Raw genomic sequence first — 143382 nt, forward strand, 5'->3', positions numbered from 1 at the left:
AAACTTATCAGGGAGATCACTTTGTAAGTTATATAAACGCCTAACCACTCTGCTGTACACCTGAAACTAATATACTATTGAGTGACAACTGTAATTGAAAAATAAAAAAATAAGCCGAGACCGGTTTGGCTCAATGGATAGAGCATCGGCTTGGGGACTGAGGGGTCCAGGGTTCGATTCCGGTCAAGGGCATGTACCTTGATTGCGGGCATATCCCCAGTAGGGGGTGTGCAAGAGGCAGCTGATCGATGACTCTCTCTCATCGATGTTTCTAACTCTCTATCTCTCTCCTTTCCTCTCTGTACAAAATCAATAAAAATATATTTTTTTAAAAAGTAAAAATAAAAAAATAATATTAGCTGAAACCGGTTTGGCTCAGTGGTAGAGCATCGGTCTGCGGACTGAAAGGTCCCAGGTTCGATTCCGGTCAGGTACATGTACATTGGTTGCGGGCACATCCCCTAGGGGGTGTGCAAGAGGCAGCTGGTCGATGTTTCTCTCTCATTGACGTTTCTAGCTCTCTATTTCTCTCCCTTCCTCTCTGTAAAAAAATCAATAAAATATATATTTTTTAAAAATAAGATTAGCCCTTATGTAATCATTATGCTAGAAATCTGATGTCTTTTGCCTTTCTACCTTGCCATCCTTTTCATCCCAAATGGAAATCTTGTTAGGCAGTCTAATGTATTTCCATTCTGGCTTCTGGGTTTTGTGTCTTGTTCAGAAAAGGCTTCTTCACCTCAAAATCACTTTGTGAAATCACTTGATACTTTTCCCTCGTGTTTTCCCAGGTTTTTGTTCCATTTCAGTTTCTAGCCTATCTGGGAATTATTTGAGGATGCCTATCAGCTCTAACGCGTGTCTCTTCTAACCTCGACTCTGTGCTCAGTGATCCAGCTTCCTGGGAGTTCCAGAACAGCCCAGATCTCCCAGATCCTTGGAGACATGGCCAAACATTGCTGGTTGGGATCTAGGACCCCTAAGTCCTCTCCTGCTCACCGCGTCCTTGGCCCAGACCCCAGGGGGAATCTGGACAGACTCCTCTCATGGGGGGATGGGCAGCTCCAGGTGGCCACACAGTGACCTGGGCACCCATCTGTCTCAGTCCCGGGTCATAGCGCCTCCTCTGCACAGTCAGCCCTGGCTCCCTTCCACTCTTCCCTCCCTTCCCATCTGCGCACCGAGGGGCCAGCTCTTCTCGGAGGAAATTTGCATCGTGCAGCGGAGGGAGGGCTCCTGAGGACTGCTTCCCTGAGCCATGGTCTGCTCGGCTGCCCCCGTGCTACTCCTGGCCATGACTCTCCCCCTGGTGGGGCCACCAGTTGCCCGAGCATCCCAACCTGTGAGTAAGACTGGGCTGAGGACCCTGGGAAGGTCTGCAGAGGCAACCGTGGGGACCCCTGGTGGGAGGGCAGTGAGGTGGGGGCTGAAATGATAGGTGGAGGGGAAAGGGCTGGAGACCTGGCTGGTTATCAGGCCTCGGGGACTTCAGTCTTGTGCTCTGGGGTGTGGGGATAGCTTTGTTTCTTTGTTTGAGTCCCTGTGGACTCCGCTGATGCCTGCCCACTTTGGATAAAGGCTGTTCCAGTCAAGCTTACAATCTGGAAAACGTTCCAGATTTGGGACCCTAGAGGGACAGGAGAGAACCGGGGAAAGATGGCCGAGTCCAGATTCGTGCTTTTTCATCTTTGTTTGCTCCCAGGTCTGTCTCTGTCTCTATCCACATCTGTTTTTAGGTAGATATCCACATACATATAGAATTGTGAGCAAAGCGGGAGTTGGTGAGGAATAATTTATAGGAGCCAGACACTGAGGGAAGATGCTGCCTCTGCTCACCCCTGTGGCCATTCCTATGGAGGGAATGGGAGCCCAAGCCCCTGGGCCCAGCCAGCTCTGCCCAGCCGTCCCCCTGAGGCCCCAGACCCAGCCATTTCCATTAGCCTCGAGGCCCAGGGGCAGGTGAACTCAGGGAAAAATTAAGCAAAGCATGTTGACTCTCTGGGGTGTGCCTGGTTCCGGGGTTCCGGCCCTGGCAGGTCCGTGGGGCTACATCCCTCGCACCTCCTGCCAGCAGCCTGCTTTCTCCTCCCAATGTTCCGCTTAATTCCAGGAAAAAGAAGAGGACCTTCAAAGGGACTGTGTCCTGCCAGACTGGCCAGACTGGCCAGGCTGGCCCCTGAGCCATTCGGAGAAGCAAGTGTCCCTCGGAGAGGTGTCAGCCTCTCCTAGGAAGTCTCTCCTCTCTGCTCTGTCCTAGGGACCCAGCCAGGCGGGAGGGGAATCTGGGCAGCAGCTGGACCAAGAGAGTGGAGCAGGTGGTGAGTAGATAGAGAAGGGGCGGGGGGAGAGGGAGAGGGGGAAGGAGCAGGAAGTGAGGTGAGAGAGGCCTGGAAGAGGCCGTGAAGGGTGGCAAGTGGGGTCAGAGAGAGGAGAGTGGGTCTGAGCTGGTCAGGTGGGTCTCTATGCCGCCTCTGTAGCTGTGAGGCCTGGAGAAAATCATTCATCTTTAAGTGGGGGGTGTTGGGAGGGTGACCTAAAACAGATGTTTCATAGCTAGATGAGGCGGTAATACCCCCCGAGTCCCGACTGTGCTAGATGGGCTGTGGGAGTGTGATCTGCTCCGGGTTCTTGGCAGAGACCAGCTCCGTGTGGGGTGCAGAGGGGAGCGGGCCCATGGCCTTGCTGCCTGGCCTCTCCAGCTGCCCCCCTTCTCCTGCAGAATCAGTCCTGCTCTCCGTCTATGTCCAGCTGGTCTTCTCAGACGGGGGCTGGCCAGCAGCCCTCTCCAGGCCCCTGCCTCTGCCCCCGGCCTCCGCTCCCTCTTCCCCGAAAACTCTCACTGGCCTCAGCCTCACGACAGGTAGGGGCAGGTCACGGCCTCCCTCCCGCCCCTCACCGCCTCCCCTGCAGGGCGGGCCCTCCCTCAGCCAGCTGGCCTTCAGTGCTCCCTATTTCCTGGAGGATCCGCACGGCCCAGCTTCTCCCTCACCTCCCCCCAGACAGACCCTGCCCCTCCTGTTCCATCTTCTAAATGGGGGCCCCAAGGCACAGACAGTGGTGGGCCTGGACTTCTCCACCCCACCCCTGAGGCTTTGAAACCTGGCTGAGGAGGCAGTCCCAGGTGGGTGGGTGTGGCTGAGGGGCCTGTCACTTGGGGATTATTCCAGGTACCCAGCCCCAGAGCCTCTCAGGCTTCAGGCAGGTGTGCATCCTGTCGAGCTGGCTTCCCCAGACAGCCTGCCCCCTTCCCCTCCCCTTCCCTCTGTTGCAGAGTGTAAAGTCAAGCCGGATGGGTTTACCTATTGTGCCTGCCTGTCTGGATACCAGTGGAATGCCAGCATCTGCTCCCGCCACCAGCTTTGCCAGCCCGCCTACAACCACAGGCCCTGTGGCTGTCTGGTCTTCAGCCCTCCTGCAGCCGGGTACTGCCAGCTGCTGCCACCTGGTGAGGAGAGTTGAGAACGTGAAAAGCAATGGGCCCACGTGAAAGAAACTTTCTCTGTGTTTTTTCCTCTCTGGCTCTGCATTTCTGCCAGCTGGCCCAAGCCCAGCGGCCCCTCCGGGTGGGAGAAGGTTCCAGCCATCACAGCAGATCAGAGGCCCGAGCGTGGGTCCTGAGTAGTGAGGCTGATGAGCAGCAGGGCTCTGGAGACAAACCAGTGAGGGAGAGGGGAAGTCATAGGCCAACAAGGCTCCCTGATCGGTTCCCAATGACAGATGGGGTCTTCCAGGCAGCAAAGCAAAGCAAAATAAAAAATGCTAGGTGGGAGGGAGAGAAGAGGGATGGGCTTCAGAAGACGGAGAAGCCAGTACGGGGTCAGGGGACAGGAAGAGCTTACCCAAAGGTGTATGTATGCATCACCCATGGACATAGACAATCGTAAGGGGAAGGCCTGGGTGAAGCAGGGGTTGGGTGGAGGCGGGCAAAAAGGGGGAAAATGGGAGCCACCTGTAATACTGTCAACACAATGGATTAATGAGATGATGGAGAAGTGTTACAGCTTGGCTGCACGTAAGCCCCCAAGCTCCTGCCACAGACCCGTCTCCTGCCTCCCGGCAGCCCCCGGCAGCCTGAGCCTGAACACCTGGCTGCAGATGCCTGGCCACACGCTGAACCTGACCCTCCTCACGAGCCAGGAGACCACCAACCTGAGCTGGTTCCTGCGGCGGCACTCAGGGAGCCCCAGCCCCATCCCCCTGCAGCCCGGGGCACAGGTGTCCCTGACGTCCAGCCAGGGCCAGGCCGTCCTCAGCATCCGCAACGTCTCCCATGAGTGGGAAGGTAGCCAGCCTGTTCTCTCTTCCCCACCTCCTCTCTCTTCCCCTCCGCCGCCTCCTCCCTCTCTCCTCCTTCCTTCTCCTCTTTTTCTCCTCCTCGTCTCCCTTTCCATCTTTCCATTTATTCGTTCTGGGGCATAACGGGGAAGAGGCCTGTTGACATGGACATTTATAAAGGAAGAAAACAGGGTCTCGGTTTTCACTGAGAACAGAGGAGTGCTTTTCTTCCAGCTGTTGAAATGGCAGGGAAGGGGCCCAAACCGGTTCGGCTCAATGGATAGAGCGTCGGCCCAGTTCGATTCCAGTCAAGGGCATGTACTTTGGTTGCGGGCATATCCCCAGTAGGGGGTGTGCAAGAGGCAGCTGATCGATGACTCTCTCATCGATGTTTCTAGCTCTCTCTCTCTCTTCCTCTCTGTAAAAAATCAATAAAATATATTTAAAAAAAAAAAAAGAAAAGAAATGGCAGGGAAGGGGAGGAAGGGCAGCTACTGGAGGGAAGGAGGGAGGTGCACTTTAGAATTCTTGGCAACCGGCTCATCAGAAAGAGTCAGGGGCCTCTTCTCCAGATTTCTTCCCTCCCAGGAGTCCCTTTGCGGGCAGGGGTCTGTCTTGCTGATGTTAGCAGAAGCCAGCCCAAGATGGTCACCTAAGTTGTGGCTTGGGAAGCAGCAGAGCTTCTGTGGTGCAGGCGGGGGCCGGAGGAGCCCGGAGCCACAGCAGGGGTGTGTGTGTCTGCAGGGGAGTACGTGTGCTGCTTCGAGGCCCAGGGATTCCGGTGGGAGCTGTACCAGGTGGCGAGGGTGCCCCTGCAGGCGGCAGATGTGGCTCGGCTTCCGGACCAGCTCTCCATCTCCTGTGCCACCTCCCCGGGCTTTCAGCTGAGCTGCTGCATCCCCTACACGCCCCTGGGCTACATGGCTTCCTGGAGCCCTGCCGAGGGCAGCGAAGGTACTGACGACAGGCCCTGGCTGGGCGGGGAGAGGAGGGGCAGGCAGGGGAGAGGGCAGCTGGTCTGAGCCAGGCAGCTGCTTTTCCACCTCAGCAGCAGCAGCAGAGGCTGCAGTTCCACCTGGGAGTTCTGGGCCCAAGTCCAACACTGTGTTTGCCGATAGAGCAGTGATTTTCAACCTTTTCCACCCCACGGCACATAAACTAGTCCCTAAAATTCTATGCACACCAAAAAATATACGGTATATTTTGCCTATCTGATTTTTAAAAAATAGGTATTATTTTTATTCATTCACACCCGGTGGCTATTGTGTTGGTGGTTGTCATTTTTCTTTTATTTGACAATCTAATAGAAAGAGGTCAGTGCCCCTGATTAAATAGTCAGGTTCTGCATGTTTTCAAATCCCTGCGGCACACCAGTTGAGAATCTCTCTCTAGAGCAATGCCAGTTCTAGCAATACAACCACCACCACCACTGCGAAATGCCCTTATCCACACAACCTCCTTACACGCTCGCAGTCCACTCTGTGAGGTTCACTGGATGACGGTTCATCTGACAGATGAGGAAACTGTGGCTTCCAGTCCCCGGGCGCGTTAGAGATGCCCAGAGCGTCCTTCACCAGAGTCCGAGCTCTGTCTTGGGCAATTGGGTGCCCTGGTCCTACTCTGCTCTTCCCCTGCTGAATCCACTTCTGAAACCGCTAGGAAGGCTGAAACGACAAACCTGGGCCTGCTGGGTTCGCGTCTGTCCCTGGCCTGTGACTGCTCCCCTCTCTTGTCTCGCCCTCAGCCTCCTCCTTCAGCACACCAGGGGACCGGTGCCTTGTGCTGGCCGCTCAGCACTGCCCTGCAGCTGACATCACATACACTTGTGACCTGCAGAGCCCAGGACTGACTCCTCTCAGGGTCCCCATCTTTGTCACCGTCATCCAGGGTATGTGGGGCTTAAGGTCCAGCTGGTCGGCCTCTCCCCTGCTTGCCCTGGGAGCGGCCCCGTGGCATTTCGGGGCCGGATTCCAGAGCCTGCATGGGCTTCTGCCCAAGGAGAGCCTTGGGCGAGACTGCGGTTGCTGAACTCTCTCTGATAACATTCTTCAGAGGGAGACACCACCTGCCCCAAGGACTCCGCCGTTGTGGCCTGGAATGTCACCAAGGCTGGCCATGAGGCTCAGGCCCCCTGTCCCGGGAACAGGACGGGCATGGTGAAGAGGACCTGTGGGCCTGATGGGGTCTGGGGGCCCATCCACAGCAGCTGCACAGACACACGGCTCCTGGCCTTGCTTCGGAGAGCCCAGGTAAAGCCTCCGTCCCCGCTGCCCACGTGCCGCAGCCTCCACGGACCCCCCCCCCCCCCCCGCCCCTTCCTCACTCAGGACCCAGCTCCAGAACCCCTCCTCCTGAGCCCAGCCCAGAGGTGGTTCAGCTGCTCTGAACTGGATCCCTAGCACAGCCAGGAAGTAGGTGTGGGGGCTTAGGGTGGCCAGGACTCTCATGGCGGGAGTGTGCCATTCTCAAACCTTAATCTATCAAGGATCCATCCCACTAACCTTGGTGTCAGCTCCTTCCACATGGCTCACTCCGCCCTCTGCTTCCTGGTCCCCTGGGAAGGGGTGTGGCTACCGGGGAGGAAGGACCGGATGGGGGAGGAAGTGGCCCCTTTGTCCCGAGGACTGCCAGCCCTCCCCTGCTGTCCTGTCTGGATCAGCTGCTGTGGGCAGGCCAGGGCTGGCCTGCTGAAGAGGTGCCACAGAGCCTGGCGCAGCTGCTGGAGCAGACAGAGGTGGTGAGCTCACCCTCTGACTTACTGGCACTGCTGGGCACCATGACATTCCTGGCCAAGGTGGTGGCAGACACGGAAACACCGCTCCACCGCAGTGCCCTGGAGGTAAGCTCTCTGAGCTGCAGAGGGAGCCAGCTGGGCGGAGCGGGTAGAAGCTCTTCATTGCTGGCACTCCGTCCCTCGGACATCATCATGGGCTGTCACACGACAGAGCTTTCCAGAGTGCAAGTGCCTGCTTCTGGGGTCCATCTCTCCTCTTTGGACGCCAGTCTCTAAGGCCATGGGAGGTGGAGGTGGTCTGATGCTGGGAGCGCCTGGGAGGTGGGGAGAGGGTAGGAAGGGGTGTGTAGACATGAGTTCAGAGGCGTACGTTCCATTCACCTGCAGACATGTGAATGTGATTGTGAATCCCCCGTACACACATAGGTGCACACATAAGTACCTCCATGAAGAAACGAACGCAGTTGGCTTTGCTGGACTCCCCTAAGCCAGCTCTCACCATAGGCATCAATTGGTGACCCGTAAGCCACAGACAAAAGAATAACTACAAGTCATGACACTACACACTCTTCATGTCTGGGAATATGTGTCACATGTTGGTATTCAGACATGCACATGGCTCTGATTCAGAACATTGTGCCTCTACCACATTCCTAGCTTACAGACCGGTAGGGGTCAAGAAATTGAAGAGGGGCCCCCTTAGAGCCTTGGTGACCCCAAGGGATGGAGGGGGAAGAAGGGTTGTCAGATGAAGGGATAGAATGTGCTTCAGGAGACCACAATGTTGAAGATACCCCAGTGGTTAGCTCAACAGCCCCCGATTCTTCCTGTACAGAATCTCTCCCCTCATAGGCCTTTCTTCTCCCCTTTCTCTCCAACCTTGGGTGTTGCAGTGAACAAGGAAATGTAGGTTTGGGGGTCTGTAGTTCCCGGTGCCCTGACTCAGTGCTGTGGGTGCCAGCAGCTAGGCCTCATCTCTCTGTTGGGTGCCACAGGCTCTCCTGAAAACCACGGACAAGGTCCTAGACATGGACGCCAGTTCCCTGTGGACCCCGACCCAGGCCCAGAAGCCCTCGGCGGCCTCAGATCTCCTGCTGGCGGTGGAGACCCTGGCACACAGCCTGCGCCCTCAGGATCACCCCTTCTCCTTCAGCTTGCCCAATGTGCAGTTGCAGACCCAGCTCCTCACACCCTCCCTTCCTGCTGACTACAGAGTCTCCTTCTCCACTCAGCCCCGGCTACAGGCAAAGATTCCCCAACGCTCCCTGGCCCCACTGGTTACTAGCAATAGTAACTTCACGATTACTAGCCTGGTGCTGCAAAAACTGGACCACCTCCTGCCCCCAAACTATGGACAAGAGCTGGGAGACTCCATCTACGCCACTCCTGGTCTGGTCCTCTCCATCTCCATCATGGCAGGTGGCCAGGCCTTCAACCGGGGAGAAGTCATCATGGACTTTGGGGACAGAGATGACCCCTATCACTGTGTCTTCTGGGACCACCATCTTTTCCAGGGCAGCGGGGGCTGGTCAGGTGAAGGGTGCCAGGTGAAGGCAGCCAATGCCAGCGCCTTGGTGACCCCAAGACACAATCACTGCATCTGTCGGCATCTCACTGCTTTCTCCATCCTCATGTCCCGACACACTGTTCCGAGAAACCCCACCCTGGAGCTGCTGAGTCATGTGGGCTTGGGGGCCTCCATTCTGGCACTGCTTGTGTGCCTGGGCGTGTACAGGCTGGTGTGGAGAGTCGTGGTACGGAACAAAGTTGCCTACTTGCGCCACGCAGCCCTGCTCAACGTGGTGCTCTGCCTGGTGGCCGCGGACATCTGCTTCCTGGGAAGCCCCCTGCTTCCTCCAGGGCCCCACAGCCCCCTCTGCCTGGCTGCTGCCTTCCTCTGTCATTTCCTCTACCTGGCCACCTTTTTCTGGATGCTGGCTCAGGCCCTGATGTTGGCCCACCAGCTGCTTTTCGTCTTCCATCAGCTGTCCAAGCGCCGAGTCCTCTCCCTGATGGTGGCTCTCGGCTACCTTTGCCCGATGGGGTTTGCAGGTGCCGCCCTGGGCCACTATCTCCCCCGAGGGCAGTACCTGGGGGAGGGGGTGTGCTGGTTGGATGGGAAGGGAGGGGCACTCTACACCTTCGTGGGGCCGGTGCTGGTCATCGTGGGCCTGAACGCGCTGGTCCTCGCCATGGCCATGCTGAAGCTGCTGAGACCCTCGCTGTCAGAGGGACCCCCGGCGGAGAAGCGCCAAGCCCTGCTGGGGGTGATCAAAGCCCTGCTTGTCCTCACACCCATCTTCGGCCTCACCTGGGGGCTGGGCCTGGCCACGCTGCTCGAGAAAGTCTCCGTCGTCCCTCACTACATCTTCGTCATTCTCAACACCTCCCAGGTGGGTGGCCGTGCTTGCTGCCATCTGAGATGCTCTAAGCCACTGCCACTCCCTTCTCCAGGTGGCATCGTGACGGGGCAGAAGAAGCATAGCTGGGAGTTTTAGGAGGCGGAGGCTTGGGTGCCAGCTCCTCCCAGCTGGAAAACTTGGGACAAACCTCTGTGGCTTCGGTTTTCTTATCTGTAAAACGTTATCTGGTTTTGCCGGAGAAGCCGGGGAATTGTCAGCACCCCACCCCCTCTGCCCCGTGCTCGCAGTAAGAAAAGCACTGGAAGGTCCTGCACCAATGATGCTGATGACAAAACCCGAGGCGGGGCCTCCACACCGAAATAGACAGGAGGAGGGAGGGGCACGGAGAGGAGAGGAACGGGTTGATTCTCCCTCCTCCACTCACTCACCCCCACATCCCTCTTTTCAGGGCGTCTTCATTCTGCTGTTTGGTTGCCTGATGGACAAGAAAGTGAGTCTGCCCACCGAATCCCCGCCTGACTCAGTCCGAAGGCAGGGACTTTGGGTGCCATAACCAGGCATTTCTCTCTCCTGCAGGTACGAGAGGCTTTACTCAAACGCTTCGGCTGTGCCCACCCCCCCAACTCCACCATCTCCCTGGTGAGTTGCTGCCTTCAAATCTTTAGTTCTCTCTCCGCAACGCCCACCCCCCCTCCACACACACACACAAACCACCACCACCGCCGCTGCTGCCCTGGAGCGGTCAGAGCAGGTGTTCTGCAGCCTTCCTAGAGGAGATGGGCACAACCAGGAGCTGCGAGAAGATCCGGTTGTTTTCTAGAATGAGCATTGTTCTGGGTTCAAGTTCTCCACAAGGCAGATAGCCCCATCAGAAAAGTCAGGTTCTGGGGTCCCTGATCACAACCTGGACGCCTGGTGACCCTCTTGTCCCTGGTTTCTCCAGCTGAAAATCTGCCTCCCGTCACTATGAGAAGGGGAAAGCTAGGATCGGTACGCGTGGGCATCACTGTGAGAGCAAAGTTCCTAGGATTACCCTGGTCCCGGCAGGAGGGCGGGTGAGGATGTGAAAATGGACACAACTTTGTTAAAGGAGCGACAACAATCATAATTGTCGCCCTGCAATTGAGCCTTTTCACCCCTTCCTAGGCCACAAATGAAAGCCACCTCCCGGAACCCAGCAAAAGGAGAAGCGAAAATGCCAGGTGAGGATGAGGTGTTCTTGGGAATGGAGTGAGCAGCTTCCTGGCAAAGCTCTTGACAGAAAGCCTTCCCCCACAGCCCCTACACCCGCTCCAGCCCAAAGGGTGGAGAACAGACTTGGCCAGGGTAGACATTTCTAGATGAGCTAGGAAGGTGAAGGCTGTAGAGCAGAAGTTGTAGCATCTCCTATTGCTCTCCCAGAAAGCTGCAGGGAGTTTGACCACCAACAACCCTTGCCTCAGTTCACCCTGAAGATTCCTTTTCACACAATCAAATGTTTAATTATCCTGAAAAATCCTTGTTTTCAAGGAATTACCATTGGTGAGCTTGGTGTCTAGAAGGGAGGGCAATCTGCAAAGGTGGAGCAAGGTCTCCTCTCACCAGCCCCTGGCAACAGGGTGTGATCTCTTGGGGAAGGCAAGAGCTTTGAGAGGCCACACACAGAACCCGTGTTCCGCCAAGGGAGGTCAGGGTGTGTGCTTGAATCCAGCAGGATGGCCTTGGCCCAATGCCCTACACCCTTACCCACTCCCAGAAGTCAGCCCTCCCAAAAGACAGCTGTGCTTCCATTAGTCACACTCATTTCTCTTGCCCTCATCTGTCCCCACCCCTACCCTGCCCAAGCAAGAATAGCAGGAAAAACTAGTGGAAGCTATCAAATGAACAAAGCTGCCTTTGCTATAAAAATAATTAAGATATCTAAGTTCAAAATAATTGCAAGTAAAACTGTCTCAACCCATTTTTCTCTAGTCAACTGTGTATGTTACAGATTTCGTTGATAAAAATGGTTTTGAACTAGTCAGTGATGTCTGATTTTTTCTTCTCTACAGTTATGAAGAAAAGATGACTTAACTGACAGGAACTCTCATCTTCCAAACATTAGAGGTGAAGGGCAGAATTTGGTTTGCTTATTTTCAAAGTTTAGGAAAAGTGAAGGTTAATGAGACCTCCTTCTTTAGCTTTTAACAATATCAATATAAAATTAAGTTTCATAGACATACACATGTATACAAAAAGTCACTATTATGAGCATATTTGTAAGAAAGCACCAGAAATTTTAAAGTAGAGAGAGAGGTATCCCTGACTGCCACAGATCACGAAGACAAGATGAAACACATTTAAAAGTGGCAGGATCAAGGTAGGACTAGACATAGAGATTTCAGAAAAGCCTCTGGCAGACACCAAGATGAATTAAATTATGGAATACATAAGCGGTAATGACAGGATTCAGAAAAATTATTAAACTAGGTAAATGAAAAAATGTTAATTGAATGTGTAAATTACAAATTTCATGAGTATTTTTATAAAATGGAATAGAGACAGTTTCTGTTGAAATAAAAATGAATACCACATGCTATTGAACTTATTTTTAATAAACATCATGTGTGAATTTTGCTTGCGTGTGTGAATGTTTTAATTGTGTATAACTGGCCTAAGTAGGTTTGATTATTCTTCCAGTAGAAGGTACCAAATGTACAGGACAGTTGCGGTGTTTCTATGCCTCTGTCTTGTTTCAGCCCCCAGGGAGGCAGGCAGCCACTGAAACAGAAAAGACCTTGCCTTGCTGGTTTCTAGGGTAACATGTCTCAATATCAATCTCACTTCATTAGTGTTTGCAGTCTTGGTTTTTTTAAAAAATAATTCAAATATTACACTTTAAAAGCAGCAGAGACTCCTTTTCTGAGTATGCTTTGTAGAAATGTTTTCGTTTTCCTTCTCAAATGATTGCACATACTCAATATATGCTTTGCTGTAAAGTGTAAAAATGAAATGACACGCAGTCTTTGTTCACTTGGCTCGCTCATAAAAATAAAAAATAAAAAAAAGAGGACTGAAAAGAAGGCTCCAGAAGTAACGATAAGTGAGATTTAGTAGCAATTCCATTTCTAGAAAGTTATCTTCTTAGCAGAAATGTCTATTCAAATTCCTTGCCCATTTTAAGAGTTGTTTTTCAGGTTGTTAAATTGTAAGTTTTCTTTATATATTCTGGATTTAATCCCTTACTGAATATATGATTTACAAATATTTTCTCCTACTCCAAAGGTTGCCTTTCCACTCCATCCTTTGATGCAACTTTTAATTTTTAATTTATTTTCTTCCTCTTTCCTGTGTTTTTGGTGTCATATCCAACAATTCTGATATCAAGTAGCTTTTCCCATTTTCTTTTACGAGTTTTATAAGTTTAACTCTTACATTTAGGTCTTTGATCCATTTTGAACCAATTTTTGGATATGGTGAAAGGTAAGAATCCAACTGCATTCTTTTGCAGGTGGCTATACAATTTTCCCAACATGACTACCTGACAACTGTTTTAGTTTTAACAGTCTTGTCAAAAAATAATTTGACCATACATGTGAGGCTTTAAAAAAACAGCTATTAACTAACTCAATTTATTCAGATTTTATCAGCTTTTCCATTAATGTACTTTTTCTAGTTCAGAATACAGCTCAAGACACTTTACATCTAGTTGTCATGTCTCCTTAGCCCCCTCTGGTATATGACCCGTTCTCAGCCTTCTTACTTTTCATGACCTTGGGTCGTTCTGAGTAAAGTCAAGATATTTTCTCATGATTCAACTGGGTTAGAGGTATTTGGAGAGAATACCATTGAGGTGAAGCGGCCCCTTGATTGCACCAGGAGGTATGTGACAGCCACATGACGGCGCTGATGTTAACCCGGGGACTTGGTTAAGCTGTGGGGTAACTTTTCCTTTTCACACTCTAGTCACTGGAATTGAGTGACTGAGTCCAGCCCTCATTCAAGTGGGGAGGAACATGCCCCTACTTGAGCATGGTGTCTACATATATTATTTGGAATTCTTTATGAATTAACCCTAGAAATGTACTTAGTTTTGCTTGTTTTTGAAACTTTCCAGTCCATGAACATAATTTACAATATTTTGCGATTAAAGATCAATGCTGCTAGTCATGTGCAAAGTTCTGTAGGAAATATACCTAAGAGTAGAAATGCTGGGTTACAGGCCATGTGTTATATTCAAACATACAAGTCAGTGCCACACTGTTTTCCCGAGTGCTGTATCGATTTGCATTCTCACCAGCAGTGTATAAAAGTTCCTATTGTTCACATCCTCACCAAAACTTGGTATTCTTGGTTTTACTCATTTTTGCAGTCTGATAGGCATAAAGTGGTATCTTATTATGATCTTAATTTGGTTTTTCTAAATTACCAATGAGCATCTTTTCATGTTTAGTCTCCATATGTACATTTTCTAAAAAATGCCTTTTAATATCTTTTGCCATTTTTTACCGAGTTACCTTTCTTCTTATTGATTAGAAGAATTCTTTCTAGTGCTTGCTTCAGCAGCACATATACTAAAATTGAAGCAATAGAGATTAGCACAGCCCCTGAGCATGGATGGCATACATTCATGAAGCGTTCCATAAAATAAATAAATTCTCTATATACCCTGTATCCTTTGTAAATTACATCTCTATCATATATGACATGTACATATGATAGAGATGTATCTTTCATAAGATACATCCTTCATAAGATACATCATTATCTTTGCCCCACTTCTGGCTTGTCTTTCTATTCTATCATATAAAATATGAAAGTTTTCATTTTGACATTTATAGCTCTTTTATGATAGCTCTTAAATGTCTTAAGAAATCCTCCAGGGGTGGGATGGGAGGACTGAGGGGGTCAATGGGGAAAATACCACTAATACTTTTAACAATGAAGATAAATTTAAAAAATAAAAGAGGTCAAAATTGTTTTAAACAGAAAAAAAATCCCAATCTAAGGTTATAATGTTATTTTCTTCTAAATTTTAATACTTTTTTATAGTTATTTGTAGTTGATTTTTGCACTATGTATGTAAATATAAAGGTTTTCAGTAATAAAATTTCACATTATGTTGAAATTACCAATGAAATCATGGAGGGAATGATGCTGGAACTCTCAAATGCTCTTTTAAGAGGTTAGCGCTTACTCCCTTGCCCAATCCGTCCCTCCACTAGAGGATGATTCTGATTGCCAGTGACTTTCAGACCATAGCAACATTCACATAAAGGTTGCAATGTAGACTTTGGTTCCTTCACTAGTATACATGTTATTTAGTGTAATTTGATTGTCAAAAAACTAAAAGGATTTTTAGGATGTTGATAAAAAAATTTTAAATTTCTTTACACTTCATTTAAACCCTGGCAAACAGAAGCATTTCCTAATAGTGAAATAAATTTACTTCAATTCAGCCAGGGATATTATTCTAAAGTAGAATCCTTTTTATGTTCCTAACAGTCTCCTGATTGACTAAAGTAGTTAGAAGTTACAAATGAGGAATCAAAGGCAAAAATCTGCCCTTAAGTCAAGAAAATCAACATTTTTCTCAATAAAAAATAAGGCAAACAGTTCTCAATACCTCCCCATTTTATTAAGATTAATATACATAGTATTTAAAGTACCTAAACATTCACTGTAAGTTTTCAGTCATGTTTATATTCTGAATTGTCTTTCCATAATTAGGTCAATATAGGCACATTGGTAATTTATAGAAAACACTTAGCTTTAGGAATAGGAATGAGTATAATTTGCAAATGTTAAAAGATGATTCCAGATCTTAACTGAACTCTTTTCCAAATTACCACTTGTTTAGTCTTTAATGAAAACACAGCCCCAAAACAAATGCTTAAATATATCCTGTGTGAGAGTCTGGTGACTAAGAAATCCCTGAAGGAGTATAAGCCATATCACTGGAAAGCTCAGAGCACTGGCAAGGCTTAATTGCAAAGCACTTAACAGAAGGCCACAAATTGTGTTTTCCTAAGAGGAGCTAGGAACTATAGGTGTCATTTAGTAATGCATTGAAATGGCATTGCCTCTTGTTGAGTGTTGCACAAAAACTCCAGGTCGCTGCTTCTTGACCTATTATTTTGGGTAAGTTTCCACTATCATAGCATGGCCCTGTGAAGGAAGAATAAGTTCAGTTAGAGAAATGAACAATACATCCAGCCAGTACAGAGGTAGCAGAGAACAATGGGAAAAGTATAGGCATTGGAGTTTGAGGTTGGCTCTGCCATTCAAATGCTGGGTGTCTAGTATAGTCTAATTCCTACTAGATACTCCATAAGTGATTGCCATTAAAATGAGAAGCCACAGGGGTCTTTTTTCGCTGTATAAAAATAAACATGGTACAACTAGAAGCCTGGTGCACGAAATCCATGCATGGGTAGGGTCCCTAGGCCTGGTCAGCGATCAAGAACAAGCAGGGCCTTCCTTCCCTCAGCTGCTGGCTGTTGGCCAGGGCCTGCCTTCATTCTATGCTGCCCCTGGTGGTCAGTGTACATTATAGTGGGCGGTCAAACTCCTGGTGGGTCCAACTCCCGAGGGGATAATTTGCATATTAGCCCTTTTTTATATAGGATGAATGCCAACAACAGTACATTTCTAGATTAGAAAACTGAGGCTTTGAAAGATTAAGTTGCTCATCTAGTCTACAATACTGTCGGGCTGGCATGGTCCAATGGTTGAGTGTCAACCTATGAACCAGGAGGTCAGGGTTTGATTCCCAGTCATGGCATATGCCCAGGTTTTAAGCTCGATCCCCAGTGGGGGTGTGTACAGGAGGCAGCCAATCAATGGTTCTCTCTCATCTTTGATGTTTCCATCTCTCTCTTCCTCTCCCTTCCTCTCTGAAATAAGTAAAAATATATTTTTAAAAAAATAAATAAATCTATAACACTATTAAATAACAGGGCCAGGATTTGAAACCAGTTCTAGATGGATCCAAAGCCAAAAACTCTTCTCTATCCTACTCAGGTGAAGAGCCCACAAAGGTAAGAAGGTAGAAAATCCCTTCTCCAGCACTATGTATGGTGCTGTGTATTACCTCCCTAGTTACCTCCCTAGTTGAAACCATGCACAGAAACTTATAATTTCACGAGTCTAAACCCTATCTGATAATCACAGCCAATCTATTTTTTCAGACTTGAATCAAACCATTTAATAGCCTAACTACTGCTGGGCTACTTGGTTCAATCCCCATCAATATTTATTAAGAAACTATTGTGTCTAAGCTCCACTCTGTGTGGGTACAAAGCTTTGCTACATGGTGCCTGTCCTCAATTTATTACATACTATAATCCAAACCAAACCAAGTACCTTGATACAGGGACAAGGAAACAGGGATGGAAATATCTGACTAGTTGGGATTACCCTTGTTGGGCTCATGATAAGGCAGAAATTTCCTTCTCCAGCTTTATTTAAAATGCATTGGTTTCATGTTCCCCATCTTTCAGATTGCTCTAAATCAGTGGTTCTTGACTGGAGGCATTTTCTCCTTACCCTCCCCAGAGGACATTTAGCAATGTCTGGAATGTTTCTGGTTGTCCCAACTGTGTGTACCTATATGGGAAGGGGCGCGCGCGCAGTGTTGCTACTGGTATCTAGTGGGTAGAGATCATGCTAAAGATCCTACAACATATAGTATACTTCCCACAACAAAGAGTCATCTGGCCCAAAATGTTTCTACGTACTGCTAAAGCCGAAACCATGCTCTAGATTCACAATGCCAGATTCCTCCTTTGATCGAATCATGCTTCTCTCCCTCATTTGCTCTGGATGAAACAATACCGAATTTAGCCTAGTTCCTAAGTCATCTTTCTCCTTATTATACTGCAAACTTCTGCAGGGGTCCTCAAACTTTTTAAAGTGGGGGCCAGATCACGGTCCCTCAGAGAGCTGGAGGGCCGGACTATATGAACTACTAATTCCTACTGTAACACCTCGGCTGCGCTCACTGCCCAAAAAACCTGGCGGGCCGGATCAGACTCCTCTGCGGGCCACATGTGGCCCGCAGGCAGTAGTTTGAAGACGCCTGTTCTAGAGGGTCGGTTCATCCACAAAAGCATCTAGTATTGTGTTATTCACCCTCCATGTGTGAGATAAAAGGTTAGGGGACAAGTACTGAAAACCAAAGGACATAGCTGTGCACTGGCTATCTTCTTCGGGTAAGCCTGGCACAGAAAGATAAGAGGGAGGCTGGGTCCTAACCGACTATGGCTTTCTGTAAAAAAGTTACACAGATTACAAAACGCTTTTGATCATGAAGTCTAAAATGTTCCAACCTATAAATAACTGACCCTTTGATTCTTCAAAGTCTCGGAGGAAAAGCCACAAATAAAGGCTTATAAATGTAAAAAGTTTATACTTTTATATATCTAAGGCTTGTGAATAAAAAAAGTTTATACTTTTATGTATCTTATTTCTTCATCTTGATCAGCAACAGGAAGTTTCTGTAATCTGAAGGACAAGCAAATCTGTTTTGATCATGTTTAAAAAAAAATCTTACAGGCAGCCTTCTTTTTGGATTTTATTCCCAGAGTGAAATGGTATATCAGATAGGAAGTTGCCTCTGTACTATTAGTAAAGCAGGTAGGAAAAAAACGTGTAGAATAATATCATTTCCTCCAGCTAAATAGCATTGTTATCCAGAAGTAAATTAATTCTCATTAAGGTATTGTTCAGTTCTCAAGAAAGACAGTTTACCTTTGGAGAAATTTTACAGATAAGTCTCATAAAGAGAAATAACTAGATAAATAAAATTTTATTATTAAAGAAGAAAACATATCGAAGTGTGAATAATGAATGTCTGATGATGGAATGATAGGTGATCTGATTTTTTCTATATATTTTCTATATTTTCCATAATTATCATAATGAGCACATACTACTTTTATGCAAAAAAAAAAATGTAGACATTATTTTAGGGGGGGAAATAGCTTCAATTTAAATAACATCTTCTTTCCAAGGTACTGTCAAAATTAAAGCTATATCCCCTCCCAGCTTGCTTTTTTTCTGGTGACCTGTCATCAGAAATATTGTTCTAAGAATGTTTCTAAATAAACTCAATCAAACAGTCTTAGAGAGATTGTTTGGTTTTCAAGAAAAGGACTTTCTAGAAGCTCCTGTCAGACTTCTGTGACATACCTGTCCTCCAGCTGCACACGCAGCCACCAAACCAAACTGGCCTCCTTCCTTCCGTAATCTGTTGGCAGCTGCCATGACCAGCCGACAGCCAGTGGCTCCAAATGGGTGTCCCAGGGACAGGGATCCACCCCAGTTATTAAACTTCTCCAAGGGAGGTGATCCAACCTGGTCATATAAAAACAGATACAAATACAATAAAAATGAGTTTACTTAAGATAAGCATCAGGCCACGCCCTTAGTAATAAGCAGCAACAGAACTAGAGAGAAATAACTAACAAGATGCATCACAAATCATTTTACTGCAAAAGAAAAACTTTAGGTCAATTCTGAAAGACAAGGGTACATTTCTTTTTATTTTTTTGATGGGATGTCTTCATAGATTTCATCCCAATACCCCCAAATTTATGTATTTCATCTCTTTTTCATCTAACATCAGAATGGGAAGAATAAAAAACAACCTAAAATTTTGCTTTTTATTTTTTCTAAAGAATTTCTAGGAATATTTTGCAGTTAAGAAACATTATTTAATGAAACACTAAATTCTTCATAGGAGAAGCTTTCCACTTCATACTCTTACTGCCATGTAACTAAACTCCGAATATTAAAGTGCTTTGGAAATTCAAGCATATTTTTATTTAATTTTAAGCATATTTTTATTTTTATTTTTTAAAATATTTATTGTTGAAAGTATTACATATGTCCCCTTCAAGCATATTTTTAATCAGAAACTTACCTTGGCTTTTCTACCCATGTAGTTTTGTGCAAACCAATCAGAATCCATAGCTTTAAAGTTAGCCAAAATCTGACCCTAGAAGGGAAAAGAATTCAATAGGACCTTGTTATTAATGTCTCTTGAGGCTTTCTTTTACACATGAGTTATCTAACTTTAAAAGTGAGCAAATTTTAAAATCAGTTTTCTCTGAAAATTTTCTGAAGAAAAAATCTAATACTTTTGAAGGTCCTTTAAGGGAAAGCCTCAAAAGGTAGGTCTTTCTGTACCTGTGGCCCTGGATTCTCTCCCCTGGCACCTCTGCCAGCAGTGTAAGCTGGTACTGCAGAGATAAAGCTCTGCTTCATTTTACTCATATTATAAACCATGCCATGCTCTCTCCCACAATGGCCATTTTATTATTACAATTCTTTAAATGACTTACTGAGAAAGCTTCATGAAATTCAAAAGCATCAATATCCTTCAGTGTTAATCCTGCCTTTTCTAGAACTTTTGGAGTAGCATATGTTGGCCTGAAAAGAAAAAAAATAAGCAGTATGTTAAAACTTTAACTTTCAACCTATGAGCTACTTCATACTCCCCAAACTGAGTTTTACATAGGTCTGAGAATGTCTCCCCTGGCCCATGGACTCTACTGTACAAATATTAATTAAGTGCTGGGGCTATAACAGTGCACTGAATAGACATGCCTCTACCCCATGCAATTTATATTCCAGTCAGGGAAATGGATAATAAACACACAATGAAAGAGAAAGATGAACTAATATTGTGAAGAGCTAGGACAGAGTTCAAAAGGCAAAGCATAGGAAAGGGCATGGCTAGTTTGAAGGTCATAATGGAGGACAATAAGGTAGTCTTACGAGGGAGGGAGTATTCTAAAATGAGGAGGCTTTTCATAAAAGGCTCTTCTGAAGACTGCACAGCACAATATGTAGCAATATGAAAAAAAATACACACACACACACACATATATATGAAGAAATTATAGGAACAAGTGGAAAAGAATTCAAAACTATAAAGTGATATACCAACATTGCTTCTTGGCTTCTTGTTAAGATCAAGTATAAAATGCTATACCAATATGGAGGATTATTATTATTTTTTAAAATCCAACATATAGTAGGGGAGGGGAGGTTAGAGAGCAACCAAAGGACTTGCATGCATGCATATTAGCATAACGGATGGACACAGACACTGGGGCGGTGGGGGCTTGCCCGGGGTGGGAATGGCTGGGGGGGTTGGTTAACTGGGGAAAAAGGAGACATATGTAAAACTTTAGACAATAAAAAAAACACAAAAAAAACACACACACAAACCAATTATGAACTCAGTACTTAACATAGTTTAAAATCTGTGTAATAAATATGGGTAATCAAATACTTTTGATTATAGTCCAAAGATTTATACACTGCCACCTACCCAAGTAAAAGTTGATCTTTTGGATCTTGAGACACATACACAAAATCCCTAGGTAAAAAATAGAGAGGTTAGCTCCAGTAATAACATGAAGAAACCAGAGGTAATTTATTTAAATATTTACTTTACCTCAGATATGCCTTTGGCTTATAGCCCATGGCCAGAGCTTTGTCCTCTGCCATAATCAGCATTGCAGATGCACCATCAGTCTAAAATGTCAATCAGAACAATAATGTTAAATTCTTCAGCCTGTATATAGGACTTACTATATCCTTTTCTGAATCTACCAACTAATTATAGTTATATGGTGATTCTATATAATAAAACTTTTTCATTTTATCCATCATTAAATCACAATTCATTCAAAGACCCACATTACAGTGTTTGACCCAGTTTTGGAAGATGTTCAAAAAGTACCATAATTACCAAAATAGGCAAAGAAAATATGTATAAATATATACATGTTTAGAAAAATGTATTCATAATAAACTTAAACCAAAAAATTTTTGCTTTTGGTACAGAATATGAGAAATTTTATGCATAAAACAATCTCTGATTTACGTATTTATTTTTACATTTTCTGGACTGTTTCTAAGCTGCTTCCTGCCAGTAACTTTTAGGTGATATTCTTCTACTAACAGTTTCCAAAACAAGCAAACCAATAGGAGAACAAAAACAGGCAGGCTAAGAATATCAGAACCACAGTCTTCTCTCAATGAACACACCCCATATGCTTTTTCCCAACTGCTAAGTTGGGGAACATAGTAACCACTGAAAAAAGGCCTTTACCATGACTTCAAAAGAGCTAAAAAACAAAACAAAACAAAAACACCAAAATTCCAGAGAAAAAGAAACTACTCTATAGAGTTTGCAAAAATAAAAACAATTTCTACCACATTCTACCATCCATATATATAAAAGTCTAAGTGATAATTTAACAGGTAGCTATACATGCATGGACCACCAGGGGGCAGATGCTCAATGCACAGGCATGGAAACATAGAACAGACTGATGAATCTCAGAGAAAAAAGGGGAGTGGGATAGGGGGGAAGAGATTAACTTTAGATCGTATATGCATATTAGAGGCCCAGTGCACACATTCATGCACCAGTGGGGTCCCTCAGCCTGGCCTGTGGGGATGGGGCGAAACTGGCTCTGGGACTTCCCCCAAGGGGTCCTGGATTGTGAGAGGGTGCAGGCCAGGCCAAGGGACCCCACTAGTGCATGAATGCGTGTACTGGGTCTGTAGTATTGTTATATCTCTAAAGAGACTATGTAGGCAACATCAATAGGGTAGCCACAGAGTCTGGAAATATAGTTTACTATACTATATAGTTTTTGGACATTAAATTAACAATATGTTTAATGCACCACTGGGCAAAATTACAATAAATGTATTACATTAACACATTTCTAGAAACCATCTATGAAGTATTATCTCTGATGATTTGTGTTTCTGATTTTCAGTAGAGACCAGCACACTCCAGAAGTAACCAAGGGGAATCAGATCTGGCAAGAGTGTAGCCCATGCCACACGGCCCTGTCATATCCAGTTTGGTTTTGGAAATGACCACCTCACCAGCCTTTCACCACTCAGGCTTAACGGGGTGGTGCACCATACTGTTGGAACTTCCCTAGGTACTCTTCCCCTAGACCACATGTGTCAAACACAAGGCCCGCGGGCCAAATCCGTCCCGCCAGGCCTTGCAATGTGGCCCGCACCGCGCTGTCATCACTGCACTCCACTGCGTTTCCATCACAATGACAGTTTATGACTGTTCAGTAAACCATTCGGCCCGCGATTTAGGCTGGATTTTAGATTTTGGCCCCTTCTCTGATTGAGTTCGACACCCCTACCCTAGACTAAGCATGTCAAACTCACAGCCCGTAGGCCACATGTGGTCCACAACAAATATTTTTGCAGCCTAGCCAATATAACGGTATGTAAGAAACGTTTGAATAAAATTTTGTAACTTCATTTTTACAATCACCTGTTCTTTTATCTCCAGTGCCTAGCATAGGCAATCAACACTTTCTGACTGGTTAAGTGTTTGAAGAGAACAGCTTTTTGTATCAGAATGGTGGCTGGATCAGATGATTTCTAAGGCCTAAAAAATTCTGATTCCATTTTAACAATCATTTTAATGAATATCTTTTAAGCCTCTATTACTAATATAAGCAGTTAGATCTACATTCGGCTTTTCCATTGAGAGTACACAAATATAAGCCCTGGCTGGGCAACTCTGGTTGGATTATCATCCCAATGTGCCATGTTCGATCCCTGGTCAGAACATATATAGGACTCAACCGATGAATGCATAAATGGGTGGAACAACAAATTGATTGATTGGAGATGATTTCTCTCTCTCTAAAGAGAAGTTTTTAAAAGAGTTTCCTTCTACATCTTCCTGATATATTTGAGAGAGAGAGAGAGAGGGAGAGAGAGAGAGAGACAGACACACAAACATAAAAGTCACTGGCAAACACATAAAACACATATAGCACTTACCAGGAAAGAGGAGTTTGCAGCTGTCACTGTGCCATAGGGCTTGACGAACGCAGGTTTTAGTTTGGCCATCTGCTCCAGGGAGGAAGGTCGGATGCCATTATCTTTGGTAACTGTTTCTTTTCCTATAAAGACAAACTTTTTAACTCTAAGAAACTACAAGCATTAATATCTTCTCTAGAGGAAAATGCCTTAAAAAGTCACAAGAACAAATGAAATGAAATGCAAACCATACCAATTCACTAAAAAGAAAGCTTTTTTACTGGTATAGTTATCAAGATATCAAATTTTAAACTAAATTCTTCAGATGTTTGAGGGAGAAGTCTAAATAATTTAACAAAAGAGACACTATTTTCTTAAGATATTCATTCACATTTGGCTATTGTGTACAGAAATCATATGAACAAAGAATTTCAAAAATAGGTATGTACCTAAGAACTAAAATATTATCAGGAAGATGTAGAAGGAAACTCTTTTAAAAACTTCTCTTTAAAATGTTTACCTACTCTTACACATAAATTAAAACTTGAGTCCCTGCTTATGCATAGAAGGGTGAGTATTTTGGAAACAGAACCAAAATACTGAAAAGTCACTTGGGGTTTTTGGAGTTTTAAAACAATTTCAGACCCCCTTACAAGTATCTCGAAGCAGTCCCCTTTACATGGAGTTTTAGGAGCCATTCACACCACCCTGACAAGTGTAATGAAGCAGCCCCTTTACAGTGTACAGCAAGCTGGTTTACCTGGTACTTTGAAGGGCACAACATCAGAAAGGAGTCCTTCATCCTGTGCCTTCTTGGCCAGCCTATGCGAGCGCAGTGCATACTCGTCCTGTTCCAGCCGAGAAACAGCAAAGGAAGCAGCCAGTCGGTCTGCAGAGTGGCCCATGGTCTCACTGGTGGAGAACTCGGCCACTGCAGGGAGCTGGGAAAGGAGACACACAGAACCGAGTACACTGTTAACAGGTGTTATTCCACACGGGTGGTTATTTGGGAAAGTTAAAATATTTCAATCAAGACCAAGACAAAAGAAGCTCTATGTTTTCAGAGATCTCTTAAAGAGGGCTTACAAATTCAAATTTTCCAACCACTATCTTTTCCCCCCACTTTAACCAAACAGTTAACCATGCCCTGTAACTATTATAATTAGAGCATACTGAAGCCAGGCTGTCATATCTAATTCTAAATCTCTGCAGTGGGATGCTTTGGAAACACAAGACTTTATGTAAAAGTTCGCAAGTCTTACCTCAGGTGTAAGGAAATTCAATCTGAATTTGGAGATTAGCGATAGTCGTTGACCCAGAGTCTTGGCTTTATTGAGATCAAGCATCATTTTCCTCATTTTCCTTGAATGACGAATAGGGACGTCGGACATTAACTCTACACCACCTGCCACAATTACGTCAGACTGGCCAGAAGCAATCAAACCAACACCTACGGCACAAGTCAATGCAAATGAACATATTTTGCAGAAATTAACAGCCACCGGTAATTTAAGCTTCCAGATTTAAAAGTTGTATGACAGTCAACAGCATTGTAGAAAATCTGTAATTGAGGTTTTTATCTTTTCAGAAGAATTAAGATGATTTAAATATATATATATATTTGTATTGATTTTAGAGAGGAAGGGAGAGGGAGAGAAATATTGATGAAAGACATTGATCGACTGCCTCCCACACACCAGGAAATCAAGCCTGCAACCCAGGCATGTGCCCATTGATCAAATAAAAGACAAACCCAAATTACCATGTACCTTCTTTCAGAAAAACATACCTGTGGTCATGGCTTGATTGGCAGAGATGCAAGCCATGGTGACAGTGTGAGCAGGAGTCTTGTCAGAGAAGCCAGCTCCAAGGGCAGCCTTCAGAAAACAGTGAGTGAAATCATGTTACAGGGAAGTGACATTTTGAGTGTTACTTCTCTGTGTGGTGAATCAGGAAAGGGTTTGAGTTTAATATTCTACACAGTAATATTTAAAATAAAACTAAGCCCATCTCAGAAATGTTTTACTCATTTTTCATCTAGCTATTAATTGACAATCGCTCTGCAAAATTCTTGGTAGTTAATTTCCAGTATGATGTACATACCTATTGTACATCTCACCCAATTTCTTAGCAATGCTTTGCTCAGAGCCCTTAAAGATATCAATACATAATTTGATTTCAATGTATTTAAATTTTTAAATAAAACTGTTAAAAACCTATATCACATCATATGTATCATTGGGTGGGCTCTTCAAACACAAAAATAAGTTCTAAAGAACTGACTGCTCATAAACAGTTCTCACTACACCCCTGCCCACTTTACACTGGTCTCCACTCACTGTCAGCCAGTTCCACTCACTGACTGATACTTCAGATGGCACTCTATAGATTCAATGCAAAGTCAAATGGAAAAACTTGCCAAATATGCAGGAGTTCAAGTCGATTAAAGGAACTTTGAAAAACTGCCTTAGCCACAGTGAGCCTCTGACAAATAAGGGTAGATCAGTTAATAACTGGAAAAGAGAAAACTGGCCAGGATGATGATACAACAGGTGCTTGAAAAGCAATTTGAGGGACTTTTAGAAAAACTGAGACCTTCTGTGAATTTTGAAAAAATGGCCTCTGTTATGATGGCATAGTAAAGTTAAACATGAAATGGACACATCTATTATTTTAGAAAGGAGAGAGATATTATTAAGGATACTGGGCTGCCAATAAACCAATCAATGCCATATTCCACTTTTTTGTAAAGAATTAATGCATACATACAATAAAATACTTATTTTTATAATTAAAGTTTCATTATAAAAATGGCACTCTCAACTCCCTTCTTCCCCTTTCTTCCTACCACCATTTACTATAAAATTCTCATTTCCATTCAGGAAATTCATTTTTAGTGATCTTTTTCTGAAACTATTTTATGATCATCAGAATCCAAGCTCTCCTATAATTTGGTAAAATAAACATGTTTTCAAAGTCTAGATTAAAGAAGTTCAATGTTACCTTCGTTTATATTTACACTATCTGAACAGTATTTACCATAATCTATCGAAATATAAATATGCTACAGTAGTATACATGCAACATGATCTTATTCTGGTCTTCCCAGCTAGGCCTGATACTAAGTGCCCAACCTACTTTGCTGGAAACTACTTGCCAACTGCACGTAAACTTCTCCATGTAAACCAATCCCAAATGAAGAGAGGCAGCCCTTCAGGAGCAGGGGAGAACGCCCTAGTGGGGCAAGTGTAAAGGGCACTCAGGTCATAACAGCCATGCTCACGAGGACCTTTCTAGCATGTGCAATACCCTTGGCCCCAGCTGCCTCTCCGGACTGAAGGAGCTGTAAATAGAAGTGGTTGCTGGTGAGCCTTGTCCACATGCTCCTTCTATTTAAAGTTTAAATAGCTCTGACAGCAAGCTTAGGCTCTAGAAGAGTACACGAAGGAGGAAGGGGAAGGGTGCTTCCTAGTTAAGTTGGAGAGCTTCAGTCAAGTCAGGCTCATGTGAACCCAGCACAGAGCTTTTTAGGATTTCATATTAATTTTGTTAATACAGACAACAGGTTCTAAAGAAACCCTCCAGCTTGAAGTTATGTTGGCTGTTAGGTTACATATCTGTAACCTAACCTTACATATCTGTTAGGTTACATGTCTTATCTCAGTCTTTCCCTGCAGCCATGGCAAAGGTTACAGTTTTAATATTTATTTTTTAAGTGCTCTTATAGAAGTCACCTCGTTTTTTGTCAGGATATACAAGATGAAATGTATTATGAACAGCTTGATGTACTAATGAAATTATCATACTCAATACATTTAAAAATGTGAAGGCTGGGAAAAACATAAAAACCAGAGGAGGGGGACAAAACAACAACCTCTTAACCTCTTCCTGTTCTTACTTCTTTCTTGACAACCAACAGTTGATTTTTGTGGGCTGCAGTAACGCCAGGCCCTCCATAGTTACAGCTTTACTGACAGGTGAAAAGGCGAGGCAGAACAAATACTGCAGTCCTGCCCATTTCCCCTTCTCTGGCTGACAGTGATGAAGTGACTGGCCTTACAACTATACTGAACACAACAGGATAGCAGGCAGAGCTTAGAAGTAAAGAAAATGGTTAGCACACTGAAACATGCTTTGGAATCACCCAAATGAACACTGTCAAATTAGGGAGCTCAAAGACCTGTTAGACATGTCACACAAATTCCAGTCTCTGGGTTACTCAATAAGCATGGAGTCATGCCAACTAGGGTAAAAGCAAATGCCTGTGAAATAGTGTTTTTTTTTTTAAACACTCCTACGTATCATCTAGTCAATGGAAAAAAGAATGAATAAGCAAGGCTACCTCTAACAAAAACCATGCTATCAGATAAGTTATTTGCAAAATGTTAAAATTTTAAGTTAATTAGAAGCCATGCTCTAACATTATTAAAACTCACATCAGCCACATCTGCCATAATATATATTCCCAAACCAGCGCAAATGATTTGATTTTTGTATAATATAAATATATACTAGTAGACTACAGTGTACTCATTTGACTTATACAATAACTAGAGGCCCGATGCATGAGATTCATGCAAGGGGCTCGGCCCTCGCAACCGCGGTGGCTGCCCTCAGCTTTGCAGCCGCAGCGGCAGCCCAGGCTTCATCCAGAAGGTCATTCAACTGTCTGGCCTAATTAGCATATTATGCTATTATTATTATAGATTCTTTTAAATATTTAATAACATTTATTTTTCAAGTTATAAAATCACATTATAAGTCAAATATAACTTTACTTAATGGACTTTAGTAGCTTTTCAAGAGTAAATTTTATTGGTTGAAATACAAATTGACTCTCATATCAATCTCTTTAAACAACATAAAGTTTGTTTTACTCACCTCTCTAGCCACATTGCTTGTTTTCACTTCCTGTATAACTGTGCCAAAGATGATATAATCAACAACTTCCTTTGGGACATTGGTCTTAATCAATAAACTCCTGAGAGCAAAATCAGTCCAAAGCAAAGAAATAGTTAACACATCAAGGTAGTGTGATAGATCATTTAAAACATTGCACTTTTTTCAAAAGATTAACTTGAATTTAAAAGGGCAGAAATTGTATCTTTTCCTTAATTTTACAAGCATGTGGCTGGCACCTTATCAAAGAAGAAATGAATGAAAGGGTGATTTAAAAAGTCAACTGGCAATGAAACGTTATACTAAGAGAATGAAAAATAACATGGAGTAAAATAAAACAGATAGCAATGTTGGGAGCAAAGTTTTCAGTCAAAAAAGACAAATATAAAATAAAAAAGAAGTAAAATCCAGGTATATTAAATTTAAATATCAATATAAATACAGGATTTAAATAATATATAATACATACAGTTCTTTCAATTTTATTGTGTATTTGACATTTTTTAAAATAAAAAGTTGAGGAAAAGCTTACAAATTCCAGCCTGGGACCATAATAGAAATAGAAAAATAAGCTGGAAAAGACCATTTTTATTTTTGGTACGTTGAGCCTGAGGTAGCAAAGAAAGGTCAAATTTAAAGATGTGTGAATCCTCTAAATAAAATAATAAAGATTAAAGAGATGAGATATTTAAGAAAAACATGTATGCAGAGACATGCAAAGCTCTAAGGACTGAAATTTGCAAAACACTTTAAAAGACAGGGAAGAATTCTAGATTTAAAAAAAAAAATAGAGAAGAATCTGTCAGGAGATGGAAAGGAAATCAAAGACATAATATTAAGACGTCAAAAAAAGACATTTTCAAGTGGTAGTGTTAAATGCTATCCTATATAATAAGAGAGGAATATGCTGATTATCCATTATGCTGTGAGGTGTAACCACCTTGTAATGACTGGATCTGCAGGAGGGTGGGGCAGCAAACTATAAGTGGGCGGCAGAGAGCCACAGGAGGAGGCAGGGCAGCAAGTACTAAGCGAGAGGCGGAGATCTACAGGAGGGGGCAGGGCAAAAAGCTATGGGGGGCGAAAGGGGAGGAGCCAGAGGAGGGCTGTAGCAATCTATTGGCGCATGGATTCATGCACAGGGCTGCTAGTAGAATATAAAGGGAGTGATGCCTCAGAAAAGTTTGGTACATTTCACAATCACAAAGTCATTAGTATTAAGAGAAGTTTCCAAAGTATAATCTACTGTAGATTAATGGGAATGAAAATGATTATTTTGAGATTAAGGAGAATAAATGGAATAGTAGGAAAAGAGAATCAACTGTTGCTCTCATTCATTCTTTTTTTTTTATTATTAATATACTTTTATTGATTTCAAAGGGGAAGAAAGAGGGAAAGATAAACATCAGTGAGAGGGAACCATTGATCAGCTGCCTCTTGCATGCCCTACACTGAGGATCAAGACATGTGCCCTGATCAAGAACTGAACCCTGAATTCCTGGTATATATGTTGATGCTCAACCATTGAGCCACACCGGCCGGGCATCTTCATTCATCTGAAAGTCTGGCAGGAAGAAAAGAATCAGAACAGATGGACCGAAAGGTCAAATGAAGGGTGGCTGGCTGAAGATACAAAGGCAAAGCATCAATGGAAAATGAATGAGATAATGCCTTACATCCATCAGTTGCTTGAATCTGTGCAGCACATATGACTAAAATCAAGAATAAATGAATCTTCTAAGAGCTAATAAGTGTTTTCTATTATGACCACATGAAAGTCAATAGATCCTAGATAAGGAAATTTTCTTAAATGTGCTATTTCAAGTGTGAAAACTGGAAAAAGGTGCTTTAATGAAACTGCATTTACTTACGAAAGTGCTGCTCTAGCCAAATCATGTGGCATCAGGTCTTTATATCTGGGGAAAGACAATAAATAATTTAAACCCAAAGCCTAGACTTTTACTGATTTATTTTTCATTTTATTTGAAATATCTAAAGAGATCTTCTAACATATGCCACTGCAGATGCATTTAACTTTATTATCTTAGGCAGTCCATCATTTCTAATGAAGAAATAGTGTGATTTTTACTACTTGTCATCATTAAATATTTGGCAAGCCTTAACTAAGACTGAGCTGGCTAAGAATCTAACAAAATTTCACCCAATATCTTATTATTCAGCATAACATGTGTTAAATACTCTTTAAATCCTATCTTTTGAGTTCTCCTTTTTAAAAATATAGTGTTGATTGATTGATTGATTGATGCCTAAAGGGACATGAAGGATACATTAAGTCATTTTAAGAAACTTTTTACTTTGAAGTAATTTGAGATTTAAAAAAAGAAAGGAAATAGGAAAGAGGTCCAGTATACCCTTTACTCCTCTTCCCCTAATATCCTAAATATATAACCATGAAGCATTTGTCAAAACTAAAAAATTAACATAGGCACAATACAATCACTAAGATACTACCTTTATCTGGATCTCACTAGCACCTTTTTACTGTTCTGTCCCAGAATCTAATCTGTGCATTTTGTTTTCATGCCTCCTTAGTCTCCTCCAATCTATGATAGTTTCTCAATCTTTCCTGCTCTTTCATGACCTTGACACTTGAAGAATTGGGTTATGGATTTAGGGAAAGAATATCACCGAGGTAATGTGCTCTTCTTATTGCTTCATATCAGGGTGTACATACTATCAATATGACATTAATGTTGATGTTAACTTGATCACTTGGCTAAAGTGGTCTTTGCCAGTTTCCGGGCTGGTCTAGTACCATTCTGGTTCTACCTTCTTGGGGTTGTGCTATATTGAGGTTTGGACCAGCCCACTGACTCCAATTCTGATAATTTCCGAGAGGCCAAAGCAGTGGATTAAAGGCCCTTCAGAATGTCCACGGTCCCACATCCTCAGTACTCAAATTTCTGAAGAGGCACAGAAATAATGTACTAATCTCAGACAGGAAAGGATATCTCTGCTAGAAGCAAGCTATCTGGACCCACACTAGGTTTTCATAGGCTAGTTCCATCTAACAATACACGAGGCTTGTTCATGAGAAAGGATGAAAAACAAATTTGCCATATTTCTTCACCAGTGGCTTGACTTATTCGGTATTAATTTCTGAAAATGTTATTTCTATATTAAGTAGTCCACTAACAACAATATTACCTACTGGGTTACATTTACAAAGACCACTTTTTAAAATACATATTTTTTAATTGACTTCAGAGAGGAAGGAAGAGGGAAGGAGAGAGAAACACTGAGGAGAGAATCACTGTTCAGCTGCCTCCTGCATGCCCCGCACTGGGGATTGAGCCAACAACCCAGGCATATGCCCTAACTGGGAATTGAACTTGGACCTCCTGGTTGACATTGGCTGACATTCAACCACAGAGCCACACTGGCTGGGCAAAGACCACTTTTAAGGAATACGTAAACTATGTGGAGTGACAGGTCTGTTAACTTGATTGTGGTAATCATTTCACAATGTATATTAAATTATCTCATTGTATACCTTTTTAAAAATCACAACCTAAATTGATACTGTTTTTATGTGTCCATAAAGATGGGGGTAGGGGTGACATACAATCATTTCATACTTACGAAGTGCCTGACAGCAAAAATGGAATGCGAACACCCTCCACCACCACGATATTTCTCACGTTGGGTTTTGCCAAGGTTTTCTTCGTACTAGTTTGAACAGCTTTAAAACAAAGTTCAAAGAACTATTAATTAACATGCATGAAGTCAGATGATTTACATTTTTAAAGATAGACATTTTAAGAAGTACATTATTCAATGTCATTCACTAAACCACGTGTGTGTGTGTGTGTGTGTGTGTGTGTGTGTATAAAGGCTAAGAAACTAACATTTTCTTATATATTTAAGGCAAATAATATAATTTTTATAATATAAATCCAAATATTTAAGGCAAATACAGAGATTATACCTAATTGTGAGAGTATTTATGCCATTAATAAATTTATTTTTATCAAGTGTTTGACAAAATATTACACTGACAGCAACCAATGTGACACATAAGCCTGTCCTTAATATTAGAAGTCAAAATAAATTATGTTATTTCTCTTTACATATCTTAATATTCTTGCTTTTCTATGCAGAAACAAAGGCCATTTGGTTGATGACTATTGTCACTCTGCAAAAACCTAAATGCTTCCTGATTATGTTTGACTCAAATTGTCTAATTATTTTCTATCATCAAAACAGTAACCTTCCTCTAATTTAATTAAAAAATAAAACATGAATATATGCTAAGGTAAAAAAAGAACAAAAGTGAACCATACTAAAATATGGAGAGTTAAACCTCTTTTTGCCCTCTTCCACCAAATTATTTCCTTCCCAGAAGTAAATACTATTAACTTGGTGTATATTATTTCAAACTTTTGTTCTTTTAATTCATATACATTTATATACTTGTATTATGTATATTTTTCTGACTTAATATAGCTTGACAATCTTTTTGTGTTGATCCAAAGCTATCTTATTCTTTTGTTGTTATACTGAAATTCACCTGCTATCATCACTTCATTATCAGAGATAGAGAAAATTTCTAAATTACTGGGAATAGAATGTTAGCAATCACCTTAACACACCCACTAGTATCATAGAGAACTATTTATGATAAATATCTACAACCAAATGGAAGGAAATAGTAGTCAAAACTAAGAGTCGCAAGAAAATGGGGTACAAAGATTCTCCTGACAGCTCTAATGGAGATGTGCTGGTAAGGGAGATGACTGAGGAGACTGTAGGAAACTCAAGCACAGATACTTAGGCCAGAATAAAAGCAATACCAATGTGAATGGAAAAAAAGGGGTCCATAAAAGAGATTTTATAAAGGAAGTTATCTTAATGACCAATCAGATATAGAAAGAAAACAGGATTGTAAACCTTAGAGACTAAGAAAACCTAGCTATTCTAGACAGAGTAAGAACTAGTTTTGAAAGAAAGATGATTTCATGTTTAAACGTGCTACCTTTAAGTGATGGAGAGACATCCAAGTGGCTATGTCCATTTGACAGGTAGCTAGAGATGCAAAACTAAAGCTTGAAGAAAAGTGAGGTGTAGATGGGACAGCTATGAGATATTTGCAGTGTAGAACGCAGAAGCAAAGCAGAGACATATTTTGAAGTGCCTGCTTACCCAGTGCCTTCTCTAAAGGGTGCTGTCCTGCTTACAGTCCCTGCCAGGGATAACCATACACACTATGTCCCTAAGTCCATAGCCAAAGATGATTAGATTCAGGATGGGTAACGGGCCCATCCACAGAGTAGTCTGCCAGTAACCCATGTCATCTACCTATAAGTGATAAGCTGTGCCAGTCAGGTTCTTTCTCTTAGGAATCTAAGCAAAAAGGCATAGAGAGAAATGCCAATTAGTTGAAGCGAAAAGGATGCCATGAGAAGAAGCAGGCTCTTTACTGCCCCATAATTGTAGCTTACAGTTTACCAGTCTGTTCAAAAGCTGATGATGGACTTTAGCAACTGCATTCAAACTAAATGAAACATTAGTCCTGTTTTTCTGTTCGCGTATTGAATAAGCAATCATAACTTAAAAACATGCTGGGGAATGTTAGACATCAGCTAAAATAAGGAGACTTGGTCGTATTGACTAAAGTAAAATTATTGTTTTTACTAAAACACAAGGAAGTAAAGTGACCAGTTCAAGGCCATACTGCCAGAAAGAGGTAGAACTGAAAGAGAGTAGAGGTCTCCTGAATTTTTCTAAGGAGCTTTTTCTATTAAGCTATCATCCAAGTAGAAATACCATACTAAAACCAAAATCAGAAGTCATAGGTTGACTCAGAACCTGGCAAGGAGAATAATAATATGAATTTGTCAGGATATTTTTTAGCATTGGATTTACCAAGGGTCTAAATGACCATGTATAATCAACCAATTTTCTTACTTCTTCATTTGATATTGACCAAACAATCTTTCTATTAACTAGTTTCCCAGTTACCACTGTTCCAGGAATGGTTCCTTTTGTATATGGGACAAGAAGATATGCACTAATAGAGAAGCCTGTCGCTAATTGCAGATTTAAAATGTTAGCTTTTAGCTCTACAACAGTCTCAAGAGTGTTAGCTAATCATCTCTAGGACGGACAGCCAGTAGATGAATAAACCGACCAGCAAGGTTCATGGACTCTCCACGACTCCACTGGCTCAAACCCTAGAAAGCAGCCTCCTGTCGACATCCTTGAGCCCAACCCTACACCATGTTATAGCATTATTGATTGGCCTTACATTATTTGAATTGAAAGGCAATGATGATAGTCATGTTGCTCATAAAAGAGGGAAATCTAGGAAATTACTTTTGGTTTTCATTAAGAATTCACAAATCTCAAAACCAATATTTAAATCAGAAATGTTTATTTACAAATTACTATACCTGGGGCAGCTCGAAGCTGGGAGGAGCAGCTCAAAGGTCTTAGAGCTGGAAGACAAAATACAATTTGTGTTTACAAAATGCAATACAATCCGGTGTCTGTGTAAGATGTTTATAAATCCACATCTAATGCTAAAAAAGAAAGAACAAATTAAACTTACAAAATCTGAGGGCCCATGTTGAACTGGGAAGGTTTTTAAAAGTGTAAGTCAAGATGGAAGTCATTTTGAAATCTGGAAAAAAAAAGGACAAAAATATATCCAAGGTTATTTGTATCTATATAAAATATCCCTAGAAGTAGAAATAATATGTTAAAATAAAGGATTGCTGGAAGGAAGGAAACTGAGTAACAAGGGGATCAGGTATAACAAAGACTTGCCATTGTATACTTCTCAATTTTGAAACATGTTTTAACCTAAAAAAAGAAAAGAATAAACTGGCAAGTTTTGCCTATGAAGGCTGTGGGAGCCAGCCTCTAAGATACCATGCCCCATAAAACAATCTCCACATTTTATAATTCAACCTTTGTACAGTCACCTCCCACACAGTGCCACAACTGGTCTGTGTACACAAAAGAATGTCAGAAGGGATGGTATGCCACTCTGAGAATAGGCTATAGGAAATGCTACAGCTTCAGTCTCGGTCACTCTCTCCGATCACTGGCTTGGGGAAGCCAGCTGGCATGTCTCCCCTTGCACCAGCCCTATGAAGAGGCTCACGTGGTGAGGAACCGCTGCCTCCTGCCAACAGCCATGTGAGTGCGCTTGGAAGTGGATCCTCTAGCACAGGCAAGCTTTCAGGTGACAACAGCCTGGGCCAGCATACTGACTACAATCTCATGAGAAGCTCTACGTTAGAACAATGCAGTGAACTTGCCACCAGAAACTGTATGAGATAATACATCTTTACTGCTTTAAGCTGCTAAATTATGGAGTAATTTGTACCCCCTAATTATCCCAAGTATAATTCTATATAATAAAAGTAATATGCAAATTAACCATCACTCCATCACAAAAGATGGCAGTGCCCATAGCCACAAGATGGTGGTGCCCAGTCCTCTCTGCCCTGCCAGAGTCCCCCAGTCCTGGGGAGGAGGTGGGAGGGCCTGAGAGCGGCAGCGTGAGCAGCTTGGTGGAATGCTTGCTTTGTCACTATGGTGACGAGGCAAGCATTCCATGCTGGACTGCAGATGGGCCTCTGGGCATGGAGAACCTCTGGGGTAGCAGGTGCAGAGTGGCCAGGCCCTGCAGAGAGCTACTGGCCCACAGATTCGTGTGCAGGCAGGGCTACTAGTAGATAACATAAAAGTCTTGTTTAACTTTCCTTGGTTAGACTAAAAAGAGGATACCCTATGGCTTCAAAAAAGAAAAAATAGCCCTAGCCGGTTTGGCTCAATGTCAGCCTGGGGACTAAAGAGTCCCAGGTTCGATTCCAGTCAAGGGCATGTACCTTGGTTGCGGGCACATCCCCAGTGGGAGGGAGGTGTGCAGGAGGCAGCTGATCTCTGCTTCTCTCTCATTGATGTTTCTAACTCTCTATCCTTCCCCTTTCCTTTCTGTAAAAAATCAATAAAATATGTTTAAAAAGAAAAATGAAGCTATTAAAAAAAAAAAGAAAAATTTTTTTTTCCCCAAATATGTGACTTGGGAAGAGATGAAGGAATCCAAGCTGTAGGCTCATCAGCTTAGGGATGGGTATTCAAGGGACTCTAGCAAGTGAGTTACGAATTGGCGCCACTGTTTCCAGAAACTACATATGATACCACATGAGTCTGATACACAAATTTCCTTAAATAAAGTTCATCATGAAATAAAATTCATAAAAATAGTTAAGAACATGTCAATAAAGAAAAAGGGGGACTTTACACTAATAGATATCAAAACTTTCTATAAAACACCAGTAATTCAACAGTGTAATTCTGGCACAGGAATAAATAAAACTAGTTAACAGAATAGGATGTAGCAAGTTCAGAAGCATACTCATGTGCATGAGAATTTAGTTTATAAAATAGGGATAACATTTCAATAAGTGGAAGATGAATTATTCAATAGATTTGTTGGGGAAATGGTTAACCATTTGGGGAAAAATTAGGTCTATAAATCACACCTTAAGTACAAATAAATTCCAGATGGACTAGTCTAAATATCTATCTATTTTAAACTACAAAAGTACTCAAAGCTATTACAGAATATTCTTTATAATCTTAGATGGGGAAAGGCTTCCAACAAATAGCATAAAATGCAGAGACCATCATAGAGAAGACTAACTACTGGATCTGATTAGATACACATTTACAATATCTACACAGCAAAAGACACTAAAAGTTAAAAGTAGAACAACAGATTCAGATAAAATATTTGTAACATGTAAAACACACAAAGGGTTAATACTCATATTCATAACGAATTTTTATAAGTTATAAGATAAACACTCTATAATGAAATCTCTGATTTTTCACCCCAATATCCATTTACCCCATTATACTAGTATAGTTGCCATATGTGGTTTACATGGGATTGAATCCAGCCCAACTCCTGGGTTTATTTTTATTTTTTTTCTAAAAAATATATTTTATTGATTTTGTACAGAGAGGAAGGGAGAAAGATAGAGAGTTAGAAACATCGATGAGAGAGAGTCATCGATCAGCTGCCTCTTGCACACCCCCTACTGGGGATGTGCCCGAAACCAAGGTACATGCCCTTGACCGGAATTGAACCCGGGACCTTTAAGTTCCCAAGCCGATGCTCTATCCATTGAGCCAAACCGGTTTCGGCCCAACTCCTGGGTTTAAACCAATCAGAATAACTTAATTATCTTTGCCAAGGTCAATGGTTCAGATTATGAAGGTCTAAAACAATCCTGCATGTTCTGTATCTCTCCCTGTCCCTTGCTCTCTGAAATCAATACAAATTTTAAAAATATGTTAAGGCAACCCTGCATGTATTGCCTTGATCACCGGTATTGATTTGGGAATAGTTAACCCGACATTCAAATTTTCCGCCTGGAATTCTGGAACACAAATCTTTCCTTCTGAGGCATCCAGCTATAGCAGTAAGAAAACACACACACACACAAAAAAGCTATTCTATAATATGAAATACTGTGCAGCAGTTTGGAAAGAAAATTGAAACATAATGATATACATGTATGTACTGACATGGAAATATATCCACAATATATATTAAATGAAAAAGCAAGCTGCAAAATAAGACTTGATATGACACAGAAAGAGAGAGAAAAGAAAGCCCATAAAGCTAATCTAGCCTGACAGGCGTGGCTCCTATGCACCAGGAGATCACGGTTTGGTTTGCAGCCAGGGCACAGACCCAGTTTGCAGTCGGTGGGCTCGATCCCCCAGTGTGGGACATGCAGGAGGCAGCAGATCAATGATTCTCTCATCACTGATGTTTCTACCTGTCTCTGAAATCAATAAAAATGTATTTTTTAAAAAAAAGCTGAGTCTATACATGGAAGGGATAGAGGCTTTCATTTTTATATCCTCCTACCTTCTTAAATTTTTTAATAATAATTTTATTTTTATGCACCATATAATTTTTATTTAAAATTTATGTATATGAATATTTATATAGATATGTAAAACTATAAAAATGTTCAAAAATGCATATCAAAATGTTACTGTTATCTGAGTGTTATATAAGTGCATTTTTCTTTAGACTTCTCTGTAGTTTCTGAAAAAAATTACATACGATATATATTCCATCAATAATTAATAAATAAGGAGATATTTGAAAAGAAAGAGGGACTAAGCAAACTACTCTATGGGAGGACTGACTCTTACTGTCAGTTGCCCTCAGGGTTAGGAAGTAAACATTTTGACCTAAGGATAAAGTAGGCTCTACTGACTGTGGAACTATGGAAAGATGCAGGGACCTGGGAACGAGGGAAAGGGGCCTGGCAAGTAATGAAAACAAGATAAATTGGCTCCAACAGCTCACGATTACAGTATCATTAAGACACAATGTCCCTGGCCTACGGGGCTCAATTGGTTGAGCGTCCTTCCATACACCAAAAGGTCACCAGTTCAATTCCCAGTCAAGGCACAGGCCCTGGTTTGGGGCTTGATCCCCAAGAGTGCAGGTGGCAGCAGATGGATGTTTCTCTCTCCCTCTTCCTTTCTCTCTCTCTCTCAAATCAATAAAAGTATATTTAATAATAATAATAATAATAATAATAAATGACACACTGTAATGCCCTGACCTTAAGCAAGTTACTTAACCTTGCCTCTGTTTTAGAATTAAGATACAGAGCCCTAGGCGGTTTGGCTCAGTGGAGCCCATGGAGGAGGCAACTCTCTGTCTCTCTCCCCTCTTTCTAGAAATCAAAGGGAAAATATCCTCAGATGAGTAACAAAAACAAAACAAAACCAAAAAAAATCAGTAAAATGAATCTAAAGATGCAGGTAATTCCAGTACTTACCTCAGAGGATTGTTGAGGAATAACTAAGTTAATGTATATAAAGCACTTAGAACAGTACCTGGCACACAGAGTAAGGGGCATCCATGTATTTGCTACTAAAACCAGTGGGTGGTGTAGTTCCCCTCTAAGTACACCATAGTGAGAAACATAACATTTCTGCCTTACTATTTTGTTGCAAATACAGGTAACAAAAAAGTCATGAGCCAAACTACAACCCACCGGCCTCTAGCTAATAATAGTTGTTACATTTTTAAAGAGATGCAGAACAAGACAAAAATATATACATAAGACAAGAGACCACCGTGGGTTTGCAAAGCTCCTCACTATTTGGCCCTTTACAGAAAGTTTGCCAGCCCTGCTGTAAGCAAAAGGTGCTACAAAAATCTGAGTGGGAGGTCTTTGGAGGTCATCAAGAATCCTTTCTGAAAATTACACGATCCTGGTCGTCGGGTTGCTGCTTCAAGGGCTCAGAGGGGTGGAGGACCGTCTGACCTGAGGTTTTTTTTTTTTTTTTTTTTTTTTTTTGAGTATTTAGTACTTTTTCATTCCTTTTTAAAAATTTCTTTATTGCTTATGATGACATAATCAATTATAGGACCTGAGCTTTAAACAAAAACATCTCTTCTTTCTTTCCACGCTCATTTCAGTCTCAACTTCCTTGCCCTTTCCCCCTGCTCCTTCTTGCTACCTTTGTGAGCTTCAGATGATGATTTACGTCTTAATCCTGGCTCTGCCGCCTACCAAAAAATTTACATAAACTCTGAGCCTCTCAAACTTTATCTAAAAAGTGCAAATAACAATTTGGGGATTGTGAGGATTAAATGAGACATCGTGACATGTCTAGAGGACCTTCCGTGTTACTAGCTTTGAGAACAATTAAGAATCAGCTACTTTGAAGGACTTAAGCCCATCTTTCAACGCAGAGCTAGCTCTTGGGCTAGAAGTGAGTCAAACATAAGCTCGAATTCCCGTTTCTACCACCTGCGGCCGCGAGCAAAAATTACTCAGGGTGTGATTCATGGGCTCGCTTTCTCACCGACAAAAGCGAAGGGGATGAATGACGAGATACATGGCCAGGTACCTTCTGGGGTTAGAAAATCACCCGAAACACTGGATTTCCGAGGGGGATGGAGGAATGTCTCCTTCCACACTCGAGCCCCGAAGCTCAAAGGACAGAGTCTCGCCCATGGGAGCAGGATGCGGGGTAAAACCGTGGGCCCGTGGTGGCTCCTGGCAAAGGAGGTGAAACCGTAACAAATAGTGCAACATAGCCCAGCACACACACACACACACACACACACACACACACACACACACACACACACGAACAGTTCGTCCACGCGCGGTGACAAATTAACCAGCCCGGTTACTGCACTAATTGCTTTCGTGTAGGAGACCTTGTCCGCGAGCTTCCTTCCGCTGGCTGGGCTCCACTCCCCCGGGGAGCGGGGCAGCCGCAGGCACCGGCGCGGCGGGTGGGAAAGAAATGCGGGTCTTCCAGGGGGGGAAAGGCCGGGGCCAAGAGCCCAGCGCGCCCGCCGCCTCACCTGCGTTCGCGTCCGCTCAGGATCCCGCAGTTGGCAAAGGTTCGCTCCTTAATGACAGAAAGCGGACGGGCCGAGGGGCGGGTCCAGCTTGGGAAGGACCCCTCCCGTCCGCCGGCCGTTCCGCGGGCTTCGCTGGCCTCGCGGCTGCCCGCTGTCCGCCTGACTGGAAAACCCGGCCCTGTCCCCTCTTTTCGATGGGCCGCCTTCCTTCCAGAAAGGAAAGAGTCCTTTCCGTCCCGTTATCCGGGAGCGAAGGGCAGGGTTAAGGGGCCCACGGCGACGTAGAGGCGGGATTTTTAGTCAGGCAGTGCGTCGGGCGCCTGCCCGGGGCCGGGCTCCGGGGAAGAAAAGTCTTGGGCCTGGCCCCCCAGCACTTGAAGCTCTTTCCACTTTCGTCCTCTTCTGCTCAAGATGGTGGCCTCCCGCGCAATCGGTTGCCTCAGACGCTTCGCAAATGCCTCCAGGACGCTCCACCACTGCTCAGGTGAGGCCTGGCTGAAGGTGCCCCGAACCCCCCACCCCCCGGGTATAACGCCTGCGGAGATTAGGGCGGCCTCGGACCCGCGTCTCCTACTCGCTGCCCCCTCCCTGACCCCGCCCGGGGCCCCAGCCCTGGATTAGGGGGGGAGAGTGGGGCAGAGGAGATGCTGCCCTGCGACCCGGTCTTCCGTGTCCTTGGGAAAGGACTGTCACTTCCTCTCTCATGACCCCGAGTCGTGTGTGGATTCCAGGCTTCATAACCTCCAAGGTTTCTGACTCCTGTGCACTGGTCTGCACTTGCCGCCCATCTCCCCGTCGCTCCGCCGGGCTCACGCCCCTCTGATCTTCCTGAACGATGGCCTTGAACCTGTCCCTCCTAGACCCGGAGTGCCAGCACTGGGACACTCCACTAGGTCACACCTGTATGCCTCCACCACAACTTGTCCCTTACCAAGAGCTATCTGAAAAGCTTTTTGGATGGAATTAACCAGTTTGGGGGTTTTTTTAAACACTTTTTAATAGGGAGCTCAACTGTTGCAGTTCAATAATCCCAATGCGTTGAATTTCAAGGGGAGATTCTGCCACTTCCTATAAGAAACATTTTTTAAAAAATACGCCAACACGTGTATTTTATGGAATAAAAATGTAATACCCCGTTAGCTTTCCTTAGCTTTATCTTTTTCTCTTCAAACTGACCATGAAAAGAGCGAAAGTGGGTAACTGTGGAAAGTCAAGCATTGTCCTTTCATATCAGATCTGAGAGCTGGAATGTGACTGGCTTTTTTCGTTGTTATACTAAAGGCTGATGGTTTAACTAGAGATTTCATTTGTAATGTCCCTCATCTCTAATCACAGGGGTAGAATGCTGATTTTGGACATTTACTTTAAAGGGATTAATTTTGAATGATTGAACCTTTTTTTTTTTTTTCCAATTTCCTAATTCAACCACCATTTTTAGACTGCATAGGACAGCCGTGTGTGTGTGTGTGTGTGTGTGTGTGTGTGTGTGCGTGTGCATGGTGTGCATGTGTGTGTACACACCAGTGGGTGCACAATAACAAAATTGAAATATAAAGACTGGGGAAAGGGCCAAAGCCGGTTTGGCTCAGTGGATAGTGTTGGTCTGCGGACTGACAGGTCCTGGGTTCGATTCCAGTCAAGGGCATGTGCCTCGGTTGCGGGCACATCCCCAGTATCGGGTGTGCAGGAGGCAGCTGATCGATGTTTCTCTCTCATTAATGTTTCTAACTATCTATCTCTCTCCCTTCCTCTCTGAAAAATAAGTTAAATATTTTTTTTAAATTGGGGAAAGAGATTAAGAAAAAAGAACCACCCATTCTCTTACTATTCACATAGCTACTGTTAGCATTTGGCCATGTTACCTTACAGTTTTGTTTCCTGTTTTCCACATTTATGGCTTAACACTTTAGAAAAATTGAATGTATATTTTTAACCTGCACTTGCATTTGTTTTAAGGTACTTCTTATGGATTAGCAGTGGGTATAACACTGAACTGATAATCAAGCATGTGTTTTCTAGTCACTAGTTGTGTGACTGGCCAAATACCTTAATGTAATGTGTTTTATTTTCTTCAACTGTAAAATGAGTGGTTGAGACTATGGATTTACTTTGAAAGAGAAAGTATGACACAAGAGTTTGGATTTCAGTCTGGCTCTGCCTTTTACACTCTGATGACCTTGGGCAGTTTCTATCTGTACGGCAGAGAATAGTCTCCCCTTGTGAGTTTTAAAGGAGTTACTCTAGATGTAAAGCAGTTTTTTATGAAGTACTCAGTAAATGTTAGCTATTAACTTCTGTCCTGAGAAACTATGATTCTATATATCTGAGAGTTTTTAAAATAATTTTTACATTTTACGTGGGCAATTGAAAGTTATGAGTTTAGTTTTTTATATTTTAATGTAGAAAGTTATACACATACAAATATTTACATGTTTTCACCAGTAAGAAACTATGGCTCATCCTATATAATAAAAGCCTAATATGCAAATCAACTGAACAGCAGATTGACTGGAGGAACAACTGGTCACTATGACATACACTGACCACCAGGGGCAGACGCTCAACACAGGAGCTGCCTGCAGGCCCCAGGCCAGCCAAGGCAGGTTCCAATAGGGCCCCCCCCAATCCCCATCATCCAAATGGTCACCCCACAGATCAGCCCTGATCGCTAGCCAGGCCTAGGGACCCTCCCATGCTTCTAGTTATAGATAATTCCCCTTTTAACAGCAATTTATAAACTTGAAAAAAACTGTCTAGAAAGTGAATTTAAATTTACCTACACAACGGGAATCCAAAATGGCTGCTCGGGTAGGCAACTAGCCGCAGCCGCACACAACAATTTCAATAAAATACAACTAAAATATAAAATGGACATTACCCAGAACTACAGGAAAGTTGACTGACTGGAAATTCTACAACAAGAAGCAAGGAGAAAACCAGAAGGAAGCGCGGAGGAGCTGTAAAAGCCCAAGGTACGGAGACACGTGGCGGTCGGAGAGGACAGAGCCGGAGAGGAGGGAGGCCGAGTGCCTGGCTGGCGGTCCCAAGCAGGAAGGAGAGAAAAGCTCCGACTGTGCTGGGCCCAGCTCCAACTGCTCTGAACCCCAATTCTAGGCCAGACCCCGGGGACCCAGGCCCATCCATAGGGAGCCGGGCTGTAAGGCGGGACTCAGGGGGAGCGGCGAAAGGAGGTCCCGGAGGCGCGCACAGAGAAGGGCCGGCCGGCTGTGCCGCAGGATTGCCCTGACGGGAAGGAGACAGGGGCTCCAGACTGCTCTGAACGCCACCTCCAATCCCACTACCAGCTGAACTGAACTCCAATACCGGGCTCATTGTGGGAGAGCATAGACTGTTTGGCAGCAGGCGAAAATCGAGGGCACCTTTCTCTCAGAGGCGCTTGCAACAAGTACTGAAGGACCCTGAGTCTCAGGAGTCCCATAGGCTGTAGGCTCCACCCTGAAACCCCGCCCCATCAGGAAAGCTGCCTGCGAAAATGCCTAAACCAAATAGATCACAAACGAAAGAAATGGAGGACAAAAAGCGACTGGATATAGAGTTCAAAACCACACTTATAAGGTTTTTCAAGAGTTTCCTAGAAAAGGCCAATAAAATAAATGAGACCTATGAGGATATGAAAAGGGATCAACAAGAAAAAGAATACATTGTCTGAAATAAAAAATATTATACAGAGTCCTAAAAACAGAATGGAAGATCGCAAGAATCAAGTCAAAGATTTGGAACATAAAGAGCCAAAAGACACTCCTCTGCAGAAGCTAGAAGGCAAGAGAATCCAGAAAATTGAAGATGATGTAAGAAACCTCTGGGACAACTTCAAACGATCCAACATCAGAATTATGGGGGTCCCAGAAGATGAGAGAGAGCAAGATATCGAAAACATACTGAAAGAAATAGTGACAGAAAACTTCTCCCACCTGGTGAAAGAATTGGACTTATAAGTCCAGGAAGCGCACAGAACTCCAAATAAAAGGAATCCAAAGAGGACCACACCAAGACAAATCATAATTAAGATTCCAAGAGCAAAAGACAAAGAGAGAATATTAAAAGAAGCAAGAGCAAAGAAGGTAGTTACCTATAAAGGAGCATACGATTGTCAGCTGATTTCTCAATAGAAACCATGCAGGCCAGACGGGAATGGCAAGAAATATTCAAGGTGATGAATAGCAAGAACCTACAGCCAAAGATAATCTATCCAGCAAAGCTATCACTCAGATTCGAAGGTCAGATAAAGAGCTTCACTAATAAAAAAAAGCTAAAGGAGTTCATCACCACCAAACCAGAATTATATGAATTGCTGAAGGGGGTTCTTTCAGAAGAGAAAGTAAATAAAGATAAAAATTATGAACAACAAATACGTAACTATCAACAAGTGAATCTAAAAACCAAGGAAACTAAAAAAAAAAAAATCTGAGGAACAATATTAACTGTTGAATATAATAGAATCAGAGGTATGGAAGGGGAGTGAACTGTTTATTCTTAGGGGAGAGGGGGATGTGGGAAGAGACTGAACATAAACTGTGCACCTATGGATGAGGACAATGGGGGGTGGGGAAAGGGCAGAGGGTGGGGTGAGAAGGGGGGGGAAAGGAACATTTGTAATAATATGAACAATAAAAATTTATTTTAAAAAAATTTTAAAAAAAATTTACCTACACAACGGATTGCCATTTATACTCTATTGAGTCTTCATCCTATAAGTCTGTGCAAGTTGTAATGAGATTGTGACATTTACTGGTAGGTGATTAAAATCTCTTGAAACTGATTTATAATTGTTGAAGTTTTATTTATTTTTTTAAATATTTTTTTTTTAATGATTTCAGAGAGAAAGGGAAGGAGAGATAAAAAACAAACAAACAAAAAAACACCAACAATGAGTGAGAATCATTTGACTTCCCTGCATGCCCCCTACTGGGGATCAAGCCTACAACCTGGGCATGTGTCCCGACTAGGAATTGAACCTATGACCTCCTGGTTCATAGGTCAATGCTCCATCACTGAGCCATACTGGCTGCACTAATTCTTGTAGTTTTAAACCATTCCCTCTCTACAAGTGCTATAATCCTATCTAATAAAAGCTTAATATGCAAATTGACTGGTCAGTGAGGGGGTGGGGCCGATGTGTGGGCGATACCAGGCCAGCCAAGGCGGGTGCCAGTGGGCAGAGGGAGGGGACAATGAGGGGAGGGAGGTGAACAGCGACTGTGGAAGGGTGATTGGGGGGCGGGGCCAGCCCCTGGCAGACGGAGGCCACGTGTGGTGGTAGCCCAAGGTGGGGAAGGCCTGGCCGCCCACTGGCCAGCTCCATCCCCTGATCAGCCTGCCAGTCACCTCCCACAGAGGGAGGCCAGACTGCAGCTTAGGCCTGCTCTCCATGGGGAGCATCAGCAGGACATCCCCGAGGGCTCCCAGACTGCAAGAGGGCACAGGCCCAGCTAAGTGACACCCCCCCCCCCCCCCAAACTGCTGCTGTAGAGCCTAAGACCATCGGAAAACACAGATATTTACATTATGATTCATAATAGTAGCAAAATTACAGTTATAATATTACAGAAGTAGCAATGAAAATAATTTTATGGTTGGGGTCACCACAACATGAGGAACTGTATTAAAGGGTCGCAGCATTAGAAAGGTTGAGAACCACTCCTTTAGAAGATAGTGTATATTTAAATTTGACTCTCACTTCCTTAGTTCTATCCCCCCCTTTTTTTTCCTATCCCTTTCTTGACCCTATCCCTTTGAATATTGAGAAAACCTGTTGTTACAACCAGTGTAACATTTTCATATTTGAAATTTGTGTTAGCATAATCCAACTTTCTCCACTGGTATAGTTTCAGCTCTTGTAGGTATCTTTTTTGTGTTACATTATTAAAGTGGTTAAAAAGTAGGACAAAGGTTTCTCTCTCCTTTGCTGGCTTAGTAAATATAGGCTAAAGTTCACCCAGTGGCTCTGACATAAGCTCTGCTGATTGGGTGGTAGGTAAGGCTGGATTCCAAAAGCAAAGCTGCCTTGTACTCCCAGTTGCTTTAGTTGACTGTGAATTGGAATTCTTTTCCAGATTTTTTTTTTAACTTGTATTGTTTTTTCTCTTTGCTTTTTGTCTGGGTTGATTTAGAGGAGGTTTTATATATTCGCTTATAGGTGTGTGTGCAGCAAAGGTAGATTAGTGGGTAAGAGTTTAAAATGTTTTAATCTATAAGCTAATGAGCACAACCTATCTTATTTACATATTTGGTGTGAGTGTGTGTGTGTGTGTGTGTGGTCTGTCTATATTTATCCTCCCACTGTGCATTCCCAATCAGTTCGTTCCCCACTCTTATCCACTTTACCCTATTTAGCTAGACCTGCCTATTCCTTGGCTCCCCTCCCACTGGAGTTTGTACTCTATAGGCAAATTCCTTTTTATGCCAGCCTTATTCTCGCCTCTTCTTTATCTCTACTGAGTAGGAATTAATTCTTCCTAGATAGCGTCTCACCTGCTGCCATAGACTGTAAGATCCACAAAGGCAGGGATTTTTGTCTTTGTTTACTCCAAGTGCCTAGAATGTGTGGCGTTTGGTTGGCCACACTAAATTTTTTGCTGAATGAAAAGTGACTGTGAGCTGATGGTGGAAGACATTACGGTTTAGTTGGGGAAGCACCTGCTATGGATGCAATGATTAGAGAACAAAACAAAGTGAATAAAGATAAACAAAACTTTAGCAGAGAAGAGAAAGATCGTTGTTGATGGAATCTCAAAATGAGGCGTTGTGGGAAAGGTTGGTGCCATGTTATAAATATAAAGAAGGAAGAGTGACAAATACAGATGATACAGATTTCAAATGATGGAAAAGCAAAGAAGGGAAGTGCATCATTAGTGAAGCAGAAGCACAAGGAATTGAGGAGATAGATGGCTTGTCTTCATTTACTTGGTGTAGCACTTGGACTTACAGGTACTTTTATAACCATTACACCATTTTCACTTCTATCTCTAAGCACAATGAACTGCACTGGAAGAGTTGTTCATGGCCATTCAACTAGTAAATTATAAACCTGATGATTCAGCCCACATCTTTTGACTCTCAGGTCCTTTGTCTTTAGGCTGACTTGGATTGCTTAAAGAAGCAATGCAAATGAAACCAGAGATCACCCCATTGTGATTCTGGAACCATCTACACTGTTTTCGTTTATTTTTAAATAATATATTGTTTTGCCTTTCAAACCAGCAAGATCCTTGGCCACTATCTATGGTCCTCTCCTAATCTACTCCACCTCCAGGGGGTTCAAGTCAGTGGTTCCCAGGTGCCCAAATGTTTGCTGTACAAGTATACTTCAGTTAACTTTTTTTAAAATGCAGAATCTGAGGCTCAGCCCCTTTAATTTCTGATTCCATATTCTAGGTGGTTTGTCACTCAGGAATTTGTGAGTATACCTGATTCTAATACCCAACATAGTTCTGGAATCACTTTTTGTACTACCAAGTGAATCCAGGTTCAGCTGGATATTTGAATAGTTACATCCAGTCTAATTAGCACATTACCCTTTTATTATTGTAGATATTCACTAGTGCCCCTTGATTTGATAACATTGGAAACTCCATCTCTCCATAAAAATGTAAGCAGGTGTAGCTGAGGACCATGGTTGAGATATATTTGGAATACATTTGGACCTGACATTACGGGTTGTTTTGAGTCTCACTGGGCTAACATCAATGGTGTTGGCAAGGCTGGGTCCATTCTGGATGCTGTAAGGGAGAATCTATTTCTTTGCCTTTTCTAGAAGCTGCCCACATTTCTCGACTTCTTCAAAACCAGAAAAATGGGACCAAGTTCTTTTCATGTTGCCATCTCTCTGGTTCTCTTTGCCTCTCTCTTCCCTTTTGTGATTACATTGGGCCCAACTGGATAACCCAGGATAACTTCCTATATTAAGGTCAGCTCATTAGCAACCTTAATTCCATTTGCAGCCTTTATTCCCCTTTGCCACGTAACCTAACATATTCACAGTTACTAGGGATGCGGGCATTTTTGAGGAACTATTCTTCCACCTCCCACATTTAGTATCCAGATAATCATATGACCTGGTAATTGAAACAAAAAAAGATACGGTAGTGGTCACAATAATAGCCTAGGACACATTGTTCTAATTTTGTTTTTGTTGTTGTTATAAATTCTAGCTTTGTTATATATTACAAGTACTACAGAAATACTGTTTTGTAAAATAATTAATTTTGAAATCCTTTTTCTTATAGGTTATATTTGCCGCAACTTTTCAAGATCCTCTGCTTTGCTGGGTGAGTTTAATTTCTTGTCAACAAGTTTAGATCGCTTTTCGGATTTATTTTGCAATAAAAATGCTTACAAATAAATTTTTCTTCTCCTTTTAGCCAGATCCCATATTAACTATGGAATCAAAGATGATGTGGCAGTTATTCGAATTAACTCACCAAACTCAAAGGTACCTACTTTAAACTTGCTGCAGTTTCTTTCTTTTCTTTTTTTAAAATATATTTTATTGATTTTTTACAGAGGGGAAGGGAGAGGGATAGAGAGTTAGAAACATTGATGAGAGAGAAACATTGATCAGCTGCCTCCTGCACACTCCCTACCGGGGATGTGCCCGCAACCAAGGTACATGCTCGAACCTGGGACCTTTCAATCTGCAGGCCAATGCTCTTTCCACTGAGCCAAACCAATGCTGGCTGCAGTTTATTTCTAACTACATTCATGAATCCAGTCTTGAATGGGAAAGAAATAAACCCACCAATCTGGCAGAAATCTTATCATATAAACTTACATTAGTTAAATTAGTTAGTTTGACAAGTTGCCCAAGGAATAGAGTTTTCTGAAGCACAGGACCTTAATCAAGAATTCCTTCTACGTAGTTGCCCTAACTGGTTTGTCTCAGTGGATAGAGCATCAACCTACGAACTGTATCAATTAAAGCAGATAGCATTTATCCAGTCTTTTGTCAAGAGGAGCTTTATTGCAGGAGCCATGGTCGTGTGTGTGTGTGTGTGTGTGTGTGTGTGTGTCCCCGTAAAATTGGTGTAAAGGGCCCTGACCAGTTTGGCTCAGTGGATGTAGCCTTTGGTCTGAAGGGTCCCAGGTTCGATTCCGATCAGGGTATGTACCTTGGTTGCGGGCGCGTCCCCAGTGGGGAGAGTGCAAGAGGTGGCTGAATCGGTGTTTCTCTCTCATTGGTGTTTCTAGCTCTCTATCCCTCTCCCTTCCTCTCTGTAAAAAGAAAAAAAATCAATAAAATATATTTTAAAATAATAATAAAATTGGTGTAAAGTTTTTACATTCAGAAATCTTGTTACGAGAAGCCCAGATGAACTAGGAAGACCTAGATGGAAGCAATGAACAACTATCACAAATTAAGGAAAACATGAGATAGTTCCCATTTCTAGAGTAAATCTTGGCACTCACTGACCAGTGATTCAAACTTAAGATATTTTTTCAGAATTTTCTAAGTTGAACATTTTTCATGAACACAAAAAAAATAACATATGGCTATTGTAGGGAATTTTAAAACTATAAAGAAAAAAATAATTATTTATATCCCAAACCCCAAAATAATTCCTTTTTAACATTTCATCCAGTTTCAAGTGTTTATAAAATTAAGATCACACTGTATATCTTATTTTGATTCTTTTTTTCCTTAATGCTATATACATTTTTCCATGTCAGTAAATGTTTGTAGACTTAGCAGCCAGGCTGAGTAGACCTATTTTTAAAGGGTGTTATGCTTATAGTTGACTGAATAGAAGCTACAGGGCATTTGTTTTTTCCCCCCTGCCTCTCTTTCTTGCTTCTAACAGTATGTTTCTAGTGGATAAACATATTTTTTACCATCAAATAGCATCTGATAGTGACTTGCACATCTGGTTCTTCAAATTTACACCCTTAGATTTATATGTATCTCTCTTTGACAGGTAAATACACTGAATCAAGAACTACAGTCAGAGTTCATGGAAGTAATGAATGAAATCTGGGCTAGTGATCAAGTTAAAAGTGCTGTCCTTATCTCCTCAAAGCCAGGGTGCTTTATTGCAGGTGCTGACATCAAGTAAGTTTTACTAAAGTTGATTTAAAAAGAGGGGCTTCTTGCCTAAGCCATGTAAGACTAAAAATAGCCTTTTCTTAAAGCAGTTCAAATTCCTATCTCACTAGGTTAAAAATATTATAAAATTAAGCTAACAATGAGATGCCATTTAAAAGTTTGAAAATTATCATGTTAGCAAGCCCTTGGAGAAATGAGAAAGTTAATATATTACTAATTGGAATGCCAGTTGTACCGCCACTTTGGAGAGCAATTGGCAGCATTTAGTCAAATTGAAAATGCATGTACCATAAACTCCAGTGATGCCTGTTCTAGGTATATATGCTAGACAAATCCCAGCCTTATGTTTAAGGACCCATGCACAAGGATGTTCAATTCTGTGTAGTTTAAAATAGAATTTGAAATAAGCTAAATGTCAGTTATTTGGGAAATGGATAATTAAAATGTGAAATATTCACATGATAAAATACAACAAAACAGTTGAAAGGAATTAACTAGATTCACAACATAATATTAGAGCTCAAAAACATAATGTTAAGTTAGAAATAAAAGGCAAGTTATAGAATGTTTCCTATAGCATATAGTTTATGTAAAGGTTTTTAAACCATACATGAAATATTCTTTATATTTTTTGTGGACAAATACTTTTTTTTTTTAAGTGGTAGACTGTATACCTATAAAACTTGTTAACAATTCTTTAAGACATATATAAGGAGAAGAAATGATTTCTTAGTGTTAGTTTAATGGGTTAAAATGTTAACAGTTAATTCTGACAAAATGGAAATAGTTGTTTTTCTTTGTACTTTGGGCAATGTTGGCCAATATTATAGGCTTAATAATTTGCACTTAAGGTGTTTGGATATTTTTAAACCTTGCTGTAACATTGTGTACCCATTTTTGTTTGTATAAGTAAAAATGTATAAATATTCTGTTTAATATTTGTTAGAAAAAGATTATGTGTAGTGAGTGCTTTGTTTTCTAGTTCAGTTATTTGAGACTACTGAGACACTAGTATACCTGGCAGTAACTAGCAACATCCATAAGAAAATGCGTTTACCTTCCATAAGGCTAGTTGAGCAATTTCCAGCATATAAAATGACAGAAAAATAGTTGTCTTTGGTAAAAGTACAAAATTCACAACTTAAATGTGATCAGGAGCAAAGTAAGTAGGGAATGAAGCAAACTGAAATTAAAGGGCGTGGTGTACGTTATTGCAGTAGACCTTTTTTAATCATTAGGGGATCTGTTTAAGATTTTTTTTTTTTTAATATATTTTATTGATTTTTCACAGAGAGGAAGAGAGAGGAATAGAGAGTTAGAAACATCGGTGAGAGAGAATCATCAATCAGCTGCCTCTTGCACACCCCCTACTGGGGATGTGCCCGCAACCAAGGTACATGCCCTTGACCGGAATCGAACCTGGGACCTTTCAATCCGCAGGCCGATGCTCTATCCACTGTGCCAAACTGGTCCTGGCTGTTTAAGATTTTAGATCCCTCCAAACAACTTGAAAGCTTTTTCCCCTGCAATTTTGATTGCTATTTAACATGAAAGCTACCTCATAGTGGAAATATTGAAATGATGACATTTTCATGTTCAGAGCTTTGTAATCTAATGATTTGTTATAGAAGCGAAAATAAATTGTGCCACGTTTTGTTTCATGTTCTCTGGATCCAAAAACTTAACACTCTTTATTGAGAGAGGTCATTGATATCAGTGCTATCTGAGGCAGATCCACACTTAGACCTGTGAGTATTTGAAGATTCACCACCACATACTGATATGCGATAGGGTTGAGAATATAGTAGATGAAGTATTTAAGGAAGTAGGCTGCAGTTTCATCTCTGATTTGTTTCTCTTCTCGGCTTTCATGTTTGCTGCAGCATGATAGCCGCTTGCAAGACCCCTCAAGAGGTAACACGGCTTTCACAAGAAGGACAGAAAATGTTTGAGAAACTTGAGAACTCTCCAAAGCCGATTGTGGCTGCCATCAGTGGATCCTGCTTAGGAGGAGGACTCGAGGTATGGGTTTCTCACAGAGTCACCGTTCAGCTCAACGGTAGGCTCCACCCACTAAACGTTTAGGCTCCTGTTTTACCTGAGAAAAGTTGTCAGAGAATCAGCTTTCTTTTTAGTTATCAAACTTCTGGGTCTGTTTTAATACTTATTCTCATGGCACATAGCATGTGAACCAAATGTGATGTTTTCATTTTAAATTGAGAAGATTTCAGCGAGATCTCTTAGATGCCTTTCAATTCTAAAAACCTGGTTAAAGTTTGCAGGGCAAAGATTCAGAAGTGTAATGCATGCTCATGAGCTAAAGTCTAGTTGAGACACACAAAGCATAATACATGCTTAAGGGCTCTGTGAGTAGAAAAGGTGATAAATTCTAAAAGATTTGAGAGAAGATGTGCTTATTAGACTAGAGCATGTAGGGAAGAAGAAAGGGAGAAGAAAATAATATTTATCGAGCATTTCTCACATGCTGGGTCCTATGTTAGCCACTTTCACAACAATTAATTAAGGAAAGCTTTGCCTGGTCCTAAAAGATAGGCAAAATGTGATTAACCAGAACAAGAGGAGGGGGGCAGGCATTCCACATTGAAGGAAAAGGAGAGTCTATAAGGTAATGGGCTTCTTAACCTGGGCTGCATATACAATTGTGTGTGCATTTTTCTATTGAGAGCTTCCATAGCTTTCAGCAGATTTTTAAGGAAATCTTCAGCCCAAAAAGTATTTCATACTTTCCCCTTAATTAGGGGAAAGTATGAAATAAGGCTGGAAAGGTAAATTGTAGAAAGCATTAATTCTGTGGGCACATTCCTGGTCTAAAGAAGTAATCTTTAGATCCTCACAGATCCTAAGATGTTATAAGATTGCATTTTCTAACATTCCAATTTCTTTTCATTTGTTTGAAGCTTGCCATTTCATGCCAATACAGAATAGCAACAAGAGATAAAAAAACAGTATTAGGTGTCCCTGAAGTCTTGCTGGGGATCTTACCAGGAGCAGGAGGCACACAAAGGCTACCCCAAATGGTGAGTTTAAGACTCCCCCCACCCCCTATGAACTTCAGAACCTTCATACTTTGGTAATACAAAAGGCATAGTATTGGCCAAAACCAGTTTGGCTCAATGGATAGAGCATCGGCTTGGGGACTGAAAGGTCCCAGGTTCGATTCCGGTCAAGGGCATGTACCTTGGTTGCGGGCATATCCCCACTAGGGGGTGTGCAAGAGGCAGCTGGTCGATGACTCTCTTTCATCGGTTTCTAACTCTATCTCTCTCCCTTCCTCTCTGTGCAAAATCAATAAAATATATTTTTTTTAAAAAAGGCATAGTATTAGGTATTCATTGTAAGATTTAGAAACCAAATAAAATATGAATATTTAGGATCAGTAGCAAATTTTTTATTCCTGGTATTTTTTATTCCTGATTGATGTTTCTTTCTCATTATTATTTCTAACTCTCTATCCCTCTCTGTTCCTCTCCATAAAAAATTCAGTAAAATATATATTTTTTAAAAAAGATAAATAAGATACATGTCTTGCCTCTTTGAAGCGTATAGTTTAATCAGTTCCTTCTCTGCACAGTAACATCTTAATCAGTTTTGCAAATTCATGTGTCATATATCACGATAAATATAAGAGGCAGACCTTTCCCCTGATTTGGATGATCTCGTATGCTCTAGAACCAAAAGAGGCCGATCACATAAGTTACCTAAATGTGTATTAGTATGTAAAATATAACTGATTGATAAATAGCAGGGATTTGCCTTTCCTCACTTTAGTATTTATTTTGCTCAGTTGAAGGATTTGTAAACTTGACAATTTGTAATTGTCAGTCTGATATTTTTTGCCCTATGTTCTGATCCTTGTTTGTATGTTAGGTGGGCGTACCTGCTGCTTTTGACATGATGCTGACTGGTAGAAACATTCGTGCGGACAGAGCAAAGAAAATGGGATTGGTTGACCAATTGGTGGAACCGCTGGGTAAGTGTTAGCATGCCTCAGAGTTGGGCCTTATGAAATTATTTATTTTATTAAAGAGTTAATATCTTGCATATTGGTTAGAGTGGACTCATACTCTTAGGAATGAGTCATCATTCTGAAGAGTGAAGTTTTCTAAAAATTATAATACTGCCTAGCCAGCGTAGCTCTGTGGTTGAGTGTTGACCTATGAACCAGAAGGTCACAGTTCGATCCTGGTTAGGGCATATGTCTGGGTTGCAGGCTCGATCCCCACTACAGAGGCATACAGAAGGCAACCGATCAGTGATCCTCTCTCATCAGTGATGTTTCTATTTCTCCTTCTCCCTTCTTCTCTGAAATTAGTAAAAATATACTTAAAGTAATAATAATAAATAAACGAACAGATATCCTTCTGTTGTTGATTTCTAGTTTCATTTTGTTGTGGTGAGAGTACAATTAGTCCTTATCTGCGGACTAATTTCCCCATCTGTGAGTACATAGTTCCTGATTCCTCCACCCACCAGTCTCTGGCAAGCTGTGCTGAAAGCGGGTGCTGGAGCCTTTGGCTTTGGCATGCCTAGGTTTTGCCTGCCTGGACTGATCTAGACCTGATTTGCATTCCAGTTTCTTGTGTTCGTTTTTGCAGGACCAGGAGTAAAACCTCCAGAGGAACGGACAATTGAATACCTAGAAGAAATTGCAGTTACTTTTGCCAAAGGACTAGCTGATAAGAAAATTTCTTTAAAGAGAAGCAAGGGATTGATGGACAGTGAGTGTGTTATTAAAAAATAAAGGCAAAGCTACTTTCCAAGGAGTTTAATTTATTTGCTGTAAATTTTAAGTGAGGATTGGGTAAAAGCATAAAGTTAATCTTAAGGGATATAACAACTCTGCTCTAGGGTCAAGTTCTGAACCATATACTCATAAGTTAAAACCATTTTTTTAAACTTTTAATTTTGAAACATTTTAAACATTAATACAAAAGGATTCTGTAACAGTGTATTAGACCATTACAATGCCCAGCTGTAGCACTTATCACATAATGAAGCTGTTTGAAGATGTGCTTAGGTTGAAACGTAGATTTTGCATGTCAGAGTAAAGAGCAGTTCTTTCATGTAGCTAGAACTATTGAATTTTTATGGAGTTTACAGAACAAATTAGCAAGAAATTCTTATTGCCAATAGTATCTAAAAGCTTCTTATCTTACAGAATTGACATCGTACGCCATGGGTATTCCATTTGTCAGGCAACAGGTTTACAAAAAAGTGGAAGAACAAGTACGAAAGCAGACCAAAGGCCTCTATCCTGCACCTCTGAAAATAATTGACGTGAGTCTTTTCCCCACTTGATTTTCTTATGTTTTCCTCCTTCGTATAGCGCAATACTCTTTAACAGCATAATACTCTTTATTGCCATTCAGGACTATGTATGCCAGTACAGAAGTTCTTAATTCTGCTATTAAAGTACTTACCAAAAATAAGGGAAGAAAAAAGTAAGCTGTAAGGATTCATATAAATTAGTATACTTGGGGATAATTAGTGCCAGGCATATTTATTAGTTGATGAGTTTAAAACTGTCAATTATAAACCAGAATGGAACCTATGTCATATCAATATATCAAGGCCAGTAAAATATTGAGCATTTATAAAGAGTTAAAACAAAACTGATGGCTATATTCTATCATTAGTCAAAACCATTGTCAGTTCCTACAGTATCCCATTGACTTTCCCATTGCCATAATTATAAAAGAGATGTAATGATATAGAGAAGTTCTGGAAAGAACAAAGAATAGGTGAAATGATCGTAGGGTTGAAGAAACTTCTATCTAAAGATAGACCTTAAAACAGAACTCTCTGATCTAGAAAGTCTAAAATTAAGAGAGCATGTAATTAAAGACCTCAAAATTGGAGAATGGATTAACCAACAGATATATTTTGAGCAGAAGACACCAAAGAACATAAAATATGAAACATGATCCCCTGCCTCCATTCATCTCACAGTCTGCGCTGGAGAGATTAGGCATGGTAGGCAGATAACAGTGTGAGGGACATTAAAAAGCAGCATAGGCTTATTGCCAGCTACATGGGACGGAGGAAAATGGCTAAGTGCACTGAGGGGGGAATAATCACTGACCCAAAGAGGTCAGGAAGAGCCGGATTTGACCTGAGCCCTGAAAATGGGTAGAGAGTGGTTGAAGGGAAAGTGGTCCCAGATCAAGGTCAGGTGGGGATTTTGACAAAGTTTCAGAAGGAGGGAAGCACCATGCTCTTCAAGGAACTTTGTTGAGATTAGGTTTTGTAGGAGGACTGTGACATGTCTGCAGAAAGATCAAAGCTAGATTTCAGAAGGTTAGTCAGTAATGAATTAAGAAATTTGTTCTGGCCCTGGGCGGTTGCTCAATGGTTAGAGTGTCAGTCTGCACTGCATGGAGGGCCACGGGTTTGATTCCTGGTTAATGGCACATACCTGGGTTATGGGTTCATTCCAATCTAGTCTTTAAAAACTAAGGACACTAACCGGGAGTGTGCAAGAGGCAGCTGGTCGATGTTTCTCTCTCATTGACGTTTCCAGCTCTCTATCTCTCTCCCTTCCTCTCTGTAAAAAAATCAATAAATTATATTTTTAAAAATAAATAAATAATAAATAAGGACAGTGTGGCTCAATTGGTTGGGTGTCATCCTGGTCACTGAAAAGTTGCCCATTCAATTCCTGGTTGGAGTACGTGCCCGGGTTATGGGCTTGATCCCTGGTAAGGGGTTGTGCAGGAGCAGCTGATAGATGTTTTGGTCTCACATCAATGTTTCTCTCTCTCTCATTCTCCCTTAAAAATCAAATAAACCTTTCTTTAAAATAAAGAAAGAAGCTAAAAATAAAAATTAACAAGGAACTAGGCCCAGCTGGTTTGGCTCAGTGGTTGAGCGTTGACCTGTGAACCAGGAAGTCACAGTTTGGTTCCTGGTTAGGACACATGCCTGAGTTGCTGGTGCAATCTCCAGTGAGGAGTGTGCAGGAAGTAGCCGATCAATGATTTTCTCTCATCATTGGTGTTTTTATCTCTCTCTCCCTCTCCCTTTCTCTCTGAAATCAATTTAAAAAATTTTATATATATATGTTTAAACAAAAACCAACACTAGCAATTTTATACAGCATTCTCGTACATCTCACCAATCCATTCCAATAGTGAACAAGTATTTTGTATGTTTTTTAGGTGGTAAAGACTGGACTTGAGGAAGGGAAAGACGCTGGCTATCTCTCTGAATCTCAGGTAAAGTTTTTTCTTTTGATTTTTGATTATTAGATATAATAAAACCAAAGATCTGAGGATGTATAAAACTGAAAAAAGAAAAAGTATCCAAAGCCTAGTAAAACATTTCATCCAGCAGCTACCATTTTTTTTTTTTATTTAATCTCAGTAGGCAAGTAGATGCAAGAAAACCTGATGGTCCCCAACTATTTGAACTTGCTCTCAATAACGAGGGTATAGCAAGGAAGAGCAGGGCAGAGTTTCAATCCTTTCAAATGAATAGTTTGGACATTCTGTTCTGTAGTCGGTCTGACTTTATTGTGATAAAATGAAAACATTGATTAAAAAGTATAGTCCTTGTTAGGACCTAGTGATAAAACTTTGAATTAGAAAATGAAAGGAAGTGGGGGTTTTTCACCCACTAAAAAAAGAGAAAGAAAAAAATAAATTAATTTTAAAAATAAATAAATGAAAGAAGAGAAGGGATACAGGAACCAGCCTCACCCCTTTTACTTTCTGAGTTGGTGATACAACAAATTTAAGTGGTTGGGTTGTTTGTAAGTTCTAAGCAATCATTGAAGAATGATTGCTCTTTGATGATAGGACAAAAGGTATGGGAAGAGCTTAGGACAAGTTCCAGAGGAAACATGTCTGTGCTTATTGCTTACTGCGGTTCACTTCTGATTTATTCTTTTCCATCGGTAAAATTGAAGCACATTTTATGCATCATAATTGTCCACCCTGCATGTATTGTACTCAGTATTTCCTGTCTATTCTACTTAGCACAACCCACTAAACTCATGAACCCTGATGGATTTCTGTCCACACTTTGAAAATCACTGGTTTATTGAATCACTGCTAAGTCAAGATTAGTAAAGCATTGATTCTGTAGAACAGTACTTCGTGTTTTATGTGGACATGATAGCAACTTTATTAGAGGGATTCCTTCTTTGGAATACTATTTGAAACCTTGTAATTATAACAATAAATTCTAGTAATATTGGTGATAACAATAGCTAACATTGAGACCCTAGTCATTTTATTAGTGTTTTCATTTAATCCCCACAATACTGTTAAAATAGGCATTGTTTTCCCATTTTAAGGATGAGAAAGCTTCACAACTGGAAAATGGCAGAGCCATGATTCAAAGCCAGTTATGTCAAACCCAGACTCTAAAGCTCATGCCCCTCACCACTAAGTTGAGACTTGTTCTCCGTAAGTGGTAATATGCTTTTTAAAGTGGTAGGTCCCGTGTGGGCCACCTGCTTACAGTGGAAAGGGAACTGGAGTTGAAAGTCATACTGCTTGGGTTTAGGTCCCATTTCTGCCACTCTGAGACAGTGTGACTTTGAGCACGTTCATTTAATTTTTCTGGGCCTCCTCTTCCCTCGCTTTAAACTGAGAGTGTTGCTTGAAATGATCATGAAGATCCATTTTGGCTCTGACATTCTAATGCCATGGAAAAGGTTACCATGGCTCTAATGTAGAGAATAAGCTCAGTTATATTTCAAAGCAGTAGTCAGAGAGTGTTGCAGATGAGAAGAGTCAAAAGAAGACACATCCATAGGAGACAGATGCCAGTACGGCACCGCTGAGACGCCGAGGACCTGTGGCTTTGCTTGTGTTACCTCTGTTCCCCGAGAAACCAAGCTGAAGGAATCCATGTCACCGAGACTGTGGAGTTCTACCTTGTCTTGTTCTTTTGTACATTTCAGAAATTTGGAGAGCTTGCGATGACCAAGGAGTCCAAGGCCTTGATAGGGCTGTATCATGGTCAGGTCCTATGCAAGAAGAATAAATTTGGAACGCCACAGAGGGAGGTTAAGTAAGTTAAACTCTACCTAGGAAGAGCCCTTGTGGATTTATTTCCCCACATGCTAAGCTTGTAGATGTCTTTGATTTATATCTTCAATCTTGCCATCAACTACCTCTGTCCTGAGCACATCAGATCCCTATTCCTACCAAGAACTTTTTGGCTTTCTTTCAGTGATCTGGGCATGATTGAAGATCAATATGATTCGATTTTCTTGGGTAGACCAATTCTGTAGACCTAATGGATTTTTTTAATTTAACTTTGAAAATCAGTCATTTATTAAAGGTGTATTTTTATAGATTATTATTTGAAATACCTTATTGTGTCTGCTTTAGTTGGTTTATGGATGATAACTTGGGCATCCTCCTATTTTACGGAAATGATTAAAAGTTGTTTGCTAGAAGTCATTTTATCCTTGCCTTCCAGGAACATCGCTGTTCTTGGTGCAGGGCTGATGGGAGCTGGCATTGCCCAGGTCTCTGTGGATAAAGGCCTAAAGACTATACTTAAAGATGCCACGCTAACCGGGCTGAGCCGAGGACAGCAACAAGTGTTCAAAGGGTAAGCCTGCTTTCTGCCACTGCCAGGAGTTAGAGTGGTTTTTGCCATTATAGATTCCTTTTTGCTGGACATGATGAGTATTAGATGCTCTATAGTTGAGCTGTGTTTCCTTTAATCTTGTTGTAGTTGTTAATCCTCACCTGAGGATATTTTTCCATTGATTTTTAGAGAGAGTGGAAGGGAGGGGGAGAGACAGACAGAAACATCAATGTGAGAGAGATGTATTTGATTGGTTGCCTTCCATAGGGATCAAGCCTGCAACCGAGATATATGCCCTTGACTGGGATTGAGCCTGTGACCCTTCAGTCCAACTGGAGGTTCTATGCACTGAGCCAAACCGGCTAGGTTTGATTTTTTGAAATGCTAATTCCTTCCTTTACTTCATGTTGCAACAGATATCATAAACCATTAGTATCAGCAGACTTTGTAGTCTTTGAGTGCAAAAAGAAAAAAAAAAAAAAAAAAAAAAATCTTTATCAAATATTTTTAAATGACATTTATTTTGTGTTTTGGTATCAGACTGAAAATTGTGAATTTCGTAGTTTCCATGTAATAGCTTATTGTTATGGGCTGTCTTTGTGGAGAGAGCTGAGGTTAGGAATGAGGAAATGCACAGTAACCACATTGCAGGTAGCACTGGGTCCAGAACTCCTGAGCCTTGTTGACTGGCGTGACTGTGGAGAAGCAGTTAATTGGTCTGGTTCCGTAGTGTCTGAGGCTTTATAGGACTGTCTCCATCTTACCTCTGAATTAATAAAGAGTAAATATAATTCTCCCTCTGCTCACTGGACCCTCTCCCCACACACACTTGCTGCCTGTTTTGCAGAGGGGAATAGTGGAGCAGCAGCTTCTCCAGATGGGAATTGGTTTCAGCTCAGTTCTCTGCTCCACTGTAATGGACAAGCTGGCTGCACTTAGCTGTCCTGCCTGTGACTTTTAGCTGAGTGAGCATTTTTTTTTTTTCCTCTCAAGTAGATTATATAGCTTTAAGCATGTTTTTACCCCTTTTCTGCAGAGATGCTCATATATTGCTACCAGGGACCTGGCAGATTTAATCATTTTGGCAGATTATTTTAAAGTAGGGAGGAGTTGGAGCAAAAGAAAGGACGTGTGCTACACACCTGCATCGCTCTGAGACAAGCCTGCAAGCCCCACAGCATTCACAGTCACTAATGAGAAACTGCCGCTCCGAATCCGCTTCCCCCCGGGTCTCTTCTGGGCCCAGGTGTCCTGGTGTCCCTTCGGCCTTAGAAACTCCGGGCTCCGGTGCATGCCCCTCACCATAGTGCTGACTCGGGACCTACATGGATCCTCCTCCCTCAGAAATAGTTTCATAGGCATTGGAATTAGAGCAACCAATAGTATTTTGAACTCTGACAAGTGTATTATTTGCTGACTGCTGACAAGGTTGTCAGAAACCAGGAGGTTTGAACTCATACTTTTAATATTTGCATACTTCTTTGAACTTAACTTGTGGCTTTAATTTTTCTTTTTGGTTAAGGAAATTAGTGAAGGGGCTTTAGCTTCATTCTTTATTCAGAGGAAAACTCTAGGTCATTTATTCTGAAAACGTGGTCAGGTGAAACCCTAAGAGAGCCTGTTTTCCTTGGCAATCTATAATAATAAAAGCGTAATATGCTAATTAGACTTGATAGCCCAACAACCTTCCGGACGACCTTCCCGATGAAGATGGGACTGTGAGGGCCGGACCCCTTGCACAAATTTCGTGCATCAGGCCTCTAATAAAAAATAACCAGATAAATGTTTGAGTAACAGAAATCCTTTTAGCTCTCAGTGGGAAAGAAGAAAGCTTGAGTTAATATTTTATGTGATCAATACCATATGCTACTAGGTATTGACGGGAAAGTGGGTTAAGAATATAAGAAATAATTCTTGGTCTCTGTCCTCTAGAAGGTTATAAACACAGGATAACCAACTGATACATAAGCAAGTCTGAATCCATATGGTCTAGGAATGGGCTGGCTGAGAGCTGCTCTTAGATTTGCCATTCTAGTATTTGTGTTTACTCCTCATGGCAAATCTGTCTTATGAATGATACCGTTTATGTAAGTTGGGCACTGAGAGGCATCTTGTCAGAGAAGAATGTGCATTTAGGGGTTACCTGTCTGAATCCTGTGCCCTAGGTACCCTAGTATCTAGCTCTTTGACTACAAGTCGCTCGGAGTCTTTTTAAGCAAGTCAGCTTCCTCAAAATGGGAGTAAGACCTCACAGTGTTGGTGAAAAACATAATATATACTCTCTGGCCCACGGATAGTCGATAAATGTGTTTCTACTCTTCCCTTTTGACTAGAATTTTTTTTTTTCTAGATTGAATGATAAAGTGAAGAAGAAAACTCTGACATCATTTGAAAGAGACTTCATTTTCAACAACTTGACTGGGCAGCTTGATTACCAAAGTTTTGAAAAGGCCGACATGGTGATAGAAGCTGTTTTTGAGGACATTAATCTTAAGCACAAAGTACTGAAAGAAGTAGAAGAGGTAAGTAAGGGACCTGTAATACTTGAATCCTAGTATAGTGAGTTAAGGACACAGATATGGGATTTAAAGGAACTACAGGAAACTCATTGTTCTTTTTATAGGGCTCTTCATTTCTAAACCTACGTTTTTATATGTGCTTATACACACTGTATGTTGTAAATGTCAAATCTAATTCCTACGGGAAGAAAATCAAGTAGCTTATTATCCTAAACACAGGGTTTGTTAGCCGTATGTGGGAGTTCAGTCACCCAAGCATACAAATAACCTCATGGAGTAGAAGCAGATTTCTCACCATTGTGGGTTGACCATAAGCCATAACAAAAGTTCTTCAGGTCTAGACAGCAAAGGAAATATGGAAAAACAATTTTCAAAAGGCAGGATTTAAATGCCTACTTTGTGGAAATACTGCTTTTTTTAAAATATATATATACTGATTTCAGAGAGGAAGGGAGAGGGAGGGAGAAATAGAAACATCAATGATGAGAGAATCATTGATCAGCACGCCCCACACAGGGGATTGAGCCCGCAACCCGGGCATGTGCTCTGACCGGGAATTGAACCGTGACCTCCTGGTTCATAGGTCAACGCTCAACCACTGAGCCATGCCAGCTGGGCTGCTTTGGTCTTTATCCCAAATGCTTATGTCACCAGTTCTTGAGATGGGATAACATAAACAAAACAAGTATTTGTAGTATAGAGGGCCCAGAAAAGAAGAAATGGCAGTAATCCGGGCACAAGATAGAGCTGAGACCTAGACTGGCCTACAGTTAGACACACACAGAATGTAGGCTAATAAATGATGTCAATGAAATGGTGCTGACTGGACAACAGTCCAGGTGTTTTGAGTAGTGGGCAGTTCTCGTAGATGATCATGACCGTCTAAACCCACCCCTTGGACATTCTCCACAGTCCTTCTCTCCACACTTCTCACTGTCTTGGTTGTCCCCGTTAGTATCTTCGTCATGTCTCAGTGCTCTGTTGCCATATGACAGACCACGGAGAAACAATTCACAGTTCTGCAGTTTGGATAGGGCTTCCTAGAGGCGGCTGGTCCTTAATCATGTGGTTTCACCCAGCCTCACTCACATGACTGCACTCAGCGGAAAGCTTGGTTGGCGCGCCTCCACGTGGCCTGCCTCTGCTGGTGGCCTCCTTCACGTAGCAGTCCAGCCAGAACTTCTCTACCGCATGGCTGCGCCTTCCAAGAGAGCAAAGGCAGAAGCTACTGGGCTTAAGGCTAGTCCTGGAACTGGCAGTCACTTCTGCTGTAGTCCTTTGGTCAAAGCAGTCACAGGCCGGCTCGGATTCAGGGAAGGGGAAATAGAGTCTCATCTGGATGGGAGGACCAGCGGACATATACCAGAGGGGAAGAGTTCTTGCCAGCCATCTTTGGAGACATTGGTTTGTTTATGGAGAATTTTGCCACCAGCATTAGACACTGTACCACCGTATTCTAACTGGAGACTGCGGTAGCTTTCTTAGAGCTGTGCTCTGCTGTCAACTCACATTATACTTTTGATGAACTGAAATCTTGGGATCTTTATCACAGGATCACTGCCAATTCAGGTCTTGTTCATTAGGTGCCTAGTTAGTTCTTTTTTCCCCCCTTTTAAAAATCTTAATGCAATACTTTTCTTTATCCCCATTATAATTTACCTTGTTTTACACTCAGCTGTCAGTGTGTGAATATATCTTGAACCTCGGTTTTCACCTTTGATGCTAGGCTTCTGCCTGTCCCAGATCACACAAAGGCGGCAGGTGTGCTTTCCATGTTTTCACCCGCATCTGAGACAAACATGCATAATTGGGGATCATAGGCAGAATGCTGAGAAGGGTCTACAGACTATTCTGAAGGTTGATAAAGCTGATAGTTAATAGTACTCATGGACTGTAGATATCATTTTAGTGGTGTATCGCTTTTCGGTAACACAGTGTATAAAATGAGGTAGGCATGCACTTTATGGCTTATTCTGATAAAGGTTAAGGGTGGGGTGTCATAAGTTTTCAGACTTGAGGGAGGATCCAAACAAGAAGAGGACTGATATCCTGGATATTGAAACGAGTGAGGTTTGATTCAAGGCCATCTTTTTTCAGTGTTTATCTGATGTGTCTTATTTACTAACTGTGGAGTGTAGTCGCCAGGTTAGGATTAGGTGACCTTAGGATGGGCCAGAACTGGAAGGCTGAATGGAAAAGAGAGCAAGGCCAACACATTCCTCAACACATGCCCTAGGTCATCATAAATGTCAGGCCAGTTTGTCTACCTGCTGCATTGTTCTGGGTAAGAGGATGGGTCATTAGCTTTTCTTTGATTCTAGTCACCTCCCAGGCCCACGTGACACATTCTTAAATGCTTTTGCCTTGCAGGTGATTCCAGCTCATTGTGTTTTTGCCAGTAACACCTCGGCTCTCCCAATCAATGAAATTGCTTCTGTCAGCAAAAGACCTGAGAAGGTAAATTTTGAAGAGAGAAAAACCCTGAAATGTCTTACAGCCTCAGGCTGATTGAGAAGGGACTGGCATGGATTATGAAGTGGGTGAGGGTGACAAAATATCCCCCAAACCTGGGCACTAAAAAGCTCGTAGCATGACCAGTGTGTGATGCCGGAACAAGTGAAGTACAACTCAAAATGCTTCTGTAGGTGATTTGCATCTCGTGGGAATAATTATTTAGGTTCAGACTATGAAACCCACCTTTATTACAATTAGATATTGAAAGATAGGCCCTAAGAAGGGATTCTCCCAAATATCACTTCATCTACATACTCTGGTGACTGTCCAGCACAGGTTTGGTTCCAGTTCCAGACTCAGGAATGAGGATCAGGGGGTGTGGTGGGATGTCTCTACTTGTGGGTGTTACTTAGACCTTTGACCCTGGACATGAAAGGGGGGATGTGGAAGCACGTTCAGCGATTTGAAATGAGGCCTGCAGATTTATCTTTGGGCTTCTGCTATTCACCAGAGTAACGTCAAGGGAAAGTGAAAACACTCAAGGAGAAATGAAACACCTCACCTCTTAGGAGGACCCAGTTAGCCTCATCCAGCCAGAACCAGCCAAAGGTAGACAGGAAGTAGGAGAGACTTGAAGGATTTGAAAGATTAACACACTAGCCATGTACAAAAGCCTTTTCTTCCTATTCTAATAGTTTGCTAATTTCCTAACACACAGCAGAGTAGGGCCGGATAGAGGCAGGCTCAGTGCTGGCAGGAAAAGGTCGCAGGGAGAAGTGGCATTTGATAGTGTGACCCTGAGGGAAGACACACACAGTGTAAGGGCAGGTGGACAGTCTGGCGTTGTCACAACACTCAGAGCGTCCGCAGCATTTCAAGTCAGCAAAGGAGGTCTCTCGTACTTTGATGTCACCTCTCCTTCTCCCAGTGGAGTAGGACAAGCATTGCACTCTGCAGTCTAGCCTGCGGGTATCTCAGATAACTCTGATCACCTAATGTCATTCACATACAAGTAAGGCCAAAGGGGCCAGCCATCTCAGTTTGCCTGCGTTCTGTCTGTCCCTTCTCCCCCCAAACCGTCAGCACCATTAATACAGGTGGGCCCTCCCTTCTTCCCTGATAAATCTGGTTTGGCCTTGAGCTATGATTTTGGTGCCAGTTGTTGGTAGGACCGATTGCCCTCAGTGAAAAGCCCTAGAAGCAGATGGAAGAGGATCCAGTAAGCTCTCTGAACATACTAAACTTTGGGTCAAAGAACCATGGGCCAGACACCTGACTCTGCCAAGCAGTGCTCCTGGATCCCAGCCGCTTTTCTTTCAGTGCTTCCCAGCAAGAAGAGAAGCTGCTGAACTTCCTCCTCAGTGAGACCTGTGGGCTTTTTGTTCTCCCTGCCAGGTGATTGGCATGCACTACTTCTCTCCTGTGGACAAGATGCAGCTGCTGGAGATTATCACAACCCCGAAAACGTCTAAGGACACGACTGCGTCCGCGGTAGCAGTTGGTCTCAAGCAGGGGAAGGTCATCATTGTGGTTAAGGTAAGGAGCTGTGGAACAGAGTGGCAGACTTGGATAAGTTTTATTAAGACTCCTCAGACCTCCAGGCTTATTTATTACTCGTCTGGGGCAAATATACCACCTTTTGATAGGATGTCCCCTTGATGATGTACAATATGGATAGAGGTGTTGATTGTGCCAGTGTCAGGGTTGGAGTGGGGAGAGTCTGGGGCGTGGCAGGTTCCCAGCCTTTCAGGTGACCACGAAACCACATGCTGTGCTGGTTGGCTTCAAGCCCCGCCGCTCCTGGCTGTGGCTTCCCTTGCAATTTCATTTTAAGGACTCTGATTGAGGTTATAATCACCTTGAACTCTGAAATGATATCTGGGAAAGGGAGACTGCTTTCAGACGTGGGTAGTATCTTCAACAGAGGGGCCCCAAGTTCATGTTCTCCCCTTTGGCAGGACGGACCTGGCTTCTATACCACGAGGTGTCTCGCACCCATGATGTCTGAAGTCATCAGAATTCTCCAGGTTGGTATGGCTCTCGGAATGTTTGAGGCCTCTTCCACTCCGTAAACCAGTCCCCGAGCTGCCGATGTCAGGATAAGGAACAAGCTTCCTTCTAATCCACTAACTCGACTCTCCTCCAAGAAGGCCCTTTCGTGGCATCCCTTTCTGTGTGGTGGTGGCGAGCCATAGGCGGCAGAATTTTGGTTCTGCTCCCTTAGCCTCCTCTCAGCTCCATTAGTCCACAGGCCTCCCAGCATGCTCTTCTGTGCTGTTCTGCATCCCTTTAGAGGCAGGGGCCTTCCAGAACAGATCCCATGTGGTCTGATTGGTGCTGTGTCTGCTTCTGTGCAAGCCGATCCCCCCGGTGGCCATACAGCTCATTCAGAGGCACTTAGACACGGGATCCGGGGCTCTGCTCCTTGGACTCTCTCTCCTCTCAGTCCTGGAAACCAGCCCTGTCTGCCATGGAATCCTCTGCTTATTGAGATTCAGAATCACAGACAAGGAGATGAATACCTCTTCCTCTCTCGACTTCTTAAAGGCTAGGGAAGGCTCAGGCTGCCTGTGAGACTCCCAGACCTCTTGTGTTTCCCTAATTGAAGCAGTCCCAGCCCTGGGCCTGGCCAGGTGCAGCCAGAAGAGAAGTGGGTGTTGCACAGGCAAGCACAGGGAGCCCGTGTGGGGGACCAGGGATGGCCTTCCCCTGAGGTCCCTGCTTTCCTTCCCATTCAGGAAGGCATTGGCCCTAAGAAGCTGGATTCCCTGACCACAGGCTTCGGCTTTCCTGTGGGTGCTGCCACCCTGGTGGATGAAGTTGGTGTGGATGTAGCAAAACACGTAGCCGAAGACCTAGGCAAAGCCTTTGGGGAGAGGTTTGCAGGTGGAAGCCTGGAGCTGCTGAAGCAGATGGTGTCCAAGGGCTTCCTGGGTGAGTATCCTCAAAGAAACATAACTAGCTGCATCAGTCACAAAGTTCTGAGCAGCCTCTGGGGACCAAGGAGTAACAGAAGGCCCGTGTGTGTTTCCTGATTTCATAGGGAATTTCAAAGATGACTTCCTGACAACCCCTCCTTAGTCTAGGTTACAGACAAAAGGTAAAACCCTGGCCTTCTGAAGCTGCCACTACCTGGCCCAGTAACGCCAGACCGACGGGCATTTTCATCCTGCCCGAGGCCTCGTTCATCTGTGACCTGCATCACCACGCTGCGGGCCTGTGTGGAGAAAGTAAACCTCTGCCTACAGAGGGTACCACTGAGGCCCAGCAGAGAGGCGGCTTTCTCTTTTGAACGTACCAGCAAAATCAGTGCCAGGACCTGGGCATCCTCGGTCCTGGTGTTGCACATCTGGGCATTAAAACTCACCCAGCTGGCCTTTTCCATTCAGATACTGATTTCCAAACCTTTCTTCCTTCTCTGGGAGCTCTCTGGCAAACACCAGATGTCTAGGGCTGGTTAGTTCCAAAACTCGGGAACACGCGTGAGGCAGGAACTTCACCGCAGACCAGCAGGGAGGGCAGTGATTTCCCAGGCCCGGGCTCCAAGAATGCTACCTCTCCCTTTTCCTGCTTCTTCCAGGTCGCAAGTCTGGGAAGGGCTTTTACGTCTACAAGGAGGGTGTGAAGAGTAAGGACTTGAATTCTGACATGGATAGCGTTCTGGCAGGTCTGCAGGTGTCTCCTAAGCCTGAAGTGTAAGTCAGTTTGAGGGGCTTATGGCATGGAAACATTCCTCATCAGCCAAAGCTGCTCAGCCCCTCCTCCGCCTTTGTTATGGTCACCAGGGCTGACCAAGAACACCCCCGATGCTGGCACAGTGCTTTGTACTTTTGCCTTCTGCACCCACCTCCTTCTCCGCCAGGTTTAGGGGAGAACTGCTGCCGATCCTTGGCAGACGCTGCTCCAGCCTTCCCTCCGAAGGTCCCAGAGAGCAGCGAGGAAGACCATTATCCCAGGCCCCTTCCGGCTACAACCCCATTAGTTTCATTTGTAATTCACCATTACCGATACCTAGAGGTACTTACCTAGTCTGTTGCAGACCCTGTTCTAGGTGCTGTTTCTGGTTAATCAGGGCAAGTAGTTCTACCCAGTCCTTTTCCCGGGAGCGGCCGGCTCCTGACAGCACCTTCTCTCGAGTTGGGAGGCGGGTTCTCATCCCTGTGTGGCTCCCGCAACCCTCCCCTCCTCCTCTTCCTCCGCCTGAATGCCCCTCCCTGTGGGCAGCTCCTCCGACGAAGACATCCAGTACCGCCTGGTGTCGAGGTTCGTGAATGAGGCCGCCCTGTGCCTGCAGGAAGAGATCCTGGCCACACCTGCGGAGGGAGACATCGGAGCGGTCTTTGGACTCGGCTTCCCCCCCTGTCTTGGAGGTGGGCCTTGGAGGCTGGGGAGGTGGCTTGCTTTGTCCTAGAGCTCAGTGGCTGTCTGTCTCCTTCAACAAAGTCCTGCTTCCCCCGCAGGGCCCTTCCGCTTCGTGGATCTGTACGGTGCTCAGAAGATAGTGGACCGGCTCAGGAGGTACGAGGCCGCCTACGGGAAGCAGTTCACCCCGTGCCAGCTGCTGATTGACCAGGCTAGCGCTGGCAAGAAGTTTTACCAGTGAGCAGCTCACCCCCTGCTCGCTCCCCACTAACCCACCTGCCGCAGTGCTGATCTCCACCAGAGGGCACCTAGATTTATCCGTAACCAGAGGGAGGACAAACACTGGCATTGGGTGTGTGCCTTGATAAAAGTGCCTTCGGCTAAGACTGTCTCTTCCTCCGCGTGAAGTCTGGCTGTGTTTGCACTTCCTGTGGAAGGTGGAACCCACTGTGCTCGTCAATCTGTGAGCCCCAAGACCCTCGCCCAGGAAGCCAGTGGTGGCGAGGGCAATCACACACTCAGCCAAACGCAGGATAATAAAACCAAACTTATTTATCAGCCTCCCTGCCTGCTTGTGCCTTTTCCTACTGTCTTTGCCCTTCTGGCTTAGACCCCTCCTTCAAGGAGAGGGCTGGGAGACAGCCCTGTGCGTTGGGGTAAGCATGTTAAGAGTTCTGAGCGGCACCTGAAGAGAGACTGTGATGACAGAGGGTGGGACTTCCTGGCTATTGAACTGCTTTGGCGGGGCTTCTGCTTACACTGGGAAGTGGCCTGGCTAACCAGGTATGGAGGACCAAGATATAAACAGACTCTTTCCCTAGACTGCATTTCCTCATGGCAGAGCTTTACCCAGGTTTTTTCTTATGTGACACATTCACACATGCTTCTCAGGTGTTTGTGGGAAGCTTGGCATCAATCAGAGATCACATTTTCCTGGTCGCGGGTTCCTGCACCTCTCAGTGCCCCAGAGCGTGGGAAATGCCGGCACAGCGAGCAGAGGCAGCACGTGTGAGCAGTACAGGGGATGCTGAGTCAGCCCACCACCTCCACTCCGGGAGACCCTCCTCTCCTCCCCTGCGCCCTGCCCTCTGCTGTGGGAAGTTCCTACGCTCACGTTCTGGCAGGAGCGGGGTCCAGTCTGGGTCAACAGCATCGAGGCTCTTAGCTCGTTCTAGCAGGATCCACGCAGTGTGCGCGCGGAATCCTAATCCATGTCCCATCACTGCTTTCTCAACTTGGAGAAGTTACCAGTTCCTCCTGCCTCTGCACCAGCTTGAGTGCACAGGTACTTCCACCATGGCCTGCACCAGTTCTGTTGCTGGGACTGCCAGGCAAGGACCTTACCTCTGGCTCTACTAAACACTGGCAGTTGGTTGCTAGGAAGCCAGGCTCTCAAACCAAGTCGTCAGAGTTGGGGTTTTCAGATGACCAGTCAGCAGGCAGAGAACTGATCCTCGCACCACATAGCTGGTTTGGCTCAGTGGATAGGGTCCCGGGTTCAATTCTGGTCAAGGGCACATGCCCAGGTTGCAGATCCGTCCCCAGTAAGGGGTGTGCAGGAGGCAGCAGTGATTCTCTCACATCACTGATGTTTCTACCTGCTTCTCCCTTCCTCTCCAAGATCAGTAAAACATCTTTAAAAAAAAAAAACAAAACAGGCTTTAGAACGTGGGGCTCAGCGCCAGGCAGGCAGTCTGCCAGCGCAGGAAGTTGAACCTGGGCCCTGGCTGGTGGCATGGAGCTTTGCAGTCTGGTCCTCCCCCTGAACAGCACTAGGTGGGTGTGAATTCCGTCGGAACAGTAGTGGGACCTGAAAAGCTCTTGGGGCAGGGGCTGGTGAGGGGCTTTCGGCAGGGAATCGGCAGCACTACCAGCTGTTTCTGGGGACACATGGATGGGCTGCAGGCACACACCATCCCAGTCCTCTCCTGCTGGGCATGCCCAGGGTCCTGCACAGGAAGCAAGCAGCTGACGGCGGGAGTTGCGCTGGCACTGTCCTCAGCGTCTAGCGTTTATTTCACGAGTCCTTTACCCGATCAGCAAGGAAACCAAATGTCTCTGCATCTGCTTCAGTGCTGTTCCTGACTCCCTTCCCCCAGAGCTGGGGAAGCCTGCTGGGGTCACCGGCACCAACATGGCTTTGCTATTCTCAAGGCAGGAAATAAATATCTAGGTGACTGGGTAAGGCAGAAGGCTGGTGCCTCCGGGGCCTGGCACTAGTGAGCATGAGAATTAATGTGGTCCGGGTAGGCGAGTCGGGAAGCGCTTGGGGTGTACACAATGACCAACCTGCCCTGGGTGCCACGGAACGCTCGAGATCAGGGCCCAAAGACGGGCCCTAAAACACGTGGGCAAAGGCAGGTCTTCCCAAGTCATTGCTTCCTCCCAGCCACCCCACCTGCGCACTATTGACAGGAAACCAGGGGAGGACACCAGGTGTTTGCCAGAGTCAAGTGATGGAGGCAGGAGACCAGTGCAAGTGGGAGTGATTGAAAGCCACGTGTCAGAATCAAGGATCAGCCTGCTCTTCCCTGGAGCCAGAGCCTTCGCAGATTGGGCCCACCTGGCAGGCGAGGGCCAGTTGCACTGAGCTCAGGGGAACCCAGGGTGTCAGTAGGCATCTGCTTCCGACGAGCTACATACATCAACGGCAGCGCTGTGCTGTTCCTAAGCCATCGCCCACGAACCAGAACCCGGCCTGGGGCCCAAGGTGAACGGCACGGGCTTGTACTTGATCCGCTTGTGCTCAGGGCGGGGGACCTACTCGTGGTGCAGCAGAGGGGCAGGGAAGGCATCGCAGAGGTCCTGAAATTGGCTCCCCGACCCCGGGGGCAGCTTAGGCCAGAAGTCCCCAGGGCACAGAGGAGAGAGGGCACTTGGGGGATTTGTGCTTAAATTACGGCTCTCTTCCTGCTAGCCGGCACCTACAAACAAAGTGCGAGTTGTCTGTGAAGATCTTCGGCGTGGGGGGCAGTGCTAGGTCACCACGAAGGCCAGCTTTTGACCCCACATGGGAGTCAGCCAGTGCCTCGCCAGGTGCAGGTGCGGCCTGGGGCCTCCGCTCCTCTCCCCGCGTACTCTGCTCACTCAAAGGCAAGCCGTCCCCCCGCGGGGGTCTGGTCCCAGAGGACTCCATTTCCAAGTGTGGCTCCCCTGGATTCACAGAGCGGCTACTCAGCATCCTCCCAGGCAGCACCTGCCTCTGGGAGCGCCGTCCCCCGCAGAGCACGGCTGGCCTCGGGCCTCCGTGCCAGCCTCCCGGTTGCGCAGCTGCCAGCCGGGAAGGTCAGATCTTGGGCCGCCAGCCTTTGATGAACTGCATGATCTTCTTGACCTGGAGCTTGGTGAGGTGGAAGTCGTCAGCCAGGATGTCCTCGCTGAGCTGCACGAAGATGCTGCCGTCGATGCGTTCTCGGGCGAAGAAGCTCACCACGTCCTCGGAGAGCCCGATGAAGCGCAGGCTGCGGGAGACCTCCTCCACGGAGAGTGCAGACAGGTCTGCGGGGGGCTGCCAGGGCGCCTCCCGGCCTCCCCAGCCCGCGGCGCCCTCCCGGGGACTGGCAGGAGGAGGCCCTTCCAGGCGCCCTGGGGTGAGGAGGAGGCGTGCTCCACCCGCCTTGGGCCCCTTGGGGGCCGCTGGTGACAGTGGAGCGGGGACCTGCCGCAGCACTAAACCTTCGGGCTCGAAGGCCTTGGGGGGTCCAAGAGGTGAGAGGCGGGGTCCAGGCCCAGGCACCCCCACAGCCCTGGGCTCCTGACAGCGCAGCAGCTCAGGCTCTGGAGAACCACCCTGCCCCAGCTCGAAGGGGTCAAAGGGCTCCAGGGCCGACTCCTGCCACTCGGAGGAAGAGGAGGAGGAGGTGGGGCAGGAGGCGGCGGGGGCAGCCGCATAGGCCGGGCCTGGAGAGCCGGGGCCTGGGGAATACGCGGGGCTGGAGGTAGCCAGGGCAGCCGAGGCGGTCGTGGGCCCCGAAGAGGAGCCCGCCGAAGGGCCTGAGGAGTAGGCAGGCCCGGAAAAGGGGTTGAGGGCTCCAAACGGAGCAAAGCGTTTCTGGGGGTGCGAGGGCTTGAGAAGGGGCGGCGGGCAGCCGTGGTGGGCCTTGACAGGGGTGTCAGCCCCCAAGAGGGCGGCAGCTCGGCTGCCCAGGGGCTCGGCGAGGGCCCGTGGGGCCTGGCTGGGCTGCGTGGTGGAGGGCAGGGGTCCCGGCGGCGGGGGGCGGCTGGAGGTCTCGCCCACTGTGCAGTCTCCCCAGGTGCACGGGTAGCAGTAGAGGGAGTAGGCATCCGGCGACGGGGAGCCGCTGCCGCTGCGGGGGCCCGTGCTGTGGGCAGAGACAGACACACGGAGGGTGAGACGGAGCGAGAGGCAAACCGACAGGTCCCACACACGGCGCTGCAAACCGCCCCTCCGCTGGCCAGAGGCTGCCGCCGATCTCAGCAGCACAGGGCCGGGACCTCGGGGGCTGCTCTATGCTTTCTTGAGGCATCCCCAACCCCAGGAAAAAGTCAATGAAACCGAATTACGTAAAAAATGTTAAATAGCAAGGAACACCATCCAGGGGCAGAGTCCCCCCCGTCTGGAAGGAACCAGCACAATGCTCCCGTCCAGTCCTCACATTTAGGAAAGGAGCAGACGGAGAGCAGGGCTGGGCCCCGCCCCCCGCCCCCCGCCGGAGTGCGCTCTCCCTCGGTGCGGCTCCAGGACTTGCACCCTTCGAACCCCCAGCCCGCCGTCTCCTCTGCCTCAGCCCGGCCTCCCTTCCTCTTTCCCTGCCTCCACCCTCCACAGGAGAACCCGGGGCTGAGAGGAGAGGGCTCACCCGTCCTGGAGGCCAGAGGAGTAGTAGGAGAGGCTGGAGCTGGGCGAGTGGACAGGCTGCAGCTTGGGGAAGCGTGGGGGCACTGGGGGGCTGCCAGGGAGCCAGCCGCTGCCGCTGCCACCCCGGGGAGGCACGGGCGGGGCGTTGAGAAGGCGGCACTCCTCCTTCACCTGCAAGCAGAGGGCATGGCTCCACCCTCTGTCCCCAGGCAGCGACACTCCTTCTTTCTTTTCCCGGACAACGGACTCCAGACTCTGAGACTGACTAATACTTTGCCCTACTTTGCCACGAGGCTGCCTCGCCTTACATCCCACCTCCTCCACCAGCCGCCTACCCCGCCCATCCCATCCCTCCTCCTCTCTCCAGCCAGCTTCACTCCTCAAGAGCCCACAACAAACACAGTCTTCTACTGCCCTGGAAACCTATAAACAATGTCGGGAAAAGAATGTAGAAAAGTAGATCAAAAGACAACCAGAAAGCCCTCAATGGACGGAGCGTCAGCCTGCGGGCTAAAGGGTCCCAGGTTCGATTCCGTCAAGGGCGCATGCCGGGATTGCCGGCTCAATCTCCAGTGTGGGGTGTGCAGGAGGCAGCCGATCAATGGTTCTCTCTCATCATTGATGTTTCTCTCTCCCTCCGAAACCAATTAAAAAAAATTTTTTTTAAGTAGAGCCCTGTCTTACTCTTAAAAAAAACAAATCAGAAAAATGGACATTCCCTCCTCACACAAAAAGGAAAGAAGAGGGGAGAGGCGCGGTGCGTGGGAGGGGATTAAAGTATCTGTCTCTGGATCTCTTACTCATAGGTCAGATACTCAACATGGACTCTATGGGAGGTTAACAGGCATTTTCCGTGCACAGTTAAGTGGGGAAATTCTGAGATAAGCAGTTTCCTTAGCGCGGGCCTTCCCAGAGCCTTAATATTCCAGTCGCTGTAACTGACAAGTGGAGGAGAGTGGAAGGCTGGGGGTCCCACACACATTTTCTCAACTCATTTCACCATGGAACCTGCTCTTCACTGGACAACGTAAAAGATTATTCTGCAGCCGAAACCGGTTTGGCTCAGCGGTAGAACGTCGGTCTGCGGACTGAAGGGTCCCAGGTTCGATTCCGGTCAAGGGCATGTACATTGGTTGTGGGCACATCCCCAGTAGGGGTTGTGCAGGAGGCAGCTGGTCGATGTTTCTCTCTCATCGACGTTTCTAGTTCTCTATCTCTCTCCCTTCCTCTCTGTGAAAAATCAATAAAATACATTTTTTATAAAAGATTATTCTGCAAAATCTGCTGGGTCACGCTGTTCTAGACTCATCGCAAGCGGTCTGTGGCTGAGACCTGCTGGCATCTTGGTCCCACGGCTCCCGAGCCTGGGTCCCTGCTGTCCTGAGGTACAAATGCTCTTGCCACCCTTTCCCCTGAACCTCCCCTTTCCCTACGCATCGGCCACCCTCTGTCACACCCTCCGAGAGCCGGGCGCCCAGGAGGGTTTGCTTTCAGGGCCCATAGGGAGCCCCCGAGCCGGCCCCTCCCTGGAGGACAGAGCGGCCGATCAGCGCCCCGCCTTGCACTCACAGCTTCGGACTTGGGCGGCACCGGAGGCGGCGGCGGCGCCTCGAGCTCGGGGCAAGGCGGTCCGGTCCCGAAGTTGATGAGGTCGGGCCCCGGGGGCGGCCGGGGGCGCCCCTCCGCCGGGCCCTCGGCCGCCTGGTGCGCCCACAGCTCCTCGTAGGGGATCTCGGCGGGCGAGGCGGCGGCGGCGGGCTCGGGCGCGCCGGCCCAGTCGGGGCTCACGTACTCCTGGTCGCCGTCGCCGGGAGGGCTGGGGGCGCGGGCGGGGGCCGCGGGCGCGAGCGCGGGGCCGCGCGGGGGCGCGGGCAGGCAGAGGCGCGCGCGGCGCGGGGGCGCGCAGTCCTCGGCCAGCTCGGCGGGCGCCTCGCGCACGGCGGTGGAGTACTCGTCGGGGTCGAAGCGCTCGCGGCAGTAGGTGGCGCTGTCGCGCACCAGGCGCTCCACGCGCGGGTCCCCCGCCAGCAGGCCCTGCGGCAGCGCGAAGCGCGGCGTGTCGGTGAGCAGCAGGAAGTGCAGCGGCGCCGGGCCCTCGCGGCGCAGCGCCAGCCCCAGCACCACCGTCTTGGAGATGATGCTGACCAGCTTGTAGCGGTGGCCCTCGCGCACCGGGTGCAGGTCGTAGGGGTTGCGCGGCGGCCGGCTGGGCACCAGCACGTTCACGGGCAGCCGCACGCGCTCGATGATGGCGCGCACCGTGTGCTCGCCCTCCTGCATCTGCAGCTCCAGCGGGCTGCGCGTGCTGAAGCGGCCCTGGCACTGGAAGGGCAGGCTCAGGCTCTCGTTGGTGCGGTGGTTCATGCAGATGAGGCAGGGCATCTTGCCCTTGACGGGCCTGGGGCCCCCGCCCGCGGCCCCGGCGCCCCCCGGCCCGCCCACCCCGGCCAGCGCCCCCGCGCGGCCCAGCTTGCGCAGCAGCGAGGTGAAGCGCGAGCGCTCCTTGGGGGTCTTGGCGCACAGGATCTCCGCCTGGCCCATCAGCGTCAGCTCGTCGCCCGCGTGCAGCGTGAAGTTGTACACCTCGCTGTCCTCGCTGAACTCTCCCGACACCACCTGGGGACCCCGAAGAAAATGGGGAGGCCTCAGCCAGGGCCCCAGGGAAAGCCAGCCCTGTGAGGCGCTCCGGGCTCCAGGATGGCAGCTCCCAGGTTGAGCCTGATCAAGAGCACTTGACTGGGGGGTCTATCAGGGACCCACATTCCACCCTAGAGAGGCCACATGGTTATCTCATCTAAGAACTTACTTGGAAAGCTGCTCTAAGGATTAAACAGTCTATATATGTGGTGACATACTTTGAAAATATTCAATATGGGACAACTTTTATCATTTTCTTTGTAATTTGGGTGATAATGCTCCACCTATTCAACAAGGCTCCTGAGAAGAATTAATGGATAAAAAAAAAAAAAAGGGTTTATGAAGAGCTATCTAGCTGAAATCGGTTTGGGTCCGTGGATAGAGTGTCGGCTTTGGGACTGAAAGGTCCCAGGTTCAATTCCCGTCAAGGGCATGTACCTTGGTTGTGGGCACATCCCCAGTAGGGGGTATGCAGGAGACAGCTGATCGATGTTTCTTTTTTTTTTCTTCTTTTTTTTAAGTATATTTTATTGATTTTTTACAGAGAGGAAGAGAGAGGGATAGAGAGTTAGAAACATCAATGAGAGAGAATCATCAATCAGCTGCCTCTTGCACACCCCCTACTGGGGATGCGCCCGCAACCAAGGCACATGCCCTGACCGAAATCGAACCTGGGGCTCCTCAGTCTGCAGGCCAACGCTCTATCCACTGAACCAAATCAGTTTCAGCTGATTGATGTTTCTAACTTTATCCTTCTTCCTCCCTCTCTGTAAAAAAATCAATAAAAATATATTTAAAAAGAGCTATCTGTACACAGTGAAGGATTGTTTGCATTGTCCCCACCACCACCCCTACCAGTGAATGCAAGGATAGACTTCCCCAAAAGGCCTCCAAGTCAAGGCATGACCCTCCACACACTTCCTCCTGCTTCATATCTTTTGCAGGAAGTTCTTCAGCCCAGAAGGTCATACATCCAGCTTCATTGGTCATGGCCCTTCTGTGCCAATGGCCCTCAGGCGGCAGTCAGAAGTTACACTGGGACAGCTTCTACCTGCTGGACCCGAAGGCAGGGTCCGAGTTGCTCTGAAGGGAAGGGGACAGACAGCACGGGGGCACCATGGCTGGGCCCAGAAGGACTGACCTTGACACTGAAGGTGATGGCTTCCATCACAAAGATGCGGTCGGGAAAGACGCTGGCCACCTCCTCCACGCTGCTGAAGTACCTCACCGGCTCCCGCACGTCGCGGGCCTGCTCCAGGAGCTTGAACTTCCCTGTCAGGAGGAGATGAGGCTGCTGGGGGGGCCCACTTGCTGGGAGCTGGCAAGAGACCTCGTGGTCCCCCACTTCCTGCTCCCCTCATCCCAGCCAGCCCCTCTGGAACTCAGGTGGGCAGGCGGGCAGGTCTGCAGCGGCATGGGCCAACTGGCTCAGACCTCATGGGGAGAGAGCATAGATCGCTAGCAGCTGGAGCCCAGCCCTCGCCCCACGGAGAGCTGAGGGTGTAGGATGAGGCTAGCAGCTGCCTTCCCAGAGAAACTGCCAAGTGCAAACTAGAACCCAAATACTTGGACACAGTTAGCTCTGACTAAACATCACCGTGGCATGGGGGATGCTGGCTTCCAGCTTGGTCCCAGCCCCTCTCTGGCTCGATATGACCATAGACAAGTCCCTTCTCCTCTCCGGGTCTCCAGGGCCTCCTCTGAGGATGTTGGGGCAGATGATAGTGGGCCCCACCTGGACCTGCTGACCCACTGGGCGGACCAGGGGCCCAGCCTCAGGCCGTGGAGGCCCAGGAAGAGCCACTCTGACCCCAGCTCTGTTCCCAGCCCCTGCCCCTGTCCAACATTCAGCTCCACTGTCCCAGAGGCCTCTCCTCGGAGCCCAGCAAAGCCATCTCCTCCCTACCCTCCCCTATGCGGCCTTCCCAACTTGCAGTCTAGGGCAGTGCGTGTTGGCCGGCTCAGCAGAAGTCCCCAGTGGACTCGGGCCTTAAAGAATGGGGATCACCCATACAGCGACGCTCGGAGGCACTCTCTCACCTCACTGGCCCCATATGTGTTTTGTTTGTTTGTTTAAAATATATTTTATTGATTTCTTACAGAGAGGAAGGGAGAGGGATAGAGAGTTAGAAACATCGATGAGAGAGAATCATCAATCAGCTGTCTCTTGCACACTCCCTACTGGGGATGTGCTCACTGCATGAGCACAGGGACAGTCCCCCCCGCCCAGCCTCCCAGTACAGGGTGTGAAGAGCAGAGGGTCAAGGGCAGAGCCTACAGCACCAACGCCTAGGCACGGGAAGAGAAATGAGAGCCAAGGAAAGGAGGGGACAGTGCTCAGGAGAAAGCTGGGACAAGACCCCCTGGGTCCTGCCCTCCCCAGTCTGAGACCCCCAGCCCCAGAGGGCAGAGGGCTAGACTGGGGAGGGACCGGCCAGGAGCAGTGACCCGTGGCCGGGAAGCAGCAATCAGGGTCTGCTACCACCCAACAGGGAGTGGCCCCCCTTCGTCACCCCACCTCCTCCCCCACATCCACACACACACACACACACACACACACACACCCGCCCCACCCCGCCCCATCACAAGCAGCCAGGCATGGAGAAATGCCCGCTGCCCCCTGTGGGGCGAGCTGGAGCCAAGTCAGGGCTGGAGCCAGGGGAGGATGTGGCAGGGAAGATCGATGTAACCATGGCAGCCAACGCCACCCGCCTCCCCCTCGGCTGCAGCCCGGAGCCCAGCACCGGTCATCGCTGCCGGGAGGGAGGGAGGAAGGGCGGCCTCCCTCCCAGGAGGGATGCTCCGGCCCCTGGAAGCCCTTTCCTCCCCCTGCAGCCCCTCCGGGGACTGCCCCCCTCGATGTGAGACCCGAGGTCCCCGTGACTCTGGGGACCTGCTGGACCCCGCCTTCCCCCGCTCCTGGCCGCCCCGAACAGGATGTCCCTCCCAGTGAGAAGCAGCCTTGCCATCCCCCTCCTCCCAGCCCTGACCCGGGCAGATGCTCCATAAAGAAGGGCAGGTAAGCCCCAGCTCTGCCCCCACCCCGCTGTGTGACCTGGGCAAACTGCTTAACCTCTCTGGGCTCCGTTTTCCCATCTGTAAAATGAAAGATGCCTCTTGGCTCCGAGGGCTCATCTGTGGCTGCTTCTCAAGCCCCTGGCCAACACTGGGGAAGCAGCCTGGCCCCGGGCAGGGCCGTGGGGGGCTGTCTCAGGGGTGCCAGGTACCCCTATTCCCTGGGCAGCATCCCAAGCCCCGCAGCCCAGCTCCCCTCCCCCGCCATCAGGGCGTCCGAAGCCGGCTGCTCCCGCCCGCCCGCCGGCCCTATTATTAATTCATTAAGAGGAACCAGTGAGCCGTGCACTCAGCTTCCTCATTAACCCACCAGCCGGGCAGACAGGCCCCTCTCCCTCCGAGGGGCCTCGACCTCCCTTCCCCCAGCTGGGCAGGCCGGAGCCGCCCACCGGGAAGATGGAGTTGGGGCTGCCACATCCCTGCAGCCAGCTGTCACCGGACCAACCCCCCCTCCCTCCCTTACACACGCACTCAGGGAGCACCCAAAGGCATGGGGAGGAGGGCTGGAGCCCCCATAGTTCCCTAGAAGGCTCTAGGCCTTGGGTTCCCAAATTTTTAACGACACAAAGGGAAATGGCACAGTCCGGGCAGTGAATGAGGACTATTTCTAATCTTTGCTTTTTATCCCAAACAGACCTGGGGCCTCTCCCCAGCTGGAAAGCTTCTGGCTGCAGGGAACCCCCTCCCGGGCTCCGCCAGGTCCCAAAGACACTGAGATTAGCATTTCCTAATCTCTTAAATGGGGCGTGGGATTACGGTGGCACCAACCTCACAGGGCTGAGTCCTGTCCCACTGGGTCCGGGGAGACCCAGGCAGGGCCAGAGGGGGAACCGCGTACCCGTGAGGAAGGGGCTGGGAGCCTTCCCAGCCCAAAGGGTCCCCTGCATTTGTTGGGTGCGGAGAGGAGGGGTAGCAGCTACATCATAGAACTGGGCAAGCTCCTGAGCTCCGGGGCTGTTGTCCATGTGAGTGAAATGGAGGTGAAAGGACTTGGTCACAGGTTTGCTGTGAGAATGAAATAATGCGTCTGGAATGTGGTGGGATCCTGGGTTCCCGTGGGGGCACCTCTGGATGGGACCCCCAACCCCCGTCCCTCCCACACAGGGGACCACAGCCCTGTGTTCCTGGGGTGGTGCAAAAATCTCATGTAAGACGTCAACCTCATATAGAACGCAAGTCAAAGTGGGAGTTCATTAAGCACAATCTTATTCAAAAGCCTAACGTTAACATTCACTTATAAAGCCAACCAATGAAAACAACGAGTTTAACACTAAAATTGGGGGAATCGAGGGTAAAGCTGACAGGTGCAGTCAGATTATCAGCCTGAGCATCTCTCTGTTTCTGGCGATTTTTAAAAATAGGTTTTTTTTTTACTTGAGAGAGAGGAAAAAAGAGAGAAACGATGTGAGAGAGACATACGAACTGGTTGCCTCCTGCACCCATACCAGTCTGGGGTGGGGAGTGAGCCTGGAACCCAGGTAGGTGCCTTGACCAGGAATCAAACCCAAGACCCTTTGGTGCCAGGGGGCGAAGCTCTAATTGCTCAGCCACATCGGCCGGGCCGTTTCTGAAGCTTTTTGGTTGCACAATACTGACAAGATGATGGCAGGAAATGTTCTGGGGATCTCTGCAAAGAAGGGTGAATGAGCAGGAGCCAGTCTGGCTCAGTGGATAGAGCGTCGGCCTGGGGACTGAAGGGTCTCGGGTTCAATTCTGGCCCAGGGCACATGCCCGGGTTGCGGGCTCGGTCCCCAGTGGGGGGCGTGCAGGAGGCAGCCAATCAATGACTCCCTCTTATCATTGATGTTTCTCTCCCTCCTTCTTCCTTCCTTTCTGAAATCAATAAAGAAGTTTTTTTTTTAAAAAGGATTAATGAGGCAGTTGGAGGTACATACCAAAGGTCTCTAATTAGGGTTAGATTTATAGTATTTTAAGAGTGTGGCTATTTTAAAAATCTGTTTACAATCTATTTTTAAAATAAAGCGTGAAACACCGATTTGCAACCAGAAATCCAGGACTCCACACAAAAGTATAAAACCCACTGGGCCCTAACCCTAACCCTAATCGCCGCCCTGCCAGCCCTGTCCTCACTCACCCCTGGGCTCCAAGGAAAGGCTGGTCACCAGCAGCTTCCCCCAAGCCTTCCCCTCCCAACACAATGCCCTCCGGCCCACCGCCCGCACCGGCCTCACACCGTCCGTCCCGGCCGGCACACCTGGGTACTGCAGGGGGATGTCAATCTTGGGCCCGATGACATAGTGGCCTTCCTCCAGGGTGTGGGCCGTCACTGTGGTCCACTGGCGGCAGGAGTGGATGAGCAGGATGTCCCGTTCACTGACGCCCTCTGCATACTCCCCTGGGAAGGGGAAGAAGGAGAGAGGAGGAAGGAAGGAAAGAGAGAGAGAGCATTAGGAGGGCCAGAGAGAATAGGCAAGATGCTCTCCATACCTTCTCCCTAAGACCCTTCCTTCCCCAGGACAGCTCCCCAGGGTCCCTGTCCCGGTCAGCAAGGCGCTAGGGACAGACAGACGGCCAGCTGTGGCCTCACCGCTGAGTCAAGGCCCTCTCTCAGGGCTTGGGCTCCTGACGTGGCCTCAGCAACGAGCCTAGATGCTGCTCTTCATTCATCATCTGATGGGACTGCCCGCTGTCCCAGGCCCTCCTAGCAGAGGGGCCAGGCCCTGCCCTGCAGGACCGGTAGGTCTCGGCGGGGAGCGGGGAGAGTGGAGGGGGGAAAGGGGAGTGCAAAGAGATGTGACCGGAGAATCTAGGCCGAGTGGGAGGCGCTGAGTGGAGGCTGTCGGGGCTCACAGAAGGGAGCTGCACACTCGCTGAGGACGGGGTGAGGAAAGGAGATGACTGAGCAGCAGACACTTAAGCTGGGCCTCAGAACCACCTGAGCTCACAGCAGCAGCATTCTCGGCCCCCATGTCAGTGGTCAGTGCCCAGGCCAGGCAAGGAGGGTCCGGTTGGAGGATGGAGAGAGACCAGATGGGCTGCCCATTGTAGGTACCAGCTGTAAGGGCTCCCCTGAGCCCCGAGCCACCCAGGCCAGGGGGACGGCCGGGCTTGGAGGGGCTGGTTCCCGGGTCCTTTGTGGGCAGCCCCTTTTCAGCCATCGCCACAGACAGTCTCCTCCACTCGGGGGGGCCTCAGAGAAGAGGGGAGCGCGTCTCGGACACCTACAAACCCCCCTCTGAGAAGCTGCTTCTCGGCCCTCCCTCTGTCCGCCCTCGTGCTGGAGAAGGGGGTGGATTGGAAGCCGGGGAGGAGGCACAGGGGCAGGGGTGCTGAGCGGGGCCTGGGCCCCGGAGGCTCCAACCCCAGCAACGGTTTCCAGGGGAGAGGAGGCTGGTCCAGCTTCCAGGAGGCGGGTGAGCTGTGTCCTGGCTGCAGCTGGCGGGCAGGGCGGGAGGGGGGAGGAGGCCTCCTTCCCAGCCCCCTCAGACACAACTTACTAACTGTCCAACCAAGCGGGAGATGATTTACTCCGATGGCTGGGCGCTCCGTGGAATCTGTGGGTTTGCTGAAAGGGGGGAGGGGGTTGAATGTGCTCAGGATGGCGGGGAGACCTGGCTTTCCCCCTGAGTGTGGGTGTGGCCAGGAAGAGGGGTGGTCTGAGCCTTCCTCTGGGCAGAGGAAGCTCTGCTACTCTGCAGCCCCATCTTAAAGCTCCCCAAGCCCCAGCCCATCCTTCTGAACACCCACGGCCAAGTTCATGGTCACTAACAGCTGAGCCAGCACAGTCCCCTGGCCCACACCCCAGAGACACTACTCATCCCACCGCCCCACTAAAGGGCCCCTTCCGAATGCATGAGGCACAAGGGGACCTTCAAGACTTCAAGACACACTTTTGATCACATATTCACACTCATGGTGACCACAGCCACAGCCACAGCCACCAGTCACAGACAGCCCGGCCATTACACCAGCTGCTCATTCACTCATCCATTCATTCACTAATTCACTCATTCACTCACTCATTCATTCATCTAGCGGGAGGGTCAGTCCCTCCAATCTCTGTGAGGCAGGATGCCCCCCTCATGGAGCCTGCAGGTCAGCGGAAAACAATGCACTGACCCTGACGGCGGGCGTGCACGGTGGGAGACAAGCCAGGGCGCGAGCAGCATGTGGGAGCGCAAATGTGGCCTGGACCCCCTCCCCGCCCCAGGAGGGGGGATGCCAGCGGATATTCCATTCGCACGCGGACACACAGCCTGCTGCCCACACGGGCTGACCCGGGATCACAAGCTGAGGATCCGGAGAAGGAGGCGTTGGGCTGCGGGGCACCCCCGTCTGAGGATTCGGCCCGGTCGCCCGGTGGCCGCAGGCAGAGGAGGGGCTGCCGGCCGCGGAGCGGAGCGGAGGGAGAGGAGGGGAGCCGGGCCTCGGCCCCATTAGCATTCAGGGAAGCGAGTGAGCCAGCGCGGGCCAAACCCCTATTCTTCTCGCACACAAAACCCCGGCCGGCCGCTCCCGCCCCTCCCCCGCCAGCCGCCTCCTCCCCACGCAGTCCCCGGTCCCGCACGGCCCGCCGCGGAGCAGCCTGGCCTGGGAGAAGCGGGCCGGCCGTGGGGGGGCCGGGGCCGAGACACACCCCGGGGAGCACCGCTCCCCCAGGGACCCCGGGGCTCCCGGGGCGCGAACGGAGGAGGCGAGAAGGGCCCGGGGGGCGGGGGGGAGGACGGGAGGGGCTGGGGGCGGCGGAGGGAAGACGGAGACCCGGGCCCGGGGTGCGGGCGGACGGGGCGGGGGTGGGAGACAAAGGGACGTGGGGGCGCGGCCCGGGGATCCGCGGGCGACGGGACAGGGGCCGCACCGACGGGGCGAACGCGGCGGCCGGCGGGGCTCTGGGTCCCAGCGGGGCCAGCGGACTCGGTCCCGGCCCAGCCCGCTCCCTCCCGGCGTCTGCGGGGCCAGGACGACAGGACGAGGCGGAACCCCCCCCCCCCCCCCCCCCGTCCCCGCGAAGGTGCGCCCGGAGCTGCGCGGCACCGGGGAGGGAGGCGGAGGCAGGGCGCTGCACCTGCTGGGGAGCCCCACCCCCCCGTTCCCTGCGGACCCCAGCGTTCCCCCCCCCCGCACCCCCATACCTGGCCCCAGGCAGGCGAGCGTGGGCAGGCGGCAGCGGCTGACGATGAGGTCCAGCGGGAAGGCGCCCATGCTCCAGCGCAGGCCGGCCAGCCCGGCCGCCAGCTTCTCCATGGCGCGCCCCGACGGCCGGCCCCGCGGCCCGGGCTGCGCGCCCCCCGCCGCCGCCTCCGGGGCCGCGCTCCCGCCTGGCCGCCCCGGGCCGCGGGCGTCACGTGGCCGGACCCTCCGCGGGGCGCCGGCCCCCGCCCCCGCCCCCCGGCCCTCGCCCCACCCCCTGTCCGCTCCGAGCTCCGCCAAGGCCCGCCTCCCGCCGGCGCAGGTGACAGCGGGGACCGCGGGTCCGGGCGGGGGTCCGAGGAGAGAAGCGAGGTGCCAGGGGCGTGGGGATCGGCCTCCCGGGTGGGTCTGGGCTCCCTCCCCACCCCCCGTGCCCGCCGGGAGCGGCGCCTCTCTTCCTACCCTCCCCCCCACCAGGGCCCGGGCCTCCGGGAGAGGCCGCCACGCGCTCCCCATCCCGCTCCGCGCCCCGCGGCTGCTGCCCCGAGCCCACCCGCGGCCTCTGGGACATGGGACCCCTCCAGCCTCACGCAGCCCGCCCGGCGGGGCCGCCTCGCTAACCCCATGTACGGATGGGCAAACGGAGGCTCCTCCGACGTCGAGCGGCAGCCGAGACCTGAACCCCAGGTCCGACTGCAAATCCCCGCGCTCCCTGACCGCCGCCGCCCCGCGGCCAGCGAGCGGCAGCCGCACGCCGGGCGGGGCTCCGTCCCGAACCGGGGAACTGAGTGCAGGGGTGGCCCCGGCGCGGTCCCCCAGCGGCGCCTTCTCCTACCTGGCTCCCCCTCCTCTGTCCTCCGCGCCCCCTCCTCGTCCCTACCCCGTGTGCTCGGCCTCCGTCCTCTCCCAAAGCCCGTCCCGGAGGCTGCGCTGCCCAGGCCGCCACCGGGCCCGCGGGCTCCCTCCTCCGCGGCGTGTCTGCAGCGCCCTCTGCAGGCGGGCGGGGGCGGTGCAGGCCTGTCGCCGGGCCAGCCAACAGCCAGGGCTGTGTCCCCTCAAGACGCTGAGAGGCTCCAATGGACTCAATCAGCCTCAGGACCCTAGGGCCATGGTCAGCAAACTGCGGCTCACATGCGGCTCTTTGGCCAATTGAGTGTAGCTCTTCCACAAAATACCACGGCCTGGGCGAGTCTATTTTGAAGAAGTTTAAGTTTAAAAAAATGTGGCTCTCAAAAGAAATTTCAATCGCTGTACTATTGATATTTGGCTGTTGACTAATGAGTTTGCTGGCCACTGCCCTAGGGACACACACACGAGAAATGACACCAGACAAGATGGACACAGCTTCTCAGCAAGAGGAGACACCGTTCAGGTCATTGTTCAGTCTCCATCGTTCGCAGAGGAAAGAAACCAAGACTCCCAAGAGCAGACATGCTTTGCTCCAAGGTCACAGGCAAGGAAGAAGCCGACCCAGGACTGGATGCCTCCCAGTCAGTGCTAACTCCACACCGGGCCTGGCCCAGCACCCCCAGGCTTTCTCCTCCTTCACTCCACAGAAGTGTGGCTTTGGGGTAACCTGAATGGACAGTAGACTGAAGCTCGTCTGGGTCTGTGGGGGGTGGATGTGGGTTCTTCCCTAGGGAGATGGCCAACATCAAGACTTTATCCCGTCCTGACCGGTTTGGCTCAGTGGATAGAGTGTGGGTCCTCAGACTGAAGGGTCAGGGGCACTTACCTGGGTTGCAGGCTCCTCCCCGTCAATGGCTCATGCAGGAGGCAACCAATCTGTGTTTCACATGATGTTTCTGTCTTTCCCTCTCTCTAAACACACACACACACACACACACACACACACACACACACAATCAGTGGTAAAATATCTTCAGGTGAGGATTTAAAATAATAATAAAAGGAAAAACAAATTATTTTTAAAAAGAAGAGAGGAAGGAAGAGGGGGAGAGAAATAGAAACATCCATGATGAGAGAGAGCCATGGATTGGCTGCCTCCTGCAAGTCCCACACTGGGGATCGAGCCTACAACCCAGGCATGTGCCCTTGACCGGAATCGAACCTGGGACCTTTCAGTTTGCAGGCCGACACTCTATCCTCTGAGCCAAACCATCCAGGGCAAGACAGAGATTTTTGTGCTGTGTTTCATACCATGCAAAACCACACTTGCTTGAATAGACATTTCAGATGGACTTGGTGTCATCTGTGCCCAAGTGACAGCAAATGATGAAGCAAAACTGTAAAAACTGTCAACGCATTAACTGAGGATCTAACAGGTTTGCCTTGTTTGCCAACAGATTGTCCCATAATTTTCAATCTGAGCAATAAAGCAATGGAAGAGAATAGAGAACTGAGAAATAGACATACACAAATACAATCAGGTGATTTTTTAAATTTTTTATTTTTCAATTATAGTTACATTCCATATTATTTTGTATTCGTTTCAGGTAATCAGATGATATTTGACAAAGGAGCAAAGGCAATCCAATGGTGAAAGACAAAGTCTTTTCAACAAACAATGCTGGACTAACAGAACATCTGAGACACAGCAACACTTAGTGGTCAAGAAGATGAAGAAGACTCCAACAAGGCTGAGGAGGACGAGTGAGGTCGGTCGAAAGCCACGTCCTGGGAGGCAGGTGAAGGAAGTGTTTTAGGACAGAGAGAGATTCAGTGAGCCAGCGTCTCCGATTTATACTTACCCTGTATTTTCAGATGTCTGCAGTGGGGATGGGAAGCTGCTCACCCTTATTGTCAGACTTAAAGCACACCTGTGAAGTTTGATCAACCGTCACTCACTCGCTCACTTAACATTATTTCTTGGACAGTCAGGCTGAGGGACCCAGAGGTAAACAAGGAAGATTTTTAAGAAATATATATTTTATTGATTTCTTACAGAGAGGAAGGGAGAGGGACAAAGAATTAGAAACATCGATGAGAGAGAAACATTGATCAGCTGCCTCCTGCACACTCCCTTCTTGAGTGCAACCAACGTACATGCTTTTGACCGGAATCAAACCTTCGGCCCTTGAGTCTGCTGGCCGATGCTCTATCCACCGAGCCAAACCGGCATGTGTCAAACACAAGGCCCGCGGGCCAAATCCATCCCGCCAGGCCTTGCAATGTGGCCCGCACCGCGCTGTCATCACTGCACTCCGCTGCGTTTCCATCACAATGACAGTTTATGACTGTTCAGTAAACCATTCAGCCCGCGATTTAGGCTGGATTTTAGATTTTGGCCCCTTCTCTGATTGAGCTCGACACCCCTAGCTAGGGCTTTATTCTCTCTTTTATGTTAAGGTGAAAGCACACGGCCCATCAACTGTAACACTCAGCAGCTGTAAGATGAAGAACTGAAGGTCTGACTGAATGCAAATATCTGCTGACTCTGGGTGTCAGGTGTGTGGATTTTTCTTAGTTTTTCTATACTTTTCTACATGTTAGGGTGACTCACTCTGTGTTAGGGAGAGTGGAAGCTTTATGCGTGTTTATCTGCCTTGATGACTGAAGCCCTTCTACACAGAATACTCTGCCATGACCTGGCCTTTGCGTTGGTAAAGCTCCAGCCAGTGGTATCGTGAGTCTTCCTCTTAGGCCAGGTTCTCCAGAGGAGACATTCCTAATCCTTTATCTCGGTACGTGTGCCTGGCTGCCAAAACTCTAGGGAAGGGAGAAGGAGCGAATCTGAGGAGGCCATCCCTCGAGATGCCATTGTGCTCTGAACTCCATGTTTTTGGACCCTTGCCTCATCCCCACCTTTCCCCAGGCCTGCGTCCTTGAGCCTGAGGCTTTGTCATTCCATTTCTGCAGATAACAAGCTCCTGGCTGCAAGGGGGAGGGAGGGACACCTGGGGATCCCACCATTTTACACAAACTTCCTACCCAACCCACCTTTAACCTACTGCCTGCCACATGTCTGACCTCCCCATGATAACCGGTGCCCCTGAATCCGGGAACTCTGGGGATTCGGGGCAAATTTGCTCACTTTTTATTGGCATCCTCCTCTGAGACATGGAGGTGTAACTTCTGTCCTTCCACAGTCAGCTCATCGTGGATGCTTCTATCTCTCTCCCTCTTCCTTCCTCTCTGAAATCAACATAAATATATATTTTTAAAAAGATTTAGTTCAATAGTTGCTAATTCTCACAGATGTCTCTTGCCTTGTCTTCATAGTCTTATGCTTTTTAAATCCCTTTTCTTCATTTTAGTGGGGGTTTGGAAAGAATTTAATTTTTGTGGCTATGTTTATCATAAACTTTAAAAAAAAAATATTTTTAATGATTTCAGAGAGGAAGGGAGAGGGAGAGATAGAAACATCCATGATGAGAAAGAATCATTGATTGGCTGCCTCCTGCACGCCCCCAACTGGGGATCGAACTTGCAACCCGGGCATGTGCCCTTGACTGGAATCAAACCTGGGACCCTTTAGTCCACAGGCCAACACTCTCCCCCCTGAGCCAAACCAGCTAGAGCTGTCATAAATTCTTGATGGATCTCAGATGGATGGACTCTGAGGAAGTGTGTGGTGACGCACAGGAGACATGCAGTTCCCAGGAATGGCCCCAAGGCGGCTCAGTGACTCCATATTTAATTCATAGCTGCTCCATACCCACCCCTGCCAACCCCACAACAGCCAGGAGTCTTATGAGTGTTGGTTAATCCAGCAGAGCGGAACCACGGAGTCACCGAGTTTTTACACTGGACTGAGTCTCCCAGGGCTTTCTAGCCCATCTCCTAGCAACAGAGCGCCACAGGAGACACCCCTTGATCCTTTTAAATTGGAATACACATGTGAGTGATTGAAGGTGAGGGCGGGAACAAGGAGGCCGGTGCCACCTCTGCTGAATCTGTTGGACAGGAGGAAGCTGAGGAAGTCACTGGTTCACTTACCACGTGTGCTCCTGCTGCGTGGACAGCCGTGCAGAGTGACAACACAGAGCGGACCAGATAGGGTCCCTGCCCACCAGAGTGTACAGCCTGGTCAGCAGACGAGCCAGCAGAGGACCACCACCAGGAAGGGATCCTCCGTCAGTGCCCAACACAGGTATAGGTCCAAGTGCCCCTCTCGGTGTGGAGGAGGGAGAGAGGTCGCTTCTCTGCGGCCCTGGATGGGGGAACATCCTTGCTGGTGGGTCTCGAACTGGTCTTGGAGAAAGAGTGTGTAACTGCCCTTGTCAAGTTTAAATGTAGATTCTAATTCAGTAGGGCTGTGTGTGTGTGTGTGTGTGTGTGTGTGTCCTGAGATTGTATATCCTTTAAAATATTTTTTATTATTGATTCCAGAGAGGAAGGAAGAGAGGGAGAGAGAGAGAAACATCAGTGATGAGAATTATGGATCGGCTGCCTCCTGCATGCCCCCCACTGGGGATTGAGCCCACAACCCAGGCATATGCCCTGACTGGGAATCAAACAGTGACCTCCAGGTTCATAGGTCAATGCTCAACCACAGATCCACGCCAGCCAGGTGAGATTGTGTATTCTTAACAAGCTCCCAGTTGATTCCAATGTGGCTAATTTGAAGACCACACTTTGCATGGCAAGGGTGCAGATATCTATATCTATATCATCTATATCTATAGCTATAGCTATAGCAATAGCTATAGCTATCTATATAAATAAAAGGCTAAGCAACCATCTGACTGTCCAACCGTCCGGTAGGTATGATGAGCACTGACCACCAGGGGGCAGATGCTCAACACAGGAGCTGCCGAGCTGCCATGACTTGGCAGTGGTGGTCCTCAGGTGACAGACCCAGAAACAGAGAGGACGAAGCTCTTGTATCCAGGACCCCCTTAGGGGATGTCAGGGAGCGGGTTTCAGCCTGATCCCCACAGGCAAGGCTGAGGGACTCCACTCACTGCAGACGCCCTTTGAGCTGCGGTGCCCCTTGAGCTGCGATGCCGCCAGCCGGGGAGGGGCCACCAGAGGTTGGCTCCAGAGCGTGTTTGGCTGTCTTGCCCAGTCCTGCCACCTTCTACCCTGTTTCCCCGAAAATAACAGTGTTTTATATTAATTTTTGCTCCCAAAGATGCGCTAGGTTTTATTTTCAGGGGATGTCTTATTTTTCCATGAAGAAGAATACGGTACACATTTATTGTTAAATGAAAAATAAAGGAAATTTATTACCTGTATATGCTACGGTAGTTGTCAACACAAACCAGACAAACTGTGAATCCTACAGTATCAAGAATTTACTCATTTATTCAATGATAATCATGTCATCAGCTTCTGGAACATCATCATAACAGTTCAATTCCTGAATTTCCTGGTGAATTTCTTGTGACTCCATTTCTTTCAGAATCAGTGGACCAAATCTCTCATGTTTAGCAATAGCATTCTGAGACAGAGCCTAGGGGAGGCCTTATTTTCGGGGATGCCTTATATTTCACTCAGAAGAAACCCTGTAAGTAGGTCTTATTTTCGGGGAAACACGGTAGTTAATTTCCTTTCAATGTGCACGAATCTGTGCACCAGGTCACGAATTGGTTTAACTTGGCTGCACATGGGAATCACACAGGAAGTAAAAAACAAAAAACCACCAAACAGTCCATTCTTATCCTAGAGATTCTGTGTTAATTGGGCTAGCGTACAACCATGGCACTGGTGTTTTTTAAAGCACTTCCCTGGTGACGCTTATATGCAGTTACCTTTGAGCATCAAGGGCATGGGGGACATTTGTCATTCTTTTCATCCACCCATTAGGATCAGCTCTCAACCCCCAATACTGAATCTCTCTCTCCCCGACTTCCCTGGCATATGGAACATGGGCACCTACTTTGGGCTTCACCAACCAAACCACCCCAGACGTTGGGCAGAAACTACTGAGACAAAGAAGCAGAGACCGCACAGTATCAACCTTGTCAGCCGGGATTCGGCCTTGGTGGCAGCTCTATTGTTTCCAGAGGTGACAGTGACCATTCGTGGACCGTGATGTTTGCAGCGGGACCTGCAGGACCTCAGCTGACCCTGCCAAGCCTGACTGTGAGCATTGGGCTTGGCCACACAGACTCTGAAACTCTTCCTGTGGTCCTGGCGAGTGTGAACTACCCCATATAATTTTATTTTTATTTTTTAAATATATTTTATTGATTTTTTTACAGAGAGGAAGGGAAAGGAATCATGAGCTAGAAACATTGATGAGAGAGAAACATCCATCAACTGCCTCCTGCACACCCACCACTGGGCATGTGCCTGCAATCAAGGTACATGCCCTTGACCAGAATCGAACCTGGGACCTTTCAGTCTGCAGGCCGACGCTCTATCCACTGAGCCAAACAGGCCAGAGCTCCCCTATAATTTTAAACACACAGAGCCTTCTATAAAGTGTAAATGTAATACAAACTTTAAGACCGCATAAAACACATATGTAGATTAATGACTTGTTATAAGGCAAACACTTTTGTAAACAACATCCATGCCAGAAGGTAGGATTAGGTATCCCAGAAGCTCCATTTACAACTCTCTGGCTCCTCCGTCCCTGCTAAAAATATCCCTGACTTGGAGGTTAATCATTTTCTTAATTTTCTTTATAGCATATTACCTCTGTATTTCTCTAAACACCGTATGCTTTAGTTTTGCCTGATCATTTTTTCCTTTCAGTCTTTTGTTAATTTATATTCTCTTTCACTCCCCATTGAAATTTAATTATGGGAAACACTGAATCAGTTGCCCTGCAAAATCGATCAGTCTGTATTTTTTAAGAGTCTCATGCTCTACCGACTGAGCTAGCCGGGCACTTCCAGTCTGGGTTTTTTAATTGATGCAGTTTAATTTGTCCCTCCGTCTTCAGGTTTCCTATAGATTGGTAGTTGGGTCTAGAACAGAGGTTTGCTATTCTCTGGCATTGCCTCACCATAGGAAGGACAGTGCTCTAGACACTACGGTACATGAATGCCTGGGTGTCTCTCTTTTGTTGGATCTCTCTCTTTGTGAGTTAGTAGCCATTGATCATGCCTAGGTCCACCCATTCCTTAGAGGCTGCAAAATATTAAAATTCTAACTACAATTTCTTCGTAGAGTGTTCTATGGAGAAACATGACCTTGTTTACACTCGTTGGGGAGAAAAACCTTCCCTGCCCTCTTAGGCGCAGTGTTGGGAGGTTTGCAAATTAAACTGACCAGAGACAGATGAGCAAAAGAAAAGCAGATTTTTATTAACTGTGTATCGGGGAGTTCCCAGAAGAGGGTGGCTCCTGAACTGGGGGCTGATGGGCCACCTTCACAGGGGAAGAAAGGGCGGAGGGGCACCATGGAAGGACAGATGGCTTCTTATCAGGGCCCGGGGCACAAAGGGCACTTCAAATAGAGGACTTCGCGGGGAGAGAAATGGACCCTGAGAACAGATGAGGTAAGGACTTGGAGACAGGGTTTTGGGTGTGGTGCAGATCTCTCCAAGAAGAGCCGAGTTGCTCCCCAGAGGGTGTTTTATGACAAATGAGTTCTTTTGGGAAGCTATGCTTTCAGGCAGATAAGGGATTTGGGGAACTCCAATGCCTCAGCTCACAATAATTTATACACACAATAGCTTATTCCAGTCCCGGTCACTGTTTAGTTACTAGTGGTAGTGTCTGCTTAGGAGTGTGGGTGAAAAGGGGGTTCCAGGGAGAGTAACCTCAAAGGGTTATCTGATCATAAATTCCTAACTGGACAGGTCATGGTGGAGAGTCCCACACCAGGGATATAACTTCTTTAATAAAAAGGCTTATCTTTGCCTTTACGTAAGCCCTGTCCATTGTTTCTGTGCTTCTACGTGAATAACTTTGAAATGTCTCTTTTGGGACCCCTCACGCAAAACCACCCTCAAGAAAGCACATACTCTAATCCTATCCCCACCTCGCCGGACCTGTTTGGAGGCCTAGGAACAGCTGAGTGTGTTTGTGTGGTGCTTGGGCTGGAAGTTAGGGCTGTCCCGATGTGTCGGGGGCTGGAGAAGGTCCTCAGCGTTTGGGTCAGGGTCATGCACTGCTTTCCGCTTCTCCGGATGCTTGAAGTGACCGCCTACAATGGGGCCATAACAGACCCCGGCTGTAGATTCTTCTGAGGGGGTATTTGGAGGGTTAGCACTCTGATCTGTGCAAGACAGACTGGAGTGTGTGAGGGAGACCGATGCCAGCTGATCATTATCTTTAAAAATATATATTTTATTGTTTTTTTACAGAGAGGAAGAGAGAGGGATAGAGAGTTAGAAACATCAATGAGAGGGAATCATCGATCCAGCTGGTCATTATTAACGTGGTGGTGCAGAGAGGAGAGACTAGCACCAAAACGAGGCAGTGGGAATGCCAAGGGGAAGATGGGAGATAACATGAGAAAACTGAAGGGACAGGAGTAGGTAACAGTGAAGGAAAGGTCAGCAGTGGTTAAGGTCTGAAAGCTGTGATTAGAAAATAAGTTTAAAATTTCCATGTAATCCCTTCCATGAGTGACCGAGAACTTACACTGGAAAAGCCATCCCTACCTATCCTAGGATCTTTAAACAGTTTCCTTCAAACGTTTATTCCCTGGGTAACACTCCAGGCCCGTTAGAAGGAAAAACAGAGCTTAGCCTGTGCTGACTAAAAGGACGAATGGCTCACAGCACCCAGCAACTGGTGGTGTCCTCACAGCTGCAGGAACGTGGACCACCGAGAAGGGCACAGAACAGCCGCCGGTGCCCCATGGATGACCTCAGATCTGTCTCTCATCTTAGCAAGGGCGGCTCGGGTAGTGTCTTCATCCCCTTAGTTTCACTCCAACATCTGTCTTCAAAACCTCCCAGGCCCAAACGGTGTCTGTGATTGATGACGTGAAACGTAAGAGCATTCACGGAATCCTTCAGGCGCTTTGGAAGAGGCACAGGTGTTTGAAAGGGCCTCTCCTGTGAGTCCCCTCATTTCCACTGTCATATCCACGCTGCTGCCTGCGCTTCTGGGGTCTAAAGCCAACGGACCCTCCTTTTCATGTAGCCCTGAAACCCTGCACTGCCAGCGCTCACAGGAGAGCTTAATCTCGGATTGACTCGTCTCTTGCTCCAGACAAAAGAACAACCCAGGCCACTTCACAACCTAATGAGAATGTGAATCACCCTTTCTTTCAGAAGCAATAAACGGTATATATCAAGTCAAATCACCATGAAGTTACAAACCTAGACTTTATTACTTAAGCTCCCTGCAGCAATGTCACCACTGATTTACAACCTACTCTTGCATTTTTTTAAAATAAAAAAAAAATATTTTTATTGATTTTGTACAAAGGAAGGGAGATAGAGAGCCAGAAACATCGATGAGAGAGAGTCATCGATTAGTTGCCTCTTGCACACCCCCCACTGGGGATATGCCCGCAACCAAGGTACATGCCCTGGACCGGAATTGAACCCGGGACCCTTCAGTCCGCAGGCCGATGCTCTATCCACTGAGCTAAACCGGTTTTGGCCCTACTATTGCATTTTTACTGACATTCAAATAATGATAGCAGCATGAAAGCAAATGTGTGCATTTGAATGAATGTGCATTGGAGACAATTTCATGTTGTAAATAACAGCTAATGGTAGAAACTGTGTGTTTTGTGCTAGAGATTTTCTTTCCTTATCAGCGGTTATGCTCTCTTTAACTGGCTGCAGTAGGAATACACCACCTCTCCTTCTATTAGGTCTAGTAATAATTAATGTCGTTTTCTAATACTTTTTTAAATTGAATTTATTTAAAAAATACAACAAAATTTAATCAACAATATAGTTGCCGTTGTTTTCTACTACTTGTGCCCAATGCTCAGGAAGCATTTTAATCCCTCTGTTGTAAAATTCTTGTGATTTTGATGAAAAAATTTGGTCAATGCATTTTTGAGGCATTCTTCATTATTAAATTTTTTTCTAAGAAGAAAGTTTTGCAAAGAACGAAACAAATGGTAATCGGAAGGGGCAATGTCAGGAGAATATGCAGGTTGAGGGAGAACTTCCCATTCCAACTGGCGCGGTTTTTCAGCAGTGATTCTTGCAGTATGAGGTCGTGCGTTATCGTGGTGAAGAATGACGCCCTTCCGATTAATCAGCGCGGGTTCTTTTTCTCTTAAAGCTTGGGCTAACCTTTCCAATTGGGCACTATACACTGCACTTGTAATGGTTTGGTTAGATGGTAAAAGTTCATAATGAAGAATTCCTTTAAAATTCTACCAAACACACAACATCACTTTTTTCGCATGCAAGTCAGGTTTTGGCATGGGCTGCGGAGCCTCATTTTTGTCCAACCATTGAGGCCGCCTTTTCAAATTAACATACAGCACCCATTGTTCATCTAGGTAACAATTTGCTCTAAAAACGGCAAACGGTTTTGACGAGAGAGGAGCGAACTGCAAATTGTGACTCTTTGATTACGGTTGTTGTCGGTCAACTCATGAGAAACCCATTTTCCAAACTTTTGGACTTTGCCAAGTGCACGCAATTGATTGGAAATTGTTTTTTGTGAACAATTTAAAGTTGTCGCAAGCTCTTGTTGGGTAATTTGAGGATTTTGCACCGAAAGGGCTTGAAGAGCTTCTTGATCAAAATTGGACACACGGCCTCGACCACTCTTGTCATCTAACGAAAAATTTCCCTCGCGAAATTTCTCAAACCAACGCTAGCATTTTCTGGTGCTAACTGCATCTTGACCAAGAGCACTACAGATGTTTTTTGCAGCCTCACTTGCTTTTCTTCCTAATTGGAACTCGTAAAGCATGCAGTGCCGAATATGCTCTTCATCCGCCATCTTCTTAGCCCTAGTTTTGCAACAAAAACCAAACCAAACACAAACTTTTTCAAGCAAAACTTGTTAATTGCACTTCACACGTTCTGTAGATACCACGTGTTTGAAGGTTATGTCAATACAAGTCAACGCCAAGCAAGATTTTAAACAAATGTTTAAAAACGACATTAATTATTACTAGACCCGATATCTTGAGGCTGGAAATCTCACACCTAAACTCAGTGTCCCAGAAAAGCTTGGGCCCCTCGTCTCCCCCCCACAGCTCTTCATATTCAACTGAGTCAGACTATACCACTGGTTTACTTAGACTGTCGCAAACCCATCTGGGAAGCTGGCATACACTATACCCAGTTACCTTGTCCTGTCCCCTCTCCCCCTATATTTTGAGTTATTTCACTGCTATTACTCATTCAACAAAGACCTCAAATTTCGCCTCAAAATTTCGCCAAGACAATTGTGGAAAGCAACCGCCTTTATTACTTTTTCCAAAAGATGAAGTAGGAGGAAACAGAATCCGCAAGGTGGAGGGGTAAGAAGGTTTAAAGCAAAAACAGTGGTAAACTGAACCTAGTACTTCACAAGGGCATCACTCTGTTAGAGGGCACCCATCAGGCTAAATGGTTATATTAGATAAGACTACACGCTACCCCACTGCTTGCTGTTGGCTCTGGCACACGTTTATTATCCCCATTATAATCATTATGACCAACCTTAGGACCTTACCCCGAGAAACTGTATGAGTGGCCTCTGGTGTTAGGCGTGGTTCCAAAACCCAACTCCAGCACCAACTGGCTGTGCAACCTTAAATTATTCCGGGTTAATCGTGTAAATCGGGCACTACCTCACCAGGTTGTTGACGACATAACCCAAAGAACCAGAGTGCCACAGCACCTAGCGAGCTTCTAGTAGGAAACAGTCTTTCCCCTTCACATACTCCCTTGAACTTTAACCCTGCGTTGCCCTCTGCCATCATTTTAGATGGGTCCTACTTAAATCTGTGTAACTTCCTATGTGATCTCTAGAACCCCTCAGTTTCTCTTCCAACCCATCTAGACTTTTCCTCACACGTGCTGCGCTTGCCCCTCTGAAGGCATCACAGGTCTCCCACCCCCCATCACACTATCCAGCTAGACTTCTGCTTTCTCACATACCCTTGTGACTGATTTACCTCCTTACCCTTAGCCAACCAACATCTAGAACTAAGAACCAATTCATGTCCCTCCTCCCTCAAAAGCCATCCCAACTATTCTTGCTGTTTATTCTTTCAACTGCTCTTGCCCAACTCAACTTGCTCTTCCTTACCATAGTACTGAAGAGCTAGATCACAACTATTTGGCTCTTGTATGTGCTTAGCTGATAAATTGCTTTTGCTTCCTAAAAAGTAGATCATACATTTAAGGGGAGCCCTGGCCAGTTTGCTCAGTGGATAGAGCGTAGACCTGTGGGCCGAAGGGTCCAGGGTTTGTCTCAGTTAAGGGCACATGCCCTGGTTGCAGGCTGGATCCCAGATGGGGAGATGTGCAGGAGGCAACCGATCAATGATTTTTTTTTTCATCATTGATGTTTCTCTCTGAAATATATGTCCATATCTATATATAGACTATGTTCTATTTTCCTATATCAATCTAAAAAAACAGAATCATAGGCCCCACCTAGACACACAAAACAGAGATGTTGGAGGGAGCTGAAATGGTGAAGCATTTAAAACATTCTAGGTGATTCTTATAAACACTGCAGTATGAGAAAACGTCTACATTATCACCCATCCAGCACAGACAATCCTGTCAACAAATATTTCTCTTTGCTTATTAAGGACTAATAATGCCTTAATATAGAATTAAACATTTCCTTACACACACACACCCACTATATATATTTCACCCTAAGAGGGTGGCTTAGTTGATTAGAGCATTATTTCAAAAGGTTGTGGGTTTGATTCCCAGTTAGCCCGCTTACATGGGTTTTGGGTTCTATCCTGGTTGGGGCACACATGGGAGTTAACAAATTCTTGTTTCTCTCTCTTCAAAAAACAACCAGTGGATCCCAAGTCCGTGTGCTCAATGGTTAGATCATCAGCCCACACACCAAAGTGTTTTGGATTTGATTCCTAGTCAAGGGCATATACCCAGGTTGAGGGTTTGCTCCCAGCCCCCCAAGTTGGGATGCATACAGGAGGCAACCAATGAGTCTCTCAGATCAATGTTTCTCTCTCTTCCCTCCCTCCCTTTTAGTCTCTGAAAAGCAATGTAAAAAATGTCCTTGGGTGAGGATCAACAACAATCAATGGAAAATATTCTCAGGTGAGGATTTAAAAAAATGTTTCACACTATAGTTCACACACACACACACACACACACACACACAGGAAACACCTTTGTTTTTCAGGTAAGGAGTCAACACTAAGAGGGTTCATCTTTCAGGATACCAAGCCTGCCTTCGTGCCCATGGGTAACCAGCTGACTTCAGCAGTAGTTGGCTTTTGGTACATTCTAGTATTGCTAGCTGTAAAGGGACAGGAATTGTAGTACCTCTTTTGACAGAATTTTTTTTTAGTGTCCTAGAGATAAGTCTATTTTTTAAATGTTTTTTTTTGTTTTTGTTTTTTTACCAGTTAGTTCTTGAAATTGCCTTCCCAGTTTTCTCTAGGTTTAGAAAGTTATTTCCCTCCTACTGTCCTCCAATAATCATTTTGCATTATTTTCAAAGTAATTCTCCATCTTCAATTCTATAAATAAATGAAAACCAAGCCACACATTTGGAAATCAAGTTTTGTTTTTATATGAACAGAAGAAGACCATCTAGAAATATTTCAGTTTATTTAAATTGTTAAGTAGAATATGAAACCGAATTTGTAGCTAGTACCAGAGAATGGACTTAACTGTTTGGTATTTAATGAGAACAGCTTCTACACAGGATCCCAAGAGACTTACAGAAAAAGGGGCAACGCCCTAATATTAAGCAAATAAAACTCAAACAGATACAAAAATTGACTTACACTCCATTTCCCTTTTTTTTTGATATTTAGAAAGTGCAGAGTTAACAAAAGGTAGCCATATCCTTCCTATGTACAATGCCGATTATAATTATGCAAACAACGGAACTGTTAGTCTGTTACCCAAAAATCCCAGTGTTGAGCTCTCAAACCTTAAGTCACTGACTGAATTGAATAAGGATTAAAGGTCAAAAATAAAAAAAGCTACTGCCACATTCTAGATAAAGGAAAGCAACCGACACATCAAAATTAATCTGACAACAGGTTTACCCAAAGCTTTTCAAGAAGATTAACATCATTTCATTATTCTTAGTGGAAAATTAGGGATTATTTGGCAATGCTGCTTTTACATTAGTAGTAAACAATGATAAAATTCAAGTGAGGGGGAAATAACTAAGAACCACCATCAGGTGAGGCATAGAAAATTGTTTTGAGGGCACTCTCTGGAAAATGCATGGGTGTTTGTAGCAGATCTGTCCCTGTGCTGTTTATGAGAGCCAAGAGGGCATTAAAATGCTGTCCACGACACAGAAAAGACTTCAATGGGAGCTGCTGTCCTAAACTCAGCCTCTGCTAGAAATGAATCATGCTATTCACAATTATTTCAACAAAGGTATCATCTTAGGATGCTAGCAGCATAGCAAATTAACTTACCCTATCCTACTGATAAGCAATGAAGCAAAACTAGAAAAAAATGAAGTGAAAAAAACCCGACAGGGTTAGAGATAGCTAGAGATCTTATCTCTCCATGAAAAGCCTTTTGTTCTTTTTCTGAATCCATGGTAATACAAGTTTTCCAAAGGGATGTGAAGAGAGGACTTAAAATTAATAATACACTAAAGTATTTCTAAATCTTAAGGTAAAGATAACTTAACACTGAAAGTGTTTCACGAAGGCCAAATCTCAATATATTTGGCAAACATGTTAATAAATTCCACTCCTCCTTCCCACCTTTTAAAAACCACCTTTACTGGGCTACCGAACTGCTAGAAGAGTTGCCAAAATGGAGATTACTCAAATTTAGGTTAAAGATTTATTCTAGGAAAGTGAATAGGCTATACACCTAATTAGAAAGACAAACCACAACACCCTCCAAACACTAGTGCATGCAATTAACTCTTCCATTTCATAAACTTAATAGTTAAGACAGGAAGGGAACAAAGAGGGAAGGAAGAGAGGAGCATGAAGCCAAACAGCAAACGAAGGAATCTGGGGCAGCAGTTTTAGGGGAGAGACAAAATGAGGGGAAGACACAACTAACTGACATTTGACTGGTAGGCAGTTAGAATTTTCTTTCAGTTTACTTAGCAAGTTAAATCAGTGCTTTATGTTAAACTTGACAAACCTACTAGTTTGCCCCTTTCATTTTTAAATAACTCATACCATGAGGGATGGGGGAGCGAGAAGCAAATAAAGGAGCATGCAGGAAGACAAACAAGGAAAAGTGGCCAGGAGAGAACTGAGGAGAACGGGTGGCAGGAATAAAGGCCACTTAAATTGAGATTCAGCAAACCAAAGCTATTACTTCTGCATTATCCTTTGTCCTCAATCGATTACTTTGAAAATTACAGCCAAGCGAACCACAAATATCTTAATGTTTATGTTTGGATGATAACTCCTGCACATGCTTCCATAGAAACAAAAAAGGAAAAACCAAAGAAGTTCCTTTCCACATAAGGCACAGGACAAAATTAACCCATTTACATATTCAAGGCGAAAATGAGTGTTTTCCTGGCTTTTGTTTGTTTTTTTTGTATTACATGTCTATAGATTATAGGGACTCAAGCACATTATCCGTGACAGAAAATTCCACTGTTGTACAAAATAAAATTGTTAATTCTAATGTTTATTCTTATACATTTTGCAGAATAGAGTTGAAATGATTGCTATAAGTTTTAATGTTGACAAGAATTGGACTATAATACAACTGAAATGCAGTGGTGAGCTGAGTAAGTACATTTAAAAATGAAGTCACAGACATGATTTTTCTATACATTTTTTTTTTGTTTGAAGAAAATTATAAAGTCAGCAAGCAGTTACAGATGAAAGAACAAATAGGACAGGTGGATTGGATAGTTAAGATGAGGAACAAAAATATCTGTTTAGAGTTAAAAATGGACAGAGTGGTTTATTTTGCAGCAAGAAGAGAAAACAGGGTGGTGGATGGCAACTGATGGAACAGGAGAACGCTCAGCAGCATTTGCTCTTCCAGCCTGTCACGCCTCCTCCACTGTTGATATCTACATTTTCACTGTTGGGCTCTTTTACAGGGGTCTGGAACAAACACACAAGGAAAGTCACCCATGAAAAAACAGTACCACAAATAAAGCAAGACTCAACAGAAACACTCTCATAAATGTAACAAAATGCAATTACAATCAGGAGACCCGTGCAAAGTAAAGACCTGGAGGCTTTCTTTCCAGTCTTCACTTTGCCTGCTTTCTCCAAGCTGTGAACGCCTAGAGGTCTCCCAGCACTCCTTTATAAAACTTCTGAACTCTTCTCTCTACTAACAACTTGGCAGAAGGGTTTGTTATCTTCTAGTCTAGAGCCCTGAGTACTTAGGACTTAAAAAGCATTATCATCAAGCATATGCATTAAACCAATGTTAGGTCATGCTTAACTTCAGGAAAGTAAAACAACCCTTTTCTGTGTAGTCACTTGCCTTTAAGACGGGAGTTTGTATTAAGACTGGTAGGACTTTCCTTTTATAAACGCAGGAGAGAAAACACTGCACAGAAAGTGCTTATCAAAAATCACTACTGTAGCCCAGCCAGAGTGCTCAGAGGTTGAGCATCAACCTATGAATCAGGTCACAGCTTGATTCTCAGCCAGGACATAGGTACAGAGTTATGGGCTCCATCCCTAGTACAGGGCATGCAGGAAGCAGCCGATCAAGATTCTCTATAATCATTGATGTTTCTCTCTCTCTCTCTCCCTATCCTTTCCTCTCTGAAATCAATAAAATATATTTTTAAAAATCACTACTGTATATCACATCTAATTTGTTAAGCAAGTTTACGTTTGATGTTTTAACTCATATTGCCAGATTGAAAGTGTATGAAAATAATGAATGCTACCTCATATTTGGGCCTGCCTACATGGGGAAGATGCTAAACTGAGAGCTGTCTTTATTGGTGCATCCATACTTTTTAACCTTTAATATAATAAGGAAGATTTACCTCACGGGGACACAGATTATATCATGACTATACAGCACTAGTCTGTATTTTTTCTTTAATATGTTTTATTGATGTGAGAGAGAAACACCGATCAGTTGCCTCCTGTACTCCCCTGACTGGGGATCAAAATCACAAGCTTGGATGTGCCCTGAATGGGAATCAAACTGGCGGCCTTTTTGATGAACAGGCCAGTGCCCAGCTGAGCCACATGACCCAGGGCAGCACTGGTTTTTAAAATATGCAAAGATTAATGAGAAGATCAGGGAACACAGTAGGAACAGAAAGAAATAAAAACATCCAGAAAGAGACAAGGGTATTTCAACAAGTTTTGTGGGAAGTTCTGTAAATACTGGAATCATTTTTCACTGTGACTCACCTATCTCTGAAATAGTATAATACCTTCTACCACGTGGTGATTCTGTCCTATATCCCCCTCTCTCTTACTCCCTTGGAGTACTCACTATCCTTCCAGATTTATTTGCCAAACACAACCAAAGATGTGTGAGTGTTCATGCATACATGTGCATTTGGTATCATACATAATTTTGAAAAATAAGATCACACTACATATATTATATCCTAACTTAACTTTCTATTACTCAATATAAACTATTAAACGTAATATGCAGGATGCTGGCAAATGTGAAAGGGCACATCTTTTGTTTTGCAGTCATCCTGAATGGCAATAACTGACAACTATACTATGCAGTCTCAATACTCAATCATAGTTAACACATAACATTTCACTCCAAAAAAATTAAGTTGCTTGGTTTCTCAGAAATTTTACTAGATTTTTATTTAATATATCACCTCTATTATATATGTGTGTGTGTGTGTGTGTGTGTGTGTAATGATATCTTTGGGCTGGTGTTTAAAAAATATTAATATTTCAAGTAAAAAACCGAAAGGTTACCAGAAGCAATGAAACTTTCTCCTATACAATGTCTGTTTCTCCTTTAGGAATCAGATTTTTTCTAATTTTATTTGTATATAAATATACCACACACTGAATAGAGAATTCAAGACTCATAACCAAATCTAGTCATTATTATTTTTTACATCACAGATTGAAATGATTCCCTAATGAAACTTGGGGGTAGATTTAGTCTGTTTATTCAGTATATAATATATGCATGCCCTTTATTGGCATGTCTGAGAATGACTATACAGAAGAATTGTGATTCTGTAGCAATTAACTTCAAAATACAGTATTGCCGCTTACCTTAAATTTTAAAAAATAATCTATGGAAATGTGAAAGATGTATAAGAGAAATGAACCCAAAAGTAAATACAATAGAAAGCCACCACATAATCAGACAAAAAAGGGGAAAAAAGGAGTAGAAAATTAGGGACTAGAGACTAAGCGTATGTGTTCAGAATATTAACCGAACTGACTAGATTCTACAGATTTCTAGATGGCTCTGTTCTTCCACTTCCTTACTTCACTTTGGAGGATTAGTTACTGGTAATGCGTAAATGTTTTGAAACAGTAACACCCAAGCCCAATTTTTATATGTAAACTAAGTATTTAACTATGGAATGGGGCACCCTAGCAGTTGGTAAAAATAGTAGCTTACCTTTCGGAGGATATCTTCAGCTAATGTGAGAAAGGCCTTTTCAATGTTTATATTTGCTTTTGCACTAGTCTCAAAAAATCTAATACCATGCTCCCTTGCAATCTGAAATAGAAGCAAAATGTCATCATAAAATTAACAAGTACCAGACTGCCCACTCATGACTTAGAGGAAATAGTAATATGCTAAAGGCAGCAGTTTCAACTAGGCTATATAAAACATTTAAATGGGTTAAGATGAAAACAGTCAAGCTTTTTAAAAATAAATAAACAAAATAAAAGAACCCTCTCTTCACTATAAGAGTTTACTTCAGATATTCTAAAAGTTCAGTTGACTCTAGAACAACTCAGGTCTGAACTATATGGTCCATTTACACGTGGATATTTTCCTGTAGGTAATAGAGTATGCCCCCCAAAATGTATGCACACACTTTGAGTAATTATAAAGACTGTGTTTATTAAAATACATTTATTTTAAAAATTGAGCTATTGGCTATTAAAATATGTATACATTTTTGGAGACATCCTGTATATTTGGCCTTTCATATCCTTGGGTTTTGAATCTGCAGATGCAGAGGGCCAACTGTATGCATTATCCTATGACATTTTATATAAGGGAGTTGAGCATCCTCAGATTTTGGTTTCCACAGGGGGTCTAGAACCAAGTCCCTGTGGATACTAAGGGATAACAGTAGTCAAGTTTTTATGTGGATTTTCAGCATAGTAGTCCAAGGTCAGCACCCCTAAACCCCACATTATTTAAGGATCGATTATTTTACTCTAGGGGCAAACTTAAGAAAAGTTTCAAGACTTAAGCAATATTTAGTTTCTGCTTGTCACAGGCTACTCACTGTCACAAACTGAAACAACTGATAAATTTCTTTAATGTCCTAAATTTTAAAAATTGAGATCACTAATTTGTCTTTTCCCCTCTCTGTAGTATAAATAAAGCTGAAAATAGTACTGCCACAGAGCTGGTTATGTATTGAAAAAAATTCACTCAAATGATATGCTACTGTTTCCAACAGCATTTAAAAATTGATGTGAGCAGCTCAGGGCACCCCTCCAGCAATACCATCTTCACAAATTAAGGACAGCACATTAGTTTCATTCAGAACTTTTTACCTGTTCTCCTTTTCCCTTAGGAACAACTCTTTTATCGTCCATATCACACTTGTTTCCTAGTAACATTCTTTCCACATCTTCATTGGCATGCTGAAATGGAATAAAAATTTTTATTTTCACCCTACCAAGAATTATGGCTTAATATTCCCCCCATATGACTTTTTCTTAATTTACAGTGCCATTTCAATAATCTGAAAGTTTTAAACCAATCACACTGAAACCATCCCAAGCTGAAAACCTACATAAATTCTTAAATTACTTAGGAGAAGAAACAAAGACATATCCTTGTCAAAATATTATTTTCCCACTTTATAAAGCTATCTAGTTTCTAAATACGTTCTCACTAAAAAAGGATCTAGGCAAAAGATCTAAAGCTTAAATCTCTTATGCATAATCTAAATTCAAGCTGGATCATGATTTTTAGATAATGCATACTCTATAGAATCATTAATTAAAAATTCTACAGAGCCCTTAAAGTCTCAAAACGCTATACTGCTCAATTAAAAACAAAGGCTCACTCCATCAAAAAGAAATGCTCAATAATAATGACTTCAATAATGATAGTACAGTATATCCTAAAGACCAATTAGAACACTTATTCTTCTCAACCAAGTATACAAATGTGTTTATGAAGGGTTTATGCAATTTCTCCATCTTACCTCATCTATGTTTCTAAGCCATTTGCTGATGTTTTCAAAACTTTTACCATTGGTGATGTCATATACTAGCATAATACCCATTGCTCCTCTGTAGTAGGAGGTTGTGATAGTGTGAAATCGCTCCTGGCCTGCTGTATCCCTGAAATAAACAATAATTTGTGTTGAGCATTTTTACATTCTATATCCTATTTAATAAACACCTAATATGCAAATCAACTGAACAGCATAACAACAGGGAGAATGACTAGTCACTATGACATGCACTGACCACCAGGGGCAGACACTCAATGCAGGGGCTGTCCCCTGGTGGTCAGTGCGCTCTCATTGGGAAGTGCCACTCAGTCAGAAGCTAGCTGACTGCTGGTGAGCCCAGTGGCGGTGGCACTAAGGACCCCCAGGGGGGTGTCTGCCTGCCAGGTTAGGCCCACACCCCATGGGGATTGGGCCTAACCCAGCAGGTAGACATCCTCCAAGGGGTCCCGGATTGTGAGAGAGCGCAGGCCGGGTTGAGGAATCCCCAACTTCCACCCCCCCACCCATGCACGAATGTCCTGCACTGGGCCTCTAGTTATAAAAGGTGAAACAGTAGAATAGTTTGGTTAAGACAGAAATATATGTCACAACACAAAACAGAACCACCACTTATATAATTCTTAAATGGTTAACCATTATGGTTATCCATAAACATATATATAAAACTTGTTAGTCAAAGAAAATTAATGACCTACCTATATTGGATAAAAATGTGGAAGGGAAAACAGTAAAAAGTGACACACAAAACTCTTAAAGTTATTTTTAAATGAACCCCAGTAGCTCTGGCCCATGTGACTCAGTTGGAACGTTGACCTGCACACTGAAGGGTTATGGGTTTGATTCCCAGTCAGGGCACATACTTGGGTTGTGGTGTACGTATATGGGAGGCAGCCATTCGAAGCTTCCCCCTTTTTCTCCCTCTCCCTTCCTCTCTCTCTAAAATAAATTAAAAACAGATGTGTGTTTGTGTGTGTGGGGGGAATTAAAGATTATGTAGGATCTTATCAGCCTCTTCAAGGATTCCTGCTTTCCCTGTGTGAGATAGGAAATCTATTGGCGCATTTGTGCAAAGAAAAGCCTGGGTTTATAAAGAATTATTCTGTCTACTGTGTTGAAAATGGGTGTGTGTGCAAGAAGCAGAGTTAGGAGTAATGGACACCTATCCAAAAAACTGCCAAAAGAAATGCCATTTAAGAAAAACCATTGGGGGAGGGGGAACCAGGGAGACAGGAAACCTCTATATTACTGTCGACAATTTAAAGAATATTAAAAATAAAGACCATCTAAGAGACATGCTACCAATTCTTCTAGGTTGTATCCTTAAATCATGTTAAACCAAGGAAGATGCTATACATACACACACACACACGTATTTGCATTTATATATTTAATTACATTCTTAGACTACAATTTTTATCTCCATTACCTTTACCATTTTATAAATTTATTAAGAATCATTATAAAATTTAACTCTATGAAAAATTTATCCTGTATTTGATATAATGCCCCCACCTTATTTTTGTGGGTAACACCTCCCTGTCCCTTTTGTTGCATTGGTTGCCAAGAAGTTTATAGGGCCCTAAGCTAGTTTGGCTCAGTGGATAGAGGGTCAGTCAGCAGACTGAAGGGGTCCTGGGTTCGATTCTAGTCAAGGGCACATGACCAGGTTGTGGGCTTGATCCCCAGTAGGGGGCACTACAGGAAGCAGACAATCTATGATTCTCTCTTATCATTGATGTTTCTATCTCTCACTTCTTCTCCCAAGTCAATAAAAATATATTTTTCAAAAAAGTTTATAGGGAGAGATGCAAATCAAAACAACAACGCAGTACCATCTCACACCTGTCAGAATAGCCAACATCAACAAATCAACAAACGACAAGTGTTGGCGAGGTTGCGGAGAAAAAGGAACCCTCGTGCACTGCTGGTGGGAATGCAGACTGGTGCAACCACTGTGGAGAACAGTATGGAGTTTCCTCAAAAAACTGAAAATGGAACTCCCATTTGACCCAGTAATCCCACTCTAGGAATATATCCCAAGAAACTAGAAACACCAATCAGAAAGGATATATGCACCCCTATGTTCATAGCAGCACAACCTACAATAGCTAGAATTTGGAAACAGCCCAGGTGCCCATCAGCAGATGATTGGATCCAAAAACTATGGTACATCTACACAATGGAATACTATGCTGCCATAAAAAAGAAGGAATTCTCATCATTTGCAGCAACCTGGATAGAATTGGAGAACATCATGCTGAGTGAAATAAGCCAGTCAATGAAAGAGAAACACCACATGACCTCACTCATTTATGGATATTAAAGAACATTATAAACTGATGAACCAAAAGACAGATATAAAGACAGTAAAGCAACAAGCAGACTGTCAAATTGCAGCGGGGAGGGTAGGGAGATCTGGGGGAGATAAGAGATCAACCGAAGGACTTGTATACATGCATATAAGTACAACCAATGGACACAAAACTCTGGGGAAGGAGGGGGCAATGTTAAAATATGTACACAGATAATAATTTAATTAAAAAATATTTTTTTAAAAAGTTTATAGGTAAATTTTACAAAAGCAAGCATAGTAAACAAACTGTCCTTTAGAGATACTATATTTAAATCTTCAATTTTTCTGAATTATAAATTCTTATTTTATGTTTTATTAATCTTACCTATTTAGCTACAAAGTACCTTAAGTCAGGTGTAATTTATAAATGCTTTCATGAAAAAAACAAAAACTGTGTCTCATCACAGTAGAACTAGTTTAGTTCTTTTCTGTACTGGTAAAAAGTATAAGTTAACTAATTATTCTATAACCCTAGAAAGGGGTTAATATTCCCTACTTAAAAAACCAGGTTGGAAATGTACTTATCCAAGACAAAGAGTGTAACAGGGCCTGGGCTTCCAGCAGTGCCAAGCAGCTGTAGTGTAGGAGGAATAGAAAACTTTCACTTCAATTTTTGTCATAAATAATAACAATTTAGGGAGACCTAACACTACACTTCACTATGAGCACCACCCCAACACTATGTATTATATGCTTTTTTTCTTCCCCATTCATTCACCTTACACAATTAGCAAATAATACACACACTTCAGTGTGAAATCTATAACTAAATTCTCCACCAAGAAAGAACACTCTGCAAAAGCAACTAAGTCTACATCAACAGCCAAAGGAGAGGAGATTTTATAGTATAACTAGAGGCCCGGTGCACAAAATTCGTGCAGGGGGAGAATTCCTCAGCCCTCACCAATCTGAAAACCCTCAGGGGATGTCCTACTGACGTCTTAGGCCCACTCCCCATGGTTCTCTGCTCTCTGCAGAGTGCTGCTTGCAGGTTGCACTTGCCTGCTGGGCTCACATTGCTGGGGCAATGCCACCAGCGTCCCACCCCAGCTGCTATGGGCGCTACCACGGGCACTGCCATCTTTGTTGCAGAGTGATGGTTAATTTCATATTACTTTTTTTTTTTTTAAGATAGGATCCTGGTTATGAATTAATATGAGACAATGAAACATTAATGGCCCCTGAAAAGAAAAATAATCACTATTTAAGTTCAAAGTAACTTTCTGTTTTGATCCATGGCACACTACTCTGTTCTTTAATTTTGCCTCCTCCATCTTCCAAAATCTCTTAAACACAAATATCTCCCCCCTTTTTATATGCTATCCCTATTAAGATTTTTAAAGCTTTCTATAACCGACTTTCGTTTATACATTTCATACTTTAACACTTTTCAACATCACTATCCACCCTACAAGATGATTTGGCTCCTTGACTCTTTGATCTCAAATTTTCCTTTTCCTGGATCTTCATTATACCAGCCCACACCAATGGTTAAGGCAATCTCCAGAGCCCTTGACCCACTACTGCTAGGCTATTTGGTGACCCTTTGCCCAGGGCTAAAAATAGCCACAGCTGCTTATTCATCCTCAAATTATTTTTAGGTTTGCCCCACACACATACACCCGGGTCTAAGGACAGCAGGTTGGTTCAAATAAAAACAGATGTGAACTATCTGAAGAGCAATTAAACATTGCCTATGTGTGTTCACAATATTTTTGTATGTCACTATAATACAGGTTTTTTACAAAACTACTTAATTTTCTTCTAAGTCTATGTATAATAATCACATTTCTGAAATTGTAAACCAACGACAATAGAATTCTCCTTACATAAAATGACAATACACAGCTAAGAGAATATTTTTTCCCAATCACATATTATAAAAGGAGTGATATGCTCTTAGCAACTAAAATAGCTTATTTCCTTAATTGTTAGTCCTACACACAGGGCCAGGGAAGTTGTGTACTCTCGCTGCTATTATGATAGTTATTTTTAGTCTGGGCACTTACAGCACTGGAACAGGCCAGAGACAACATCAATCTGCTCTGTAAGCCAGAAGCTCCTAATTTAAATTAGAATGTCAAAATTCTCAGATTGAGTTTTATTTTAACAAGATCTGGATTTCCTCATAGATACAATTCTCTATATCCAAAACACCCTGAGCTTAAATTATTATCTTCATTAAAAAAAAAAAAAAAAAAAGTCTAAAACAAAAAATGTCTAAAGCCTGATTCCAGTCCTGCAAAGCTTACAATCCTATGGGGATAGGAATAAATAAGTAAATAAATATATAATCCTAAATTGTGACAAATGCCAACAAAGTATTGTAAATAGGTGGCATGATGAGGAATAGGATAAGGGAGGAAGTAATCTAGATAGAATGATCAGGGTGGTACTCTCTATAAAGGTGATACTTAATGTGAGCGAGAAATATGAACAGAAATCAATGAAAGTCATTTAGCCAACAAATATCTATTGAGTGCCTACATTTGCCAGGCTCTGTTCTAGGTGGTTATGTAACCATAAATTAGACAGATTGAACCCCACCCTCAAAAAAACTTGTAGTGGGGAGGGAGAGGGGGAGAGACAATAAATAATACATCTTTAAAATATGGTAAATTTTGCCGAAACCGGTTTGGCTCAGTGGATAAGAGCGTCGGTCTGCGGACTGAAAGGTCCCAGGTTTGATTCCGGTCAAGGGCATGTACTTCGGTTGCGGGCACATCCCCAGTAGGGGGTGTGCAAGAGGCAGCTGATCGATGATTCTCTCTCATCGATGTTTCTAACTCTCTATCCCTCTCTTCCTCTCTGTAAAAAGTCAATAAAATATATTTAAAAAAATAAAAAATAAAATAAAATATGGTAAATTTTGCCCTGACCAGTGTGGCTCCATGTTGAGTGTCACCCACACACTGAAGGGTTGTGGGTTCGATTTCTGGTCAAGGGCACGTACCTGGGTTTTGGGTTTGCTCCCCTATCCTGAGTTGGGATGCAAGTGCAGAAGGCAACCAATTGATGTCTCTCTCACATTGCGCTCTCTCTCTTTCTTTCTCTCTCTCTCTCTGAAAAGCAATGAAAAAATATCCTCTGGTGAGGATTAAAATAAACAAATAAATTGAGATCTGAATGAGAGAGGACGGGAGGGCAAAGATCTGATGAAAAGCATTCTGAGCAGAAGGAACAGTTGATATACAAAGGCCCTGAAATGGAACCATTCTTGGCATTGTCAAGGGAGGAAAAAAGTGGCCACAGTAACTGGAGCAAAGCTGATGAGAGATGAGGTCGGAAGGGACAGTAGCCAGATTATGGGGTTTTCAAATTGTATTTCTGTTGAAATAGGAAGCCTCTGGAATGCAGTGGCACTTCAGAATGTTCAGCCTACTTACAGTTGGAAGGAAGTGGAAAGTTAGGGGGTTGAAGGAGGGCTACAGGGAATGTACAAAAGTCCTGATTGGAAAAGAACTTACCATTTCCATGAACTTAAAAGATCAGCTGGGGCAGAAACTATATATTCAAAGGAGCACAAAATGAAGTCAGAATGGTGGGCAGGACCCACTCTGTAAACTGTATTAAGAAATTTGGATTTGAAATTTGGACTTTCATTTAAAATGAAATGGAAATTTAAAACGGTTATAAATAAGAGAAGGAATGACAACCATGATGACCAGATTTAGACTTGAAATGGCTATTACTCTGGCTGTTCTGTGAAAAAATTATTGGAAGAAGGCAAAAGGGAATTAGGACCTGTTACAATGATTCAAAGAACTAATACCGTGTTTCCCCAAAAATAAGACATTCTCTGAAAATAAGACCTAGCACATGGAAAGATAAGACATCCCCTGAAAATAAGACCTAGCGCAACTTTGGGAGAAAAAATTAATATAAGGAACTGTCTTATTTTTGGGGAAACAGGGTAGTAGCTTCTACTGGGGTGGGTAACAATGAAAATGGCAAACTGTATATGGATTCTACTGTAGATAAATTTTAAGAGGTTTGCTAAATTGGGTGTTTGGGTTAAAGGGTATGGAATCAAAGATGACTCCAAAGTCTCTGGCACCTTACGAAGGTAAACAGTTAAATCTTCTACAATGGGACACTAACAATTTTTAGTGACTGGGGCAAGCATTTCTGACCACCCCTCCTTAAAAAAAAAAGGGGGGGGGGGAGGCTAACTTGAAGCAACTATGGCTGTTTTCCTGACAGGACTTGCTATTCCATGGAAAATATAGTGGAACTTTCTAGAGATCTGGGATTTTTAAAGTTGCAGATACTTCTTTATCAGCCAAACAAGCTAATTTTAGGCCTACAAACATGTGCATTACCAGGGTGAGACCCATTCCCCATTTTTATGCAACAGATAAACAAGTCTCCTGGGAAGAAAACAAGAAGAGAAGATCATTTGAATAAAGAAAAAAATAAGACATCAATGAGATATGAATTGTGTCTCAACAGAAATTAAATGAACATTTCAGAATAAATTACTGCTGTGTTAAATACACACACACACACAATGTATGTATGTGTGTGTATATATATATATATATCTATATATCTACACACTAGAGACCCGGTGCACAAAATTCAGTTTGCAGGCTGGCCACGCCCCCTGGCGACCCAAGTGAGGTCCTGTTATCTGGAATTTATTTATCTTCTACAATTGCAACTTTGTAGCCTGGAGCAGAGCCAAGCCTCCTGACATTCAGCCTATAAGACCTTGGTTAAATTATGTCAAAATGCCTTTTTCATTATCTGTAAAATAAAAACAATCCAAGAGAAAATAAAGCATATGCTTAAACAGATATATAGCAGTTTTATGGTGAATAAACAAATTGTGATACACCAAAATTGGAACACTATCAGAAATAAAAAATAATGAACTTACTGATACACATAATAAAATCGTGGATAATTTTCAAAATAATCATACTGAGTAAAAGAAGCCATATAAGTTCCCCACCAAAAGTTGGAAAAACAAACAAAAGAACACTATATGACTGAATTTATGTACAGTACTGGAAAATGGGAACTCATCCACAGTGACAGAGAGCAGAGGAGTGGCTGCCTGGGGTACAGGGATTGGGAAGGAGGAGAGATTACAGAGACTGAGAAAACTTTTGATGAGTATGTTCATTACCTTGATTGTGATATGTCTTCACAGATTTATATACATTATAACTTACCAATCCACACATTTGAATATACAGTTTATTATATGTCATATTTCAGAGAAAAATTGTATTTAATAGGCTAAAATACACATGTAAGACAATATTAAATGAAAATTACTATTATAACTTTAAAGTCTATGATTCATACTTGTTACAAATTAAAAATTTTTTATTATACTTCTATGAGGGCTATAAGAATTAAATAAAAATAATGCCTATAAAGTTACATGTTAAAGGAAATAAATATTTCAGCATAAGTCTGTCAAAGTATCAAAAGGATTATATTAATTTTTTATATTGAGTGTGAGCAAAGTATTATGCTAGAGGCTTTATACAGATTATTTCATGAAATCCTTATAACAATCTTTTGAAAATCCATTTTCCATATGAAGACATAAGAAGTTCATAATGGGTATGTAACTTGCTGAATGAAGTTCATACAGTAAATAGAAAAGGCAAAATACTCAGCTAGATCTCATGGACTCCAAAATCCATGGCAATAATTTTTTTACTTCACTGAAAGGAAGTCACCTGATTGCTGGCTTTAGAAAGGGAAGTCTCACAGAATCTAAACAGGTGACAAGACCTTCAGACTTGGAATTCTACTACATCAAGTGAGTAAATTAGCGTCACTTACCATATCTGTAGCTTGATCTTCTTTCCTTGTAATTCAACAGTTTTGATCTTAAAGTCTATTCCTACAAAATAGAAAAAAAAAAAGAAAGGTAAATTGTATCTGGCTCTGAACTGAGCTATACTAAAATTAACTGGACTGAAACGTACGTATTTTTAAAATATGTTTGTGTATGTCTGGCTCTAGATAGTCACTAAATACTCAATTCTGAGCAAATGTGTCAAATTTTAAACCTGAGTGTTAATATATAAGATCCAAGATGGTAGAAGAAATAGCTATAGAGAAAGAATGAGTTCTTACAATTAGGAAACTTAAGTACAATTTAAAATATCTATTGCAAAGGAATAAAACGTTTCTTACGAGGAAAAAATATAGCCTTCCTAGCTTGCAGAGCAAAAGAAAACCATAAGGGATAAAAGGTGTCATTTCATAATGACAAAGGGATCAATTAATTAAGGCATATGCATTTAATAATACAGAGCATCAAAATACACGAAGCAAAAGTACTGCAGGTCCCACAGAATCTGCTATTCAACCAACCAAAATCTTCGGCTTGGCCCCATTATGTTTGCCATACCCAAGATAAAAAGCGCCACTTATCTGATATTTATAAACCTCAAATTACAATGTTTACAGCCTCAGACCATGCCTACCTACACTTGCCTAATTTTAAGATATATACCTACCTGTTAAAGATATAAACCTCATCCAAGACTCCATGAGTTTCCCTCTCCATCTCACCTTGTCTATCTTCAAACTAATTAGCAGTAGTTGAAGCAATTCCTCATTCTTTTCTGCACAAAAATTCTCTTGGTATGTCTACCTCTAGGGCTATTCATTACTGGTTTCTCCTCATCACTCTGACCTTTTCTAAAAATCGCAATGAGCCCTATCCAGGTCATCCTGATACACCAAGGCTTCGAGCTCCATTTTAGGTGAGGGCACATACAAGAATTAACCAATGAATTCATATGTATCCTCTCTCTCTAAAAACCATTCGTAAATAAAATAAAAATTGCAGTGAACTTCTCTATGATTCCCTTAATTTCCCCAAATTTCAAGGCTTTAAATTCTACACATACACTGATAATTCTCAAATTTGTATCACAGGTCAGATCTTCTCTTCTCTGAACTTAAAACTTAGGTACCCAACTGCTTATTGGCTCTCTCAAATCCCATCTTCACAAAGATTAGCAAAAGTGCTAAAATAGTCAATAAAGCCCTACACATTTTGCCCTCCCCCCCACCTTTTCACCTTGCCCTCATCACTTTTAATGCCATCTTGCTCTGATCTAGCTAGCTATATTGGCTTCCTTGTTGTTCCACACATAGAACAGGCAGGTTCCTACCTCAAGGCCTTTGCATATACTGTACTAATTCCCCCAACCTGGAATACTCTCCTCTATCATGGCTCCTACCCCTAGCTCCCCTACATTAGCTGTAATATTTCCCCATGTCCCCAACCACATGTCCAATGTCTGTTAGTACTTCCTTATCTCTCTTCCTTACTTTTTATCTTTAACGTTCCTCAAATATACTGTATATATTTACTTATTCCAGTTGTTCATTATCTGCCCCCCCCCCTGCCAAAATAGAAGATTCATAAGAGTAGGGATTTTTGTCACTTTAATTCAGTTATATTCCCAGTTCTTAGAGCTATACCTGACATATAAGCAGGCATTTAAAAAATATTTGTTGCCCTAACCAGTTTGGTTCAGTGAATAAAGCATCAGCCTATGGCCTGAAAGGTTCAGGTTCGATTCCAGTCAAGGGCATGTACCTTGGTTGTGGGCACATCCCCAGTAGGAGGTGTGCAGGAGGCAGCAAACTGATGTTTCTCTCTCATTGATGTTTCTAACTCTCTATTCCTCTCCCTTCCTCTCTGTAAAAAATTAATAAAATATATTTTAAAAAATACATAAAATATTTGTTGAATAAACAGCTAAATGATGTTTTCCAGAGAAAGTAAAAGGGTACCAGAGAAGACATATAGATACTTCACCCTCATGAGCAGAACAGAAAATAACTTTAAAATTATGCAAGAAAACTTAACAAAAAGAATAGTTTAGACTGAAAGACCCACTGCATCCCATCCTATGTAATTAAAGCCTAATATGCAAATTGACCGAATGGCAGAACAACTGGTGGAAAAACTGGTCGCTATGATGCACACTGACCACCAGGGGACAGACACTCAGCGCAGGAGCTACCCCCAGCCCACAGGCCCCTAGGCAGCCAAGGCAGGTGCCAGTGGGGGTCCCCATATTGCCCTACCAGTTGCCCCACAGATCATCCCTGATTGCTGCCAAGGCCTAGGAACCTTACCATGCATGAATTTCGTGCACTGGGCCTCTAGTATGAATAAAGTAAAATCTATACCAAGTAATATCTTTATGAAATTTCAAGACATGAGGAATAAGAAACTAGGCTAACGAAACAAACTAAATTAAACAATCAAGAATGACAATTCTGAAAGCCTCAAAACTTCTTAACAGCAACACTAGAACCCAAAATGCAAAGGCCATCTGGGTCTTGAGGTTTTATTCAGAAAACTTTTAATTAAGAGTCAATTTCTTTTTTCTTTTCGGTAATCTCACCCGAGAATATTTTTCCACTGATTTTTAGATAGTGGAAGGTCAAGGGAAAGAAACATTGACATGAAAGAGACACATCAATTGGTTGCTTCACTTGCACACCCCAACCAGGACCAAGGATCATGCCCTTGATCAGAATTGAACCCTGGACTCTTCAGTCCACAGGCCAACGCTCTATCCACTGAATCAAACTGGCTAGGGCAGAGGTCAGCAAATTCATTAGTCAACAGAGCCAAATATCAACAATGCAACGATTGAAATTTCTTTTGAGAGCCAAAATTTTTAAACTTAAACTTCTTCTAACGTTACTTCTTCAAAATAGACTCACCCAGGCCATGGTATTTTGTCAAAGAGCCACATTCAAGGAGCCAAAGAGCCACATGTGGCTCATGAGCCGCAGTTTGCAGACCACTGGGTTAGGGCAAGAGTTAATTACTTTAATACATGTCCACATACTCTATCAACTACTGAAGAAGAATGGTGAAATATCCAACTATGTAATTGTGGACTGCCTATTTCTCTTTCCAACTCTGTCAGTTTTTGCTTCAAGTATTTTGAAACTCTGTTATCCTATACTAGAGGCCCAGCGCACAAAATTGCATGAGACCCAGACTCGGCGCACCATGGGACCCAGCGTCAAGTTCTGCCGGCGCCACGGGACCCCATCAATGCACTGGTTGTTACAACCACTGGGTTTTTATTATACAGATAATAAAGGTATAGTATGCAAATTGTCCTCTTGATGAGTTCAGCCAGGGAGCGGGGCCAGCCAGAGGAAGGGAGGGAGGCCCCAGCAGCAGTAGGTGGCCAGGGGAAGGGAGGGAGTACTTGGCCGGCAGCCAGCAGCCACGGGACCCTACAGTGCATGAATTGCATGCTCCGGGCCTCTGGTTAAATATATAAATATGACAAATGGACACATTTATCATTGTCAAAAAACCCTTTATTCCTTAAAATATAACCCTTGCTCTGAAATATACTTTGTCTAATATTAATATAGCCATTTGAGTGTTTTATTAGTAGCTTATTAGATGTATTACATTTTTTTTAGTGGTTGTGCTAGGGCTTATAATATACATCTTTAACACCACCATCTACCTTCAAACAATTTTATATTGCTTCTTATATAAATACTAGAACTTTACAGTAGTATACTTCTATTTTCTCCCTCCTATTATTGGGCTTTTAAAAAGCCGTACTTCTACTTGTTATACATCTAAATTTTATTTTTAAAACATTAATATTTTTGCTTTAAACATTCCATTGTCTTTGAAATAAATTAAATTGTGAGAAATTTTTTTTTCCCTTTTCCACATTTTTACCATTTCTTATCCTCTTCATGCTTTGTGTAAATTTGAGTTTCTATCTGAAATAATTTTCTTCAGTCTGAAAAACTTCCTTGAAAATTTTTAATGCCAGCAAGAAATTCTCCCAGCTTTTGTTCATCTGGAAAATGTCTTTATTTTGCTTTCATTTTGAAAGATATTTTTGTTAGGATTGTTTTCTAGCGTGGTAGTTTTTTCCTATAAATGTTACTCCATTATCTTCTGACTAGCACTATTTCTTTTTCCCCTTTCTCTCCCTGAGAGAAATGTAAATTTAAGAAACTTTTTATTTTAAAATGATTTTACAGAAAACTTGCAAAAATAGCAGAGTTCATGTATACTTTTTATCGATCTTCTCCTAATGTTAACACTTACACAACCATTTATCAGAAACAAGAAAATAACATTGGTACAATGCACCTTTTCTGAGCACTTCTTTGTTTTCTGGCATTGATGATGTTCCAGGAACATCTTGTATTTCTCCTACCTCAGCTCTGGGAATCAACCAGTTCTTTGAAGAGCCCTGGTTGCTTGCTTTTATTGAAGATTTGTAGAGTCCAAGATCAGGACAGTAAGCATGCTCTTTGCTACCTGAGTGTCATTACTTTGAAGCTTTCCCACAAAACAGATTAGTATATTTATGTATACTAATCCATGCACATACACATGTCTACAATTCCATATCTATCTATCTATCTATCTATCTATCTATCTATGATAATCAGTTCATACTTACACCTCTGATTGCAATCCAATAGCACAAGAATTCATCTAGACTTTCTCCTTTTCTTATAACCCTCTTCTTTAACAATTAGAAACCTTGTTCTCGGTATTTAAAATTTGTTTATTTATATATTCAATTCTAGTATACAGTAAATCCACTCTTAATGTAGTCAATAGGTTCTTGGAAACTGGGACTTTGATAGATGCCATTCTCAGAGGGTCATACCCACTCAGACTTGGACAATTACACACCAATTCACCTAACATGCACATCTTTAGGATGTGGGAGGAAACCAGAGTACTGGAGGAAACCCAGACAGATATTGGGAGAATGTACAACTCCACACAAGATAGTGATCCTGGATTTTGCTTCTCATCAATGTTGTAATGAAACAATGTTGAACAAAACTACATTATTTGAGGACCTGCTACATACATAAAGTAATTTCAGACTTACTAACCAATGCCCTATGAGAAACTAGGTTTGTTAAATACAATAATTGCATACTATTTCTTTTTATCTTCAGTCTTACAGTATCTAACCAAAATACTATTTTCTAAGGTTACTTTGATTATTCCTTCTCTCTCCTCAGTATGGTTGTTATTAATTTGTAATATAGTTTCAATTGCTGACTTACATTTTTTTTTTCATGAAAAGTTAAGTTTTTTATTTTTGTCCTGTGTGTGTGTGTGTGTGTGTGTGTGTGTGTACATATTTCCCCAACCCCCCTCTGGCTCAAGATTTCTCTTTATAAATGGTTGGATTAGGATATGACCCAATGTATCCTACCTAGGCTCATTAGGTCTATGGAATTATAGCTTTCATCATATTTGGAAAATTTTCAGCTATTGTTTCAAGTATTTCTTCTGCAACCATAGAATCTTAGACTCCAAATGCACATATATTAGACTACTTGATTAGACTACACATCACTGAGGCTCTTTTTTCCCCCAGACTTCCCCAACCCATGCTTCATTTTTAGTAAGTTTCTATTACCCTTTCACTGATCTTTTTTTTAAAATATATTTTATTGATTTTTTACAGAGAGGAGGAGAGAGCGATAGAGAGCTAGAAACGTCGATAAGAGAGAAACATTGATCAGCTGCCTCCTGCACACCCCCGACTGTGGATGTGCCCGCAATCAATGTACATGCCCTTGATCGGAATCGAACCCGGGACCCTTCAGTCCGCAGACCGACGCTCTACCACTGAGCCAAACCGGTTTCGGCTTATCTATTCTTCTGCAGTGCCTAATCTGCTATTAAGCCCATCAGCAGAATTTTTCATTTCAATTGTATTTTTTTAAATATATTTTATTGATTTTTTACAGAGAGGAAGGGAGAGGGAGAGAGAGTTAGAAACGTCGATGAGAGAAAAACATCGACCAGCTGCCTCTTGCACACCCCCCACCAGGGATGTGCCCGCAACCAATGTACATGCCCTTGACCGGAATCGAACCTGGGACCTTTCAGCCGGCAGACCGACGCTCTACCACTGAGCCAAACCGGCTTCGGCTCAATTGTATTTTTCAATTCTAGAAGTTCTAATGTGTCTTTTTTACATCTTGTCTTTCTCTCATGCTCACACTTTCCTTTAATGCAACATCTGTCTTCTAAATTTATCAACCTTGTCATTTCTAGGTCTATTGCCATTTACTGATTTTTCTAGTAGTTAAGGGCTACATTTTTCTATTTCGTCATTAATGTCTAATTATTTTGTATTAGATTAACATTTTGTGTATTTTGTCAATGCATAAATTTTTTATTCAAATAAATTTTAAACATCCATTGCTTTTAAAAAATACATTTTTATTGATTTTAGAGAGAGAAGGGAGAGGGAGAAATGGGAACACCAATTAGCTGTCTCCTGCATGCTCCCTACTGGGGATCGAACTCACAACCTGGGCATGTACCCTGACCGGGAATGAAATCGTCAACCTCTTGGTACACAGGACCATGCTCAACAGAGATACACTGGCCAGGGCAACGTATGGATGTTTTAAATGTTAAGTTTTATTCAGGTAGGCAGCTAACTTAGTTGAGAATCACCATAACCCTTTTGAGATGTGTTTTTTCAGCAGTTTTAGTGTAGGGCTGGAGTAGCCTTTTCTCGAGTTACTTTAGCCCCACTCCTAAGGAATGCCATTTCTGGGGGGTCTCTCCCAAATGGCCCTGATATTCAGCGAAAGCTCTCCACTCTAGCTGGTCAGAACTAAAATATCTTCTAACTCATTATAAACTTCGAAACTTTTACCAGCTCTCTGGTCATTGTTCTTCCCCCAATAGCTATTGTTTGTCCAGCCCATGGAGCCCCATGCAGCTTAATATCCAGCCAAAGACTCAAAGAAACTCCTCTGCAGATTTCTAGATTTGTTTGTATAACCCCATCTTCAATGGTAATTAATTCCAGCCTCCCCAGTCTCTCATTTCTATTTCCTTGGCCCAACAGGCCTGCCTTGCTTTGTTTAGATCCTGCACTGGAATCTAGTTTAGACAGCCAGGGAGATGGAGCTCAATTTGTTTTCCTTCTCTCGGGGATTGCAGTCCTGCCCTGCCTGTTATCAAATTTCTAAGAAAAAGTTGTTTCATGTTTTTGTCCAGTTACCTAGCTGTTTATGGCCAAAGGGTAGTCTGGTACCAGTTACTCTATAATATCTAGAAGAGAAAGTTCTCAACAGCTTTACTGTCTTCTAAAGATGAAGCAATCCTTAATCTCTTTTGGAATATGTTCAAAATAATTTGAAAATTCAACGAAAATCATGGACTGCCTACCTTTGCTCAGTCCCTTTGCCTTCTATTGTTTCATGGTGTTAAAAAAAAATCCAGCTATTATCCTTTATCCACATGTGGCAGCAGATATTTCTCATACCTTCATGGCAACAATATTGGCAGTTTGATACTACAGATTGAAGAAACAAAGCCTAAGTAATCTGGACTTTAAACCGGACTTCTTAATTTGCTTTCTTTCATTATATAATTATAAAAAAGCAAATTATTTTATTTTACTACTCCAGATCTAGCCACCAGCAACAGTGATACTGAATTATAAATATGTAAGTGTGGTAGTCTTCTTTATCTGTGGAGGATATGTTCCAAGACTCTCAATAGATGCCATGGATAGTACTCAGGATAGTACCAAACCCTACATATATGGTGTTTTTCACTGTATTTATGATAAGGTTTAACTTATAAATTAGGCCCAGTAAGAAATTAGTAAAAATAGCTAATAATAAAAATAGATTCTAATATATTGCAATAAAATTTATGTGAATGAGGTCACTTGTTTTAGCAGATCCCTTGCTAATGTCTTTATATAGGCTCAATGCTTTTTGGTACAACAAGCTGCTCTCAATTGGGAATACATTTTCTGTTCATGTCTTCACACACAAATTTAGTGCTTTTTCCATATTAACCAAGCATTTAATCATGCACTGTGGCCATATTTTTTATTTATTTATTTATTTTTTAGTTAACAATGCAAAAGCAAAACTAGCACAAAATTTTTTCCTTCTTCACAATTTCAAGGATAGCAGATTTTTTCTTATTAGATCTTAGCAACTTCAGCATACATTTTTTTTTTTCTTGCCTTATTAAGTCAAGCACTTTCCACCTTTTCACTTAAAGTACGTTCTCCTTGAATTCTCTCTTTAGCATGTCTGAATTGCTGGCATCACTATTCTTGAGTTTTGGGGCCATTAAGTAAAATAAGCACCTGTGATTGAGCTGCAGTTGATCCGATAACTAACACAGCTACTAAGTGACTAACTGGGAAGGTCTAGTATACAGTGCTGACACTCTGGACAAAGGGATGATTGATTGCCTTCCTGGGTTGGGTGGGGCAGAACAGGGCATTGTGAAATTTCACCATTGCTACTTAGAAAGACGTGTGATTTAAAACTGACCAATTATTTCTGGAATTTTCCATTTAATGTTCTTGAACCAAAGCTGACTGCAGGTAACTGAAACTGCAGAAAGCAAAACTATGGATAAGGAGGGGCTATTATATTTCACATACATACCTATTCATTCTTCTCTAACTGCTGTTAAAAACTGGCAGTTTCCTAGATTACTAGCCTTTGGAGCAAAAGCCAGTCCTGTAAGGCCAGATGCATGTGAATAAATACCACCTCAGAAGTCATCATACTCAACAATAAGGTACTTATTGACTTAAGTAAAGGAGGAGGTTGAGAAGGTAGAGACTGAGGGTAAACAGGAAAGAAGAGCAGTTTAAGGTGCTTGATATTTATTAAAAATCTACTGATGAAAATGTAAAGGTTTATTTATGAACTCTCAATCAATTCTAATCCACTGATCTGTATGTCTACCTTTAAACTAGTACCATAATGTCTTGATTACTATAGCTTTCTTGTAAGTTTTGAAATCAGATAGTGTGTCTCTTCAACTTAGTGCTTCTTTTTCAAAATTATTTTGGCTATTCTGGGTCCTCTGAATTTTCATTACTCTTAGGAGCCACTTGGCAACTTCTACAAATAAGTTAGCTAGGATTTTGGTAGGAATTGCACTGAATCTGTAGATCACTTTGGGCAGTACTGCCATCTTGCCTTCTGATCCACAAATACTGGCTATCTTTCCATTTGCTTAAATCTTCTTTAATTTCTTTGAAGAGTGTTTTCAGTATGCAAGTCTTGTACTCTGTGTTAAATTTATTCCTAAATACTGATTCTTTTTGATGCTATTATAAATAAAATTACTGCCTTAACTGTTTTTGTTTTTGTTTTTGTTGTTGTTGTTATGGAGTAATTTTAGAGAAACTCCCTTAAATCATAAGGTCATTAAGATTCTTAGAAGTAGTATAGAGAAGACAGCTGGGAAATCTGATAAATTCCACAATACTAGTAGACAATAATATAAAAACAAGAAGAGCAACACCATAAAATCAAAGAATTAACATGTTTCTCTGTGCACAAAAAGATATGCCTTTTGTCACCCAGCTAGAAAAAGTTAAATTTTCTTGTTCAAAAATTTGATTATCTGTTAGGTTATATACCATACATCAATAAAAAATACAAGTCCAGTGTGGATTCATTTTAAAAATTAAGAAAGGCAGTATGGAGCACAATAATTAAGAGGACACCGGCAAACAGTCTCTGGCTCTGCCACATACTAGCCGTGTTGCACTGGGTGAAACTTGAACCTCTCTAGACGTACCTCTGGTTTCCCCAACTACAGTATGAATTATGATTTCCAATATGTTGTGAGGGTCAAATGAGTCCATGAGCTGACCCCCCAATGAAGCTATTAAATTGGTTCTGAGTACTACTCTAGCTACTCAACTTCAGCCTTCTCCGAGTCTGATGCTTTGCCACTAGTGAGACAAACTGTCCATCCTCCTTGCGGCCTGTCCTTATGTTGTTCTCCTGATTAGACATCTTGACCCAGTCCAAATTGTATCCCAGGTAAGAGCAAATAGCATGACTCTTAGATCAGCAACTCTCTTGTGAATCTTCCCCGAATTTGCTCACTTATCTCCAAAACTTTGTCTACTTTCCACCTACCATTCCCTTTAATGGATATTACAACTTGTCACATAATAAAAATTATTTTATTTTTTAAAATATATTTTTACTGATTTCAGAGAGGAAGAGAGAGGGAGAGATAGAAACATGAATGATAAGAATCACAGACCGGCTGCCTCCTGTATGGCCCTACTGGGGATGGAGCCCACAACCCAGATATATGCCCTTGGCTGGAATCGAACCTGGGATCATTCAGTCTGCAGGCAGACGCTCTATCCACTGAGCCAAACCAGCTAGGGCAATAAAAGTTATTTTAAACTGTTAAAAAATGAATTCATATACTATCTCTAAAGGCCACCAAATTGTCAGAATCTAGGACATTTTGATTAACTGTTTCAAATTTATTAATACATAATGCTAATCTCCACATAATGTCATGACAACCTGTCATTTGGTTATGATACTTTAAAAAAAATATCTTTTTAATTGATTTCAGAGAGGAAAGGAGGGGGAGTGAGAGGTAGAAACATCAATGATGAGAGAGAATCATTGACCAGCTGCCTTCTGCATGTCCCCTCACTGGGGATCGAGCCCACAACCTTGGCCAGACCAGAATCGAACCCGGAACCCTTCAGTCCGCAGGCCAACAACACTCTATCCATGGAGCCAAACTGGCGAGGGTTGGTTATACTTTTACATAGGAATACTTTGCAATGGTATTTGTTTATTCTGTATTAGATAAAAACACAACTACTTTAAATTTCTGCTAAGTTATTTGGCTTCCACAAACCTTTACCTCTTCCTCACCTCTAGCTTTCAGCTCAGATTTTATTTTGTCTATAAAACAACAAGGACCCTTTCAAGCAACCTCTTCTCTAGCTTGTTTATCAGATGACAAAACATCTGCTTAAACAAGTTAAACCTGCAGATTCATTTAGGATACCACCAGCCAAAGCATAAAACCATTTCATTCCAACAGAGTAGTGGAATTTGAACATTGTTGGTATGTCTCTTGCCAAATAGTTCCAATAAAACAGTGTAAACTTAGCTACAAAGAGAGACTGCAAATCCAGTAAAAGATGTAGTGAAAAATGATAGGGGAGAACTCATTGACAATGAGTTATGAATATAGGACTAGAAACAGAAGAATGATAGAACAAATGAACTTAAAAATAAAATTATATTAACAAAATATTAACAGTCCCTTAAAAATGCTTTAAAATATATTTTAATGACTCTATGTTCACATTATATAAGTCAAAAATAAGTTTAAAGGACCTTATTTATACAATTTTGTCAGAAAAAGTATGCCAACCCACACTAGAGTCTCTCTCAGTGCTAAATGGTAACTAAGAATTAAAATTACAGCCAAAACCGGTTTGGCTCAATGGTAGAGCGTCGGTCTGCGGACCAAAGGGTCCCAGGTTCGATTCCGGTCAGGGGCATGTACGTTGGCTGCGGGCACGTCCTTGGTAGGGGTGTGCAAGAGGCAGCTGGTCAATGTTTCGCTCTCATCGACGTTTCTAGCTCTCTATCTCTCCCTTCCTCTCTGTAAAAAAAAATAAAAATCAATAAAATAATTTTTTAAAAAAAGAATTAAAATTACAACCTAAATTTTGTCCAATACAAGATAAAACCTGCTTTCACAAGTTTCATTTAATTTCTCTATAAGTTCTAAACATTTTTGTTTTCCATCATTTGCTAGGAAAATGTTTACTATGTTGAATGAATTTCCTTTAAATGACTTTTCTCAGTACCATTATTTCATATTATCCTATCATTTCACTTTTATGTCAGTCTCTCCTACTTGATTATAAACTGAATTAGAAACCAGAGAAGTAATGAAAGAAGTATACTACCAAATCTCAAACTTTTTGTTCTAAAGACCGCCCCCCCCCCCAATACTCCTAAAATTACTGAGGATCCCAAAAAGTTTTTGTTTATGTGGGTAATACCAATTTATATTTACTATACTAGAGATTAAAACTAAGGAAAAAAATTTACTTTAAAATAATAGACGCATAAATAACTTTATAAGAAAAAACTATAATTTCTAAAGCAAAAATAAGTTAATGAATGGCATGATTTTATAGTTTTGTAAATTTAGTGTCCAGCTTAATAGGCAATTGGATTTTCATACCTGCTTCTGCAATCTGTTACAATATGCTATTTTGGTTGAAAGATATGAAAAATGTAGGGGGGGGGAGTCTAGTTGCATACAGATATGTATCGATAGTTGGAAAAGGAGGATTATTTTAAGAGCCTATTCAGATAATTCTAAATATTCGCCTGGGACACTATAAAAGTCAATAAGTGATAGTTTCTTAGAGATTAGTTACAATGTGGAATCTGAAACCAGATCAATGAATATTTCATATTACATTAACTCCATCTGTTACTTTATTCTTTGATTGGATCTTTTTATCCATGCATGATTTTATAATATTATGTATTGGGCATTTGGAAAATATTAGTTCACTACACAGTTCTTCCAAATGTTGACACATCTCATTACACAATACAAAAAAAATCACATTCGTTAATATTACCATGGATATCATCAGGGGAATCTTCTAAGTACTGGAAAGCTGTCAAGCTCATGGAGGGAGACAAAAATTTTCCAATAAGAATGTATTGTCAGATGAAAAATGTTTTAAATATATGAGATCATAGAGAGGTATAACACAAATCAAAAATTCTTAATTTCAAACCACCATTAAAATACAAGGAGGTGCATCAGTGGTCCTAGCCATATGTACAGTATTCTCTTGAGGAATATGTATTAACTGATATACTGACTGCTATCCAAAAAAAAAATTATTAAAAACAAAATATAAAACATAAAACTTCTACAAAAGAGGTATGTTTGCTTAGCTGGCTTTAATTAAACCCTGCCCACACAGTCTGAGAAAAATGACTCAGCAAGACTCAGCCCATATGTTAACAAGAGTTAAGAGATTAACACTATTAAGTTAAACACATATTTCTCTAACATGCCCAATTTACAAATATAGAAAGAGGCTCTGAGGTTAAATGACTTGCTTAAGCTCACAAATTAAATTAACTCTGATTAGAACCCTTCCTCTTGGCTCAATATTTTAATATATTTGGCATTAAAAGACCATTTCCAGGAAAAATTAAAGGCTCATAGTCACTGATAGGTCCTTTTATACAGTTTCTCGTGCTCCTTAAAGATTAAATCACTCAATGTATACATGAGCTTAAATACATCTTTGATAAATCTTTATCTAGAACAGTGGTCGGCAAACTCATTAGTCAACAGAGCCAAATATAAACAATACAACGATTAAAATTTCTTTTGAGAGTCAAATTTTTTAAACTTAAAACTGTATAGGTAGGTACATTGTTATTAACTTAGTTAGGGTACTCCTAAGCTGGCCTTTGCTAAAAACTCAAGGGGCCAGAACCACATGTGGCTCACAAGCCGCAGTTTGCCAACCACTGAACTAGAAACTTCAACTACAATCCATTCTGCATATTATCTGGGCCAGCCATCTTTTTTTAAATTTAAATGTCACATTCCTCTCAAACGTTTGATGAGATTCAAATCCTTAGCACGGACTACCAGGCTCTGCATGATCTGGCCAACACCTGCTCTTCAGCATCTGTTTCTGTTCTCCCTACCTGACTCACACCAACAACACAGACTTCTTTTCAGTTTTTGAACTCAAAAGCCTACTTTACTCACCAAGGACCTTTTTGTGACTATTTATTCTGCCTGGGATGTCCTTCCTCTCCTACCTTACTTTTCTCCTACCTTACTTCTAATAACATTTCAGATATCGGCATAAATGTCAGTTTCTTAGGAGAGCATTTCCTGATCCACCTTCCCATTCCCTGAAATAGTAGATTAAGAATCAGAACCTCCATTTATTCTGATTTCACATTTCTGGTTTGGTCTTTTTGCTTATTTGATGAATACTTATCATCCCACCAAACTGCTGCAAGTAAGGGGATCACTAAATCTGTTTGACCAGAGAGTCTTCCTTTGTCATGTTTTCCAACATCCCGTCCACATGTATTAACTGCTTCAGGTTTTACACCTTAACACAGTTGCTTTAAAGTAAGTGGAGACAATGGAAGTTGGGGGTGGGGGGCTGTTGTATGCATGCATATAAACATAACCAATGAATACAAGACATGGGGGAACGGAGGGAAGGTGAAGGCATATGGGGGGGGGGGAGGTAGGGAAAGTCAAAGGGGGAAAAAGGGAGACATAGGTACTACTATTTGTAATCCTTCAAACAATTAAAAAAATGGAAAAATAAATAAATGGGGGGGACAAAAAAATTAAAGTGGAGAGGGTTTGGTAGACCTTCAATTGGTACTAAAAATTCTGCCAAGGTCTTATATTGTTATGTGAGACAAATGTGCAATATAAACAGTAAAGTAACACATAGTCAAATCTAAAGATTACCAGCGATAACCTGTCCCTATTTCTCAATCCTCTACAAATGCAAAATACATTTCCCCTTCCAGCACAGCAAGCTGATATCAAGTATAATAAAAAGCAGCCAACTCCTTCTGGTCTTAACAGATGCTAGGAAGAGAATGCTTAAAACTGTTGCTTCAACAAGATGCAAAAAAAGTCATCAGGTTACCAGTCAATGGAATAAGTAGAAAACATGGAAAATTGTATGTATACATGAAATGTGCATGAACAGTTCTTTCAGGATATACAGAGAATAAATGCGTTGGCTACAATGATTTTATCATTATTTTATAGTGTACATTTGTAACTAATCTAGGTATTTTGCAATAAGCCTTTTCAACAATTTACTCAGAGAAAGTTTATATTTAAAGTGACAACAGTGACATAAAGAAACAAATCTGAACAACAGCATTTATTCTAAAAGTTAGTATTTACTGTAAGACTGTTTGAAGATGAAAACATACAGCTGCAAAAGATGCCTTTACAAAACATCCTAATGCTTAACTTTAATCAAATGAGTGTTCTGAATTGATTTTTCATTTTTCCAATTCTACAATTTTTTGCCCATTAAAAAAAAGAATAATTATTCATCTGTTAGATTCATTACCATAAGAACTTCACAAAGAGATCACAGATTCAAGTGTATAACATGTTTCAAAAAGAAAAACCATCATCCCATTAATAGCATGGTATCTTTTATCCAATTCATGGAATCATTCTGTTGAAGGTAAAACATCTGATATCACTATACTGTGAATATTATTTGTGAATTCAATAAAAAGTATATAACACTAAAGGTAATTTTTTTTTTCTTTTAGTGATAATGAGAATACAAATTCTAGTGGTTTAGTATCATAGTAAAAACAGTATTCCTACTAAGCAAAGAAAAATAAAAAAATCCTACAGAACAAAAAACATACTTGGAATGACTGCAGAATACACATCCTATAAAATAAGAGCCTAATATGCAAATTGTCCCCTCGACTGGGAGTTCAACAGGAGTTCAACCAGTGGACGGGACTGACCCAGGGCAGGGGCTGGCCCTGCCTGATCAGCCCTGATTGGGGCACGCCGGCTGGGCCCCACCCATGCATGAATTCATGCACAGGGCCTCTAGTTATTCATAACTGCATACAAAAAGGTTACAATATGCTACCAACTAAAAGATAAGCTAAAATTTAGAAATAGTGACTGAACTATAAAATTTATTATCAACCCAATAATTACCACACACTAGCATGCAAGGCAGTATACGATTTCTATTGCATGTATTACCAATCATATTTTGATAATTTTTGAACCTGTAAAGAACTACTTTGTAAATTCTTATAAATGAGTCTTCTAAATTTTGTTTACATTTTTAAATCCATTGTAAGTATTAAAGTCTTCAAATTATTGAAATACCCAAAATGTCTTAAGGTTTTGAGGTCTCTGGTAAATTGCAGTTATTGAAAATAAAAGATTGCAAACAGGAAGTACCAAATCAAAGCATCTACAATCTCCAATTTATCAATCCTTAAATATAACTTAGAGGACTGCAGAAAATTCTACTTTTTAAAAAGCAACACAACCATGTGAAAAAAACATTCTTCATAAATTTACAAGAGACATGGCATCAGAGATATAGCGAATAGTTATATGAATGACAAAAAGAATATTCTTCGTGGATCGTGATTTTAAGTCAAATACTGTATTGATACAAAAAAAAAAAAGTTTGCTCTAACGAATGCATTCATTTTTTGTATTATTTTATTTTTTGTTAATCTTCACCAGAGGAAAATATCTTCTCAGGGAGGGGAGGAGGGAGGAGGAGTGGTGAGCCCAGAAACCCAGGCACATGCCCTTGATTAGGAATCGAACCAGAGACCTTTTGGTGCTCGGGCCAGTTCAGCCAAGGCTACATTCATTTTTAAAAATAATATATTTTATTGTTTTTTTTACAGAGAGGAAGAGAGAGGGATAGCGAGTTAGAAACATCGATGAGAATCATCAATCAGCTGCCTCTTGTAAGCCCTCCCCACCCCCCACTGGGGATGTGCTTGCAACCAAGGTACATGTCCTTGACCAGAATCAAACACGGGACCTTTCAGTCTGCAGGCCGACGCTCTATCCACTGAGCCAAATTGGTTTCAGCTACATTCATTTAAAATAATAATAATATTGTCTATTTAAAAATGCATACCGAGGTTTTTGTGTGCATGTTTTTTTGTGGGGTTTTTTTTTTTTGGGGGGGGGGGCGAGACATAACAATAGTGGGAGAAATATTGATTTGTTGTTCTACTTATTTATGCATTCATTAGTTGATTACTGGGGATCGAACCTGCAACCTTGGTGTGTCAAGACAATGCTCTAACCAGCTAATCTACCTGGCCAGGGACACATACTCACTTTTTAAAATAATTTTTGAAAATTGTTTTTGAATAGACAAAAACAGTATTAAGTATTTCAATAAAAATCAGCCCTCCAATGGAAGCTAAAGAGAAAATAAACAAATGGGACTACATCAAAATAAAAAGCTTTTTTACAGCAAAAGAAACCATCAACAAAACAACAAGAAAGCCCACAGTGTGGGAGAACATATTTGCAAATGATACCACTGATAAAGGTTTAATCTCCAACATCTACAAACAGCTTATACAACTAAATAAAAAAAAGATAAATAATCCAATTAAAAAATGGGCAATGGACCTAAATAGAACATTTTCAAAAGACAGAAGGAAGGCCAAAAGGCACATGAAAACAATGCTCAAAGTCACTAATTGTCCGAAAGATGCAAATCAAAACAACAATGCGGTACCATCTCACACCTGTCAGAATAGCCAACATCAACAAATCAACAAACGACAAGTGTTGGCGAGGTTGCGGAGAAAAAGGAACCCTCGTGCACTGCTGGTGGGAATGCAGACTGGTGCAACCACTGTGGAGAACAGTATGGAGTTTCCTCAAAAAACTGAAAATGGAACTCCCATTTGACCCAGTAATCCCACTCCTAGGAATATATCCCAAGAAACTAGAAACACCAATCAGAAAGGATATATGCACCCCTATGTTCATAGCAGCACAATCTACAATAGCCAGAATTTGGAAACAGCCTAAGTGTCCGTCAGCAGATGATTGGATCCAAAAACTATGGTACATCTACACAATGGAATACTATGCTGCCATAAAAAAGAAGGAATTCTCATCATTTGCAGCAACCTGGATGGAATTGGAGAACATCATGCTGAGTGAAATAAGCCAATCAATGAAAGAGAAACACCACATGACCTCACTCATTTGTGGATAATAAAGAGCATTATAAACTGATGAACCAAAAGATAGATATAGAGACAGTATATCAACAAGTAGACTGTCAAATTACAGCGGGGAGGGGAGGAAGATCTGGGGGAGATAATAGATCAACCGAAGGACTTTTATACATGCATATAAGTACAACCAATGGACACAAAACTCTGGGGAGGGAGGGGATGTGTAGGAGGGAGGGAGGGGGCAAAAAAAATCAATAAAATATATTAAAATAAATAAATAAATAAATAAATAAATAAATAAAATAAAAAAAAAATCAGCCCTTAGTGAAGCTGGTTTGGCTCAGTGGTGGAGCGTCGGTCTGTGGACTGAGGGGTCCCGGGTTCCATTCCGGTCAGGGGCATGTGCATTGGTTGCGAGCACATCCCCAGTAGGGGGTGTGCAGGAGGCAGCTGGTCAATGTTTTTCTCTCATCGATGTTTCTAGCTATCTCTCTCTCCCTTCCTCTCTGTAAAAAACCAATAAAATATATTTTTAAAAAAATAAGCCCTCAAAACAAGGGTTTGTAAATACATACATTTTGACAAATAATGTAACTATCTTTAGCACACTCTTTTACTCTCAATATGTTCCAGTTTGGATGATAAATTAGATCAGTGTTTTTCAACCTTTTTTGGGCAAAGGCACACTTGTTTCATGAAAAAAATCACGAGGCACACCACCATTAGAAAATGTTAAAAAATTTAACTCTGTGCCTATATTGACTATATATAAAGTAATTCTCTTGAATAGGAATCAAATAAACACAAAGAAAGTATTTTATAATTACTTTATTATGAAATATTAAGTAAACAAAATAGTGAAAAATTATAAAATTCTTGTCTTGTCTGCACCTACGGCACACCAGGCAACATCCGTGTGCCGCGGAACAGCGGTTGAAAAACGCTGAATTAGATGATCACTCCAGTCATCAGGCATACTCAATTTTGTTCATGGTTTCCCCATGACCTAGCACCCTAACTGAACAGTTCATTCCTCAACCTATCCAATAGTTTATACAGATTAGAGAACTGATATAAATGAATTCACAAATAAGAGGGAACCTTCTGTCACCTACTATAAACTATTTCAGTTAGATATTATCAGTTACTAGTTGCCCAAGTTAGAAACCTAACTGATCCCTTGCTCCAATCTTGTCCCCAACATATAATTACACTAACTCAAATCTATTTCTTTTTAAAAATATATATATATTTTTTATTTTCAAGAAGAAGGGAGAGGGAGTGAGAGACAGAAACATCAATAATGACAGAAATTCATTTATCGGCTGCCTCCTGCACACATCGAGCCTTCAACCTGGGCATATGCCCTGATGAGGAACCAGACCGTTATCTCCCAGTTCATAGGTAGACACTCAACCATCGAGCCACACTGCCTGGGCCAACTCTATTTCTTTAATATTTTAATGCTTACCTTCCTAGCTCAGATCCTCATCATCTCTCTCTTGGATTCTACCCAGCATTTTGCAAATCTTCTGCCTCCATGAACTCCCATGTTAATAGTTTAATATGCAGCTCTTCATATTCTGTTTTACACTAAGTATATAAAGCACACATTTCATACAAAAAGGTCCTATCTTTTATCTGAAATCACTGTCCTCTATTTCAAACTTTTCATAACTTAGAAAATCCAAATTCCTTAACAAGACTTTCAAACCTTCTATAATCCAATCCAGCCACAATTTATATCCTGTACATCTTCCACTCTAGCCTCTTTATACTACCCGCAATCTCCAAACATATCATGTACAAACAACTACATTCCTATTCTGTTCCCTCTGAAAATAGTCCTCAAACTCTGCACCTTACTAATCATGCTTTAAGGTTCAGCTTATGACCTCTTCTGATGCCTATACTCCCAATCAGAACTTACCAGGCCCTCCTGTTTCACACATCTTTACATAGCTGTATTATAATTTTACACATTTTACTGAACAGTTAGGTGAGCAACAGGATCACTAAATTGTGAGCTCTTTGAAAGAGAAACTTTCATATTTTTTTCTTTTCATCTCTATACAAGCATCATGCCCTTTATACACAATACAGAGGCCCAGTGCACGAAATTCGTGCAAGAGGCTCGGCCCTCACAGCCTTTAGGAAGTCTGAAAGGTCGTTCGGCTGTCTGGTCTAATTAGCACATTACACTTTTATTAGTATCGGTAAACCCAACAAGAGGCCTGGTGCACGAAATTCATGCACAGGTAGGTCCCTAGACCTGGCTGGCAGTCAGGGCTGATAGGGGCCTTCCTTCCCCTGGCTGCCAAATGCTGGGTGGGGCCTTCCTTCCCTCTGTGCCATCCCCTGGTGGTCAGCGCATGTCATAGCGAGTGGTTGAACTCCCCAAACTCCCGAGGCGACAATTTGCATATTAAGCTTTTATTATATAGGATAAGTGCTTACTGAAATAACCAAAATCCCTTGGTATTACACTGGTTGAAAAGACTTTTCACCATAATCCAGATTTCAACCACTAACTCCAAAAAAATTTAATCACAAGGAAATATGTACCTGTTATTTTTATTGTCAACAATTTTCTTTCTGTAATACTCTATCAAAAGAGTTAGAATAAGCCATTAAAAGTGTTTCCCAAACCACCACTTTCTAAAGTAGTATTTTTAACTTAAAAAGGTCTGCTGTATTTTCATTTACAACAATTTTTTTAAAATCTGGAAATTACCAGACACATGCTATGAACTAAAATTTAGCACTGTTCTAATGTATTTTAAGTAAGTACAGTTAATTTGAGAGAAAACTAAAAGTTCTTTCTCAGTTTGTTTGCCAATGGCAAAATTATCACATGCCCAGCAAGAGTCATATTCTCCGTATTTAAGTATTAACAGTACCCAGATAAATGTCCTTGGAACTTCACAAACGAATTTTTTTTTCTTTCCAAAAACCAGAACCAATCATTCTGAGGTCTGAAAATGAAATAATTTACTTCAGATTCTGAGTATTTACTCAAAAACTGAATACCAACAAATGCCAAAAATGGAAAATAATAGATCATAAGAGTTAATATATAATAGGTGATAATTTAATATGTATTATGCCATAATAGGTACATAAAAGCATTTCTGACAAAAAATTAACACAAATACCATATAGGTACAGAAAGGTGTAGATTTCAAAATCTACAAAACAACATATGATTATGCAATTTCAAGCCGGCATGGGACAACACTGCTCTCAGGAAGATGTGTTTTAAACAGTCAAAAACAAATTAACAAAAATTCTGAATTATTTACTCTTGAAATTAAGTTAGGCTATAATGCTTTCCTTAAAATTAACATTTAAAGCCATGGAGTGACTCAACTGGTTGAGTGTCATCCTGTGAATGGAAAAGTTGCCAGTTCAATTCCTGGTCAGGGAACATACAGGAGGCAACTATCTCACCTCTCCCTCCCTCACCTTCTTGTTTGCTCTCTCTAAACATGTCTTCCAGTGAGGATTAAAAAAAAAAAAAAAATACAGATAAATAAAAAGCCCACTATTCTTCAGCAGGCATATTAAGTTTAGAGCATGGCTGACCTCCTGAAAGTCCATCTTAAAGGTTAGGAATAAGCCAGTTTCACAAGGTGCTATTTATGGCTCTGACATTTACACATCTGTGCAAACCCTTTTGAATCAATTTAAAATAGATTACTTATTTAAAGGTATTCTTCAATATGGAAAAATCCTTATATTTATCTTCAAAACTGGTCCAGTCACATTTCAAAGGAATTATCCTCTGACAATCTTAGTACTTGAGGATTGGTGTACTTTATCCAGGCTCTTATTTTGTATGAGCAGCTCACAGCTCCTTTCAAGGCACACAAATTTGTGCACTGGACCCCTAGTCTATAATAATAAAAGGTTAATATGCTAATTATACCAGATGTCCTTCAGGATGAAACGGAGGGGGGGGGGCCCGCAAGGCAGAGGCAGCCGTGGCAGCAGCAGAGACTGAGACCCTTGACAAATCTCATGCACCAGACCTCTGGTCTATACTAATAAAATGGCAATATGCAAATTGGTCAGGATGCCCTCATAGTAATAGTAATGACCAAACAGCAGGCTGCATGGGGCCATCAGGCTGGGGGAGGGAGGGTGGAAGGGGGCAGTGAGGGGTGACCAGACCAGCGGGGTGGGGGCAGTTAGGAGATACCAGGCCAGTAGAGGGGGGCAGTTGGGAGCAACCAGGCCGGGGGGAGGGGGGGGGGGAGACAGTTGGAGGTGGGGATCAGGCCTAAACCGGCAGTCAGATATCCCCCAGGGCAGTCCCAGACTGCAGAGGGTACAGGATGGACTGAGGGGAACCCCCCCACATCCATGCACGAATTTCATGCACCAGGCCTCTAGTATAGTTATAAAAGAATACCCAGGCCCAGCTAGTGTGGCTCAGTGGTTGAGCATCAACCTATGAACCAGTAGGTCAAAGGCAGAAGCCTGGGTTGTGGGCCAGATTCCTAGTGTGGGATGTACAGAATTAATGATTCTCTCTCAGCATTGATGTTTCTATTTCTCTCTTCCACTTCCTTCCTCTCTGAAATGAGTAAAAATATGTTTTTTAAAAAAAATGCCCAGGATCCTTGTCCCTTGGAACTGTTTGGTATCTTGACTGCGATGGTGACTTACACTGTGATAAAATTGTAGAGAATTTAACACACACACACACACACACACACACACACGCGTAAAAATGGGGAAATCTGAATAAAAATAGTGCACTACAACAAATGTCAATATCTTGGTTGTAATTAGTTTCACAAAATGTTACCATTGGGAGAAACTAGGCAAAGTGTACAATGGAGCTCTCTGTATTATTTTTTACAACTGCATATGAATATACAATTGCCTTAAATAAAAATTTCATTTAAAAAAATTCTGCATAAGCATTGCTATTGATATGAAAAAAAAAGACAAATCAACACTGTCCTCTGTCTGATTTTGATATGTTGTATTTTTTTGAGTCTCCAGAATAACATTTTTTCCATTTTCTAATGTTTTACAACCTTGGATGCTTTGTTTCTGGGTCATACTGGAAACTTAATGTTCCAATACCAGTTGCTGTATTCCTCAAAAACATATTATTTTTCATCTCTGGAAAAAAGAATAAATATCAAGCAACCACTTTTGCATGTAACCCTATATGGCACTGTCATCAAAAAAAATCTTCATTTTGGATTTCCCTTCAAATGAGTTTTCTTCACCAAATTTTTATTCTAATAATCTTTTCAAATTCCTTTTCTTATAATCCATATTACTTACTCCATTAATTTCCAACATTATTTAAAGGAAGTAAATCCATGACCTTTACAAGACTTGTATCAGTTTTATGGATTTAGACAATGTTCTGTTAACCGCAACACCCTCTGAAGCTCTTTTAAACTTCCTTTATGACCTATCTCCATAAGCAGTTTTCCCATGCAGATCTCACTAGCCAATCAAACAATTTGTATTTTGTGCTAAATAACAATTGTAAATTAACACAACAAGGCTCTGCTTCTCTATTCACCATACATGCTACCACAGAAAAAACTGGGCAGCTTTGTACTTTTAAAACTTAAAACAGAATGCCATTATTTTTTCTATCATTCTTTCCACTTTACAAATCAAACAGGAATATCAGTATTTCCTTTGCCATATCTTGTACACCATTATACACCACAATTCTTGAAAAGAAAGTAATTATCCCTAACATTATCAGCTCAGCTCTGCTATGTTATGCTCTAAATTTGCAAAGAATAAGTAACCTGAGCAAATCGCTTGATATTTGAGGCTGACTGTTACTTTTCCACTTCCGTCAAAAACAAACAAAAACACACACACAAAACCACACAGAACAAAAATACTGCAACTCTACTTTTCAAATGAAATTAACAAATAGCAGAATCATCCTATCAATTTTTCCATATGCGTAAAGTAATGAAATTCTTAGAATGAGAAACGGGGCTATGAATAGGACTGTATATAAATTCTAGTAAAAAGTTTTTCATATAATATTTAGAAAATTACTTCACCTGACTGTTTACTGATTCTTAAGATTCATTATAGGGAGCTTTCCTGCATTAATATTCTGTGATTCTAACATTCCATGGAGTTCTATGTAAGTACACGTAAAAAACACACAAACTTCCTTCAACATCTAAAGATGCAGACCAGAGAGTGACATTAAGCATGGAAAAATACCATTGGATCCTCTGGGCTCCATGACCACTGGTTAACACTAGTTATTACATGGGATAGTGAGGAGCTAGCTTCTGTAATCAAATGCTTTTTAGAGTTGGATTAAGTGTTTAATAGTTTTTGGGGGGTTTTTGTTTTGGTTTTTTTTGGTAGTAAAATATACATAACAAAACTCACCATGTTAAGCATTTTAAGTGTAGAATTCAGTGGTGTTAAGTATATTCACATTGTTGTGCAACAAATCTCCAGAACTTTTTCATCTCTCAAAGCTGAAACTCTATAACCATTTCTTATTTCACCTCCCTTGTCCTCGGGGACTATCATTTTACCTTCCACCAGTCTACTTTCTGTTTCTATTAATTTGACTTTAGATGCCCATAAATGGCATTTTAACAATTTTAAGTGTACAATTCAGTGGCATTAAATATATTCACATTGGTATGCAACCACCATCACTACCCATCTCCATAACCTTTTCATCTTTCCAAAATGAAATCTCTACCTAATAAGCAATAATTCCCCATTAACTAAAACCATGTATCCAGCCGAAACCGGTTTGGCTCAATGGATAGAGCCTCGGCTTGGGGACTGAAGGGTTCCGGGTTCGATTCCAGTCAAGGGCATGTACCTTGGTTGCGGGCATATCCCCAGTAGGGAGTGTGCAGGAGGCAGCTGATAGATGACTCTCTCTCATCAATGTTTCTAACTCTCTATCTCTCTCCCTTCCTCTCTGTACAAAATCAATAAAATATATTAAAAAATAAAAAATAAAAAATAAATAAAACTATGTATCCATTAAGCAATAAATAACTCCACATGACCCAGTTTCCAGGCCCTGGTAACTACTTTCTACTTGATAAATTTGTCTATTCTAAGTATCTCATATAAGTGACTGCACATAATATGTGTCCCTTTGTATCTGAACTGTTTCACTTAGCACAGTGTTTTCAAACACCGTGGTAGCATATACTGGAATTTCATTTCTTTTTTTTGCTGAATAATATTCCACCTTATGTAAAGACTACATTTCATGTACCCATTAATCCTTGGACATTTGAATTATTTCTACATTTTGGCTACTGTGAATAACGCTGTTCAACAGGTAACAACAAATGTTGATGATGACATGAAGATATTGAAACCTGGGTACAGAACTAATGAGAATGTACAACTGTGCAGCCACCATGGAAAACAATATGATGATTTCTCAAAAAAATTAAAAATATAACTATAATATGATCCAGCAATTCCATTTATAGGTATATATACCTAAAATAACTGAAAGCAAGCACTTGAACAGGTAATTGTATGAGGAAACTCATTTTTATAAGTCAGTCATCCTAATTGGTGTGAAATATAATCTCATAGTGGTACTGACTTACATTTCTTTAATGATTACTGATGTAGAACATCTATCTACTCATGTGCTTCTTGGTAATTTGTATATCTTCTTTCGGAAAATGTCTGAATAGTTTTTAATCAATCCTAAAAATATGTGTCTGAATGAAAGAAATTCCTTAGGCACTCTGGCATTCCTGCAGCATGAGCCACTTGCTGCCTGAGTATCACAGCAAAGCACAGACATGTTTAATATGACAAAGGTTTTACTCATTTCTCTAAAAAGTAGCTTCTCCATATAAAATGGACTCAGTTCAATTTAACCAACCAGTTCTTAAATGCAGATTAGTGAAACCACCCTACTCTTCTAAAACTTAGTAAAAACACCCAGAAAGACAACAAAAAGGATGCATTTATTATACTTTTCCTAGGAGCAAGAGGCTTTACCAATTTAATTTCTTATACAAAGCCCAGAGACTCTATTTCCCATGAAAAATACACCCTTTGGAAAAAGTAATAATAGCCCAGCCAGTACGGCTCAGTGGTTGAGTATCAACCTATGAACTAGGAGGTCCCGATTCAATTCCTGATCAGGGCACATGCTTGAATTGCAGGTTCGATCCCCAATAGGGGGCATGCAGGAGGCAGCTAATCAATAAATAATTCTCTTGTCACTGATGTCTCTTTTCTATCACTTTCTCTCCCTTCCTCTCTGAAATCAATAATATGTAAATTTTAAAAAAGTAACAATAATCTAGAGGTGTAAGGAGAATTAACAATACCAAAAGGTATACATTCAATAAAACAGCCCACCAAAAATTTCTATTTTGGGACAAGTCTATGTAATTGCCATCATCACTAAAGGGTAATGCTTTCCTGAGCTTTACTGCCAAGAGGGTCCGATCATCCACTGAAATCTGCTCATTCAAAACCAGTAACTCTATTTAGCAAATACTTCTCAATCTTTGAATTTCCAAGACCAGTTTTACCCTAAAATTACTCTACCGTGTTTCCCCGAAAATAAGACCTAGTGCATGGAAAGACAAGACATCCCCTGAAAATAAGACCTAGCACAACTTTGGGAGAAAAAATTAATATAAGACACAGTCTTATTTTCAGGGAAACAGGGTATTAGCCAAACAGCTGATATTCTTAAGTAAAATCTGATCCCAATCTACTTCACATATATAATACTCAGGAAGTAGGTAGACAGGAAAATATTAAAATAAAACCAGCCCCAATTCTGTGTTAGTGAATCCTGATTGTACTACCTGTCTGCCTGTTTTCCACCATTATTTATCACGTACCTATGAAATGCAAGGACTCTTCTAGTGCTTAATATCTGTCAGTAAAAAAAAATAAATAAATAAAAGACAAAGATTTCTGCCCTTGTGGAGTTTCTACTGTCCTTCTATTCACTTTGAAACTAGTGAGTGTGGAACATACCAGTAATTTGTTTTTGCAACCATCTGCAATAAATCTTACTATGAATATCATACATAATTTCTAATATAGATGTGTGGGAAACTGAAAATATACAGAAAAATTTAAATACAGTGGTCTTTGTGGACACTGTAAGTAAGCACCATAAGCCTTCAGCGGGGAGGGGAGGAAGATCTGGGGGAGATAATAGATCAACTGAAGGACTTGTATACATGCATATAAGTACAACCAATGGACATGGAACTCTGGGGAGGGAGGGGATGTGTGGGAGGGAGGGGGGGGGGAAAATCAATAAAATATGTAATAAATAAATAAATAAATATAAAAAAAGCACCATAAGCCTATAAAAATTATTTCTTCCAAGAATCAATAACCAATAAGTAACTGATATAGCCATGCCTGAATAAATGATGGCTTTCCTTATATCAATAATTTGGCCCATCTGAACCTGCCAGATAACAACATCTATTCAAACCTCAGGAGGTTTTCACAATTAGGCGACAACTCAAGTTTCACTATCTCTATATATAAAAGCCTAAACCACTGTCTGACCACTAGCTATGACGTGCACTGACCATTAGGGGGCAGATGCTCAATGCACAGGCATGGAAACATGGAACAGACTGATGAATCTCAGAGGGAACGGGGAAGAGATTAACCAAAGATCTTATATGCATACTAGAGGCCTGTGCATGGATTTGTGCACCGGCGGGGTCCCTCAGCTTGGCCTGCGGGGATCAGGCTGAAACTGGCAGTCTGACATCTCCCAAGAGGTCCTGGATTGCAAGAAGGCACAGGCCAGGCTGAGGGACCTCACCGGTGCATGAATCCATGCACCAGGCCTCTAGTCATTTATAATTAGAGAATATTTTAGTTTTGTGGGGTTTTTTTTTAAAGTATTTCTAGTTATCTGCACATTAGGCAATTGGTTAGTTTAGACAAACTATATAGACATGCACTGTCCAATATGGTAGCCAAGTGCCACACTTAAAATGTGCCTAAATTAAAATGAGCTGTAAGTATAACATACACACTAGAGAAAAAGAATGTAAAATATGTCAACCATCTTTAATATTAACTACAAAATAAAACATTCTGAATAAAGTAAGCAAAAATATATTATTAAATTCTTTCAGGTTTTTTTTTTTTGTTCATCTTCACCTAAGAATATTTTTTCTATTGATTTTTAGAGAAAGTGGAAGGGAAGGATAAGGGGAAGGAGGGAGGGAGGTAAAAAAAGAGAGGAAGGGGGGGAGAGAGAGAAAGAGAGAGAGGAACATCTATGTGAGAGACACAAATCAATTGGTTGACTCCCACATGCTTCACTCCCCAAAGGCTTAAACCTGCAATCCTGGCGTGTGCCCCTGACTGGGAACAGAGATCGCATCCCGAGCTCTAACCACCAGCCAGGGCATCTTTTACGTTTTTAATGTGGCCACTAAAAAATATTATCTTTATCGCTCACATTTATTTCTTTTGGATACAGCACTGGTTTAAGACAATAGTAGACTTCTAAACCTGTACACAGAGCTAATACATGAATTGTACTCAGAATTTTATATTTATTTATTCATTTCTCAACTTACACTGTTCAACAAACCATATAACAAAAAATCAAACATATCATACATTTTATATCAAAATGTGAGTCTCAGAATCTAAAGTGAAATTGTTTAGCTGAGCACTTACAAATATGAGGGTGGCCGTTTGTGTAGGACATTCAACCCAGAAAATATTTTATTCTGCCACCCCTGAGCAGCAGAAGGGTCACATATTCTATTTATAGCTAATCTGTACCATCCCCTTAAGAGTGCCTGGCGCTGTGCTAGGGGCTTTACTCACACTGGCCCATAAAATCCTTATAACTATCCTATGCGATAGACACTATCATTAACACTAAAGAAGAAACTGAAAGAGATTAAGTAACTTGCCAAAGTGCCAAAGTCCCATTAACCTGCCAACAGTTCCAACCCAGTAGGCTTTATCCAAAACCATCACACATTTTCCCACGCAAAAGGACAACACAAAAACCTTACGTCATTATCTTACAGGATTATGTTTTAGTGGAATGTGCACCCAT

The 143382-nt window shown here is 43.4% G+C and overlaps 5 protein-coding genes and 1 pseudogene across 11 annotated transcripts in view; 3 read left to right on the forward strand and 3 right to left on the reverse strand.

Moving 5' to 3' along the window:
* The first annotated feature begins 940 nt into the window (after nucleotides 1-940).
* On the forward strand, nucleotides 941-11935 carry ADGRF3 (adhesion G protein-coupled receptor F3). Of its 2 annotated transcripts, XM_036435000.2 has the most exons (14): nucleotides 941-1342; nucleotides 2258-2318; nucleotides 2720-2860; nucleotides 3272-3445; nucleotides 4061-4282; nucleotides 5020-5229; nucleotides 6020-6163; nucleotides 6328-6524; nucleotides 6935-7114; nucleotides 8005-9402; nucleotides 9821-9862; nucleotides 9949-10011; nucleotides 10519-10574; nucleotides 11403-11935. In XM_036435000.2, exons 1-14 carry the CDS (start codon nucleotides 1259-1261, stop codon nucleotides 11422-11424), a joined length of 2994 nt encoding a protein of 997 aa, XP_036290893.1. In that variant the 5' UTR covers nucleotides 941-1258; the 3' UTR covers nucleotides 11425-11935. The 2 variants fall into 2 exon arrangements, with proteins under 2 accessions (XP_036290893.1, XP_036290895.1); XM_036435002.2 differs by lacking the exon at nucleotides 10519-10574.
* Nucleotides 11936-13880: 1945 nt separating this feature from the next.
* LOC118717917 lies at nucleotides 13881-13980 on the forward strand (annotated as a pseudogene).
* A 970-nt stretch (nucleotides 13981-14950) lies between these two features.
* Nucleotides 14951-40609, reverse strand: HADHB (hydroxyacyl-CoA dehydrogenase trifunctional multienzyme complex subunit beta). 4 transcript variants are annotated; one of them, XM_036435009.2, is made up of 16 exons: nucleotides 40451-40608; nucleotides 34628-34699; nucleotides 34470-34514; nucleotides 31660-31759; nucleotides 29928-29972; nucleotides 28039-28138; nucleotides 24947-25034; nucleotides 24420-24607; nucleotides 23918-24098; nucleotides 23179-23300; nucleotides 20798-20877; nucleotides 20672-20719; nucleotides 19677-19764; nucleotides 19256-19330; nucleotides 18523-18687; nucleotides 14951-15498 (listed from the first exon to the last, which is right to left on the reverse strand). In XM_036435009.2, exons 2-16 carry the CDS (start codon nucleotides 34689-34691, stop codon nucleotides 15463-15465), a joined length of 1425 nt encoding a protein of 474 aa, XP_036290902.1. In that variant the 5' UTR covers nucleotides 34692-34699; nucleotides 40451-40608; the 3' UTR covers nucleotides 14951-15462. The 4 variants fall into 4 exon arrangements, with proteins under 4 accessions (XP_036290902.1, XP_045436573.1, XP_045436574.1 ...); XM_045580617.1 differs by lacking the exon at nucleotides 40451-40608 and adding an exon at nucleotides 39205-39226; XM_045580618.1 differs by lacking the exon at nucleotides 40451-40608 and adding an exon at nucleotides 37793-37814.
* Nucleotides 40610-40772: 163 nt separating this feature from the next.
* Nucleotides 40773-69973, forward strand: HADHA (hydroxyacyl-CoA dehydrogenase trifunctional multienzyme complex subunit alpha). Its single transcript, XM_036435008.2, has 20 exons — nucleotides 40773-40934; nucleotides 48697-48738; nucleotides 48832-48902; nucleotides 50383-50516; nucleotides 52394-52532; nucleotides 53429-53548; nucleotides 54399-54501; nucleotides 55127-55249; nucleotides 55690-55808; nucleotides 57689-57745; nucleotides 59440-59549; nucleotides 59964-60098; nucleotides 62428-62599; nucleotides 64967-65053; nucleotides 66446-66586; nucleotides 67009-67077; nucleotides 67789-67984; nucleotides 68631-68745; nucleotides 69275-69420; nucleotides 69511-69973. Exons 1-20 carry the CDS (start codon nucleotides 40862-40864, stop codon nucleotides 69651-69653), a joined length of 2295 nt encoding a protein of 764 aa, XP_036290901.1. The 5' UTR covers nucleotides 40773-40861; the 3' UTR covers nucleotides 69654-69973.
* Nucleotides 69974-71389: 1416 nt separating this feature from the next.
* On the reverse strand, nucleotides 71390-85263 carry GAREM2 (GRB2 associated regulator of MAPK1 subtype 2). Its single transcript, XM_036435003.2, has 6 exons — nucleotides 85037-85263; nucleotides 82159-82299; nucleotides 78010-78140; nucleotides 75801-76847; nucleotides 74233-74402; nucleotides 71390-73734 (listed from the first exon to the last, which is right to left on the reverse strand). The coding sequence occupies exons 1-6, from the start codon at nucleotides 85146-85148 to the stop codon at nucleotides 72699-72701; spliced, it is 2637 nt and encodes an 878-aa protein (XP_036290896.1). The 5' UTR covers nucleotides 85149-85263; the 3' UTR covers nucleotides 71390-72698.
* A 14251-nt stretch (nucleotides 85264-99514) lies between these two features.
* RAB10 (RAB10, member RAS oncogene family) overlaps nucleotides 99515-143382 on the reverse strand; it is a 46686-nt gene continuing 2818 nt past the window's right edge. Inside the window, exons 1-6 of one of the 3 annotated variants that reach the window (XM_045580619.1) lie at nucleotides 137348-137387; nucleotides 114483-114543; nucleotides 106292-106430; nucleotides 105633-105722; nucleotides 104512-104613; nucleotides 99515-102026 (exon numbers count right to left, since the gene is read on the reverse strand). In XM_045580619.1, coding sequence (XP_045436575.1) covers nucleotides 101943-102026; nucleotides 104512-104613; nucleotides 105633-105722; nucleotides 106292-106430; nucleotides 114483-114543; nucleotides 137348-137372 — 501 coding nt within the window. In that variant the 5' untranslated portion in view covers nucleotides 137373-137387 and the 3' untranslated portion in view covers nucleotides 99515-101942. Of the gene's footprint in view, nucleotides 102027-104511; nucleotides 104614-105632; nucleotides 105723-106291; nucleotides 106431-114482; nucleotides 114544-137347; nucleotides 137388-143382 lie in introns of those variants that run through there. The other 2 variants (XM_036435011.2, XM_036435012.2) reach the window with 2 other exon arrangements.

Source organism: Pipistrellus kuhlii, unplaced genomic scaffold, assembly GCF_014108245.1.
Source record: "Pipistrellus kuhlii isolate mPipKuh1 unplaced genomic scaffold, mPipKuh1.p scaffold_m20_p_13, whole genome shotgun sequence".
NCBI lineage: Eukaryota > Metazoa > Chordata > Mammalia > Chiroptera > Vespertilionidae > Pipistrellus > Pipistrellus kuhlii.

Excerpts from the sequence above, each read along its gene's own strand:
- ADGRF3 (XM_036435000.2), top strand. The coding sequence starts at position 1,259 with ATGGTCTGCTCGGCTGCCCCCGTGCTACTCCTGGCCATGACTCTCCCC. Across the intron at positions 1,343-2,257 it reads TTGCCCGAGCATCCCAACCT|GGACCCAGCCAGGCGGGAGG; the intron begins GTGAGTAAGACT and ends GCTCTGTCCTAG. Across the intron at positions 6,164-6,327 it reads CTTTGTCACCGTCATCCAGG|AGGGAGACACCACCTGCCCC; the intron begins GTATGTGGGGCT and ends AACATTCTTCAG.
- GAREM2 (XM_036435003.2), bottom strand. The coding sequence starts at position 85,148 with ATGGAGAAGCTGGCGGCCGGGCTGGCCGGCCTGCGCTGGAGCATGGGC. Across the intron at positions 82,300-85,036 it reads GCTCGCCTGCCTGGGGCCAG|GGGAGTATGCAGAGGGCGTC; the intron begins GTATGGGGGTGC and ends TCCCCTTCCCAG. Across the intron at positions 76,848-78,009 it reads CCATCACCTTCAGTGTCAAG|GTGGTGTCGGGAGAGTTCAG; the intron begins GTCAGTCCTTCT and ends CGGGGTCCCCAG.
- HADHB (XM_036435009.2), bottom strand. The coding sequence starts at position 34,691 with ATGACTTCCATCTTGACTTACACTTTTAAAAACCTTCCCAGTTCAACA. Across the intron at positions 29,973-31,659 it reads TTTTTGCTGTCAGGCACTTC|ATATAAAGACCTGATGCCAC; the intron begins GTAAGTATGAAA and ends GTCTTTCCCCAG. Across the intron at positions 25,035-28,038 it reads CAAGCAATGTGGCTAGAGAG|GCTGCCCTTGGAGCTGGCTT; the intron begins GTGAGTAAAACA and ends TGTTTTCTGAAG.
- HADHA (XM_036435008.2), top strand. The coding sequence starts at position 40,862 with ATGGTGGCCTCCCGCGCAATCGGTTGCCTCAGACGCTTCGCAAATGCC. Across the intron at positions 54,502-55,126 it reads CCAATTGGTGGAACCGCTGG|GACCAGGAGTAAAACCTCCA; the intron begins GTAAGTGTTAGC and ends TCGTTTTTGCAG. Across the intron at positions 57,746-59,439 it reads GCTATCTCTCTGAATCTCAG|AAATTTGGAGAGCTTGCGAT; the intron begins GTAAAGTTTTTT and ends TGTACATTTCAG.